The sequence below is a fragment of the Syzygium oleosum genome, unplaced genomic scaffold (assembly GCF_021117445.2).
Source record: "Syzygium oleosum isolate NSW1041296 unplaced genomic scaffold, Sole_v2.1 Sole_v2.07, whole genome shotgun sequence".
NCBI lineage: Eukaryota > Viridiplantae > Streptophyta > Magnoliopsida > Myrtales > Myrtaceae > Syzygium > Syzygium oleosum.
In genome coordinates, this window is record NW_026607491.1 from 3,216,335 (window position 1) to 3,345,553 (window position 129,219).

The 129,219-nt window shown below is 40.0% G+C and overlaps 6 protein-coding genes and 1 pseudogene across 14 annotated transcripts; 2 read left to right on the plus strand and 5 right to left on the minus strand.

Moving 5' to 3' along the window:
- The first annotated feature begins 10,632 nt into the window (after positions 1 to 10,632).
- On the plus strand, positions 10,633 to 41,934 carry LOC115663052 (chorismate synthase, chloroplastic-like; annotated as a pseudogene).
- Positions 41,935 to 43,003: 1,069 nt separating this feature from the next.
- LOC115690684 (patatin-like protein 6) lies at positions 43,004 to 50,006 on the minus strand. The gene is made up of 3 exons (XM_056312954.1): positions 48,452 to 50,006; positions 47,063 to 47,374; positions 43,004 to 43,375 (listed from the first exon to the last, which is right to left on the minus strand). Exons 1-2 carry the CDS (start codon positions 49,604 to 49,606, stop codon positions 47,105 to 47,107), a joined length of 1,425 nt encoding a protein of 474 aa, XP_056168929.1. The 5' UTR covers positions 49,607 to 50,006; the 3' UTR covers positions 43,004 to 43,375; positions 47,063 to 47,104.
- A 14,517-nt stretch (positions 50,007 to 64,523) lies between these two features.
- On the minus strand, positions 64,524 to 68,276 carry LOC115690727 (V-type proton ATPase subunit G 1-like). Of its 2 annotated transcripts, XM_056312960.1 has the most exons (5): positions 68,210 to 68,276; positions 68,149 to 68,178; positions 66,692 to 66,787; positions 65,690 to 65,790; positions 64,524 to 64,932 (listed from the first exon to the last, which is right to left on the minus strand). In XM_056312960.1, the coding sequence occupies exons 3-5, from the start codon at positions 66,780 to 66,782 to the stop codon at positions 64,789 to 64,791; spliced, it is 336 nt and encodes a 111-aa protein (XP_056168935.1). In that variant the 5' UTR covers positions 66,783 to 66,787; positions 68,149 to 68,178; positions 68,210 to 68,276; the 3' UTR covers positions 64,524 to 64,788. The 2 variants fall into 2 exon arrangements, with proteins under 2 accessions (XP_056168935.1, XP_056168936.1); XM_056312961.1 differs by lacking the exons at positions 68,149 to 68,178; positions 68,210 to 68,276 and adding an exon at positions 67,954 to 68,094.
- Positions 68,277 to 76,847: 8,571 nt separating this feature from the next.
- LOC115690699 (aquaporin PIP2-1-like) lies at positions 76,848 to 80,027 on the minus strand. Its single transcript, XM_030617144.2, has 4 exons — positions 79,630 to 80,027; positions 79,239 to 79,534; positions 77,461 to 77,601; positions 76,848 to 77,336 (listed from the first exon to the last, which is right to left on the minus strand). Exons 1-4 carry the CDS (start codon positions 79,919 to 79,921, stop codon positions 77,223 to 77,225), a joined length of 843 nt encoding a protein of 280 aa, XP_030473004.1. The 5' UTR covers positions 79,922 to 80,027; the 3' UTR covers positions 76,848 to 77,222.
- A 10,224-nt stretch (positions 80,028 to 90,251) lies between these two features.
- Positions 90,252 to 96,879, minus strand: LOC115690698 (mRNA-decapping enzyme subunit 2). Of its 2 annotated transcripts, none has more exons than XM_030617142.2 (8): positions 96,620 to 96,879; positions 95,820 to 95,971; positions 94,780 to 94,907; positions 94,008 to 94,103; positions 92,477 to 92,629; positions 91,923 to 92,026; positions 91,750 to 91,814; positions 90,252 to 90,727 (listed from the first exon to the last, which is right to left on the minus strand). In XM_030617142.2, exons 1-8 carry the CDS (start codon positions 96,697 to 96,699, stop codon positions 90,543 to 90,545), a joined length of 963 nt encoding a protein of 320 aa, XP_030473002.1. In that variant the 5' UTR covers positions 96,700 to 96,879; the 3' UTR covers positions 90,252 to 90,542. The 2 variants fall into 2 exon arrangements, with proteins under 2 accessions (XP_030473002.1, XP_056169392.1); XM_056313417.1 differs by having other exon boundaries at positions 96,521 to 96,644.
- Positions 96,880 to 97,971: 1,092 nt separating this feature from the next.
- Positions 97,972 to 105,861, plus strand: LOC115690696 (uncharacterized). 7 transcript variants are annotated; one of them, XR_008816992.1, is made up of 19 exons: positions 97,980 to 98,124; positions 99,289 to 99,513; positions 99,776 to 99,845; positions 100,019 to 100,202; positions 100,783 to 100,835; positions 102,009 to 102,097; positions 102,362 to 102,598; positions 102,856 to 102,920; positions 103,238 to 103,298; positions 103,409 to 103,526; positions 103,596 to 103,677; positions 103,775 to 103,847; positions 103,924 to 103,985; positions 104,307 to 104,402; positions 104,556 to 104,710; positions 104,787 to 104,883; positions 105,334 to 105,411; positions 105,492 to 105,689; positions 105,758 to 105,861. XR_008816992.1 is itself a non-coding variant. In XM_030617136.2 (18 exons), the coding sequence occupies exons 1-18, from the start codon at positions 98,118 to 98,120 to the stop codon at positions 105,600 to 105,602; spliced, it is 1,860 nt and encodes a 619-aa protein (XP_030472996.1). In that variant the 5' UTR covers positions 97,972 to 98,117; the 3' UTR covers positions 105,603 to 105,861. The 7 variants fall into 7 exon arrangements, 6 of the variants coding, with proteins under 6 accessions (XP_030472996.1, XP_030472995.1, XP_030472998.1 ...); XM_030617136.2 differs by having other exon boundaries at positions 97,972 to 98,124; positions 99,292 to 99,513; positions 105,492 to 105,861; XM_030617135.2 differs by having other exon boundaries at positions 105,492 to 105,861.
- Positions 105,862 to 109,224: 3,363 nt separating this feature from the next.
- LOC115690697 (GATA transcription factor 8) lies at positions 109,225 to 113,247 on the minus strand. Its single transcript, XM_056313338.1, has 4 exons — positions 113,057 to 113,247; positions 111,771 to 111,850; positions 111,324 to 111,546; positions 109,225 to 110,467 (listed from the first exon to the last, which is right to left on the minus strand). The coding sequence occupies exons 3-4, from the start codon at positions 111,540 to 111,542 to the stop codon at positions 109,679 to 109,681; spliced, it is 1,008 nt and encodes a 335-aa protein (XP_056169313.1). The 5' UTR covers positions 111,543 to 111,546; positions 111,771 to 111,850; positions 113,057 to 113,247; the 3' UTR covers positions 109,225 to 109,678.
- Positions 113,248 to 129,219: the final 15,972 nt, after the last annotated feature.

A 129,219-nucleotide genomic window follows, 5' to 3' on the forward strand; every position in this document is an offset into this window, starting at 1 on the left:
GTTTGGACACTAGTGCCTGTAATGTTTAGGATTTGGGGCAGAGATAATTTTTGCTTATGGATTGTGTTGATTTCCTGATTCAACTGTAAGTGCTTTATGTCCTTTATAGTGGCAACATTTTGTTTATCTATTGATATATCTAAACTGTCAAGCAATGTTAGCTTATGAAAGCTTCTGTGTTTTCTATTCCTCGGTGAAGTTCTCTAGTTTAAACTAGTTTTGTAAACAAATTAGCTTTGCTGCTGTAATGATTAATAACTCCTAGCGACATGATATTGCCTACTTTTTATGGAATAGAGATGGAAAATTGTTGGGGTTTCCTTTCTTTACTGAAAATTCTGAAATTATCAGCTGAACTTTTTAACTCCAGTACTAAGGAGAGTTTAGATTGAGTTACAGTGTTGGTATTTACAGCAGCTTCATGCAATGCCACTTATAATAACTGAATGAATATTATGCATATTACGACGATCTAAATTGTTTTGTTTGACTTTTATGGATTATTTGCATTGAATTGACAGGTCCATCCTTCTCATGAGAAATATCTAAATAAGATTATTGATATGTATGGTGAGATGTCTTTGGTGGTTGGGAGAGATATGGCCACCGGAAGCTTTGCTAAGTAGCTCGGAGATGTTGATGTGACGGAAGTTGAATCCTCACCCATTTGATTTAGGCGATGACTTCGATGTGTTGATGAAGGGATAAAAAACATCTTCATCTACTGTGCCTTCGGAAAAGAGGTCCCACCAAAGACGAAGATGTTTCGACAATGATGATAAATATGCTCCATTTTCAAAATAACTTGGAGAGATGGCATCAGCGATTAAATCATTGGGTCAAAGCGGCATCGATTACTCTCAACTGTACAATGAGGCAATGAAGGTGGATGGATATGATGAAGTTTCCCTTGAATCGGTTTTTGACTACCTAGTTGAGAATGGAAAAATTGGAAAAGCATTCGTGGTGACGAGTGTGAATCTTAAGAAAGTGCGGATTGATAAATTTTTAGCCAAAGGAGAACAGTAACATATTTTATAGAGCTTTATTGGCAAAATACTCACGTGTTCTTTCTTTTTATATTGTTAGTGTTAGTATTTCAAGAGATGAAGTTTGATGTAAGGTTGGTCTGTATTGGTCTTTCTATGTGACATCCTCGATTTGAACCCCGAATCGACCAAGGGAAATGGCTAAGGAAATCGGTATGTGGATCGGCCCAAGGGTTGGTCATGGATCAATTGGTTTGGTCAGAACGAGTATCTAAATGATTGGTTTTGGTTTGATTGAAGGATCGGCGATGAAATGACTTCCCAATCACACAAGTTGATTAGAGTGATTCAACCATGGATCGACTGCTTGACCATAAAAGCTGGCAGTGAGACGATCCCGAACGGATACCACGCGGGCATGTGTCGGTTGCGGGTGATTTCGCTCGGCCATGCATTGGTCACGGGCATCCATGGATTAATTCCGTTGTATTCGGTTCCACGTGGCTACATGACAATCGAGAGTCGACCATGAATCGTTGATGCTCGAACATGGACCAATCATGAATCGGCCATGGATTATTACGTTGAATTGGGTAGGCCATGGACAGGCCATGTACCAGGCCAAGAGCCTTGTTGCTTGGACGCGGACCAGGCTTTGTGCTGGCTGTGCAAGCCAGGCCTTGTGCCAGGTCATTGACCGGCCTTCGTACCCGTTAGTTAGGCCACGAGCTAGCCTCGTGCCCGGCCGTGTGCCAGTCACCGTGCTTGACACTTGTGCCAGGTCTTGTGTCTGTCAATTTCGGCCAATACCAAGTCCAGTGTCGATCAGGCTTGGCCACGGGCCAGGCATTGCGCTCGACCGTGTGCCAATGCATGTGTTCGGCCTTTATACCGGCCCCTCGCTCATGCATCTTGTCCGTGTGCTCGGCACCGTGCCCGCGTAGCCCGACCGTGTGCTTGGCTCAATGCCCGTCTAGCCCGGCTATGTGCCTAGTCAGACTTGACCAAACAGGCCTTGTACCTAGTCATTCCAGATTTTGGTCTAGTCATTTTTTAGCGCTATTTAGCCCCGATCCTCATATCCAAATACGAAGGTCGATCGTGTATGACACATAAAACTACAAATTGCCTTAGTTTCTTATTAAGCTAAGTTTTAATGAAGTTTAGTATCCAAAGGAAGATGTGTCATTGGAATTAGTGAGAGCCACCAATTATTGAGTGTTCTTGAGGAAGGAACCCAAGATTCACGCCCAAAGAACTTCATGGGCAAGAAGACAAATTGACTTGGCAAGTCAATGACATTATTGGCTACTTCCTTTTCAAGTTGGCCAATAATGAAGCTTGTCTTACAAGATCCAATAATAGAGCCGTGGACCAATAATAGAACTTAATTCTCAAGACACTAATAATGGAGTGTCTTGAAGAAGCCACCAATAACAGGGTGTCTTGAAGGCCAAGACAAGGAGATTCATGCTCGAAGTGAAGAAGAAGAGGAGACCAAGTCAACGAAATTATTGGAGGGTCATTATTAGAAGCTTAGGTGTCTTCTTGGTCATTAATGAGATGGATGATTCATATGCCCTAAACCTAGGGCGTGATTGATGACCCTAGATTAACAACTTGAAAGCCAAGTTGGGAACTGGCCCAAATTGAAAGCTTGAGAAAGAAGCTTAAATGATGGCAATGACTTTCAAGGCTCTTTATCATTAGCTTAGACTTTGGCCTCTTCTTCATAATGACCTTTGTAGGCCATACTATAAATGGGCCTCTTCTTCCCACGCCTACCCCACCATTCGGTCAATCCCTCTCTCTCGCCACACACTCTCTCTCCCTCACGCCAATTGCCTTTTTAGCCATTTGTTCCCCACACTTCTTTTGGGACCACTTCTTGGTCTATATAGTAGTAGGTAGATTCCCTAATCTTGGGATAGGATGTTGAGATGCGTTGTTGGCTAGTGTTTGTACCTGATCTGTGTTTGGGACTTGTTGTTGTTTGCTTGGTTGTGTCCCTTGTATAATATAAGCATGAGTCAAAGCACGACTCGGTCGCAAAAGAGGAAACGTATGTCTTATACGCACGTTATGGCGTTTGAACCAAGACTTGTTTGGCAAAGGTTCGATGTTGAAGCGTATTGAATTCGAGTTAAGTATAGTTTAGTTTAACGTTTGGCGCGTTAGATCAAGTCACGGACCCTGGACCTTGGCTAACATCTTAGTTGATTACTGTTTATTGTCCATAATTTTCACTTGCACACACACCTTCGGGCTTTTGTTTGCATGGACTATTAAAGAAAGATAAGAAACCAGTTTGTTTGACGATTGTGGTGCATGGACACACAAGAGACTAAAGCCGTCTACGATGGATTTCGGAAGAACCGATGGATTTCGGTTAAGAATAAATGAATCCCGTGTGTGTTGTTCTTGCATGCATTGTTTAAGTATCATGCTTGATGTTCTCTTGGTCGATGCGTGTGCCATGAATAACACATAGGCAAGATGAGATGTATCTTTGCTATTGATCTGTCATCGACACCCGGAGCGGTAAGGTTGGATGCGTGTCCGACCACGATTGCTTCCTCCTAGCTTGAAATTAGTGAATTTACTTATTGAGTCAATAACTCACATCCCGTTATTTTTCCAGACTTGTAGGATGGCGGCCCCTCCCATCTACTTCAGCACCCCGGTAGAAATAGAGGTCGAGGTGATCGATGTAATCGACGGTCATGAGAACTGTGCCTATCGCCGTATCACCACACACGTGATGGTGGATGAGGGATTAGATAATCCTGAACCGCATACCTTTGTGACCTGATGTATGCGGGCTGATGGCGACCTCATGGGACCCCTCCATGGGTTTGACGGACCATATGGTGGACCAGACGGTTACGTTCCCGGGGGTGCCATGAGCGACGTGTGGGCGGACTGGAGTAATAGGGGAAAGAGGCGACTTTTTGGAGAACTAGTTTTGGGGAGCGTTTTGTGGAGACCACGGTAGTGGAGTAGGGTGACCCCAATTGTGCATGTTACAGCGGATAGATGTACAAGTATAGGCTCGTAGGAAAAATGGCATGTAAAAATGGTTAGCATGTAAAATATAAGCTATTATGTAAATATAAAGTTTGCTCATTGTGTGTTTTTCTTAATCCCATTGTTTGATTGATATTGTTATGATTGTCCCAAGTATATGCTTCCGCTTGCTCGTAAAAAAAGATAATAATGAACGAGACGTCGTAAAATAACCTCCGCGGATCATGATTTTGAGTCGGGGCATGACATTCTATGAATAGTGATCTCAGTGTGGACTCTGCATTTCAACTTAAAGAATGCTTACCCTTTGTTCTGAAGTGATTCTATGTTGCTTATTGGATTTGAAGTTGTGAACTTTCTCCCTTCCTGATGTCTAGCTAATCAAATTTGGCTTCTGCAGAATGTCCAACACCTCATTTTGGTAAGATTGGTAGTGTTCTGATATCTTTCCTATTTATGCATAATTGTCAAAATCTTATACTATCAAGATCATTTGTTCAAGATTGTAACTTTGCATGAGAAGTTCAAAATCCATAGAGGAAGGGATGGGTGTTTGCCGATGGTGAGGGAACAGAGATGCCAAGTAAGTTTGCCTTGTGGCCTTAAAGGCAAGTGCATGCCCAGGTGGCGAAGTTTGGAAAATATTTTCCTTGCCGAATGGCGGAAAATATTTTCCTGGTCTTTTTCACATTTTAGCCGAATACCGGAAAATATTGTCATTTTCCTAGAAAATGACTTCCCGAAAAACATTTTTCAGAAATGTTACATTTTTCGCGAAACGAACGGAGTCTTACACTCTTGCGGGCTTAATCCAATTAGTCTAATTAAGTCTAGAACCCCCTGCCTAAGTTCGAATGCAATTTATATGAGCTTAACACTATTGAACGAAAAATGTTCCTAATATGCAAATTAATGATATTTTTTTTTCGGAGTCAAGGTTGACCCCTAATTTTCTTATACAATAAATAACTAAATGGATTGTCAAAATTTAGGTGTCAGCAGTGGTGATGCATTGTTAGTTGAGATGTTATAATTTCATCTCACATATATTAATGGTGACAATGCCTCGTTAGTTGATATGTTATGATTTCGTTCCCCATGTATTAGAGGTAACGATACCTCATTAGTGGAGATGTTATGATTCCATCCCCTATGTATTGGTGGTGGTGATACCTCATTAGTCGAGATAAGTTTTAGCTAGTGATGAGTAGGGAATAGATACACACCTATGTATATTGGTTAGCTTCTACGTGGTATTTGCGCATCATGAAATCCGCATGTTCATCTATATGCATTTAAGTGTTAGACTAAATATCAGCTCATGGCATTTATTGTTATTCATTGCATACATTATTATAGTCATTCATAATACATGTCCTACATCTTAAAGAAATTTGAGTAATATGTTTCAAAAGTGTAGGTGCATATTCATTATATAGAGTAGACTGATCTCCTTATTACTGTAGTGCGTAACTATTGGGGAAATTTAACGTGATTGATTAGTGCTTAGAAGGGCTTTTATAGATATGTTGGCGGAATATGTGGAACCTTGACATATTTGTGAATCTATGTTATCATACTCTCTCACAAAAGATGAAATGGTTAATACGTTAGATTGGGATTGGGTTACAAGCTCTTGAATCATGTAGAATACATGTATTCGTCAATTGATCAAATTATTCTACTATGAGCATGTAAATAATTAAGGAATAAGTTTAGTATAGATTGTACTCTTACTAAATGAGTGTTAATTTTTTTTTAATTATAGTGATTCGAAATGATATGTGATATTGTGAGATTTTGTGAGACTACTATCAACTGTTCTAAAAACTTAAGCTATTAGATGAAAGCGTGATTAAATATTTAATTACTCAACACTCCCCCTCACGCTTAGTCTGGTGTTTTTGCCTAGTATTAAGCATTGACATATTTAATTGGGGAGGCAAGTGGGCCTGGTAATTTTGATCTTAGGACCTCCTACTCTAATTTCATGTGATATTTTGGTGAGAACACTGCCAATCATTCTAAAAGCTTAAGCTGTTAGATGAAGACGTGATTAAATATTTAATTACTCAACATATGAGATTTTGTGGGACCACTGCCAATTGTTCTAAAAGCTTAATTTGTTAGATGAAGGCATGGTTAATATTTAATTATTCTAACACTCTCCCTCACGCTTAGTCTGGTCTTTTTGCCTAGCACTAAGCGTGGACATTTTAATTGGGGAGGCAAATAGGGCTTGGAAATCCTGAGTTCAAATCTTTCCATGCCCTATTTGCCTCCCCAATTAAAATGTCACGCTTAGTGCTAGGAAAAAAACAAAAAAGACCAGATTAAGCGTGAGGGGAAGTGTTAGAATATTTAAATAATAAACCACTCCTTCATTTTACATCTTAAGCTTTTAGAACAGTTGACAGTGATCCCACAAAATCTCACAGATATTATTCATCGTTTATTATTATGTCATTGTACTTTGAAGTCGAGTGGTGAGTAGATCTCCTACTTTAGACCAAGAGCTTTTATTTACTAAGCTTAGGTTCATCCCAAATACCTTACAGATTGGTCTAGTTTGCAGTTCAAGGACTTTTATATTAGCACTTCCGAAGATCTCTTTTAAGGGCTAGATCAAAGTGCTTAGCAAAGAGTACAGGTGTCTATTTTGTTTTGAGAGTTTTGCTTTGTATAGCAAAAAACAAAATTGGTGCACACAATTTGAGGTTAAATCACTTATTTATTCGAGGTTATGATTGTATGGAAATTTTAGGTCATGACATTCATACTAGGTCTGGAATGTTTTTAGGGACATCCAAAAAATAAGATTTAGTGGCACAATCTAAAGCAAAAGCCGAATATATCACAGCCGCTACGATCACTAGTCAAGCACTATGGCTCCGGAGAATACTAGAAGACATCGGAGAAGCATAGACGGAATCAACTTCAATACTGTGATAACAAGTCCACAATCGCTATCTCGAGAAATCTCATCTTTCATGGAAGAGCCGAACATATCTCCATCGAATATCAAATCATACGAGGAGTGCAAACTAGTGGAAGAGATCGAGCTTAAGTATTGCTAAATGGAAGATCAAGACTGGGGCATATTTATGAAAGCACTGCCACAAGCGAAACTTTAATTGAGACACAACGGAGAATGCTCAGAGTATCACGAAAATTGATTGCGGAGAGTCTTGAAGTGATCGTTCTAGACACATGTCTAGGACTCCAGTGGTTAGTTAAAATCTGTGGTGAATCCAAGTCTGTAAGTGTTGATTGAATTGCGAGGCTAAAATGATACATGAGTGGTTGTTAGAGTCGGTGATAAAAAGTCATCGTGAGCTCCTTGGAAAGGTATTCTTGGACTATATAGGTAAACAAAGGCCTATAGATAGCCTTGCCCTCTTCACTTGTGCTCCGGCCAAAAAGTGTGAACAATGGTCCATCGTGTGTAGACATAGGGATCTCTTAATAAAATATTGTGCGAGTGGTGTGGGAGCTTGTTTTTAAAATAATAGTAGTGTTTATTGTAATTGAATCGACTTGATTGTCAACAACAATCACTAAGTTCCACCTCTAAGATAATAAAAGATCTAAGATCCGTATATAGTATTTAGAATAACTTGATCTGAATGGAAACCACTTCGGAAATTCCAACAATTGATATGATCGATTCAAATTGTGACCCGAATTTTGCCGATATTTCAAGTCCAACATACGATGCTTTAGTATTACTTCTTAATAAATTAGTCATTGCAATTTGTGAGGGTCGTTTTAGTTGCACACGAAATCTTCGATTAGTAATAAGATAAATAGATATTTTTTGTACTCCATGGATTTTTGGAATCTGTTACTACCCTTGAATCGTGGGGTAAGTACAGCGCAAGTGTCATAACTTTTGTACGGAGGACACTTAAGTGCCATAACTTTTTTTTGGCTCACTTGAGTGCCATAACTTTCAAAAAAATGATCACATAAGTGCCACTTACAAGCTGATCGTGAGGACCCGAAACCGCGGCTTTTCTGGTCGAACGGTGACCTTCCCAGCAAGGTGAGCACCACCAGCTTGAAGAGGGGGTGTCGGTGAATCATTCCATGGCCTCCGTTCATCTCGAAATTTCCGTTTTAGCCTCCGTTGACGAAGATAAAAATGCTTCGTAGTCACACAAATCGGCTCGATAAATTGTGTGATTACGAAGCATTTTTATCTTCGTCAACGGAGGCTAAAACGGAAATTTCGAGATGAACGGAGGCCATGGAATGATTCACCGACACCCCCTCTTCAAGCTGGTGGTGCTCGCCTTGCCGGGAAGGTCACCGTTCGATCGGAAAAGCCGCGGTTTCGGGCCCTCACGATCAGCTCGTAAGTGGCACTTAGGTGATCATTTTTTTGAAAGTTATGGCACTCAAGTGAGCCAAAAAAAAGTTATGGCACTTAAGTGTCATCCGTACAAAAGTTATGGCACTTGTGCTGTACTTATCTCCTTGAATCGCATAAAAGAGATCATAATTGCTGGAGATATTATGTGGTTAGTTTGTATCCAAAATAGCATATTTGATTTGGTCACGCTAAGTAGAGTTGTTAACATTGAATGATCAATACATACAAAAAAGTACGAATCTGACCTTGTCTTCTCTCCTTCTTCTCTCTTAGAGACGGTCTCGTTGTATAAACAGTGATGCGTTTAGAGAACGAGGAGTGAAGAGGGGAATCATGGAGAGGGGAATCATAGCCCATTTATAGAAGGTAGCCTAATAGACTCATCCATCACAAGTCACCAATCGTCTAGTCGCATATTATTACCCAATCGAGATGTCTTAGCCCAATATAACTTGATCAAGTAATCGTATATGAACTATCAAGCATCAATTTGATGAATTTTGTGTATATTTCGATGTATTTCTAATGAAGAGTACACAAGCTTATTTATAGGTTTTATTAAATGAATATCTAAGGCAATCAAATCAAGATATATGCACAATCAAAAGGAAATATACGTGCAATCTTGAAAGATACTAATAATTAATTGAAATATCCTAATTATCTCTAATAGAAGGAAAATATCCTAGAGAAAATCCTAAATATCTCTAACATCCCCTCAAACTTTTTGAGTTTGAATAAAAGAATTCGAAAAACTGGCTCGTCTGAAGGTGGCGAGTCTAGTGGTAGTGTCAGTTCTCCAATATGAGCAACATAATGTCATGAAAAACAGCAAGAGGGACTTTGCTGACTAAAACAATAACTGGACGAACGCAGCAGATGTGGCTGGCGTCGTAATAGCAAGCTGCTAATGCGACTAGCTTTGCTTTCAAAGCAGTTATTAAACGACGTGACTTGTGGCTGGCATAGTAATGACCAAGCTGAGAATGGCAGCGGCTAGCTTTACTAAAAAATAGTAACTCGATGGTGCTTCCTCAAATGACAGGGCTCTCTGTAGACTATGCAACAACAAAACAGGCTAATGTTGGCTATTGGACAAGACAAACAATGTTGAAATCAACGTTGACTGACTTATTGGAAATGAAAAATGATGAGAAGTGAGATTAGATCTGGATGAGCACTCAGTTTGCACCAATTCACTTTGGGATCGTCTAATTCTAATACTAAGATAAAAATAATGCGGAAAATAGATCTGGGTAATTTTTTTTGTATATTTGATATATTCTTGATGAAGAGTACACAAGCCTATAAGCTTTACTAAATGAATATCTAAGGCAATCAAAAGATATGCACAATCAAAATGAGATATACATGCAATCTTGAAAGATACGAATAATCAATAGAAAATCCTAATTATCTCTAATATAAGGAAAATATCCTAGGTAAAATCCAAATATCTCTAACAATATCATTTATTCTATCTACTTTATAAAAAGGGTTTATACCACCAAAAACCTCAAACTGGCACACATGTGATAAATTTATTCTCCGTTAGTTTCCGTTAAATTTTATTATCAAATTGCTGAATTAGATGACACGCGATAGTTGACGGGTGTACCAATTTGGGGTTTACACTCCATTTGTCATAGGTGTACCAGTTTGTGATTTTTCGTGATATTAATCCGATTTAATAGAAACTAACGGAGGGTAAATTTGTCACAAATGTACTAATTTGGAGTTTTTTTAGTGAAAAAATTAGTTGGTGTATATTATACTAATTTGGGGTTCTTGGTGGTTAAAAAATTAGTTTGAATAAATTTTTCATGGATGCACTAATTTAGAGTTTTTCGTGGTATTAACCCTTCTAAAAAACTATTTTTCACAAACTAAATATTATGCAAATAGCAATGACACGTTTCCTTATGAATTTCTAACATCATCAAGCATCGACACATATGGCAGATGACCAAAAGATGAATGTAATGAATCATATTTAAGGTGGGAAAATTCAAGTTCAGACTTTCAAACACAGCTGTAGATCCTAGGTCGGCTTCGTTGGCTCAGAGCTAAAATTTCCACATCAGAAAAGAGAAAAGAGAGAACAAAAAAATGAAATGTAGGTAGAATTATCATTGTCCTGATTAATTAAAGGAATATTAAAATTGCATGATATCAATGAGACGCTGACACAACAAAACCTTGAAACAAGACGGGACCAAAGAAAACGAGCAGACAGTAAGAGCAGCAGCAACACCAGCACAACCCGTCTTTTCTCAATTTCTCATCACCTTCGTTATAATCTCTTGTGTGCTTTCTCGCAGAAGCCAAGGAGTTCAACTACAATGGCATCTTCTCTGCCATGTGTCGCAGCTCTGTTGTCCTCCTCCTCCTCCTCCTCCTGCTTTGGTTCTCTGCCCCGGGAGCTTCGCAGCTCTTCGCCATCGCTGTTCTCGATCGGTCCAAGGACGTCCAGGAATCTGCGTGAGAACTCTAAACTTGTGTTGAGTGTGCATGTGTGTGTGTTCTTACTCATGATGTTGCCTTTTTTAAATGCTTTCGTAGGAACAGTTTTGAGTTTGGACAAGATAAATAGATCTGAACACTTTGCTTGTCGTGAAAACGAGAAGGAATGGATTGAGAACACTTCGCAGTCCTCTCTCTGGTCTCTCGGCTAGGAGCACGACACAAGCAACATAAAAAAGATAAAACAAAACGAGACGATAAGTCCATTTGCTAGGATAAAACCTTATCTTTGGTGCTTTGTCACACTGCCATGCTGCAGACAGCTGCTGGGCTCCACTCTGCTGTTGCATTGATTGATAAATACGAATTCGCATTCATGTTTTTCCGTTATGGTACTTTCTTTTTACTGGAAATGAACACTTTTTGTCTGCTTCACATATTAAAGAACTATTATAGATGAAAGAAATCTTTATGTTTTATCCAATGAAGTTAAAATATGGCAAAATGACACAAACAGTCCCTAAACTTTGACTTAATATGTAATTTAATCCTTGAACTTTAACCCAATGCGCAATGTAGTCCCTAAACTTTTAATTTGTTCAATATCATCCCTGAACTCTTGGTACATGTTCAATTTAGTCCCTGAACTATATGAAAATGTTCAGTACAGTCCTTTCTATTAATTCAAACTCAGGGACTATATTGAATATTTTCATATAGTTCAGGGACTGAATTGAACATGTACCAAAAGTTTAGGGATGACATTAAACAAAATAAAACTTCAGAGACCACATTGAATATTGGGTTAATGTTCAGGGACTATATTGAACAAATTACAAATTTAGGGACCAAATTGCATATTGAATCAAAGTTCAGGGACTGTTTGTGTCATTATCCCTTAAAATATCTGTAAAAGTGCCCTCGCCAGCAACATTTAACTGTGTCGGTTTTCACCCATTGAACTTTTGAAAATTTTCTATGTAGTTGTAACAGGAAAAACTTACCAAAAAAGTCTTAAATCTATTGCATTTGTGCCGATTCAGTCCTCAATCTTTCAATTTAGCCAATTTAGTGCTAAACATTTTGACTTTTTGCCAATTTAGTCCGTTCAGTCAATTTTGATAAAAAAAAAATTGCCGACGTGGACACCGACCGTTCTATATGACATGGCCGGCGCTAACGAGGATAATTTTTTCAAATTTTTTATTTTTGAAATTAATTATTTATTTATCTTTGTTTTTTTTCCTTTTCTTATATTTTCCTTCTTTTCTTTTGTTTTTTTCTTCATTGTGGTCGGCGAGGCTGGGTAAGGGTTGTGCAACTCTCGCCGACTGCTAGCGAGGGTCGCAGCCCTCACTTAGATTTAGGCAAGGCCGCCTTGTCCAAATCTAGGCGAGACTAGGTGAGGGTTACAACCCTTGCCAACGCTGGCAAGGGCTTCACGGCCCTCGTTTGCCACAGTGAAAGTAAAAAAAAGAAGAAGAAAATTAAAAAAAAAAAAAAATTTCAATGTCAGTATTTTCCTGCCAAAATTGGTTAGATGGACTACTTGACAAATTGTCAAAAGGTTTACCACTACATTGGCCAAATTGAAAAGTTTAAGATCAAATTGGCACAAATACAATAGATTTAAAACATTTTTATTAATTATCCCGTTGTAACAACGGGATGGGTTTGGGACAAGTGGTCCAATTTTCAAATTCAATGTCGATTGCCCCAAATATAAGTAGGAGCGATCCTAAAACTCGAGATGGGTTTATATATGGAGCTCCATGTACATCCAACTAAGTATGCAGGAACTCAAACCCTACCTGAATCCTCCTTATTACCGTACTCTTTTTTACACTTTAATAATACAAATTTTATAAGAATAAATATAACGATTACCTAAAAAACCTAGCGTATTCTAAGAGGACCATGTTATTTAAGCATACGAGTAGTCGCCTAAATCAGCTGCCGTGAAAGCTTAAGTAGAGATGTTGTAACTTCTTTGAAAATAGATGCGGCTAGTACAACACAACAACTAAAAGTATTAGGTGAGCTAGCCTCGGTAAATAGCTTAATATAGAAGTTTTGATTTTCTCACCTAAAATAGTTACCTCTTTGGCGTGAAAAATTGTATTTAAGAAAAAAAAAGCACGATAAAGTTGCTAAAGTCACAAAACTATCGTATGACGTACAATTGATTATGAAAGCTTTTACGAACTATCACTTTGATTCCATAGCTGTTCAAAATTGTTCGTTTAAGAGAGTCCAATGAATTAATTTTGTTGAATAATTCTACGTCACATGATTTTCACAATAAATAATCCATTGTGACTCAGGGAAATTTGTCCAAAAAGTCCTAAATCTATTGCATTTTTGCTAATTTAGTCCTACATCTTTCAATTTTGCCAATTAAGTGATAAATCTTTTTACGTTTTGCCAATTGAGTCCATATAGCTAATTTTAATTGGAAATCGTTGACGTGGATGCTAACCTACATGGCATGGCCGAAAGATAACCAGCGTTGATGTAGACAATTTTTAATAATATTTAAATATTTTTTCTAATTTTCGAATTTATTATTATTATTTCTTTTTTCCTTTTCTTTTTTTATTTTCTTTTCTTTCCTTCCTTTTTTTTTCCAAACCTTGGCCGGTGAGGTCACCAACCAACCACCGCCGACCACTGGCAAGGGCATCGGGCCCTCGCCCAGATCCAGGCGCCCTCACCTGTGGCCGGCAATGGTTGGCTAGCAGCCTCACCATCTTGGGTTTGGAAGAAAAGAAAAGGAAGGAAAGGAAAGGAAAGGAAAGAAAAGAAAAGAAAGAAAACATAAAAAAAAATTAATAAAAAATCGAAAAATTATTAAAATATTATTAAAAATTGTCCACATCAGCGCCGCCCGTTCACGTAAATGATTTCCAGCCAAAATTAGCCAGAAGAACTCAATTGACAAAACATGAAAATGTTTAGGACTCAATTAACAAAATTGAAATATTTAGGACTGAATTGGCAAAAGTACAATAGATTTAGGATTTTTTGGACTATTTATCCTTGCGACCTGCAAATTCCAAAGCCATTTAAATCAACAATCTATAATGTTTGAAATCAAAGTGATCGTTCGTAACTTTTCGGCACTGAACTTTTTAAATTTGTGGGCCTCGCAATTCATGTACTAAACCACACGTCATTAAGGCACGCTACAAATTGAGAAATTAGGGTTAAACATTCTGTTCTTGAACGAACCCTAGCGTTGATCTTCGCCGGTGATCGAACCAAAGCCTTAAGATTAAGATGACTCGCGTGCACGGATGCTCGATTGGCGATGAGAGCACAGGCAGTTTGACTAGAGCCACGTATCAGTACTGCGCATGCGAGGCGTGGCAGCATAGGGAGAGCTAATTATGTCATTTTGTCAATTTTGCGTATTTTAAAAAGTTTAGTGCCAAAACTTTATGAACTATTATTTTGCTAAATCTATTGGCATTGTTCATTTAAGTGATTCAGCCAGCCAAATCGGATATTTTAATTACGATACATCGGATTCTTTGGTGAGCTAAGTTGTCGGAGTTACGTAGAGAACGACTTTAAAAAGTTTTGGAATCAAATTAATCATTTGTAAAACTTTGATACTAAACTCGGCGTCAAACAAAAGTTTTGTAGTCCTTATCTCGGTAAAAAGATAAAGTCACATGCACAATGCTTCGAGACACTATTATGTCACGAGTGGCGAACACACACCAAATGCGATAAACACGATTTTTGGTCCTCCCAAATTTACCCTTAGATAATACTAAGGACTCTATTATGTAGTTAAGGAACATCAAGCTATATATGAAGGTGGTGACTCTTTGACTTTTCGTTTGCCTGAGTAACAGTTATTAGCAGCTTTGCTGATACAGCGTAGTAGCTTGATCTTCTCTGTAGAGTTCGTATAGGTTGCTAGGTGGGGGCTTCATTTGTTCTGTCTTTTTATCGTTTTGGGACTAATTACTACCCACGCTTTCCTTTACAGGCAATGCTCAAGAATGAACTATAAATGCCGTCACCAAATTCAGCTGTTTAGGTTTTCCTCTCTGTGCCCTTACTGAAGTACAACTTACCTGGTTGATTTGGGTGCATCGAATGACCATCTTGGTTACTGTTCGGTCGTTGTTTGATCCATGTCAGCTCATTTGACGTGGTTGTGGAATGGTGAGCCGGTGTTCTTCGGCATAATTTTGCATAGAAGTTCGAAATCGATTAGAAGTGCTCGAGTAATGAACTAATGTATACAGGCTTGAGTCAAGAAGCGAGACATTTGACGCCGGCATATGTATATTCGAGAAGCTCATTTTCAATGCTCAATTCGTGCTTGAATTAAATAGACTGCATTCGGTGTACTTGATCTATAGAGAATTTTGCATGGAGCACCCGAATAGATGCGCGTGTACTCACTCTATAATTGATTTTCAATCGAACGAGTCCATCAATGTGGAGATACTTGCCATTTAGGGATTGGCCTGATGAATGCTTTGTCGCAGAGGTACGAGCAACTGGGAATACCTTTGAGACTTTGTTCCGCGTCACCACATTCGGCGAGTCTCAGGGGGGTGGTGTTGGTTGTATCATTGATGGCTGTCCCCCTAGAATGCCGCTTTCGGAAGCTGACATCCAAGCAGATCTGGACAGAAGGTTCTTTCACCTATGATAGCTGGCTGTGTCCTGATCATTTATGTAAATCAAATTATCTACATAACATAATCTTTTGACATTGTTCCACAAGTAGCGAGAATGCATGGTTCAGTTACTTCCATCAGTTCTTAAAAGAATCCCTAACGTTTGATTGTTCACTTATCTGTATACAGGAGACCAGGTCAGAGCCGAATAACTAGCACAAGAAAGGAGACTGATACATGTAAAATATATTCAGGAATCTCTGAAGGTTTGGTTCTCATCCCAATCATGGTTAGTGATCCTCTTAATGCTGTATTCATTTTCCTGCTTGAAATTCGCCGCTTGTGTCCTTTTCAAATTAAGGTAATCATTCTATTTTAGCACAGGGGTGACTACTGGAACACCGATCATGATATCTGTCCCTAATACTGATCAGAGAGGACATGTAAGTATCTCCTATGGGAACTGTTGAACAGAATCGATAACAGATGGCGATCTGGGAAACTACAATTTATGCATCTATTTGATCAGTCTAGTAAATTAGATAGGATAAGTTTTATGCCATCAAATTGTGAAGCTAGGATATGTTTGACGGATGTAATAAGTGTCCAAGGGAGGTTGAAACTGCGTAGTCAGGTCAGCTACTGTCACACCCCAAAACCTATCATGATGAGGGGTGACACGGCCGTACATAAAGCAATACCAAAAACTCATAATTTAAAATCCACAATATCATATACATATCATATCAAATATGAGTTATTTTCCTTTCACAAAACTTGATACAAACCAAAAAAAAATACTCATTTGATACACCATCACAATTCAATCATCAATGGTCAAGTCCATTGATTAATCTCGTCAAATCACACGTCAATGGTCTATTCCATTGACTAATCTTATTATAGAAGGCCTCGTTCGGGGTAGAGGCGCAGCCGCACCTGCCATCCCTCAACCCGACCCGATATTATCCTTTTGAGTCGCAACCGCACCGCCATCGCTCTTAAGGATTTGCCGCACGCAGAGAAAACACATCGACGGTCTATCCATCGACCAATCTATTGCTCAATATCAAACCATGATCACGCATCTCGCCCCGTGATAAGGCGACCAAGATCCCCCTTGGCAAGGTCTCCACCTACTATAAGCCGGTGGCTCGGCCCATGAGGATATCCTAGACTAGTATGCGCATACCCAAAGCCCCACATTGGGCTCACAGTGATATTGAGCACCAACCCAAACTCACAACAATACTCTTCACAATTCACAAAGCCAATCCAGAATAAATATCACATTTTGGTTTTACAAACCACATCATTTAATCTTCACAATACATTTCACATGGCATTTCTCAAGCTCTTTCAAAACTCTTCATAAACCGGTTCAGTAAAACGGTTCATATATATAACTTTCTCAATACCTTTCATAATTCGTTTCTCAAATCATTCTCAAATGCAAAATGGTAGTAATTGCTCGATCTTGATTTTTATGCACAAAACATGCTTATTAACTCATACAATACTCAAATCTTTATCACTTCCAAGACATGAGTTTATAAATTCATAAAAGAGATAGCACCACTCACCCGGAATTTCCAAAATCAAGCAATGACGCTCATTCGAATCGACGATCTCGTAATCCTAATAATTAAACAAGAATCGACGTTAAAACCAACTAAAATGCTACGATAACTACGAAACGGCTAAACGACGCTTAAACGTTAATAGGACAACTCAAAGGCGCCCACAAATTGCTCATCCAAAGCGATTATCCAAACCGTCCGCAATGCGGAGCTTGAGCGAAACTTGGTTGCGCCATAACTTTCTCCACTAAACTCCGTTCCAAGCGAGCTTATAGTCAAAAGAAAGCTCATTTAGAGCACTACAAGAACCCCGACTTTGCCGTCCCAAAATCGGGCCTAAAATCGACGAAAATCGGCCTAAAAGCCGCTGTTCGCGCACTGTTCACCTTGTGCGGCCAACTTCGAAAATTCATATCCGGCAAACCAAAAGTGAAAATCGAGTTCGTAAAATCTCATGTCCTCACGGCACCCTAAATTACCAATTCTATATATATTCACAGCTCAATGACTCAAAATCGGATTTCGCCGCTCGAATAACACAACTCCGAAATTCGTCCCGGACGAACCATACTACAAAATAGCTACTCGACAAACCCCACCACTCTACAACACCATACCATCATTCCACACAAAATCACAGCTTAATAACTCCTCGATCGAGCCTCGCAATTCAAAATCGATATTCCTTTAAATTTGTGCCCTAATTTCCAAATCAATTCGATTAGACGAACAATTGGCTCGAATACTTACCAGCGTTGCGATTCATAGTTGATTCGGCTAGTTGGAGTGTCCGGGACGGCTATGCGTGTCAATTTCGCTCTCCTCTCTTCTTTCCTCTTTCCTTCTTCACGGTCGTGCGTCTTCTCCTGCTCTCTTCGTTTACTCTGCTGGCTTCTGCGCTTCATTTGTTGAAGCAGAAATAAATTGGCTGGGCTTGGGCTTTTAAGAGACATGGCTGGGTTTTTATGGGCCCAAATATTACAGCTACACTAATTACGTCGATAGTCTTTTCATTTTCTGTAGAAGGTCCAGTGCATAGAAATCAGATCAAGGTGTAAACCATGCTTTTTATTCCATCAATTTGAGTTTGCACTATGGAGCTTCTGAGAACTTACTTCCATGGAGTTGGTTTTATTTTCCTTGTTGTCCACAATGGTTTCATACAACTGCTTTTGGATTGGAATTTGCAGGACTACAACGAAATGTCAATAGCTTATAGACATTCTCATGCTGATGCAACTTATGATATGACATACGGCGTCTGAGCAATAGGGGTAATTTTCTCCCGCTGCCATAGCAGATGCTAAAAAATGCTTGGATTATATGAGCACAGAGATTTTGACCAAGTTTCCGTTGAACTTATTATCAACTTTAGGGTGGTGGTAGATCTTCAGCAAGAGAAACCATTGGTCGAGTTGCATCTGGAGCTATCGCTAAGAAACTTCTGTAAGAATTTTCCAGGACTGAGGTACCGTGATCTTTTAAGCTGGATTTGTGCTTCTCGTGTCGAGTCTTGCATCTGTTTACCACTTGTTTCCCTTTTATTTATGTTCCGGCTTGACATATTTGTTTTTATTTATGATCTGTTGTCTATCTGAGAAAAAGAACCTTCATCTGTGGAAGATGCTGCTTGCTTAAACTATGTCTAGCTTGGGAAACAGCACAAAACCATTGAAGAGATGAAGGGCAAGTCATTGCTCTTCAAGCAGTAACTGTTTAACAAAGAATCCATGCTTGATTAAGAAAGGGAGATTGCCAAGTCGAGCACTACAAGGCTCAAACTAAAATGAGCATGAGAAAAGATCAAAACTGAATATGAGTGAGCAGGAGATGGCTCGAGTTATCAACACACAACATTTCTAATGGTTGTCTGTGTTTCTATTTTTTGTTTGGGGTATCCAGCTTAATGGATTCGACTCCCTCACCACATCGCTATGCTATAATTATCTTACTTCACTGGAGAGAGCTTGCCTTGTGGTTGTGGGTCTCGATCGTTCGAGCATAGAAGTTTGTAACTTCTAATGTAGATCTCTCATGGTTGGAGGGCAAATTATGTACCCTTAAGTCAATGTTCCCACTGCATACGCCCATTTATGCGTGTTCGCACATGTTTTAGAGTGCATCCTCATGTTAATTTATCTGTTGCTTGTAGGTTCTTGCTTATGTCTCTCAAGCCCATGATTAGTACTTCGAGAACATTTAGTAGATCAAGAATCTGTGACGCTTGAGCATGTTCATGAGTTATCTCACGATTCTTTTTCTAGGATTTTTTGTTCCAAAAACAGAGAACACAAGGCACATCTGTCATGTGATGTAGCTAGCAAGGATCACCTAGAGGGGGGTGAATAGGTGATCTTAAACAATTTTGATCAATTTATAGCGGAAATGATTAATCACAGTTGAGTCTGAATAAAATTCAGATTCAAAACAGTTTATATAGACAATGCTCTTGATGTGCAGTATGTAAAGTAAAAGATAAGGGATAGAAAAACTACATACAAGTTTATAGTGGTTCGGCTTATAGCAAGCCTATGTCCACTCTCCCACGCTGACAGCCTACTGGCTGGATTTCACTATGAAATCAAGAGGAATTACAAATTCTAAGTGACAGCACTCTTGTGTATGATAGGACTCTCTATCTCACACAATCATTCTTACAAAGTATCCCTCAAGATCTTAATGTTTTGCTCAAGAAAGACAAGAGAAAGGATCGGAGTATGCTCATACTTTGGACTTGTTGATTCTCGATTTCGTTCATTTCCTTCTGCTCCTCGTAGATCTCCTTTTATACTCCTCCACTTCCAAACTAGACTTTGGACAGTCTTCAAAGTATCATCTTCAAATCTTCATCTTGGACAGATTTGCATAAAATGGATTGAGTAGCCGTTAGTTGACAAAATCTGAATCCCGCTGATTCTGGTCGCTCATACAATCAGAATCTTGGTTTCTATAAATAGAGCTTTATCCGTTGTAATGCATACTTGTCATAATGTTTGATTGTCAATCAATTATAGCTTTAGATTGAGACAATCAAAACTTTCCTTTTGTGAAATTCATGCCAGATCACTAGCTGTTGTGTTTCATTCTGAATGAGTTTTGCTTTTGCGTCTGAAAAACTTCTGCATTTGCGTCTGCATAATTTCTGCGTCTGAAGAATTTCTAATTCTTGCTTTACATTCAGAACCTGAGTCAGCGTAGGTCTTCAGTAAAATCTGAGTCCTTCAAAATTAGAGTCTAAATGACTTTTATGGTAAAGTTTGAACTTCTCATTTCTGAGTTTGAACTTTTAGTTCTGAGAACTTGTAAAGTCTGATATTTCCTTCTGAACTTCCACAATATATTAACCTGGAATGGAATGCATGTCAAATTCACAAGATAAACATAGACAGTTTTGTCAGCTTCAAAATTTATTAGGAGTTTTCCTCAACAATCTCCCTCTTTTTGATGGTGACAAAACTTCCATACATATTCAATCAATGTCAAATAAATTTGAAAAAAATAATCACATTAAGCGCATGAAACACGGATAAGAAATAAATGTGCAAACTTTTAAGATCTGTGTATTTCTCTTCTTTTGAGTATAACCTGCATATTGGAATGTTAGTACGGCAATATCTGCATAATCTCTCCCTCTTTTTGTTATTAGCAAAAAGAATAAATCAATAATAAGCATAATAATGTACTGATATAAACCATCCAAACAGTCGAACAAAGGCAAATGTTAAAAAATTACAGAACCAGTTTGGAAATAAGAATGGTTTACAAAGAGGGTATGAAAAGCAAGCTATTTCTTTGATGGGCTTCGAACAAGCTGAAAGTTCTCCAGGATAGAAACAGCTTCCTCAATCTTTGTAGAACAATGACCTATAGCTTTCTCCATATTTGTTGAATATAGAGCAATAGCTTCCCCAATCTCTGCTTTGTCTTTTTTTTCCTGAAGATGTTGAGTCTGATTGTTTTCCTCAACAATTTTATGAAGATTCTTCACGTCCTCTTCAAGTGCAGCTTGTTTCTCTTTTATTTCTAGCAGAAGGGTCAGAATGGTCATATTGTCTGAGGTCTGTCCCTGAACATTATCCGGTGCATTCTGTTCAAACTCATCCCCTGTCTCTGTTGGAATCTACCCCTGAAAATCTGCCTGTCCTGCAGTAGTATTTTCATTCAAAGTCTCTTCAGGATTAAGTGGAGATTGACTTACATCTGTCCTCTGTGGAATATCATCCTGTTAATGCAGATGTGAGTCCCCAGATACTGGTTCTGAAACCTTCTCAGCAGGTGCTGAAACATGATCTGGACCAACACTTTGTCCTATTTCAAGGTATTCTGATTCATCATCTTCATCTCTAAGAACAATTTTTCTCTTCTTGTTGTACACCCTTAATGGACTTGAAGACACAGTCTGCTTTCTTGCTTTTTAGTTTCCTGTTCTTTTTCCTTCTTCTTTGTCTTGGTCGTTTTTCCTACCAACAGATTTTGCTTCTGACTGCTGAGCACCCTTTCCTTTGTCTGTACTTGCTCTTTCCTTTCTATCATCGAATTGCTTAAGATTCATCTTGGTAAGCATCTTTTCTCCAACAAACATCAAAGGAATAAAGGTTTTGCACAAGTCATCAGGAATAGTTATGTTTAAAAAGATAAAGATTCTAGAGATGAGTGCACCATAAGGAAGTTGTCCCTTGTCCTTTTGGAGAGTTCTGTACATGTGAAAAATGATTATGTGAGGAAGAGAGAAAGACTTTCCAATCAGAATAGCCCAGATAAGCTTGATTTCAGACTTAGACAAGTCAGTCTTGGAAGTAGCTTTAGGCCTTAAGCAATTGATAATGATCTTATGCAAGATCACTATCCTTCTGGTCAGATCAGAATATGAGATATGGCATTTAGAGCTTCTAGCAAAATTTTGATTTTCTGAAGCTGCTTTGGAAGCATCTTCTAAGCTAACTTCAAATGGAATAAACTTGTAATTTTTCGCTCCAATAATCAGAGCCAGATCTTCTACTTTCAGATCATACTTTTCATCACCAACAGTGAATTGAAGCCAATTTGGGGACAGAATGGAAAGAATTGAGTAAAAATAAGCTGTCAGTTCTGCATATACATGTGCAGATTGCAGACAGAACTCATAAATGCCCAATCTTTCAAAAAGATGTTTCACAAAAATGCTAGCCTTATCCAAATAGTCGAAATCCACACTACGATGATTCATAATCCCTCTAGCAAGTAGCAACTGATAGTATACATTGTGCTCTGTATTTATGAATAAACCGCCATTATCTTGAACACCAGACGCAATTCCAACCTTCATCTCAAAGTTATGAAATAGTCTAGCATCATCATCAGAAATCGTAAATTTAGACGCACTTGTAGATTTAGGGCTTATGCGAACAGATTTCTTTTCAGAGTGAGTGGATGGTTCCCCTACTTTCTCTTTTCCTTTCCTGGAAATAGTATCCTTTTGAGTAGTACTAGCCTGATCATGACCAGTTCTAGAGGAAAATTGAGAATAACTTCGCACAAGACTTTCTTGATGTGAAAGTCATCGTCTTTCGTACACCGACGAAGAACCGATGTGAAGCATTCTTGCGTTTCAACCTTTCGTATGCTTTCCACACAAGTTTGATATTACTGAAACGAAAATCAGTTTTACCCGTAGTTTTTGGTGGAGACAATGGTTGTGGTTCTTGTGGTGTCGCTTCTGAAGGATTTTGGTGGTGGCTCGATTTCGTGTCTGATGAATCAGAAATCTCCATGAACTCCGATTTCTCTGACAACTTTGTATCTCTGTTAAGGATCCTTGTCGATCGTATCTTGTAAGGCATTGTGATTCACAGAGGCAAAAAGATTTGTTCTTGGAGAAGGAGGAGAAGTAGACTCTGAAGGTTGAGATGATCGGGAGTGAATGGGTTGGAACTGTTAGGGTTTTATAAAAAGAAGAAGACGATTTTTTAGAAAGAAAAATCGCTTTTAGAAGTTATAAAAAGTGATCCTATTATTTAGGAATAGAGAAAAAAAATATTTTAAGCACACTCAATCAATAAGATAAATTAGAATACATACCTGATTTGCTTCCAAAAGTAACATGTACCAAAATATCCTGTTAGAAATGCAAAAAATATACCCGCCAAAATTTGAATTAAGAGCGTCCCTTTCATTTGAGTCTGAAATGGACATTCAGACGGAGATTATTTGAGTCTGAAAAATTCCTATCTAACAAATACTTCAAGAAAATGAGTAAGTAATGCATAGTTTATTTCTAATATATTCAAATGAAGACTTATCAATAGGTTTTGTGAATATATCAGCTAATTGATTCTTAGAATCAATAAATTGAATATTCACATCACCATTATGAACATGGTCTCTAATAAAGTTATGCTTGATTTCAATGTGCTTAGCTCGTGAATGAAGAATTGGGTTTTTGGTCAAATTGATAGCACTTGTGTTGTCACATTTGATTGCAACACTTGAATCTTTAATAGCAAAGTCTCGTAACTATTGTTTCATCCATAGAATTTGTGCACAACAACTTCCCAAGGCCACATATTCTGCTTCTGCCGTAGAAAGTGCAACTGTGCTTTGTTTCTTTGAGTACCAAGACACCAACATATTTCCAAGTAATTGATATGTTCCTGTAGTACTTTTCCTGTCCACTTTACAGCCAGCTAAATCAGCATCAGAATAACCAGTAAAAGTAAAATTTGATTCTTTGGAATACCAAAGACCTAACATTGGATAAGTTCCAATGTATTTGATTATTCTTTTAACTGCAGAGAGATGTGACTCCTTTGGGTCATATTGAAATCTTGCATACATACAGACACTAAACAATATGTCAGGTTGAGATGCAGTAAGATATAACAATGATCCTATCATGTTTCTATATACCTTCTGATCAACCTTTTTACCATTTTCATCTTTGTCCAGTTTGGATGAATGAGACATAGGAATGTCTGTTTTCTTGCAGTTCTGCAATCCAAACTTCTTAACAATCTCCTTTGCATACTTTTCTTGGCAAATGAATGTACCATCTTTGGTTTGTTTCACTTGTAGGCCGAGAAAGAATGTCAATTCACCCATCATACTCATCTTGAACTCATTCTGCATATTCTTAGAAAATTCTTTGCAAAGCAGTTCGTTAGATGATCATATCATCAACATAAATTTGAACAAGTAAAAAATCCTTACATTTTCTCTTAATGAACAAGGTTGTATCAATCTTACTTTTTGTGAAGTCATTTTGTAGAAGGAAGTTACTTAACCTCTCATACCAAGCACGAGGTGCTTGTTTTAGACCATAAATGACCTTTTTGAGTTTGTAAACATGATCAGTCTTCCTTGGTTCTTCAGAACCAGGTAGTTGTTCCACATATACTTCTTCTTTGATATAGCCATTCAGGAAAGCACTTTTCACGTCCATCTGAAACAATTTAAAGTCATGGAAACAAGCATAAGCTAAAAGTAGTCTAATGGCTTCTAACCTGGCAACCGGTGTATAGGTTTCATCATAATCTATGCCTTCTTCTTGTGAGTAGCCTTTTGCTACAAGCCTTGCTTTGTTTCTTGTGACTTTCCCTTTATCATCCAGTTGTTTCTGAATACCCATTTTGTTCCAATTACAGGATGATTTTTGGGTCTTGGCACAAGTTCCCATACTTTATTGATTATGAACTACTGAAGTTCCTCCTACATAGCTTCGATCCAGCTTTCATCTGATAATGCTTCATCAATTCTTTTTGGTTCTATCTCTGATATCATCGCCAAGTTGCTGATGTTTTCCTTGTGTTTAGATCTAGTCTTGATGACATCTTCTATTTCTCCAATGATGAGGTTCTTCGAATGACTGGATTTATGTTTCCAGTTTCTGTTGAATCTCTCCTTCTGAATATCATCAGATTCTGAAGGTTCTGATTAAGTCTGGATTGAACCTTCTTTTCCTTCTTCAACGATCTTTGGAGATTCTTGTTGAGCTTCAGATAACTCTTGAATATTGGGAGATGGTTCAGATTCATCTTTGTGAGTCTGAACATTTTCATCAAACCTCACATTCATAGTTTCTTCCACAGTCTGAGAATTCTTGTTGAAGACTCTGTATGCTTTACTTGTAGTAGAATATCCAAAGAAAAATCCTTCATCTGCTTTCTCATCAAACTTACCGGAGCGGTCATTTGGATTTTTGAGTATAAAACATTTACAACCAAATACACAAAAATATGAAATACTGGGTTTTCTACCTTTGTAAACCTCATAGGGGGTTTTGTCAAGAATGGGTCTAAGAAAAACTCTGTTAATGATATAACAAGCTGTAAAAACTGTTTCTGCCCAAAAATGACAATGAATCTTACTTTCAATCAAAAGAGTTCTTGCCATTTCTTGCAAATAATGATTTTTCTTTTCCATAACACTATTTTGTTATGGTGTATAAGGAATAGAAAATTTGTGTTGAAAGCCATTTTCGTCACAGAAATTTACAAGAATTTGATTTTCAAATTCTCCCCCATGATCAGTTTTAATGCTGAAAATGGTATAACCCTTTTCATTCTGAACTCCTTTTGCAAATCTTGAAAAATATGAAAATGCTTCATTTTTATGAGCAAGGAAGAACATCCATGTAAATCTTGTGAAGTCATCAACAATAACTAAACAATATTTCTTACCGCCAATACTTTATGTTCTGGTTGGTCCAAATAGGTCCATATGTAGAAGCTGCAAAGCACGATTAGTGGAAACATGATGTATAGACTTAAAAGAGCTTCTTACTTGTTTTCCTAAAGTGCAGGCATTGCATAACTCTATTTTCTTGTACTTCAAATCTGGCAGACCTCGAACCAATTTCTTGTTAGAGATTTTTTAGATTTGTTTCATACTAATATGCCCCAATCTTCTGTGCCATAGATCTTCATCCTCTTTGATTGAGATCAAGCAATGAGTGGAGTTTGGATTGACATCTAGAAGATAAATATTGCCATGTCTTCTTCCTGTGAATGTTTGAGAAGAATCTTTACTTGTTCCTAAGCATGTATTTTCTTGAAAGTTGATTCTGAAGCCTGTGTCACATAGTTGGCTTATGCTTATCAAGTTGTAGTTGAGTCATTTTACCAATGACACATCATTGATTGTGAGTTCTCCAATTTCAACTATTCATTTGCAACTATCTTTCCTTTGTTATTTCCTCCAAAGGAAACTTTTCCACCATTCAGGCTTTGTAGTTTAACGAATCTGCTTGGATCTCCTGTCATGTGTCTAGAACATCCACTATCTAGGTACCACTTTCTTTTTCTCTTTATGGTAACCTGCAAAAATCACAACCACTCAAGTTTTTTTTGGTACCCAAATTTGTTTGGGTCCTTGAGAATTAGTATAGGCTGTCTTAACAAAGTCTCTTCGAATTGGTCTCCAGACCTTAGGACATTCATTCTCAAAGTGCTGTGGATCTCCACATTTTGAGCACTTGAGTGCACTTCGGCTAACAGGTTTGACAAAGTTCCTTTTGAAATAATTTTTATAAACTTGTCGAGGAGGTTTTTGCTTTAATCTCTCCTTGACTTTTGGAAAATCAATTAAATTGTCACTTTCTTTCACAAATCCGAGACCAGATTTGTTGTAGTAAGGAATTTGTATAGAAAGAATATGCTTTAAGGTTTCTGAACCTTTTGAAAATTTGGAAGTAATTTTTGAAAATTCCTTTTTCAAAATAGCATTTTCTTTGGAAAGAAAATCTCGATTTTCCTTAACCTGATGGAATTCTTTTTTAAGGAAATTGATTTTGTCTTTTTGTGAAACATCCTGCTGCCTCAATAATGAATTTTCCTTTTTCAATTGAGAGATTCTTTTAAGAGCAGCCTTAAATTCAAAGCATAATTCATCAATGTAATTTGACACTTCAATTGGAATGCCAGGATACTTTACCTCAATTTCGACTCCAGCATCAGAATCTGAGTCCGAGTCTGACTTAGCCATCAGACAGAAGTTTGAGATATCTTCATCACTGTCTTCACACTCTGCATCACTCCAGGTTTATGCTTTTAAGGCTTTCTTTACTTTCTCAAATTTGGTCTTTTTCTTTTTCAGAAGTGGACAATTTGACTTGATATGTCGATGTTTCCTACAATGAAAGCAGATTACTTTCTTTGATTTTTCTGTTTCATCGAGAGTCTTCTTCTTCTCAAAAGGCTTCTTCCCTTTGAGGTTTCTTCCTTTAATTTTCATCTTCTTGTACTTCTTTATGAAGAGAGCTAGTTCTTCATCGTCAACATCTTCATCTTCAGAATCTGCATCATCAGAATCAATATTAGTTTTCAATGCAATAGACTTTTTACCTCTGGATTCATTCTCCTCATTCGGTTGTTCAGTCTCATATGATTGAAGAGTTCTAATTAGCTCATTCACTGATAGAGGCATGATCCTTTGAGTCTCTCGAAGAGATGTTTTAATATTATCCCACTGCTTTGACAGTCCTCTCAAAAGTTTGTTGACTTTCATCGCATCTGAGACTGGTTGTCCTTGATATGCAAGACCGTTTACTATGTCAGCAAATCTATCATACATATCAGCAACTGATTCTCCAGACTTCATTCTGAAGGATTCATATTAACCAAGCAATAGATTGATTTGAGTTTCCTTGGCTCGATCTGTTCCTTCATATGTAGTGTAGAAATTATCCCAGATATCCTTAGCTGATTCACAAGAAGCAATTTTCTTATATTAAATAGGTGTTAAAGCACAATAGAAAGAATAAATTGCTTTTGAATCTAAAGCTTCTCTTTTTGATATCTCAGTTTGAGATAATGGAGGATCTGCTGGTGTGCTTCTTTCTATCTTTTATTTTGAATCAGAAGGTTTTGGTTTGACTCCTCTGATGATAACATCCTATTGCATGTGATCAATTGACTTGATGAATGCCTTCATCTTATTCTTCCGGACCCTATATTCCTTGCCATCGAAATATGGTAGTCTGTTGTTGCTTTGTCCTTCAATGAGACCTGGAGCACTCAAGCTAGCCATATAGATCGTTAGCTCAGAAGTAATACACTTCAATAAACGAGTAACCTGCTCTAATACCAATTGATGTAGCTAGCAAGGATCACCTAGAGGGGGGTGAATAGGTGATCTTAAACAATTTTGATCAATTTATAGAGGAAATGATTGATCATAGTTGAGTCTGAATAAAATTCAGATTCAAAACAGTTTATATAGACAGTGCTCTTGATGTACAGTATGTAAAGTAAAAGATAAGGGATAGAAAAACTGCACACAAGTTTATAGTGGTTCGGCTTATAGCAAGCCTATGTCCACTCTCCAATGCTGACAGCCTACTGGCTGGATTTCACTATGAAATCAAGAGAAATTACAGATTCTGAGTGACAGCACTCTTGTATATGATAGGACTCTCTATCTCACATAATCACTCTTATAAAGTATCCATCAAGATCTTAATGTTTAGCTCAAGAAAGACAAGAGAAAGGATCGGAGTATGCTCATACTTTGGACTTGTTGATTCTCGATTTCATTCATTTCCTTCTGCTCCTCGTAGATCTCCTTTTATACTCCTCCACTTCCAAACTAGCCGTTGGACAGTTTTCAGAGGATCAGCTTTCAATCTTCATCTTGGACAAATTTGTATAAAATAGATTGAGTAGTCGTTGGTTGACAAAATCTGAATCCCACTGATTCTGGTCGCCCATATAATCATAATCTTGGTTTCCATAAGTAGAGCTGTATCCGTTGTAATGCATACTTGTCATAATGTTTGATTGTCAATCAATTATAACTTTAGATTGAGACAATCAAAACTTTCCTTTTGTGAAATCCATGCCAGATCACTAGCTATTGTGTTTCATTCTGAATGAGTTTTGCTTCTGCATTTGAAAAACTTCTGCGCCTACGTCTGCATAATTTCTAATTCTTGCTTTACATTCAGAACCTGAGTTAGCGTAGGTCTTCAGTAAAATCTGAGTCCTTCAAAATTAGAGTCTGAATGACTTTTTATGATAAAGTCTGAACTTCTCATTTCTGAGTCTGAACTTTTAGTTCTGAGAACTTGTAAAGCCTGATATTTCCTTCTGAACTTCCAGAATATATTAACCTGGAAAGGAATGCATGTCAGATTTACAAGATAAACATAGAAAGTTTTGTCAGCTTCAAAATTCATTAGGAGTTTTCCTCAACATCATGGAATTCTGCATGTTCTTAGTCAAATTTGTTTCGATGGCCTGTGTATCTTGTGTTTCCAATGTGAAGTGTCTAAATTATCATGTCTTTTATTAGGAGAGAGAGTATAGTTACAGAGCTAAAACTGTGTTATATGCTGAAATACAATTCCCCCTAGAACAGGGTGCGGAGTTTTCACAGGTCAGAGGATTCATCTGAATGCAGCTTATTCATAGATCCTAGAAAGCCAACGGTGCTTAGGACAAAGCATGAGCCATGATACTTGTCCTCTTTGAATATGGCTCTCATTCTCTGAATTGATTCTAAGAACATGTTGCCATTGAAAAAGCTGGGGAGGTCTCCCGTAGCTCTTCGTAATATTGCTATACAGAAGAGCTGTTACTGCAGGTGAAACACGTCGTCAAAGTTGATAACAGTGCGTCTGTTGAAATTTAGCTAGTTTGAGGGCATTCACGAGTTGGAACTACAAGAAGTTATCCTCTCCCATCCATTCAAAATTACTATAACAAGAACAGAAGAGATGGCTTGATTGTTGATAGATTTAATACAAATTAACCTAATCCTAAACCATGATCCTAAATATATCTCTAACAAATTAACTATCGCATGTGCTTTTCCTAACTTCATGATGAGTTAGAGACTTGCAATATCCTCGCGTAATCTGCAATACTTCTTTGCGCTTGACCTTATTTCTGACGTTTCATGTATGGACAGATAGAGACTAACATCGTTAGGTGTCCAGATGCTGTCTATGCAGACAAGATGATTGCTGCGATTGACGCCGCAAGGGTCACTGGGGACTCTGTTGGCGGTGTCGTCTCATGCATAGTGAGGAATGCTCCACGCGTGAGAACTCTTTCCTTGACCTCTTCGAGAACTCTAATGTAGTCTAGTTTATCTATTGCTTTGGTAAAGAAAATGTAGGATTATACCTTTGGATAACACTATTTTTTATCGTCTTCAATATCCCGTCTTGTCACATTTATGAGGTAATTATTGATGCATGTGATCTAAGACTCAGTAAGATGGATTTTCTTGTTCAAGGGCTTGGTTCACCAGTTTTTGACAAACTCGAAGCCTTGTTGGCAGGAGCTCTCTTATCTTTACCCGCAACCGTGGGATTCGAGTTTGGTAGCAGTTTCTCTGGTACAGAAACTCATGTAGCAGACTCCGACATTAATTTCTTGAACTAGTGCAAAGAAAGAATGAATTACTTGTATGCTGCCACGACTCTTGGTAAGGATTTACCTGTCTTCATTCTGATATGTGAACAACCCTTTCAGGTACACGTTTGACAGGGAGTCAACACAACGACGAGTTCTACTTGGACAGACACAGAAGAATCAGGACGAGAACAAACCGCTCGGGTGGCATTCAGGTATGATCTCGAAAGAGTGATCAGTGTCCATGATGTTTAATTGGCACGAGAAGTGTTTTCCTTGCTTAGATTAAAACTAGAAACTGATTGATGCACCTAGGGGACCAGCGGACCTGTTATGCGACTAGACGAACCGACAGGCTCGAAGTCAACGATCTCGGATTAAGCTCAAATTTGGTCGGCTGAAGCGAAACGGCGTGCTGATCAATACTCACTGCCGTTGGCTGTGATTAATGATGGATTTTCGCGATTCGGGGTCGTTTAGATGGATTTTTCTATTATTGGAGTATTTTTTATGGGTTAATTTAGTAGGGATAAGCACAGCGCAAGTGCCATAACTTTTGTACAGAGGACACTTAAGTGCCATAACTTTTTTTTGGCTCACTTGAGTGCCATAACTTTCAAAAAAATGATCACCTAAGTGCCACTTACGAGCTGGTCGTGAGGGTCCGAAACCGCGGCTTTTCCGGTCGAACGGTGGCCTTCCTGGCGAGGCGAGCACCACCAGCTTGAAGAGGGGGCGTCGGTGAATCATTCCATGGCCTCCGTTTGTCTCGAAATTTCCATTTTAGCCTCCGTTGACGAAGGTAAAAATGCTTCGTAGTCACACAATTTATCGAGCCGATTTGTGTGACTACGAAGTATTTTTACCTTCGTCAACGGAGGCTAAAACGGAAATTTCGAGATGAACGGAGGCCATGGAATGATTCACCGACACCCTCTTCAGCTGGTGGTGCTCGCTCGCCAGAAGGCCACCATTCAACCGGAAAAGCCGCGGTTCGCCCTCACGACCAACTTGTCGAAGGGTTGGTCGTGAGTGCCGAAACCGCGACTTTTCAAGCCAAACGGTGACCTTCCCGGTGAGGCGAGCACCACCAATTGAAGAGGGTGTCGGTGAATCATTTATGGCTCGTTCGTCTCGAATTTCGTTTAGCCTCGTTGACGAAGGTAAAAATGCTTCGTAGTCACACAAATCGGCTCGATAAATGTGTGACTACGAAGCATTTTTACCTTCCAACGGAGGCTAAAACGGAAATTTCGAGACGAACGGAGGCCATGGAATGATTCACCGACACCCCCTCTTCAAGCTGGTGGTGCTCGCCTCACCGGGAAGATCACCGTTCGGCCGGAAAAGCCGCGGTTTCGGGCCCTCACGATCAGCTCGTAAGTGGCACTCAGGTGATCTTTTTTTGAAAGTTATGGCACTCAAGTAAGCCAAAAAAAAGTTATGGCACTTAAGTATCCTCCGTACAAAAGTTATGGCACTTGCGTTGTACTTATCCCTAATTTAGTAAAGGGTAGTTTTGTAATTTTGCGTTTTGATGTTTATTAATCCTAGTAACGGGGACGGCGGAGGCGGCGGGGGTTAGATCTGGGGAGACGGGGGGCGGGCGGAGGAGAAAAGGGGAGGAGGCGCAGGGTAGCGAGGGGGAAGGAGGAGGCGGCGTTAGCGTCGGCGTCGGCGGCTGCGGCCATGGGTGGGGGCAACGGCGGCGACGGCGGCGGGGGTTAGATCTGGGAAAACAAGGAGCCGCGGCGGAGGAGAAGAAGAAGAAGGAGAAGGAGAAGGAGAAGAAGAAGATGCGAAGCAGCAGAGCACGTGAGAGAGAGAGAAGAGGGGACTAAAAAGTCTAAAATGATTTTCTCACCACACACGGCAGCAATTTTTTTTTTTTTTTGGGAACCGGCCGGAACCGCCGATTCGCCGGGCCGGTTCCACAATTATTGGAACCGGAACCGGCCCGTAGGTCACGGGCCGGCCGAGTTTGACCGGCTCGGGCCGGTTTGCCAAACCGGCCCGTGGCCATGACTACCTAGTAGGGTTAGGTTTGGGGATATATAAGCTTGTTTTAGGGTTTCGTTTAAGCAGACTTTGGATAATTTGATTGTTAATCAATTGAGAGAACAGTTTGTTCCTCGTTATCGTTTCGATTCTACTATTTAGCCTAATTTCTTTCGCGCTTCAGCATCAATTGGTATCAGAGCCTAGGTTATCTGAATCAATGGCTGAACAGAATCGAGGTGGTTGAAGACAGCGTGCTCGTGGAGGCCGGGGGCGTGGAGTCGTTCCTGATGCAGATGAACAGCCGCGTCTGAGAGACCTGTGAGATATAGAAATTCAGGAATAGAGAAGGCGAATCCAAGATTTGGAGCGACGTCTTGCGGAGGCAGGGCTTGACGCTCAATTCGAAGAAGAAGCAGAATCTGAGGATCCATCCGATGATGAAGAGGAGGACGTAAACCCTTTCGGGGTTCTGAACTAGGGGCAGAATTGAGGAGTACGACCTGGAAATCAGCGCTCTTCTTAAAATTTCGGGATGAAGATCGAGATTCCCGAATTTAATGGTAAGGCTCATCCTGATGAGTTTATTGATTGGTTACATACGGTAGAACGGATTTTTGATCTTAAAGACCTAACGAAGGGGCAAAAAGTGAAGTTAGTGGCTATTAGGCTGCGAAAACATGCTTCGATTTGGTGGGAACAAGTGAAAAAGCAATGCGCTAGAGAGGAGAAGTCGAAGGTGGATCGCTGGGAGAAGATGAAAAAGTTGTTGCAAAAATTTTTTTTGCCTACCCATTATAGGCAAGAGGCGTTTATCGAGTATCATAACGTCAAGCAAGGTGATAAAACAGTTGAGGAATTTACAGAGGAATTTGATCATTTGCGGATGCGTTGTGATGTGGCGGAGGAAGACGAGCAAACGATTGCTCGATATCTGGTAGGGCTGCGATATGAGATCTCTAATGTTGTCTAATTACAGCAGTATTGGACATATGAGGATGTGTGCAGACTAGCCCTAAAGGTGGAGGGGCAGTTTAAAAGAAAGAGCAGTAAGTCCAAGTGGTCCAGCAGCGGTTCTAAGTGGTCAGGTAGCAGTTCCAAGTGATCAGATAAAGAGTCCCGAGGGAAAAGAGAGAGTTCTTCAGCCCCGGCGGCAGTTAAGAGCGCTGGTTCAAAATCCGCAACAAAAGGAGAGCAGGGTAGTGCTGGATCTAGCAGGGGAGGAGCTGCAGGCAAGCGATGTTTCAAGTGTCAAGGACTCGAGCATTTTACTGCTGATTCTCCGAACCGACAGTTTATGACACTTGTAGATAATCCAACTTTTGATGAAGGCTCGACTTATGATGAATCTGATGGAGAGCAAGAAGATGTGGATCCAGATCAGGAGGACATTGTCTATGCCGATTCTGGTGAGTCTTTAGTTGTGCGTCGAGTTTTAAATATTGCTGAGGTAGATGATGAATCGTGGCTCAGGCATAATATCTTGCATACTAAGTGCACTAGTGGGGGAAAGGTGTGTAATATGATAATTGACGGGGGAAGTTGCGAGAATGTGATATCTACCACTATGGTAGATATGTTGGGGTTGAAAACTGTCGAACATCCTCAACCATATAAGTTGTCATGGCTTAGGAAGGGGAATGAGGTAAAAGTGAGCAAGAGGTGTTTAGTGCAGTTCTCGATTGTGTAGAAATATACTGATGAAGTGTGGGGTGACGTAGTTCCAATGGATGCTTGTCATATTCTGTTAGGAAGACCTTGGCAGTTTGACAGGAAAACACAGCATGAAGGATTCAAAAATACGTACACCTTCAAGAAGGATGGTCGGACTATTACTTTGGGTCCTTCAGATTTGAGAAAAGAAGGGAAAAGTAATATGCTTTCCAAATCAGAGTTCCAGGAGAAGGCGGTGAGTGCCCCAGAGCTTTTTGCTGTTGTAGTCATGGAGCATAATCTCGATAGTCCAGAAATTGTAACTCAAGTTCTGCCTATACTTGAGGAGTTTGCTGATGTCGTACCAGAGGAATTGCCACCTGGATTGCCACCTATGAGGGACATTCAGCATTGTATAGATCTCGTTCCAGGAGCTGCTATTCTTAATAAGGCAACTTACAGAATGAATCCTAAGGAGCATGAGAAGATGCAGAGGCAAGTGTAGGAACTATTAGAAAAGGGTGCAATTCGAGAGAGCATGAGCCCTTATGCAGTGCCAGCTTTGTTGGTTCCTAAGAAAGATGGGTCATGGAGAATGTGCGTGGATAGCAGAGTTGTCAACAAGATCACGATCAAGTATCGCTTTCCTATCCCGAGATTTGATGATTTAATTGATCAGCTGTATGGAGCGACTATCTTTTCGAAGATAGACTTGAGAAGTGGATATCATCAGATTAGGGTGCGTCCTGGAGATGAGTGGAAGACCGCTTTTAAAACTCAAGATAGTCTGTATGAGTGGATGGTGATGCCTTTCGGGTTATCTAACACGCCGAGCACCTTTATGAGACTGATGAATCAGGTGTTTCATCCTTTTATTGGCCAGTTTGTCGTCGTATATTTTGATGATATTTTGGTTTACAGTGCATCGACTGATCAACACTTGCAGCATTTGAGAAGGGTGTTCGAGACATTGAGGGAGCAGAAATTATATGCTAATACCAAGAAGTATCACTTCCTGACTGATCGTGTGACCTTTTTGGGATATATAGTAACCAAGGAGGGCATTCAGATGGACCTAGCTAAGGTTGAGGCTATTACAAATTGGGAGATTCCAAAAAATATTCATAAGGTACGTAGCTTTCATGGGCTTGCGTCTTTTTATCGGAGATTTGTTCGGGATTTCAGTACTATTATTGCACCTGTAACGGATTGTCTGAAAGGAAGTAAATTTGTGTGGACTAAGGAGGCAGAAGCTACCTTTCAATTATTAAAGAAGAAGGTGACTGAAGCACCTGTTCTCATGCTTCCTGACTTTAATGAGATTTTTTAGGTGCATTGTGATGCTTCAGGTGTTGGTATTAAGGGTGTCCTGAGTCAAAAATGTAAACCTGTAGCATTCTTTAGTGAGAAGTTGAATGAGGCGAAAAGGAAGTATTCAACTTATGATAAAGAATTTTATGATATTGTGAGGAGTTTGGAGCATTAGAGGTACTATCTTATTTCGAAAGAGTTTATCTTATTTTCTGATCATGAAGCCTTGAAATACATCAATGGGCAGCACAAATTGAACGCAAGGCATGCGAAGTGGGTGGAGTTCCTTCAAGTTTTCAGTTTTTCCATCAAGCATAAAGTGGGAGTACTAAATAGTGTAGCAGATGCATTGAGCAGAAAACACTCTTTGCTGTCTACAATGCAGATAAAAGTTCTAGGCTTTAATACTTTTAAAGATTTATATGTTGATGATCCTCATTTTGGGGAGATCTGGAGGAAGAGCAAAACGGAACATTTTCAGCAATTTCATATCGTGAAGGGTTATCTATTTAAAGGTAACAGATTGTGCATTCCTCAATGTTCTTTGAGGGACATGCAGGCGGTTTAGCTGGGCACTTTGGCGTGGATAAGACGAAGGCCTTGTTGAGTGAACATTTTTATTGGCCTCGGATGGAGCGTGACGTAATGCGTTTTATAGAGAGGTGCAGGGTATGTCATGTGGCAAAGACCAAGAGTACTAATGCTGGATTGTATATGTCTCTACCTGTTCCAGTTGCACCGTGGGAGGATGTCAGTCTTGACTTTGTCTTGTGTTTGCCAAGAACACAGCGGAGTAAGGATTCAATAATGGTGGTTGTCGATAGGTTCTCGAAGATGGCCCACTTTGTCCCGTGTAACAAGTCCTATGATGCTTCACAGGTTGCTCGATTGTTTCTGCAGGAGATTGTTAAGCTGCATGGAATTCCTAAGTCCATAACCTCAGATCGTGATGTGAAGTTTGTGAGTCACTTCTGGCGCACTCTTTGGAGGTACATGGGCACAAGTTTGAAGTTTAGTTCCTTTCATCATCCTCGGACTGATGGTCAGACAAAAGTTGTCAATCGAAGCTTAGGGAATTTGCTGCGAAGTTTGATTGGAGATAATCCGCAACAGTGGGACTTGGCATTGCCTCAGGCAGAATTTGCATATAACCGATCTGAGAACCGAACTACAGGCAAGACTCCTTTTGAGGTGGTTATGGGCGTAATATAATTACTCCATTGGATCTCACACCGATACCAGTTCCCAAATAATTTAGTTCGGAAGCTGAAGAACATGCAAAGCATATCAAAGAGCTGCATTCCCAGGTCCACAATCAGATCAACAGGCAAAACATGAAGTATAAGCAGCGCGTGGATATACGCAGGAAAAGAGTCGTCTTCAAGGAAGGTGATCTAGTTTGGATTCACCTTAGGAAAGAACGATTTCCAGCGGGTAGGTTTGGCAAGCTTCAATCTAGAGCTGATAGACCCTTCAGAGTTTTGGAGCGAATTAGTGACAATGCTTACAAGATCGATTTGCCGGGTAAGTATAATATATCCGGAACTTTTAATGTAGCAGATTTGTCACCTTACTACGATGAAGAGGAAGAAGATGCTGAAGAGATTGGCGACAATGAAGACGAAGCAGATTGGAGGACGAATCTTTCTCTAGCAGGGGAGGATGATGCACCTAGAGGACCAGCGGACCCGTTATGCGATTAGACGAACCGACGGGCTCGAAGTCAACGATTTCGGATTAAGCTCAAATTTGGTCGGCTGAAGCGAAACGGCGTGCTGATCAATACTCACTGCCGTTGGCTGTGACTAATGATAGATTTTCGCGATTCGGGATCGTTTAGATGGATTTTTCTATTATTTTAGTATTTTTTATGGGTTAATTTAGTATAGGGCAGTTTCATAATTTTGCATTTTGATGTTTATTAATCCGAGTAAGGTTAGGTTTGGGGATATATATAAGCTTGTTTTAGAGTTTCGTTTAAGCAGACTTTGGATATTTTGATTGTTAATCAATTGAGAGAACAGTTTGTTCCTCGTTATCGTTTCGATTCTACTGTTTAGCTTAATTTCTTTCGAGCTTCGGCATCACTGATAAGTCTTCTTTGTTCTAAGCACATCTTCATCTGATGTTGTTTTTGTGGTTTATCAGGGTGGAATATCCAATGGGGAGATCATAAACATGAGAGTAGCTTTCAAGCCAACACCGACTATCCGGGTAAAGTCGCCCTCTGACGCACAAAACGCACATTTTGAGTTTGTAGCTCAAGTTCTAGCCGAATCCGACTTGGATCGAAGCCTTGAGACCAAGATAAGTCGTAGACATGTTAGAAGGCATCGTGGGGAGCTATAGGAGAGGACCGGATGCCCAGGCTGCCAGTTAAATGACTCAGTAGCTAATTTGCTACTGGTGGTCAGGCTGCCGGCCCTACATGGTCGGTTTCTCGGACAGGCCCTCCCGATGCTCGCTTACCTGCCCGGATTATACAATCACCACTGTACATGTCCCGGGTGCCTGGTCCTACTTGGGCAGGCACCCATATGGCACGCTGACTCTCGAAAATACGCGTTTTATATTAATTTTTAGACATATTTGGAGTAAAACACGAAAGCTTTGTGAGACTTTCTTTTAGGTTTTTCTAGCAAAACTCGGTGACAGAAATACAAGAGTTTGTGAGAATTTATGTGCTAACAACTTGGGAGATACATGAGAGATTGAGTGATTGATTAATAACTTTGTAAATCTCTTATTTATAGTGGATTCTTGGCTACTAGGTACAATACTCGGAAAGAACTAGGTGTCTTGTATCGTTCCTCGTTGATTTTTCTAGTAATTTCTTTACCTCGTGTTGACACTTAAATTTTGACTAACTATTTAGTGATTAGTTGCATAGAAAATTAGGGATTAAATTTTAGTCCCTAACAAAAATATTAAAGTTAAATTACATAGCATTTTGTTTGAAGAACATTTATTAAGTAGTTGCATTTGCATCGGATCGGTGGCGGATGGGCTTAACAAAATTTAATTGAACTCTGAGTTAATGGACTCAAGTACAGAGGTTCTGAACCCAATGGAATTAATTGGATCAAGCCCGTGTGAATTAAAGATTTGGCCCAACTCGTTATGCCCTCAAGTGGTCAAGATTGACATGTGCGCTGTGCGTACACATTGAATTAGGAAATATTGAGAAAATATCATGAAAATCTTTGGGCGCAAGATAACAATATTCACGTGAAAAAGTGGACAAAGCTGGAATTTGGACAGGATGGGGTGGAAATATTCGGTAAGGGATAAGGTTGCACGTGGTGATATATACTTGATCTTAATATATCTTCAATGAGGGCACGTGGATTTGCAAGGAAGAGGGAGGAGGATCAGTAGATTTGGTTTCCTTCGTGCAAAGGGGAAACAATATAAAGAAAATAACAAAAGAGGAAAAAAAAAAAAAAGCAAAGGGAATTTGGTTAGCATGGGGCATATATTCTGAGCAATATATTAGACACTATCAAGAGGCCCTTACGTCTTCGGTGGCGTGAACAGAAAGAAAAAGGTCACAACGAAGGGAAAGAATTGAAATGTAATATATTCTAAATAATCATAAGGGGAAAGCAGATTTATTCTCTTTCCTCGAAAACCTAGGACCTCCCTACCTATAAAAGGGTCACACATAGACAAGAGAAGGGGGAGCTCGAGAATTCTCGAGAATAATTTTCGGAAAGACGCGAGTGATACACGTGAGTGAGAGTGAGAGAAGGTCGGTCGTGCCACTCCTTGCCGCACCAACCGGCGCCACCGCATCGCCACCCGAGCCCGCTCATCGCTCAAGAACGCCGAGCGCAGTAAGCCCATTGATCGCCAAGCTGCCGCCGCTACCCCGTGAAGCTCGAAGGCCGCTCGTCGCCGCTGCCCGACGTTTCACCAATCGCTCACAGCCATACTCGTGGTCGTGAGTCATTGCGGACCGCCACGCGCTGTCCGCGACGCCGCCACCCCACCGCCGCTCTTCTCCGACGTCGGTTCTTGTTGTTACTACCCCGCACCGGTGCTCGCTGCCCCGACCGACGACGACGTGCTGGTCACTACCGCTATTCCCGCTCGTGTAGTCGCGCCTCCGCTGTTCTGCTGACCAACACTTCCGCGACCTTCATCAACTCTCGCTTCCCGACGAGTTCGTGGCCAAAAATCTTGACGCCATTCAGCCGCATTGACGAAGCACCAAACCTTGCCGCCTCAACTCAAACAAATTCGTGCCGCGAGTCTTGAAGTCTGGTCTCCGAGCACCAGTGAAGTTCGTCGGCGACAATTGAGGCCTTGAAGTTCCTTTGGTGTGTCGTCCAAAGAACTAGCCCATGCAAGATTATTTTTTGCGGGTTATCCACGTTCCACCACCTTCTTGCTTTGTTGACCAAGAAAGTCGCGAACCAAATTCCGAGTCACACCGTGAGCCACCGTCCGCCGATCCCGAGACGTTCAAACTTGGAAAGCAAATATTCGAATTAGATAAAAAGCTCATATAATTTGACTTTCGAGTATATTGTTTCCTTATTTGAAACATTGCAATCTTTGAATGATATCACCGTATCCATTACGTCCCCGAGTAAACTTTAAATTAGGAATTATTTCCTAATTTCACAACGTGCATATGATTGACAGTCCGATTTCATGCCCGAAATATGACTCGCGATCGCACGAAAAATCGTCAATCCGATCTCCCGCCCGAGATATGATTCGCGTTTGTGTGAAAAATTGGTCAATCCGATCCTCATGCCCGGGATACGATTCGTCAATCTATTGTTTCTAAATTTAAACGGATATCGGTAATATTTCTTGTGCGAGATGGTGTCGTGTTGATTCGATTTCTATCTTTGTTTGATTTGAATTGATCTTGTTTTTCTCAAAAAAAAAAATCCCAAAAAGAATGAGTTGCTTTAGGATAGATTGCATTCTTAATTTGAGTAATTTTTAATTTCGAATTTTAATACCAAAAAGAAGACACTTTAGGATAGATTAAATTATTATTTTTTTAGAATAGGTTGCATGTTAATTTAGGCATTTTTTAATTCCGAATTTCATTGAAAAATACCAAAAAATAAATTATTTGTCCGTCATTAGAATTAGGTCATGTCGTCGCATGACATATAGTTTGCATGCTAGGTTGCATTAATCGCATGTCATTTTTGCACGTCATTGCATATAGGTTAGTTTGCATTTTAATAAAGCGCAAACCCTAATGAACATCTTGAGTGCCTTGCTTTGTTAATTAGAAATCATATTAGGATTGTCTCGTGTGATTTTCTACTAACAATGCAGATGCTTGCGTGGCTTTAAGGTATGTTATCCTGCTATTTATTTATTGCTTTCTTGGGTGTTAAATTGGTGGTTTACGCACTCGCATGAACATCTCACATGTTAGTGATTAGGTAATAAAATGGATACAGACTGCCCGCATAAATATTTTTGAAAAGAAAAGGTACCGAAAGGGCGTTAGACTAGATCTAGCGTAACCAAGTCCCCGAGCTTAGAATCTCTGGTTCGTAGGAATAAAACATATCTCCCTATGTTTTATTTAGGTTTCTAATCGACCTACCATAAATAGATTAGTGGCGACTCCAAGCACGAAAACTTTTGCATGTTAAAAACTTAAACCTTAAGTTGCGAATTGGTAGGGCTTGGGAGGGTTCGAGTTAGGCTTAGTCTTAATAATCCATTAACCTGAGAAAATTTTAGGTCGCGACACCTCGCATTAGATTTAATTGCAAAATCCGATAAATGCCATGTTATTTCAAAACAACGCATCACCATATTTATGCAGACTTGTACTTGAACCTGTGATTAATCACAGTAATGCTCATAAAAGTAGTTCTGATACACTTCTGCAGAGGAAGCAGAACACAGTGACTAGAGATAAGAAGGAAACCGAGCTAATCACCCACATTCGGTTCGATCCGTGTGTCGCTCCTCGAGGTAAGTGTGCATAAGCTAGACGATGATTCATTTTCCATTTCCTTTTCCACATATAAGCGTCATCTCTTCAATGTTCGTGAAACAATTTACAGCAAGATGGTAGAAGTTAGAAATGACTGCTTTTCTGCGCAATATAACACGAAAAGAATTGTGGTCGAAACATAACGTGTGCACGCTTGGCTGGTTCGTGCAGCGGTTCCGATCGTAGAGGCCATGGTGGCTCTGGTGCTGGTGGATCAACTGATGTCGCAGTATGCACAATGTCATCTCTTTCCTATCAATCCCAATCTACAGGACCTGATTGTGCCGCCACGAACTTGAAATGACGAGAAAGTGACGCAACACTATTAACACCTTCGTGGCTATAGGTAAAAAACTAGGGGATGTTCCATAAAGCCTGGTAATACGAAAGATCGAACCAGCCCGAAATTTCCAGTTTGGGCTTAGACCAGTTCGACTTTCGCGAATATGCTGGCTATGTTTTCGAGCTTCGTGATGAAAAGGCCCACGGATACTCTGTCTTTGGTCATGGGTTCAGAACCATGTCTTCATCTTTCATGGATGAGAATTGTATTTTAGGGAATAACAAATTAGCGAAGAATGTTTCTGCTCCTCAGGCAATAATACTTTCTCTCCCGGCAGTCGTTGCTTTTGCAACGTAGCAGTCGTCGTTCCTTTTACAAATAAATTCGTGGTTCGACATTCCCGGCAACGATGGCGGATACAGAAACCTAGCTTAGGGAAGGGCCGAGACATATGATTTTTACCTAAAATTCGTTAGATCCTAATGCGCAATTTACGAAAATTGCATGCCAATGATTGAAGCTTTCACTACAAGTAGACATGGATGTTCTAACTATGAAGGATTAGTCCCATTCAAGGTGTCTTGTTGTAGCTTGGTGGCACTTGAGTTCGCTTGCTTGATGTCTGCTCACCTTTTCATTCCCATTATAATCCAAAGTTCTCTGTCTTACTTCGTTGTATCTATACACTTGATGGGCCCTTCCAAACTTATAAGAACCACGCACTTAATCATACTAAGGAAAAATAAATAAAGAGGTGATAGAAGCCAAAGAATATGTAAAGAGAAAGGTCATCATCGTTATCATTATGGTCGGTCGAGTAGGGCATAATTAGCCGTCATGCTTTAGACTCTCCAGACGTCGTGATCCTCTAAAACCATTGGATAAGGTGAGAACACGAAAACTAGGGTTTGAATCGTAGACCGCAAAATGGTGTCCATAAAGATCAAGATTTTCTTTTCAAAAGTTGGAAAAACGGGTTCCCTAGTAAAGCTAAGACACTAAAGAGGAGGGGCATTTCAATAAAACACTGGACAACATGACTAAACCAAGACGAGAGTTTCATGGTCGACCCACCACCTCCTTGTATATGCAACTTGCCCTTTTGCCTTTGTTATTTCGACTGTCTTAGACTTTGTTGTTGGTGGTTAATCAGGATGTACCACACGACTAAGGTCGTTAGGTATTGTCCTGATTATTAAAAGTATCATACGAAAGGATATTTATTATGTTCATTTTCGGTGTAAAGAATTTAAACAAATTCACCTTTGGATAGGTGACGTGTATAATCGAAGATAGTCGCGTAAACTAAATTTATTCACATGTCACCATCCAACTGTCAATGCGCGAAAAGGATTTTACACTGATCATGGATGAAGTATTTAGTCTTTATCTGAACTCTTGATCAAGCAAGGTTCATTTGCCCAGATGTTTATCTATAACAAAAGCACAATTAACACTGTGAAAGGCATATCAGTCTGCTAGACAGCTGCCTCGAATACCTTCTTCCCCCTCTTTTTTGTGACTGATGGGGTTTGTATTTTGTAATAGTAATTTTCATCGAGAATTAACAATTTTCGAGATGTTTGTAGCCAATTCTCTCAAAAATCAGAGAAGTGAAAATTATCAAGAAAAATTAGTATTTGCAGAATGCCCCCACAATGGCAAAAGTAGCAACCACCAGACAAGAGTTTCTTTTTTCTTTTTCTTTTTCTTCTTTCGATGCATCCAATTGGCTTTACCTGCATTTATGAAGAAAAATTTAAAGAAAAATGTATGAGCTTTTAGAATATTTCTTATTCTTGAAGAGATAAAAAAGCTACATGGAAGCGAGAAATTGAAACAGACATTCGCCTTTCGATAGTCACAACATTAGTGCGATGAAAATCCTGGGTCACAGAGCCAAGAAACATTTGTTTTTCTCACTTAATATGAGACAAATTGAAAACTATAACATGACCCATATAGCATTACAAGGGGCAAACTTTCTGAGAGATTGATTCAGGCATAAGAGAACGATTAAAACATTTTGAATGCTGAGGCCATGCTTCCACTTTCTCTACTCTGAGAGAGAGAGAGAGAGAGAGAGAGAGAGAGAGAGAGAGAGAGAGAGAGAGAGAGAGAGAGAGAGAGAGAGAGAGAGAGAGAGAGAGAGAGAGAGAGAGAGAGAGAGAGAGGTGCTTACTGTGCGAAATTTTCTCCCAATTTATTGGATCTGTCAAACTGGTGGGTCGGGTCGAGTCGGGTTTGGATCGGTCATACATGATCCAATCCAAATTGATCTATTAACCCGTTTATAATCCATTTATTCATAATGCAAATTTCTCAACTCATACTTGACCCGACTCATATTACTAAAACACTTTCATATTTACCCAATCTAGGAAAACTTGTTTCTTATGATTTTTTTTTAAAAAACTTACATTGCTAAGACACTTCCGTGTAATACAAATTTAGCAAACAACTTTTATGAATTTTTTTTTTTAAATTAAATTTTTTTATATTTTTTCTTTCTTTCTTTTCCTTCTTTTCTTTCTACATCCGGCGTCCCTTCGTAGAAAAACAACAAGGAAAAGACAAGAAAAAAAATAAATCAAAAAATTATAAAAAATTAAAAATGATATGTTTATAATTCACCTAAGCTTGTTAGCTAACCCATTTAAGACCCATTAAGTTACTAGGTAATCCATTTATTACTCACACCATTAAATATGAGTTGAAATATGGTATCTAGACTCATTTTGCCACCTCTACCAATTATGCTCTTCAAAGAGTCCACCCTATTTAGCCCTTTAGAATCCGGCAAAGCTTCCACCCAAAATACCTTGCGCACATGTACACGGGTTAGGGCGTCCAAGCCTTTGCCTTAAGTTAGTATATGGATGAGAGACTGTGATTCAAGTTTTGAAGAGGAAGAAGAGAGACTAAGAAGCCCTGCCTAAGTATGGAGTTTACTATTTATAAGCGAAATTATACCTAACCCAACAGTTGATTGTAGACGATTGGTGACATGATATGAACAAGTGGCAATCGAGTCATGACAAGTGGTAGCTTGTGATGACAAGTGGTGACCAAAGGATTCAAAGACCAATAAAAACTCAGTCTTCATATAATGGGAACATCGCTACCTCCTCCAATGGGACAAAGTTTAAGTGGAGCTCTTATTATTAGAATATTTAAATATTAAATCATGACTTCATTCAATAACTTAAGCTTTTATGACAGTTGGCAACGGTCCTATTAAATCTCACATGATATTAAAGCAGGAGGTATTGAGTTCAAATTTTTCGAGGAATCTCCCAATGAAATATTTTTATGTTTAGTACTAGTATAAAAGACCAGCCATCGGCAAGGGGATTGATAGACTGAAATCTTTCTAGGAGTCTCCCAATGAAGTATATTTACATTTAGTACTTGTATAAAAGACCAGCCATCGGCAAGGGGATTGACGGATTGACAGGGATGTCTAGTCGATCTCGAAGGAATTACTTGGAAAGCAACATTGGGTTCACGATAAAGGCAGATCCACCTATCAAGTGATTAGGAGTAGCTTGTCGGGCTTCTATTGATAACCTCGAATATGCTGGTCACTAGCTCACAACATGATTGTCGAACCAAAGGAAAATAGCTGTTGACAAGGCTGGAAGTTTGCAGCAAGAGGACTGGAGATGAGTCAAAAATGTTTATGTTTGTTTTGGTCAAGTAGTGAGTAGTTGATGGATAGTGGAGGCAAACTCCATTTTGGGAAACCTTGAATTTGCCGGTAAAAACAAACCGCATGGGCAGCCTAACCTCGGTGATTGCACCTATCAACACCCAACGACTACTTGATTCGTTTGAAGGCTCTCCCATGGTCAGATTGGAGGAGGAATGGCCATAAAAGAGGATCGAAGCAAGCTGAAGGGGTTGGCAGAAAATGGAGAAAGCTTGCATTGTTATTATCATCTTCCCTCTCTATTGAGCAAACTATGCTAATATCTATTTGTAACTATCTCTGTAGTAGAGTCTTTGTTGCTATTATAATCTGCGATAAGAGGAGTGTATAGTGTGAAAGCAGTACGTACATTCTAATAGTGTGATCTATCATGTGATAGAAGCAGTACTTGCGATATTGTAATTCTCTTGAGAATACTAGTAGATTCCAACCAGTTTTGTGTCGGTTAGTGGTGGAGGGTGGATGTAGACTTGATTATAAAATTGAACCACTATATATTTGTGTGCAAAATATTCTATCTGCCCATTATTCCCTATATATGTTTGATAGAAGCATATGATATTATCAATATGTTAAAGTTAAACTTGAATTGTTCCATGAAAAGTGTTTAAAGTTTTGTCTTTAAAACAACCTGTTCCCTGCCGGTACGGCGAAGGACCTTGGACTTGTGCTTGATAGTGTTTTGCACTAAACTAGAAATGTGAAAATTCGACTTGTTATCGCGTATCCGTTATGCTTCAGAGTACACGACAAGCCTCGGAGGGTTATGTCCAAAGGGTATATGCCATACCACATGATGGTCCATATCAGAATGTTAAAATTAGGGCAATCTGAATCAAGATCAACCATAAAAAAAATAAAAGTAAAATTGAAAATGTGAACTATAAAATCAGCGAGGAGGAGCATGACAGAAACAGTTAAAATATATCTTGAGTTTAAGCTCACGATAGAAAGAAAATTCAAGTATGTTTCTCAATTTGAGTAGATTTCCTAGTTTGAACTGGATTCCTAATTTGACTAGATTTTCTATTTGGATCCAATTTTTGTCTATATATAAGAAGTGGGTCTTCTTCGTATAGAGCATCCGAGAGGAAGCTTCTCCGTGAAGTACACTTTGAAACAATCCAAGAGGAGCTTATGATGTTCAAGCCAATAAAATTTGTGGTAAGATTTGCGAATTCCTTTGTAAGATTAACATATTGTTTCGCTAGTAATTGTGAAGTTGAACACTATTTGAGTTATTTTGTGTAATTGGAGGCTGAAAAACACCGAGGGTGTTTGAGTAAATCGCATGTGGTTGTAATCTCAGTTGTATCACTTTATCTATAGTAGAATTGAATGTTATTCTCTCGTGGACATAGGCCACACCAATCGAACCATATAAATCTAGTGTCCGATTTTTCTTTGTTCAATTTATTTTATTGTTCAATCTCTTGTCTGCAAAAGAAGCACTTATGCGACTTAAGCAACAACACAAGAAGAGCCGAAACCGAAGGTTTCGAGTTTCCCATATCCTAATTCATTCTATATCGCTTCAAACATGCACAAATTAACAACTTCTAAAACTTGTTTCGCGTTACTGAAAGAGAGATTCACAATATTACTATTGTTCTCGTTACGGTTAGTATTGAAACGAAGTTCTGTTAAGAAATCTGCAATCTATTTTGATCAGTACCTAGATCTATAGAGAGTGATTATAATGGGAAAAAATTACCTTTCTTCTGGAATAATTCTCACAAATTCTTGGGACCCCATTCTAGGTGGGACTAGGAGCAGCTTGCCTGGGAGCGACAGTGGGAGCGACTCCGCGGCTCCTCCTCTGGTGCTCCTGCACGAGCTCGTCCGCGAACCAGTCCAGTTTCTCGTAATTGCTCTGCTCCGATACCCTCTTGCCCCCGAAGAGCACCGACTCGACGTTCTTCTGTTTCAGCATATCGTCAGCCATTGCCATCGCCATCTTCACATTGTTAGGGCTCGGGTCTGTATCCACGTCACGCCCGCACTGGCCAAGGCTGGAGCCGTTCGCCTGCATCACCCAATTCGTCAGGACTAATGGTCTTTCCATGAGCAAACTCGGTTGAAACTCTTGCAGGTTTCATTTGCATCAAATGTTCCACAACAGGATATGTGAAGTCATAATCTGAGGACCAAGATGACAGATTTCGGACTGCCCTACGGTAACAATTCACGGGAGAAATTTCAATCCCAGACCAGAGGACGAACCACGACTTGTGCTACGTGACAGAGTGCGAGGTAGATTACTCAAACCATGTTCAGAAAGTATGACTGGATACTACCTAATACAACAATAACAAGCTAATAGTGAATCATATTTCTGATTAAAATGAGGATTGTCATTCCCTAAAGTCAATGCACTGATCTCCACCTTTCTTGACCAACAAAAGAAGTGGAGAGGGACCAATGCATTGATGGTCTCCCTGAGAGCAAAGTGCTGTCAAATTTGCCTAGCAAACAGATGTGCTATAAACACAGAAGGAAAGAGACACCTCCTTTATGGAAGGTTTAGCTCCCCAACATGGAAATGGCCCAAGAATAGGAATTTCAGGAAAAGATAGCCACTTAATCATTTCTCTTTCAGAAACCACGTCCTAATACAAATGAAAGCGTATGCGCCACCACAAGCCAACCTAACTATGGCAATTGGGAGAGCTCTTCCTCTCTCCTGAAGAATATGTAAAAATAAAACCAGACCATTTAGCAAAAGAGGGAAAATTGACCAAGATTCATATGTTTATCCCAGAGCGGTTGCTCCACCTACTATGTATCCACCACGTCCAACTGCTTTGCTAGTCTATAATTCAACTTGTCTAACGTTAAGTTAGAACCTTGACAGACACACCAGTAAAAATTCAAAAAGACCAATGCCGAACCGCAAGCTGCTCAAAATGTTTTCTTAATACCACTGATGTAACCAATGTCAACAAGAGACTAACGATCTGATGATTACACAGCAATGTGCAGATATCGATTGATATCCAGACAAAAGCTGTATGAGCGAATGCAAGTGTTATTTTTACCTACATATCTATTGATTCTTGCATGTTTCATTGTCATATAAAGATTTAAAAAACCATTTGATTACCTGAATCCTTAGATAATTACTGCTCCTACACGGACCAAACGCCAAGGCCACGGCCTGGTCAACCGCATCCGCAGACGCGTCCCCGGTGATCCGCGCCACGGGCCGAGCCCACTCCTTGGCCCTCCACTTCCTCACCTTCTCGTACTCCAACCTCGGCTCTGCCGCCGGCCCCGTCCCTATTGACAGCACCAGCAAGTCCTCCACCCCCAGCACATGACCGAAATCCCGCTTGTTGTGCAGCACGTGGGTGATCGCTGCCGCCGTCGGGTTGCTCATCGCCAACCCCCCGTCCACAGCCACGCACCGCGTCCTACCATCCACGGACCGTATCTCCACTGGCCCAAACGACCCCGGCTCTGCCAATGTGGCCAGGCACACCTCCCAGAGCCTGAAGTTGTAGCTGTCAGCCCCGAGCGCATCGGCCCGCGAGAACAGGAATGGGGACGCCGTTGACAGGTCGTAGCAGGGGATCAGGACCGGCTTCACCGTGTCCTTCAATGTCAGAAACCTCCTGTCCTTCCCGTCCCTGATGCTGAACACCTCTTTCATCGCCTTCTCCATGGTGGCCGTCGACGCCGCCTGACTACCAGAGCCGCCACAGAGCACCCGCCGGAAAAATTCGCCACCACCGTTGGAGGGAAGCGCCAAACACCGACTCCCTTTATCCGCGAGGAACCGCCACGTGTCCTCGGCCTCAGAGATGGGACGTCGTGCCGGGCCTCGGTCCCTGGTCGCAAAGAGCATGGCAGCCAAGATGCCACCTACGCCAGAGCCGGCGGCGATGTCAAAATAGTCGGCAATTCGGGCGTCGGGATTGCCGGACTTGGCCTTGAGCACGCCTTCCAGATAGGCCAAGGCCTTGCCAAAGACGAGGCCTCGCATGCTGCCTCCGCCACCATCGATGGTGAGTATGCAGATTTTTCCTGGACGCTCTGTGATCGCAGCGTCAACCTCGTGATGATTTTGTGGGAGATTTACATGAGGCTTCGGTTCTTCTGGTTGTGTATCGGGTATGTGTTTGGGGACGAGGAGCTTCTTCTGGTCATGGTCGCCGTAGCCAAAGAGGAAGTTGGTCTCGAGGATTGAGAAGATCTCGTAGCTGAGCTTGTCCGTCTCGATGCTCGGCTCCTGCATTTGGATCGAACTGCATGCCATCTCTTGAATTCAATCGAGCGACGAATCAATCCAAATTTCATCATATACCACCCATCTTCCAACACCCTTTTGGTCGTCGATCAAAGCTTCACTCGATTCCCACCGATTCGACAATAGTTTCCGACCTCCGATCGTCTCTGCACGTGACGGACAAGAACAAGAAACAGAGAACAGAGAACCGTCCTCGAACTCTGTCTCTCCCTGTCTCCTCCCTTTCTATATCCCTCGCTCAGTGAAAATCGCCTTTCTCCGAGCAGAGCACGCGGAGGACATCGTTTCTATACTACGCGTACATCAACGCAGAGATTGAAAGATACGAAGTTCCGATGTTTAACAAGAAAACAAGGAGGGCGAAGAACAAAGCAGTTGCAGAGCATGTCCGTGTATGGGCTTTCCTTAGAAATGGAGGATGAAAACAACAAGACGGCGACGTCTCTCTCTCGCTCTGCATTTTCTTTGTGACGTCACTGGTTCGGTCACTTTCGACGGTTGAGTGCCGATCCGTTGAGTCGGGTCCGTTCTCCTGATCCGACGGTTGGGATCGTTTCGTTGCCGGGTGTCCGTGATGAACGGTCAAATTGGTGATTTTTTTTTCCCCTTTTTACATTGTTTCACTCCGGCGCTCGGGGCGCGGGCGGCTGCGTGCGGCCCGAAAGCAATCTGATTTCAGCTGCCGAGGAATGGAGGCCCACTTATTTTTGCTGATCAGGGGGTCTTCATTCTCTTTGAACTCGTTTAGACTAAAGTCGGGATATGATTAAGTTTATCATATCTTATATTCGGTTATTGTCGAACGGGATAAGATTGAATATAGGATGGATATAATTCGGATAAGATAATTCCATGTAGTTGGCTGAATAGAGGTGAATACTATATATCTTATACACATCTCTCTTCTTTGTACCCTCTATCTAGTTATGGCTGCCAGCCGTAGCCTTCGCCACCCATTAAGAGTGCTCGTTGGTAAGTCCCCTTCTCTCTCTCCCAGCTTCAGTTAGGGTTGCATCATGGCTACGCCGGCCTCGGATCCTCCCTCAGTCCATGGTGACCTCGGATCGAAGTCACGGGCAACATTGTAGCTAGGACAATCTCGATCGAGGATGTCCATGGTGGCTGGCGACCTCTAATTGAGGTCGCGAGCCACTAATTGCGACGGATTAACCTCGTCAATGGAGGTTAGAGAGAGACACACACAATTAACAAAGAGGGGAGAGGGTCGACGATGACGGCACTAAGGACGGTCGATCATGGCGACAGCCTCAACGGTAAAGGTTTCCAGGGTTGCTGGATATCAGGGACCACTTGCCTAGTGGCGCTACTTCCCCAAGTAATAAATCTCGGTTGGGTTGCTCGACCCAAGCCAGATTTCCATCGCTTAGGGCTACTTAACCCAGCATCATTGTCAACTATGCAAATGATTAGTTGCCATGGTGTCGCTAAGACTTCATGCCAAATATTTTAGCGTGTCTTTATATTCATGCTCATACCTGGTCAAATTGGACAATAAATACACAAAAGGTATGTGATCATGGAGCTAAAGTTCATCAGACCTCTCTAAGCCCACCTCGGCCTCCCAAAGCTAGCCTAAGTGAGCGGGTCTAGACAAGGTATTTGCAGGGGACAATCCAATTTTTCTAGGCATGACCTCAACACACATATTTTTTTTTTTTGGTAAGGAAACCTCAACACACATATTCATCTTCAAATTAACCAATAATGAATACGTGGTGGACCTTGCAATGAGGGGCGATCTGTTCTAGTATGGGAGGTTTCCGGTTCGGTCCGGTTCCTAGATGGGTCCATGGAACTAGCTTACAGCTGGTGGCGATGCTACTCAACGTGGAATTAGGGACGGCATAGGGAGAGCTATTCTCAAGCGACTGGTTGCAACCGGCGGCGATGCTACTCAATGTGGAATTGGCGATGAAAGCTTTGAATTGGTACCGAGTGGTGATATTGATGTAGCCTTGCGAAATCCAGGAGGTCTCGAAAACCGCGGGAGTGGCAGATGTCAAAGTTGGGGACGAACGAGGCAATGAGGGTCTGGTTCGTGACCCAGCACGACTCGAACCAGTTGAATGTGGTAAGGAAGAAGCCGGTGAGCTAGAGCTAGCAGGACTATATGAGGCAAAGACCCTAGAGGATGTAGTGGCACTCGGTAGAGACGTCGAAGGAGGGGTGGGAGAAGGGGGTGATAACGTCGCTGACGACAGTGAAGTTAAGAGGGCAAGTGGCGTTGTTAGTAGCATTCTAGGACTTCGACGGAGGGAGGCAGAGGATGAGAAAGGCGACGACAGCGGAGGCATGGCGGAGGAGTGACATCGGTTTAGCTTTAGGGGTTGAGGTTGTTGGGGTGTGGTTCATACTTTCCATCGTCTCTATTTAAGCTCGAAAAAGGAAAATTTCCTAATTCAAATAGGTATCCTATATTGATTAGCTTTCTTAGAAAGAGATTTCATATTTTGAATCAAATTGTTGTTTATATATATTATTTTTCTCTTGTAATTGAGAAATGTAACAGCGATGTGTGAGCTGCTAATTATTGTAGAATCATCTACTGGACGTAGTCTTAGTATAAGGGTGAACCAGGATAAAATATTGTGTTTCGATTTTTTCTTTATCGTTTTTACTCTCAATTTCTTTGTAATTGTGAGCCGATTTCTAACATCTAGTATCAGAGCTAGGTTTGAGGTTAGAATTTCTGGGTGAAAAGAGATCTAAAAAAATCGAATCTTGGGAAGATGCAGCTGGTCAGTCACAGATTAAAGTAGAGAAGTTCGAAAGAAAGGGTTTCGAGTTATAGAAATTGAAGATGGAGGCTCTACTCGTGAATAGAGAGATCTGTGGCACGTGATCGAAGATGATAAACCTGAGGAGAATACCAAGGGGAAGGCAAATGAGGACAAGTCGAAGGACTCTACGTCCACCGAATTGAAGGAGTGGAACAGTAGCAATCGGAGGGCATGAAGCCTGATCTGGCTATGTCTTGCTGATAACGTCCTGGTGAACATGATCCCTGAAAAGACGGCGGAGGATCACTGGATGAAGCTAGAAAGCCTTTATCAGAGCAAATCGATCGTGAACATGCTATTTCTACTGAAGCGATTGTACGACCATGGATGTTAATCTTTTTCTACACACTTAAACCAGTTTAATACTATTTGTAGGCAACTTGCATCGATGTTAATCTGGATGAGGAAGATAAAGTATGTACTTTGTTGTGTTCGCTACCAAATTCATAAGAACATATATTTGTTTCGATTGGCACTGGTGTTAGCGCGCTATCCTTTGAGGGAGTTATAGCTACTTTATTGTCTAAGGAGATGAGGAAAGCAGGTTCTGATAATGCAACGAATGAGGCTCTTTTCGTAAGAGAAAGTACAATGAGCAATCCAAATCCAGATTTGGTGGCAGGAATAAGTCTAGAGGAAGATCTAAAAATAAAGATCGATCGAAAATAACGTGTTGGAAGTGCAAAAAACCTGGACACTTGAAGAAGGATTGCTGAAGCAAAAGTGCAGGTCCAGAAAAGCAAGATGATGCATCATCCTCTTATACAAAGAAGGATGAAGATAGCAGCACCGAAGACATGTATGTCATATGCAATTCATCACTGGATGATTGCAGTACATAGATAATTGATACTAGAGTGTCTTCAAACATGACGCCTCATAGAGATTGATTTTGTTGTTATCAGCCACATCAGAGAGGTACAGTGCGGATAGGAGATGACGTGACGCTTGATATTGTTGGTCATGGAAGCTGAAGATGAAAGATGGGACAATAAAAAATCTTCCATATGTGATGCATATTCCTCGTCTTATTAGAAATCTTATTTCTATGGGAACAATGGATGCTAGCATTACTTGCACTGGCGATAGATATTCATGCAAGTTAATCCTTAGATCTATGGTGATCGCCAAAGGCGAACAATATGGAAAACTGTGGGAGTTATTGGGAAGCAAAATGATCAGTGATGAGAATTACATAACAAACCAGATGGAAGATGATATTTCAATGCTATAGCATTGGAGATTGGGTCATATCAGAAAGAAAGAGCGGATGACCCTCACCTTAAAAATGATGGTGGATGAAATCCCAAGCAATTCTATGGGTCTTGGATTTTGTGAAAATTCTACATAGGAAACAAAATAGGATATCTTTTGAATCAATAGGATGGAGAGCAAAAGGGATTCTAGATCTAATCCATAGTGACGTCTTTGGTCTTATACCTATTGCACCATTTGGACAATCAAGGTATTATATTTCTTTTTCAGATGATTTTTCTAGATATGTGTGGATATAGATGATGTCTTTGAAAAGTTTCACGAATTCACAGCTTTGGTGGAAAATCAGTTTGATAGGAAAGTCAAAGTTTTGCGGACTGACAACAGAGGAGAATTATGTTTAGCGAAATTTGATAAATTCTATGCAACCAGTGGCATTGCAAGACAGAAGACAACGTCCTATTCACATCAGCAGAATGGAGTGGCAGAGAGGTTTAATTGATCTCTCATGGAGAAGGCAAGGAGCATGTTTAGTGGTACAGGCTTAGCAGCTATTTTTGGGCGAAAGCAATTTCTACCGTACGCTACCTGAAGAATAGGTCTCCCATATTAGTTTTGAAGGATCAAACACCATTTAAGGCACTATCCAAGAAGAAGCCAAACATATCACATGTTAGAGTGTTTGGATGTGAAGCGTATGTACACGTGCCAAATGAAAAGAGGAACAAGTTTGAGAGCAAGTCAGAGAAGTGCATCTTCATTGGGTATAAGGATGGTGTCAAAGGGTATAAGCTGTAGAATTCCGAGACTAAACATATCATGTACAGTAGGAATATGATGTTCAGAGAATCTACGACAAATCAGATTGTTCCACAAGTTCCTGAAAAATCACAGATGGTTGAACTAGATGTTGGTTTAAAGGAAGAGACAGAGGGTACTTAAGCTGGAATAGAAAATTTAGATTTTGAAACTGATGAGCCTAACGAGGCTAATGATGTAGTAAATTCTAAAATTGAGCTTGAAGTTGAAGCACCACTTGAACCGGTCTTAAGAAGGTCCACACAACTTAGAAGACTACCTGAGATGTATACTTTGTTTACTTGTAATGAAAATTGTGCTCTGATTGTTGTAGGTGATGATCTAAGTACAATCAAGAAAGCAAGAAATGCGGAGGATGCCAAACAATGGGAGAAAGCCATGAAAGATGAAATTGACTCACTAGATAAAAACAAAACGTGGAGTTTGGTAAAACTTCCCGCAAATCGAAAGGCAATTGGTTGCAAGTGGGTGTTCAAGAAGAAGATATTAGCAGATAGAGAGATGGAACAGTACAAAACTCGTTTGATTGTGAAGGGATACTCACATATAGATGGAGTCGATTATGGTGAGATTTTTTCTCCAGTTGTTAAATTGAATTCCAAAAGACTTATGTTATCTATAACAGTTGCATACAATTTAGAGATAGAGTAGCTTGATGTGAAGACAGCATTCCTCCATGGTGACTTGGAGGAGGATATTTACATGAAGCAACTAGAAGGGTTTGTGGTCAAAGGAAAAGAAAATCTTGTTTGCAAACTGAACAAGTCTTTGTATGGCCTAAGTAATCTCCAAGAATTTGGTACCAGAAATTCGATATATGTCTTGAAGCTTGCCATTATTCGTCGTGATGCTGATCATTGTATTTACTTGAAGAGGTTAAAAAGATAATTTTGTTATCTTAACCTTATATGTTGATGATATGCTACTAGTTGGGAATAGTTTGAGAATGATTAGCACTATAAAAGGATTGTTGGCAAGACAGTTTGAGATGAAATACCTAGGCCCAGCAAACTTCATCTTGGGCATGTAGATAAAAAGGGAGCGTGAGAATGGGAAGTTGTGGCAAAGTCAAAAGAAATATGTTGAAAGTGTATCGAAAAAATTCAACAAGATTGATTGTAAACCCGTGAAGACCCTCATGTCCATAAATTCCAAGTTATTAACGCTCGAGTGTCCCAAGACTGAAGAGGCAGCTAAAGATGACAATAGTCCCTTATGCAAGCGCAGTTGGGAGCTTGATGTATGTTATGGTGTACTCATCCATATATTGCTCAAACAATGGGAGTATTGAGTAGATATGTGTCCAATTCAGGGAAAGAGCATTGAATGGTAGAAAAGCGGGTGCTTCGTTATCTTCGCGGTACATCTAACTTTGAGCTATATTATAAAAGCATGAAAGCTCAAAGGGACATCAAGCGTTAGAATTGAAGTGTTTTGTGGATGCCAATTAGAGAGGTGACATTAATAGCAAGAGGTCAATCAGCAATTATGTTGTTTCCTTATTCAGTGGAGCTGTGAGTTGGATGAGTAAGAGACAAAGTACAATTGCTTTATCTACTACTGAAGCAGAGTACATGACCCTTACTCTCGCTGCTAAGTAAGTGATCTAAATGCGCAAATTATATAAAAAGCTTGGTTTTACATAAGGAGTAGTGATGATGGGATGTGATAACCAAAGTGCTATATTATTGGCTAAGAATCTTGGATTTCATGCAAGAACAAAGCATTTCAACATACAATATCACTTTATTCGAGAGAAATTGTAACAAAAGATTGTAGTGTTGGAGAAAATTGACCTACAGGTGAATAGTGAAGATTTTTTTACCAAGACAGTGAGTGCAGTATAGTTTCAATGGTGCATAAGTGCGTTGGGGCTAAAAAAGCATGTGAAGTATTCACCAAGTGTGAGAATGTTGGGGTGTAGTTTATACTCTCTATCGTCCGTGTTTGAGCCCAAAAAAGGAAAGTTTCCTAATTCAAGTAGGTTTCCTAATTAAAAGGTTTCATATAAAGAGATTTCCTATTTTGGATCAAATTGTTGCTTATATATAATTTCTTTCTCTTATAATTGAAGGATATAATAGAGAAGTGCGATGTACTAATTATAGTGGAACTCTCTATTGGATATAGTCCTAGTTAAAGGGTGAATCAGGATAAAAACCTCATGTCTCAATTTTTTCTTCTCGCTTTTACTCTCTATTTCTTTGTGATTGTGTGCCAATTCCTAGCAGAGGTGGTCCGATTCCATTTTTGTTATGGTTTTGTCGAAGGACAAGTGGAGTAGACGAGTGCAGGGAGACATTTTGGAGTTAAAGAGCTTATATGTATAGGTGGGATACGGGTGGTCTGGGTGGACGATTCAACACCTAGAATCGGAAACTAGACTGGTACTTACCAATTCCAATAAAAAATTCATGAAAATCGCCTCGATTCTTTTGTACACCCCTATCTCTTTTTTTTGCACCCCTACTTAGAGTCTGTTTGGTAACCATTCTGTTCTCGAAAATAATTTCTGTTCAGAAATGATTTTTTTTATTCTGTTTCAGGAAATAATTTCTAAGCATTTGAAGACATTTGGTAAATGCCCAAAATTTTCATTCATGGAATAGAAAAAGAACATAAATTCGTTTGGTAACTGCACAAAATTTCTTTTTATTAATAATATTTTAATATTTCTTTCTTTCTTTTTTCTTTTCTTTTTTTCTTCTTCTCTTTCTTGGCTATGGCCGGGCCGGCGACTGGCCACAAGCGAAGGTCCCCCTTGCCGGCAAGGGCTAGACCCTTGCGACCTAGGCAAGGGTCACCCTCGCCGGCGAGGGCCACCGTCGAGGCTCGCGGCCTGGGCGAGGGTGGCAGCGGCGAGGGTCCAGCCCTAGCCGGATCCGGTAAGGGCGGGCCTCGCCCAAGCCTCGAGCCTCAACGGCGGGCCTCGCCAGCTCAAGCGAGGGTCGCCCTCGCCGCTCGCAGCCTAGGCAACCTCGCCAACCCTTGCCCAAGCTGCGAGGGTCCAACCCTTGCCTGTGATTGGTTGCCGGTCACCGATCGCCGGCCACCAGCCAGGAAAGAAGAAGAAAAAGAAAAAAAAAAATCTCTTCTATTTCTGATTCTTATTCCCGGAATCAAGAAGCAGCTTTTTTTTACTACTTAATTCTGTTCCAAATCTATTCCCGGACTACTTTTTTATTCTGGGGAACAAAAAAATTGACTGACGTTACCAAACAGATTTCTATTTTTTTTTTGTTCTAGAGAACAAAAGAACAGAGAATCTGGAGCGTTGCCAAGTAGACCTTAATATCACCTCTAAAGGCACAAAGAATTCTGCACCATGAATGTAGTTGATGAAAAATGGGTGCTTGGTAGGGTGAGCATGGTCCGGATTGGGCCGGTCCAGCACCTAACCCTAGGACCAACCCACACAGTATTGGTCCCCAATTTTTGGGACTGAGGACCGACCCAATTGAGCTTGGGACCGAGAATTGGATCGACCATCTGGGTCCGGTCCAGTTTTAGGGTCAACCCGGGACCAACCGATTTTTTTTATGTTTCATTTTTTTTATTCATTAAAAGGATAAACGGTACACTTTGAAAATATATATCCATTGACAATGCAATATTGAGTAACCAAACTATAGACCCCGGTACAAATCAAATAATAATCTAAGATAACGCAACAACAAAAATCTCCACTTAGCAGTATACGAACACGTGAAATAAAATTAAAAAATAAAATGGTCAAAATACATAACATAAACCATAAATTATAAAATTTCATATCTTGGTCATTCTCAAAAGATTGCTTCAATTTCTGAACACTTGAAAACAAAACAAACAACTCCATATCTTGTTCGTGAGACACCGAGGAGGGCCAAGTGAGGCGACATGCGTTCGCCGTTTGTGAGGCGCCGAGGCAACCCAAGAGAGGTAAGCTAGTTCGTGAGGCGAACAAGGAGAGGCAGATATAGCGAACAGCCACATAAAAGCGAGGGAAGAAGAGAGGCGACGCTCAATAGTCAATAGAGTTTCTATTTTCAATGCCAGAAGAAGAGGAGGGAGGGGCCTTAGATTCTTTGGAAAACAAATAAATATATTTTTATTTATATATTTATATATAGAGTTGGTCCAACCCAGATCAACCCTAAACTCCCAGGATCAAGGACCAACCCGCACAGTGCAGGGTCCAGAGATCTCAGGATCAAGGACCGACCCAGTCCTCCTGGGAACCGCATCAGGACTGGTCAGGTTGGGCCGGTTCAGGGTCGGTCTGCTCACCCATAGTGTTTGGTGTGAGTTTCTCAGTTAACTTTTGACATTCCTTTCCCAACTTTTTGAGTTTGGAATCAATCCTCTTTCAACGTGGAGCGCTCCGATATTTGAAAACATCCAAATAACGTCAGCTCAAGTCACTTCCTACCTTTTCTTTTCCATAGTTTCAGGCCTTTTGATTTCGCTCTCCACGAAATTAAACAATTTGGCAAGAGAAGCTCCCACGCATCACCAAACGTGCAAATCATTATCTACGAAACGCGCAGAATAAATCGGTGATGTCATTGACATGGGAATGAAATAAAGTATTCTGGGTTGTGGGGTGGTCTTCCCCATTTCCAAAGCTTCTAGTTTTCCCCGTCAAGATCCACGGCAACATCAAGTTGCTTTCCAGATTATATGTCTTTGGACTTTTCCCAATATAGTTTCTCGGAAAATATTCCAACTCCTTTGTTGATTGTTCAGCTTCATGAAATATTAAATGCCCTAATCATCGATTTTCAGACTAGTCACCTTTCCCATGGCCCATTAAAAGAAGAATAAAAAACATGTTCTATGTATTGATTTCTAGGTTTAATCTCAATGTGAGGAGAAAGCAATCTAAACAAAAGTTTAGCTACATTCCAGAAATATCATTGATCATGTGAATCATAATGTGGAGTCGACATAATTGATAGCTATGATGATATTGGTCTACAATAAAAATGCACACCCACGTTCTTTTTAGAAAATCACAAGATTATGGTGGAGGTTGTGTTACTATATGTGATGACAGCACTCCTATATAAGTGAGTGCATGTTCTTGGAGGCACCTCCATGAGCATGTGGATGTTCGGTAATTATCCAGCACGTGTGGGATGTGAGGACTATCATACTTGGTGAGGAGAGATTAATCGAGTGTTTATAGAGTCTTGAAGACTCATTGATATGATTAAAAGACACCGCACTGCTCCATAGTGTTTTTCTAATAAACCTAATCTAGCTTCCAAGAAAAGACAGCTTTTAAAAGGCATTTGGCGAGCTTGAACACAAAAGCATGCCAAAGGCATAGCAATTAATCCTCAAGGAATTGGCTGAATAATTAAGCGTTTAATTTGAATCCAGCAGAATCAGTGTTCAAATCACAATGTCATCTACTCATATTACTATCCCAAGGGTCACACCAATCACCCTTTGGATTGAACATTATCCGATGCATATGGGCCGGACAATTATCGGGTTTTGTAAGGAATAATTGAACTACAAACTTCGGATACTGCATATTCTTAAAAAAAGAAAAGAGCGATAAAATGTATAGCAGTTCAAAAGTTGGTTTCCATCGTGTACTCCACCATTGCTGTTGCAGCTTATAGTTCTCTTTCCAAAACGGAGTTGAGCTCGAGTGCCTATTAGAAATTATTGTCATGGTGCATCGCCGCTTTTGGCAAAGTTTTAACGCTGCAAAAGCTCCAAACGTACCCTCGAGCAGGTATGCAATTAATAGATTTTCATTCGTGTTAGTCACCTTTGCTCTAGGGTGTACCATGAGATCTCGAAAGCCACGAAAATGACAGTGGCCAACCGACAAAAAAGGAGGAGAAACTAATGCGCAGTTTCCCCATGCAGCATCCGGGAAATTGCGCCCTTCAAATTGCAGAACCTGTCTTCACGAGATCATGAGGTACATGTAGATGCACCTGAACGTATAACAACAAACCCCATCAATGAAACAAGACTGTACAGCCGAGTGTGCAAAAGACCGGAATTCCTTTTTCTTTTGATCATCGAGGGATTGATTGAGTGGTTAAGCATTTATTTTAGATGCGACAAATCCGGCACTTATTGTCCCTATTCAAAGTAATTTGGAGGTCATTCCTGTCACTTTATGCATAGAGTCTTATCTAATGCATGTTAATTGATAGAGCAATTTGCATGTGTTCATGAGATTAATCCAGCCGAAAATTCAATTTTTTTTTGTATAATTCGAAAATGATAAAAAGTAGAAAGCAAATGCTTTTGCCTTTTGGGTCTTTAGAGGCTCAAGCCCAAACACGCTCGTCCACTCAACTGAACTTCAGTGGTGATTGAATGGAAGTGTCAAGAGAGAACTTTGATTATGAATTGATTGAAAGATCTGCGGCACTCATCCCCTCATTTGGCCTCATCTCTTTGATGGAAAGATCCTTTAAGATTGACCATTATCCTCTCTTTTCTGATTGCAATTGGCTCATTAGTCAATTCACTAGTGATGTGGCCTTCTACACTATAGTCTTTTCTCATCATGAGCTTGCTCTATAAAAAGTGAGTGACTGGCACCACTATGTGATGCTAATGACTTGGTGATTTTCCAGCTTTCTCTCGATCAATGTAATGACTAGAACCATGATTAAAGTTAGCCAATCGAAAGAGATTAAACTAACTGGTTAGTTAAAGGGAAAAGGCACTCTTGCAGTTTTAAATATCCTCCATTATAGTAATATCTTCTAATTAATGAACCGCCATAATACGACTTTGAAATATTTTGAGGGAAGAAAAGTTCATCGAAAGCCTTAAACTTTACCGGCAATGTATAATAGAGTCCTGAAATTTTTTTCATATAATGTTATAAAACCCTAAGTTACTTTTAAAGGTACTGATTGTACTAATTGGAAGGTACTAATTGCATTTTCTGACTAAGCTCACCTAATGTTCCTTGCTATTTGATTCTCATGCATAATCATATTTGTGAAGATTTCGTTATCCTTCCACTCACGGGGCATTAAGCTAGTCCACCGAAAGGGAAGGGACATGCTATATCAAAGTGAAAAAAAAAAAACTATAATTGCAGCTGCTACTTCTATGGTTATCATCTTTCAGCAAGCTGATGTTTTTGTAATATCCTTTTCATTGAACTTTCGTACATAACTTTGATGGGTAGTGGGATGTCTTATATCATTATAAATCACGACAAGTTGTTATCTATTCTTGTTGCATCATCAGTCCAAACCAAAATGTTGAAATAAAAATCAATTAGAACCAAAATATTTAGGTCGAGCTTAGTCGTCGGGACAAAGATTAGGATTGGATAGAATAAAATAGGACAAAGATTAGGATTGTAGAAAAGTATTTCAAAAAGCTTGCTTCTCTTATTTTTCCTTTTCTGGCATTATTTAAGAAACTCTCTCTTATTCACTTTTATTAATGGGTTTTTTACGAACTTGGTAACAACAAGAAAAAGATGTTGGGCTCGTGTTTATAAGCTTGGCTCGATCCTAGTGTAAAGTTGGATTTCACCTCCATGTGAGGCCTGGTCAAAAGTTTCTTTCCACCAAATTTTTATTTTTGTCTCCTGACCTTATCCGGAAAAGTCTATTTTACAATAAAACAAACATGCTTACCTTTAAACCTCTAATTTTTCTCACTTTAAACTCAATCAAACTAGCTGTTTAGTATTTGCATTTCTCGTTGTTTTCACTTTGCCCGAATAGTGAAATACACACTAATTAAGAGGTTTGTTGAATCCTGAAGTAGCCACGTCTTACTTTCCGCACTACCCGAACGGCAGAATTCATCCTTGAAGATAGTGCTTGGACGGCTTGTGCATTCGTGATCTTTTCCTTGGTTCTCGGAAATTTTCACAAAAGGTTTTGGGTTTGGTTGCAAATTTCTTTTTTAACTAGAACTCCTCACATTTTCTCCTCTTTTCATTTTTATCCCCACCTTTCTCGGTTAATCCATTTGACCCCTAACTACTCACCAAGTTGCATCAAACCTTGTAACAAAATCAGAACATCAAGATTATATGCCCACCATCATGTAGAAATTGGCCGAGATAAGATTGTCATAATTTTTGTCAATGACCTATACTTCCTCAAACACGAACAATCAGTGAAATGGAAATTCGAAGCACCCAAGATTATGATTCGGTTGACTTAGGGATTTGATGATATTAAGGATAGGACTGCATGATTTAGCAAATACTAAGGTCACTAATCTTTACTGATGCAGTCTCCCAGATCCATCATTTGGATTTTAAGGTTAGTGCATCGTCCCCTTCAATACTGGCGATTGATGGATCAGTCCACATATACACAGATTTCCTTTTTCTAAGTGGTAATTATGACAAACAGGTAATGTGGCAATATGATAGGAGATTAGGGTCTAATTACCATACAGATTATCGCGGAAAAGAAGGTGCTTAGAATTTCTAATGTGATCTGCAACATCCCTAAGACCTTTTCAAGAGGAAAACAATTAACAATTATCCTAAAAACTCCTAAAGAGATTATAATATAAAAAAAAATGTTGTGTGTAACATAATGATAATCATCATCTATACGTCATGGAGGCTAGATGGCTTCGTGTACACGTTAAAGAAACGAAAGTTTCAAGTCTTGATTGGAAAAAAAGTACCAAAAAAGTTTTAAATATATTGTATTTGTGCCAATTGAATTCAAACATTTTGACAATTTGCCAATTTAATCCTTCCAGCCAATTTGGCTGGCAATTGTTGATGTAGACAATTTTTACAATTATTTTTAAACAATTCGAATTTTTTCATAATTTTTTATTTTCTTTTTTTCTTTCTTTTTTTTCTTTTTCCTTCTCCTTCCGCCTATCGCCGGGCCCCAGTGACTGGCTAGAGGAGAGGGCCAACCTTGCCGGCCTAGCCAACCTCGCCCAAGCCTGTCGAGGCTCGAGCTTGCCAGGATCTGGCGAGCACAAGCCTTGCCAAAGGCTCGCGAGGTCAGCCCTATCATGTGGTCGGTTGCCTATTGCCATCGAGGCCCGACAACCGGCAAAGGAAGAAAGAAAAGAAAAGGAAAGAACAAATAAATTAAAAAATTCGAATCTTTTTTTAAAATTGTAAAATTGTCTATGTTCGTGTCGGTCGTGCCACGTAGGATAATCGGCGTCCACGTCAGCAATTTCCGGCTAGAATTGGTCGGAAGAACTAAATTGGAAAATTTTTAAAAGGTTTAGGACTCATTTGGTACAATTGAAAAGTTTATCACTATATTGGCATAAGCGCAATAGGTTTAAATCTTTCTTAATACTTTTCCCGTCCAAATTGCCTAGCTCAACTAATAACAATCTAAAACAGATATCGTTGTTTTAAATACTCAACGAAGCAATCTTATTAATAATATAATTAGCAATTCCCTGCTCACATGGATTGGAGTTTTTAAAATTTTAGATGAACAATAGTTAAAATAGATAGCACAATGATACTTCCGTATGATCATGGAAATTCTGAATTATAATTACTTTGCGATTACGTAGTATCAAACTTCGTCGGCAGCCTATATAATATCGATTTGAAAAGACTAATCTCGTGATGCTTCTTGATAAGCTTCGTAGAACTCTTCCTCATGCAAGTCCCATAGATATCCAGCCTTACCATTTGGTTCATTGACAGCACAACTGTTTCCTCACACAAGCACTGAACTTATGTTCATATTCGCCCGGATTTCGACTAGGCTCGACTAGACTCACCCAAACTTGAATTTGCTTAGGAAAAAAAATGTCCCAAGTCCCTCGTGCAATGACAGGCTTGGGCAAGGTTTCCTTGCCTCATGTCGGGCTGGATCCAGCCCAGCCTTACTGTCTAGCCTAATAACTCTAACCCAGCTTGGCCCGTTCATTGATTTGGTCTCGTATAGTCTATGCAGACAAAAATGGCTCCAGTGAAGACCTTGATGATTGTTGATTCATATGCTCTGGTTTTGTTCATATGCGAGTATAACCAGTGATCATTTGTAGTATCGGATGGAGATCGGCCCCAAAAGCATGTTTCATTGCTTTCAGTGAAGTTGCACCAAAACTGAACCGAGCTTATGCAGATCAGAGAAAGGACATACAAACGAAGCTTCAAAAACTGACATCTCCATTTAAGCATATGAAACTTTTCTTTGGACAGACAACAAACAAAGAGTAATGACTTCTTATATAGGACATGATTCACTATTTGAATCACCATAAAAAGCTAGATTCACGGCAGCACATAGGACTAGTTACACCCATCAGGAAAAAAACAAATGAAATCGTAAAACCCAGCAAGAAAGCACCGATAAATATATGCAAACACAAAAAAGGCGCCCTCGAGCAATTTCGCGCCTCACTTACACGACACCCCTAGTTCTTCACAGTGGTCACATGCTTCAACAGCATCTGCACGACGTCTTGAGAAATTCTCGTGGCCTCCGTCCTCAGGTGTTCTATCTTCGCTTCTGTTTCTCGCTCGAGCCGCTTGACGTTAGCGCCAGAATCTCCACTACTCTGCTTGATTGGCACACATGGAAATGGGGACAGACTTATCAATCAGTACGGACCAGCCTACCGCAAGCAATTATAAAGAGAATACAATACAAGCTCCTAAATGTAAGGAGGATAAAATTCTGAAATTTAATTCATGCTGTATTACAATGGTTGTAATGTGCTTCGGCAAAAGCTGCAGAGCTTGTCAAACTAAGACTTTATGATGAATATATGTTAATCTGAACAAGTGCAGGGCATGAGATTTGCGCAAGCATAAGTACACAAGCAGTTCACTGCTATTATTTGGTTCCAACAGACATTTCTTTATCCTAAATTTTTATGACCCAAGAAAGCAACTTGAAGTTCCCTTTAAGACAACACCAAGTGCTTAACAAGTTTTAGTGAACAGATTCCTTAAAATCAACCTAACTATTGCTCTGGTCAGTAAATAATCATGCAATCCCATTTTTTATTGATGCATATTTACATAAGTACTGTACATCCAGAGTCCTTGTGGCCACAGAATAGTCATCAGATAGAACCACACGAAGAAGATCATAAATTTATCAAGTACAAAGACTCGCTGAATTTAAAGAAAGCAACCAATCCCAATTGAACTTCACTTTTCAAGTATTAGAGAGCTGCAAAGCTTTGTCATTTTGAACTTCTAATTACATGTGTTTCTCCTTCACAAACGGGAATACCAAATAAGGATACTAGATGGAGTCAAAACAACTATTTTTTTATAAATCTAGTTTGACTTCTTTCCTATTCTTACCTCTGCCACCTTGCTCTGAAACCCAGCCTCCATTTGAGCACGAAACGCAACAATCTCCTTCTCTGCTTCTTCTTTGGCTTGCCTTAGCCGAGCCATTTTCGCTGTAAAGAACCAGTTGAGATTCTATTTATACCAATCTAACAACAAGCACTTACTAAGAGCAAGTAACAGCTTATGAAGTGATGTTACATGTTTATTATGTTAATCCAAAATCCAGTGCATGATAGTAACATTCAAAATATACTAATGCTAGTTTACTGCTCCACAGACAATCATTGTGGGGCGCAGGGGTACTGTCTGGGTAACTGTACCCAGTAACCGTCACCTCGCTCGGATGTAAGGACACGTGCCCTTCATCCTTTTTCATTCGTTAGTTTTTTTTTTTTTTTTCCTTTCTCAGGCCAAAGCCAAATCAATCATACAAGGACTGTTCGACCAAAAAATATAAAAGGAACATACAAGGACTGGATATGCTTAATCCCACAGCGTTGACTACGTGCTTAACAACTAGTTGGTAAGTGTGAATTAGGAGCACAATATAGATTCAGATTCTCACACCACGATATCACAAAACTCCATATTTGGGCTACCACTTGAAATTTGCTCATGTTTTCCCTTGTCCAAGAGGTTAGTGGGGCATTTTATGGCCCCATGGTTTACCTACCTAAAATAGGATTCCTCTTCGTTAGAAAAAGGGATTAGATGTGTGTATAACTAGTCTTGCATCTGGTTAACTATAATATACATTATCTTATCATCTCATATTAGATCCACTCCAAAGATCTTAATGGCCATACACAAGCTTAGAGTACTAATTCTCCAGAGCAAACAACTAGCACTGAGATCATGCCAGTCAAGACAAAAGTAAATGCACTGGAATAAGATTGTGTTAGATGGCATATCTAACGGGTAGTAATAGTATGTAGACAAACTTCATTCCAGTAAACAAATGGAAATGCTATCAAACTAATAAACCAATAAGAAGATTTAGAGACATGTTACCCTCTCTGGCAGCATTGACAATGCGCTGTGCCTCTTGTTCTGCAGCAAGAAGCAATTGAATTCCATTCTGTTGTCCCCTGTTGGCTGCCATGGGTGCTGAAGTTTTCACAAAAAGTAAGTCATAAAGAACAGTTACAAATTACTATGAATTAGCACTCACTGTTGTTAAAAGTATTTTGCTTCTTACTGCAACAAACTCAGGACTTCAGTAAGCCATTCAAAAAATGAAGTTCAAAGTGTATATATAAAGATTCCAGCAAGCACATAGTTTTGGGGTAAACTTAATGAGACAATAGAGAGTGAAAATAACATTGTATCATTTATCAGGAGAATTTGAAATGAGTAAACTCTGCATCATACTAGCGGCTGCAAACAATGAATTGAAATTGCCAACTCAGAAACGAAAACTTTGAAACTGTTGAGATAAAACTACTAGCCACTGTGACTAAAGAAGCAAATACAAATAGCAATATTACAATTTAGGAAACCAAAACGAAAGAATTACAAGAGAGGCAAAGAAATATAATAAAAGGTCGAGAACAATCGAACACACATGACGATTGACACAATAACTTGACAAATTGTCTCTCCATTCATGAATCTCTTTGATATTGTCTCGCTCAAAACCCAAATCTTTTTTATCATTAAAAACAGTAGAAAGGGGCGACCAAAACCGGCGACTCCCTGGGCATTACTATAGGAGCTCCCCACCCATCACAGAATGAGGCTACTGCTTGTTTTGAGCAAGTTTGTCACCGTCGCACCAGCACGGTGCTAGTGGGAGTAGACCCGGGATTATCCTACACCATGGCACTGACCAACCTAAGTCACAGACGAACCAAGGGTTCTTGATCGAACCAATGACCAGGGGCCCAAACAAGAAAAGAACTTATCAGTTTGCTATTTCCAGCACAAAATCATCATTTAATTCCTGTAAATATCCTCAAGCCACCATATACCCGGATTGCTGATTGATACCGCTCAGGCCAATAAAAAAGACAGAAAACGTCTACACGATTATGGCACGGATCAACGAGAAAAGGCCGGAAATTTATTCCGATACGTAATTGAACAACTTCTCAAGCATTGAGCACCCCCTACGTGACTGATCACAAGCAAAGATCCAACCCCAAAGCCTTCAATAAGCCAATCGCGAAAGCACCCAGTTCAGTTACCAACATCTTATGACTAATATAATGCCAAAAGAGTTACAAGAATCACTTCTCCAACTTGAAAAGAGCAAACCCAACAGATAAACTAACTTAGAACAGAGATGCTTCGACGTGAATCGTGTGTTCGAGCACGCCGTGACCCCTGATCCAGAGTTCACCGAAGATCTAAGGCTGGACGGTTGATGAACAAAACGGTGAACCGGGGAACGGTGACGGAATTAGATATGCCGTCACCAATACACGCGACTGAGCAACGCACGATGCAGAGAGAAAGAGAGAGAGTACCTGAAGAATCGGGTTCGGTCTTAGATTCGATTCAAAGACTGATCGCTACGCTTTGAGAAACTTCAAAGAGCAGTTGTCAACTCTCTGATACTGATACGCCAATAAAAGCAAGTAGTAACACACACACACACACACATACACACACACACACACACACACACATATATATATAATAATTTCGACCAAAAAAAATCCTTTATGATGACTTCTACCTTTTTGTTTTTCAATTTTTTTTGAAACATTACTATCCGTGAAATGATTTTTGTTTAGCGCGAGCTTCAAGATGTCTTTTAAAGTATAGCAACAAAGATGCACACTTATTGCGCTTATCCGAAAAAGAGACATCCTAAAATTATGTAAGATCACCCTATTGAGAAATATTTGAATCATAGAAATTGGTTAACACGCATAATGTAGAGCTGAAATTGTGCACATATATATAGAAAGAGAGAATCGTTTTGAGATTCGAAATTGTTTCAGAAGGTTTTTACAATAAAGGAATTATAGAATTTGGAATTTATTTATCTGAGTGATAACATAATATCATAAATTTACGCATTTTTCCATGAATGTAATATTTATAAAATAAGTGAAATTTGGATATTTGAGAAAGAAAAAAACGATGGATATCCCATAAAAATAGGGAGTACTTTTTGCTTTATATAATAATATAGATTATATAGATAACTTATAATTCGATACAGAATAAATAAGGAAGTTAACCTAAAAAAGTGAATTCAAACCCCCTTACATTATTACATGAGAAAGATCAATAATTCGTTACTCAACTATTATTTGATAAGGACATTCATCACCAAAGAATTTTTATAAATTTATTTCTAGATCACTCTCTATATGCCCAACGATATAATTACACTTCACTTATAAGATTTGGTTTGGATTCATTTTTTTTATCTAAAAATCATAAAATTGTTTTTACTTATTTTCAATTTATCAAATGCTTCTCAACGAAAAACAATGTTTGGTAATGCCAAATAGTAAGGATTGTTTAACATCATTTTCATTAATACATAACGGTTGTCGTGTCTAAGTACTAATTATATTTTTTTGTAGTATATTGCTTAATGATTCAGTCGTAAGTTATATAACCAAAACAAATATCGCCTAGTTACAACTAATCAAAATAGCACAATTTGAAACTATACCATTAATGTATATAGTAGACAAAAGCAAATTATAATTATTAAAAGGTGAACAAAAATGTCAAATGCACCAAATTCTCTCGTACCCTTAGGAACTGAAAAGTGGAGCTTTAAGCCATCAGGGTGAATAGTGAATAGTGCAGAAGAGATAATACAATTAGTTGATAGGAGTGGCATTCGGGCATTTGTGTTAAGAATTTTAGGATAAAACATATATAACTTTAAGGAGCTCCAAAAGCATAAATGACCTCCCGTGCACAAACTAGTAGAGAACTAATATCGCTCTTTTGATGAAGCCATGGTAGGTCGAAACCAATTATTGTGTTGAAGTGCTCAATATATCTTGCCTGAGAGACTAGATACCTGAGCTAAATTAGGCATGGTATGATCCGATGAAAGGATGTGATTTGCCATACTGTTCTTAAAAACAATCTTTAGAAGGAATGCTGGCCTATAGTTCTCGGCTCATCAAGCACCGCACGGGCTATTCAAAGGCCAAGAATCTATTGACCTGTGACAAATGGTATCAGAGTAGGATTCCTCCAATAAGTGGGTGATTCAAGGAAAGTCTGTGGCCTACCCAATCTTATGAGGGCGGGGAGTGATCGTCGGAGCTAAAAGGCTTGGATAATGTACGGCTCTCATCAAGCTTATTGGATGGCAATGGAGGGGACAAGAATGAATCGAATTGCTTATTAAATAAGGAAAACATTCCAAGATCAATGGGTGAATCTCAAGAGAAGGTTTGTTATCACTTTATATATGAGAGGGATTGCTACAGCTGGTAATGATATGCAACTATGATTTGAATTTGTTATTTTATCCCGCACGGAAAAATTTGAGTGCTGATAGTTCTTGTTTTTTTTGTGGCGAAAAATAAGAAAATATAGGTTCTGAAATAGAATACTGTCCGGGCGTAGATAAACTTCTCTTCATTTTAAACTAAACATGCTAAGAATTACTTTCGTGATTATGAGAAGCAAAAATTGCTACTTTTAAAACACTGGCTTTATTTTTGAAATAATCGCTTTTATACATAATCAACAAAACGGTTTTTTGATGGAAAATTATCTTTCTGCTTTGAAAAACAAAAGGAAATTGTTTACGTAAACATAACCAAGCCAACTCAAATGTGCATTGGACCGGAGATTATTTTTCTTTCTCTATTTTTCTTGTTTAACAATCAAGTAGTGTTCAAGTCGGCTTTTGTGCACCTTGATTAATCCACCTCCGTGTAGGATCTTAAGGGTTCATCCTCTCATCAGCGCGGTGCATGCATGATGGCAAAGCAATGCAAACCTTTCCTTTTTTTTTTCCACGTTTTTAAAGATAAATGTGTCATTTCTAGGTATGTCCAACATTATTTCTAAGAAAAGTATGAGATAAAGAAAAACTGGATTATTTTTATAAGCACTAATTGTTACGATAACAAGGTAAATTGAATTGAACTAAGCACAACAATATCAACCCGACCAGGCGACCAAGATCCACGTGAAGTAATAAAAATGCATGACAAATAAAATGTTAACATAGTTGATGATTCGTGATTAGGAGCATAAGGTACTTGAAAATACATTACCAAAAAAACCATATAAATAACTGAAAAAAGGAAAATGTTAAAGAGTGCCCCTAAAACGCTTGTCAAGACCCATTCATTGTGCTTTGAAAATACGAACAATTCTAATCGTTGCTCGGCCGAGGACAAAAATAAAAAAGCCCATAGGAACTCGAAAACTATATAATCTCATATGTCATAACAAAATTACTTATGTAATTAAGACAAATTTTATGGTAATACCATACTTTCATCCCATCCACATCTTTCTCGGCTGACCAAGAGGGCCGAACCTCCTCCTCCTTGAGCTCGCCGGTCTAACTTTCTCACACACCATCCATCCTCCATAAACTAAAAGGCCCGACCCACCCAAGACCATCAGCACCGCCCCGGCCTTTTGCTTCCCGTCGAGTCCACTTAAGAAGCCATACGTCTCTTGTTCATCGAACTCTGGACCTCTCACTCTTTCCGCATATCCAGCAAAAGATACCCCCGGCGACGGAGCCGGCGGGGTTTGCGTGGTTGGTCCTGGCGGTTCTGCCGCGGATAACGGGGCTGGCGGGATCTGTGCGGTCGGTCCGAATGGTCCCGCCGTGGATAACGGGGCCGGTGGCGATTGCGAAGAAGAAGGATCGGGCGCCGTGCCCAGAAGGATGATTGAGGAGAAGAGTATTGAGTGGAGAACTTTGGCCATGATCATTTTGGTGTGAAACACAAAGGTAAACTGAGAAGCTTTGGAGACTTTTATGACGTGAATTTTGAAGGGCGTGTGTAATTTAAAAATGTTCTGAGGCGAGAAAGACGATGAGATGGGACGAAGAACTTCGATTGTTAAGAGGGACGCAGAGCAAAAGCCAAAAACTAAAAGATGATTTTGGGGGAAAGTTCGATGATGAAGTAAGAGTTAGTCTGCAGGTCTTCGAGGAAAATTACCACAAAAAATCCGAACATATTGTACCTGTGCTAATTTGGGAAACTTGTCCAAAAAGTCCTAAATCTATTGCATTTTTATCAATTCAGTCATAAACCTTTTAAATTTACTAATTCAGTCTTAAACCTTTTCATTTCTTATCAATTGAGTCTATTCGCATGGCAATTTTTTAATTTTTTTTTCGCACCGATACATGGCACTTTTTAATATTTTTTTTTTTTTTTTTCTTCCTTCTTCCCTCCTCGCCGCCAAGGTCGACCCGCGGCCACTGGCAAGGGTGAGCCTCACTGGCCGCCGCCGGCTGGCCGACCTCGCCAAGCGACGGTGAGGCCGGCCTCGCCTTGTCTGGGTGAGGCTCGACCTCGCCGGCCCGCACCTTTGGCCGGTCGTCGGTCGCCGGACTAGCTAAAGGGAAGAAGGACAAAAAAAAAAGAAAAAAAATTAAAAAAAATCGAAAAAAATATTTAAAAATTGTCACGTCAATGTTGCCCGGATGAATTCAATTGGTAAGATCTGGCCTGCGCCTATAGCCGGTCGTTGGTCGCCGGACCGGCTAAAGGGAAGAAGGGCAGAAAAAAAAAAAGAAAAGAAAAATTAAAAAAATCGAAAAAAAATATTTAAAAATTGCCACGTCAGCGTTGACCGGATTGACTCAATTGGTAAGAAGTGAAAGGGCTTAGGACTGAATTGGCAAGAAGTGAAAAGGTTTAGGACTGAATTGGCAAACTTAAAAGGTTTATGACTGAATTGGCAAAAGTACAATAGGTTTAGGACTTTTTAGATAATTTTCCCGTGCCAATTCAGTCCCACATCTTTTAATTTGGCCAATCTAGTTTTAAACCCTATGACAATTTGTCAATTCGGTTCTTCCAACCAATTTTGACCGAAAATCGCTGACGTAGAAGCCAGTCATCCTATAACCGGTGCTGACTTGGATAATTTTTATAATTTTTAAAATAAATTTAAATTCTACAAACTTTAATTTGCTACAGCACCTACTTATAAACTAACGAACTGACAAACACATAAGATAATATGTAACTAAAGATAGCCACCTAATTAAGCACCGATGCTACGTCAATTACCTTGGACCTGAGGATTGGGCTTGACCAAGATTTCATTCATGGTTTGTGCAATTACCTTTGGACCTGACGATTGGACTTTTATACCCATTATATCCAAATTTGTCAATTATATATCCACAATCTCACTGTATGACGTGAAGATAAAATAATGAAACTAACATTATGAAACATAACGTAAAGTTTTGGGGCCAATTTCAATTTGTTACCCGTGATTTCAGTGAATAATGACAGTGTTCCTCCTATATTTTTCTACGAAAAAAATTAAGGATTTTCGGGCAACTTCAGGCGCAAAATTGGTCGGAAAATGCTCGATCAGGTTTTGTGTTTTTTGGTCAAACTCAATCAGTTTAAGAACTTAATCAAACATGTCTGACTTAGCTGCTGATTGAGGTGCAATTAACGTTTGCTTTGTACCAAAGAGGGTTGAAAAGAGATTATTTTTACTGTTTTATCAATAAGGATGAGCCGTTTGCGCAAGCGATTTGCCAATAGTGTAGGCTAGAATTATTTTGGACTGAAGGCCTAGTTCTTCATTGGCCCATGGCACAATCACAATTGCTTCTTTTTTCGTGTGGAAGCTATAATGGTAGTGCTCATTAGTGGAAAAGATTACTCGGTGTAGATTTGTTTCGTGGAAAATAAATTATTTAGAAAATATTTTTTTAAAATGGATTGTTTATATATATTTCATCAACCACGAAAATATTTCGAGATAAAAATTGTTTTCGATTAATTTTCATGGACTAATTATTTCAAGCGATTATTTTTAGGAAAAAAAATTCTATATTATTCATTTTTCGAGAAACAAATGGAGTCTTAGGTTTAATTCTAAAAGGAAAATTTCCGATTTAGCTTCATTTTTTTTCCTTTACGGTGAAGAAATGCTTTATTTTCTCCGCGAAAGAGCGTTTAATTCATGCCGTTTAATTCAATGAATAGATAAACCGTCACCCGGTAAAGAAACCCACTATAAAAAATATCAGTTATTTTAAATGATCTTGTATTATCTAGAAGCAAATTCTTTTTTGATTTTGATGCTGCTCTTTTAGTGGCGACACAAACAGTCACAAAAACACAGTGTTTGGGGCCTTATGTTTCCTAATTTAAATTATTCATCATCTAGAGGCAAATGGATTATTTATTTTTTTGGGTCGGATAATGGATTATATTTTAGAGGCATGCATGTAATAGTTTTCCTCACTTTCAAAGGGAAATTATTGACTTTGGGAAAGCGATCACGCGTCTCAAAGCCAACAATTTGTTTAAACCAACTACTTATCTTATCTTAAATGCATTCACAGCCCGAGTGTCATTGCATTTAAAATAAACAATTTTGCTACGATACTCCACGCTTACGCCGGCGTTGTATTCTTAGTTACTCATTTTATGCTTTTGACAATAAACATTCGGAATAGTTCGTTTTCGATCCATCCAAACTTTCCTCAGGTGCAATGCAAAATATCCATTTTTTCAAGTGAAAAAGAGGTCACAACTTTGTCGCCAAATTGTGGAGTAAATGCCTGCCACATTTGACTTGGCAAAGATTGTTCATAATAAGGATGATCATACATCTCTCTCTCTCTCCATTAAGGAAGGAACCAATCGCATCCCGCCGTCCAAACTTTGTTTAGACCCTAAGATTGCTGCATCATCCAACAGCTGAGCACTACCTAACCTCCCATTATTCTACTCGTGAAGACTTTCACAAAATTTCTATTCAAGGCAAAAATTTAGGTGATACATGCCTTCATGAAGATCGTCAACATTATAAACATTACGTCCAAAAAGGGGTCAAATTCATTCATTAATTCCGCTCCCTAGAGAAGACTATAGGATAATTTTCATAATGAAAACATACTCAGTCATGTGAAAGAATAACCTAACTTTTCATATTCAAATACCAAAAAGTGATGTCCATATGTTGTCCATAGATGGTGAGTGAATTGTACCCATGCCTTTGGCAACAAAAACAAATGATATCGCATGCAACTTGTTACAAGTAAACTTTCTTTGCTTGGAAAGTTCTCCCCGGCCTTCGTCCTTGAAAGGGAGGAGAGGCAAGAAAGAAGCTAAACAAAGAGAAATGAGCATATAACAGTCCCCTTATTTTACAAAAATAGCCGGTCTATTGTCAGCCGCAAATTTTAAAGTTGGAAACCTGGAGATTTGCATGTCCGTATTCATATTTTTTTTATTTTTTTAATCGGAATACTTTTTCGTGACTGGCTTGATGAAATTTCCACTATTTTTAAAAGAGAAATGAGCACATAACAGTCCTAATATTATAAAAAATGGACAGTCCATTGTCAGTCATAGGTTTTAAAGTTGGAAACCTGAGGACTGGCTTATTCGGTTTCGTATTTTTCCTAAACCTTTTTGTCTGTCAGAAAACTTTTTATAACTGGCTTGATGGGATTTCCACTAATTCAAAACAGTCCGTAAACACATTAAAACACTCTCTCTCACTCTCCTTTTCTGACAGCTAACAAACCTCGTAAATTTATGCCAATTCATACAGCTAATATACAAATAATCGAGATTCAAGAAACCATAAAAAGAAAAAAGAAAAACCTCCATCTTCGTTCTAAATCTAACCCCAAAGTTCTCTCTTTCACACAACCAACGGTAGTTATCATAGTTGTTTTTTTTTTTTTTTCAAATAGTTATCATAGTTGTTCAAAGGTAAAGGCAACGAACAAACTCAACATGCACACTCACTCTCACTTTATATTGTGACTTTGCTTGAATCTCACCATTGAAAGCCTACAAGCATCTCGGGGAAGAATAGGATACTGCATAGCACGAAAAAATTGTCCTAAAAAATGTTAAACCTATTGTACAGTGGCCAATTCAGTGTTAAACTTTTTTATTTGGCTAATTTAGTTATAAATCTTTTGACGATTTAATAATGTAGTTATTCCAGCCAATTTTGGTCAGAAATCGCAATTGTAGATGTCGGTTGTTCCACATAATACAGCCGATAGCGCTTAAGTGGACGATTTTTGCAATTCTTTTAAATTTTTTTCTTTTTTCCTTTCCTTTTCTTTTCTTTTTATATTTTTCCCCTTAATCTTTTCCTTTTCACCTGTGGCTAGTCGTCAGCCATCGCCAAAACCAGCCACAGGGAGGGTCGCGACACCTCGCCTAGTGGGTGAGCGTGGCCCTCGCTAAAGAAAAGAAAAAGGAAAAAGAGACGAGAAAAGAAAAAAAATTGAAAAAAATTATCATAATCATCTACGTCAGCGTCGTTCATGCTATGTAGAACATCCAGAGCTGACTAGATCATCACATCAGCAATTTTTGTCAAAATTGACCGAAACGACTACATTAAAAAATCTTTAAAAAATTTATGACTAAACTTAAGACTGAATTGATTGTCATATAATAATTTAGAACTTTTTAAACGATTTTCCTCACAAAACACATCCATGTCCTTCACCTTCAGCCCCTTGACAAGCAGCTCGAGGCACCACCAATTCTAGTGTTGACAGCCCCGTTGTTTTTGGCGTTTCGAGGTTGAGGACTTCCTCAGCGAAGAAGCGGCTCGGGCCGCTAAGGCGAGCCATCGCCGATCGCCTCTCTTCCAGCTCGGCTCACCATGGGGTCCTATCCTCCACCGTTGCTTTCGAAGCTTCCGGAACTCTTCGGGTGCACTTGAACTTCGGTTCCTTTCTTATTTGTTTGCTAGATTCTTGATTTTTAAGTGGTTCTTGATTTTGTTGGGTCGTTGCCAGATGTTGGAAAGTTTTGACTTTTGGTCCTGGAGGTTGGTGCTTGGAATCCCAAAGAAACGATGCAAAGTGAAAAAAATTTGGAACCGATCGAATCAGTCTCCCATTTTCCTCCGTTAAAAATTGTGGCTGGCATCGGACCGTCAGAAATTTGTTAGTTCGGACAAACCTAAAAGAGAAAATCCTTCTAAGGGTTTTGAACTACTCTTTGACATTTGAACAGAACAAAGAAGATTTGCAACCCAAAAGTAGATTTAACGAGAAGGTGGAGAATAAGGGAGAGAGCACCAACAGAAGATAAACAACGACACAGGAGAGAGAATTCACATATGAATGTAGTGCACAGCATACAAAGAAGAAAGAAACAGATACATGTTCCCCCCCGCTCAATCATAACACTAAGGATTTTCCATCTCTCTACAGTTTTTTTTTTCCACATTCCATGGACTTTTGAACACAAGTATGATAAAAGCAAGTCCCCCACCACCATGTGACTTCATCACGATCTCCTTCCAAATCTCTATCTCTCTCCCTCTCTCTTTTTGTCCTTTTGTTTTCCTTCATCAGAGAACAATTAGGAGGAGGGCATTGATAAATTATGAAAATAGACTAAGAGTTGCTCCTGAATGATCCAAGGGCTTTAACTGCTCCTGCCCTCAATATGAACTGGTGGTAGAAAGCTGCAATGGCTGCCCCAATGAATGGTCCTACCCAGAAGATCCACTGAAACTCAACGAAACAAAAACGACATTATCAATAAACTGTAGTGAATTGGGGAAAAAATGGTAAATTTTTTCTTAATTCTGAAAAATAAAAGAGAGGTTATAGAGCAATGAATTGATTTAACCTGATCATCCCAGGCCTTATCCTTGTTGTAGATAACAGCAGCGCCGAGACTTCTCGCCGGGTTGATACCGGTTCCGGTGATGGGGATGGTGGCCAAGTGAACCATGAACACCGCGAATCCGATTGGCAGAGGAGCCAAAACCTTTTCCAAAGATTCATCCCAAAGGAAAGACACCCATCGTAAGAAACAATTGTTCATGTTCAGGACAATCCTAGGCATATTATGTATGCTGTCCGTTCCACGGAACAAAGTCAATCAATTGGGAAAAAGAAGAAGAAACTGTAAGAAGATGCCAAATTCGACATATGGGAGATGCGACGAATCGAAAAGTTCCCTCTAACTTTGCCAATATGGAAAACGACATCATTTGCCTACAAAGTTACTGCATGAAAGAAATTGCAAGAGATCAAAGAAGCCACTGTTTCTAGTCAAGAAAGATGCCAAAAGGGCACGTCAATTGGCAGCGAAAGGCAAAGGAATAGTCTACTTTTCAAAGACGAGGACGAAAGTTAGGTGACTCTTGCACTAGGAAGCTCTATAATATCAACCACACACAGAAACAGGCAGGATTTATTTCACTGCAGAGCCAGCGAATGCTGTGGATATCAACCACTAGGAAGCTCTATAATATCAACCACACACAGAAACAGGCAGGATTTATTTCACTGCAGAGCCAGCGAATGCTGTGGATATCAACCACTAGGAAGCTCTATAATATCAACCACACACAGAAACAGGCAGGATTTATTTCACTGCAGAGCCAGTGAATGCTGCGGATATCGTCCCCCCACCCAGTGGACCTCACATGTTCATGAGATTGGAGCTGAGCAATGATATGCATCGGTTCATGCGTGACTCGCGTAATAATAATTACAGCAAAAGTGACTAGAAAGAAAAAGAAAAAAAAGAGGGAAAAAGAAAGTTCTTTCTGTCGGTATCACAAAAAATTTGGACTTCCTTCATTTACCATACCAGCAAGAAAATAATTAGAGAGAAAAAAAGTGCCAATTTCTGCTATATGATTTTCAACTTCAAACTTATCTCTACAATTCCTTTGAAATGAGCAAATCCTCTGTAAAAATGTATTATTAAAGTAGGCAAGATGGACAAATTAGTAACTTAGGTCATCGGAATAATTGTCAACATGTATCACGTTTTATTTTTGAAAATTGACTTAAAATCACTTTTACCTTATAATCGTTTAAGTTTCTAGGAATAAGAAATAAAATCTACTTGCTTTCTCTCGTACATGAATGCTTTCCTTTGCTCATTCAGCTCTTTGCGAGAAAAGATACTCCTAATCAATCATTTCTCTCCTGAGGAAGAACAAATGTATTTAATTGCTACAAATATGAATTATTGAGCAAATAAAGTGCTATCCCGGGCTTCGGTGACAGCTATGGATAGAAAAAAAACTTAGCACATTAACATTCATCAAGTACTAACTAATGCCGATAGAATAATTTATTTTGTAGTTCTTCTCAAGAGTGAATTAGGTAGAGATACCTTTCTCAACTCTTCACCTAAAGAACCCTGATGAGAGAGTATTGTATGTATCCATTATAGTGATTATAGGTCACAGCAATTTACAAATTCTTTTCCAAATTTGAAATTGTGTGTCAACTCTCGTTAGTGATGCGCAAGATAGCAATCGCCTGAAAACATACTCATGTAAAGGAAGGGACATAGATACTCCCAGCATTAGTTACGATGTCAACCCTAATAATATAAGAAACACAGAGGAGATTAAGGAAACGTGTGTGTGTATCGTCCATTACCGGAACATGGGAATCTCTGGCGCTCCTCTTGGGATCGGTGGCCGAGAAGACCGTGTAGACCAGCACGAACGTGCCGATGATCTCGGCGCCCAGCCCGACGCTGGTCTTGTACCCGGCGCTGAGCTCGTTGGCTCCACCGCCGAACCGGTCGTAGTACGACTTCTGGAAGAGCTTGACCAGGCCGACTCCGCATATGGCACCCAGGCACTGAACCACCATGTACATTATGGCTCGCACCAGCGACACCTTCCGCGCCAGGAACAGCCCGAACGTCACCGCCGGGTTGATGTGACCACCTAAGTCATTCATCAACCGAATCGAAGTAGAAATCAGTCGACTTGAAAAGGTTGAAATATGTCGCGTGGTTAAGAATTATAGAGCGATGGATCACCTGAGATTCCGGCGGTGCAGTAGACGAGGACGAAGATCATGCCGCCAAAGGCCCAGGCGATGCCGAGAATGCCGACTCCGCCGCAGGCGTCGCCGCCGCTGATCTGGCTCTTGTACCCGATCACGGTCAGCACCGTGATGTAGAGGAAGAGGAGGGTGGCGATGAACTCGGCGATGAGCGCCCTGTAGAACGACCACTTGCCCAGCTCCACCGGGTCTATCAGCGGCGCCGGCGGGGGGTCGTGGTAGTCCTTGGCCGAGAACGAGCCATGCTCCGCCACTTCCTTCGTCATGCTGCTGGCGTTCTTGGCGACTCACACAGAGAGAGAGAGAGAGAGAGAGAGAGCGAGAGAGAGACAGAGAGACAGAGAGATTTCTCTATTGCCTGTGGGAAGTGAAGGTGTCCGTGGGACGAAGGGGGGTATATATACATCGTCGAGAGAAGTTGATGACGTTTAGAGTTTTTCTTTCTTTCTTTTTTTTCTTTTTATTCTTTTTGAGTAGTGCTAATTTTATTCAAATTCATATGTCATTAAAATAACAAATCATGTTGAAAATTTTAAAGCTTATTCATAATATAAACGCATGTCGCTCAATAAATCGATCTTTTATGCAATTCTCTATAGACCTAACCTTACCCTCATTTTCTTTTAAGTTTAATCATGATATTAAACTTTGTATTTTTTTTCTTTTATCGTGGTACAGTGATGTGGCAAGTCCATGTGAAAATCCTACCACGAAAAACCTTAAATTGATCCGCTAACGGAGAGTAAATTTGTAACAGGATTACTAGTTTGGGTTTTTGCTGGTCAAAAATTTGTTTTGAGTAAATTTGTCACGGGTGTATCATTTTGGGGCCTTTTTTTGGTATTAATCCTGTTACATTTAGAACAATTTGTAGAATCATATGACTGTGCATTCCACAAAAATATAATAACAACAAGAACAACAATCAAATCATCTAACTTTGTATTTTTTTTTTCTTTTGGGGTTTGTGACCACGTTTTTGCCGGCAAAAACAGATTGCGCTTTTTCCGATTGATGATCCCGTGAAGTGTATTTTACTGCAAATTGCACCCCCGAAAACGCCAATTAACAAATCTTTCGTTGCGCTTCGCTTTCCATCACACCCACCCTACTGACCGCACCACGCGACCTCCCACTCATCATCACCAGCATCATCTCTCGCCTTCGCCAATCTCTTTCGCTTTTTGCCATTTCATTCTCGACCTCACAGTCGCAGTCCCGTACGAATCGCACTCGTATCTCTCTTTGATTTTTTCACCTTCTGTTTCTCTGTCTTTCTTGCTTACTTTTTGCTGTTTGCAGTAATCTGTTTTGTGTTTATTGAGACTCCTGTGATCTTGATCCATTAAGTCATTAGACTGCATCATTATGCTTGATTCCTAATCGCCTGCACGTAGACGGTAAAGACCGATAACAGGATCGAGTTTCGTAACCTTTTTCGTATAGTTTCCTTATAGAATTTGGGAAGGACCGTGGAAAGAAATGAAAAACCTAGTTAATTTGGCACGAGATCACTTTATCTTGCTAGTGATTTTCACTTGCTTCATTGAACTTCAACTCACCGTCGCCCGATCCATCTATTAGATTCGCTTATTACACGGGTTCTTTGGGAGAAGCCGAACATTCTTCTTCTGATAATAATAGGGTTTCATGCAAGTAGTGAAAATCGAAATTTTTACACGTAAGCACCACATGCTAATTGCTAGCTCAGTTAATTAAGAGACTTGTCACGTTTGACAAACACATCAGCTTTGGCTATGGAAAAGGTTTTGAGGATCAACCGCAAATGCTTACAATTAAAAACGAAAATATAGCCAATTCATCGAAAATTGACAGCAAAGAACAGTGACTACCTGTGAATTTAACCCCATAAAAACATGTATCTGGCGCTTCTTTAGCCAATATCTATATAAGAAGAGCTGAACCATAAATGGGTTTCTCATTTATGTGTAATTACTATTTGTGAGACCAGACTTTTTCATATAAAATAAGCTTCACAAATGTCCAAAGCACTCGTCAACGGGATCAATAATACTGAGGCATTAGTTCATATGTGAAAATGATTTCCCAAATAACCAATGCAATTTATTACTTTTGGGCGAACAAAATGGAGTGTTTTCAAATAGTGAAAAAGCTACGTATACTGAATTATATGGGTACAAATTTTATAGTTCTGAAAACAACATTTAGGTAATATCTGCATGTAATCAATCAATAATCGTAAGTGTTATGAATTTTCTCATTTCTTTTCCCTTAAAAAGTAGTAATGCTTTGCATAAGATGATTAATTTAGGCGAGCGAAAAGCTCATGCTCAGAAGATACTTAGGGTGCGCATGAATACCATTATGTGCCCGGGCGCTATTTCTGAACAGAAATAATTTTTTTTGATTCTGTGCCCGGAAACAATTTCTGAGTATTTGAAGGCGTTTGATAAATGTCCAAAATTTCTATTCCTAGAGTAGAAAAGAACAGAAATGCGTTTGGTAACTACACAAAATTTCTGTTCCCAAATAATATTTTAATAATATTTTGAATTGTTTAAAAAAAAATTTTCTTTTTACTTTCTTCTTTGGCCATGGCCGGTCGCTGCCGGCGACCGGCCACGATCAGGCCGAGGCCGGCGAGGGCGTCACGGACCTCGCCGGCCGGCGGAGGCGGGTCGCCCTCGCCGGCGAGGGCGGCTCGGCCCGGGCGAGGCGCCTCGCAGGCGGGCGAGGCCGGCGGCCTCGCCCGGCGAGGTCGGCTTCGCGTGGGCGAGGCTCGGCCTCGCCCGGGCGAGGCCGCCGCCGGCGGCGAGGGTCCGGCCCTCGCCCTCGCCTCCGCCGGCGGCCGACGAGGGCCGTGACGCCCTCGCCGGCCCTGGGCTGTGGCCGGTCGCCGGTCGCCGGCCGCCGGCTCAGCCAAGAACAACACCACAAAATAAGAAAACAAAAAAAAAGAAAAAGAAGAAAAAAAACTGATTCTCAAAATTGTGCCGAGAAATAAGAAGCAACTTTTTTTTACTTATTGTTTCTCTTCCAAAACTGTTTCTCGGCACAAATTTTTGCAAAAATGTGCCGAGGAACAAAAAGTTTACCAAACGCATTTCTGTTCCCAAACTATTTCTGGGAATAAAAAAACAGAAATTTTCACTATTTGGCACGTTACCAAACGGGCCCTTAAAAGCCTCTATAACGTGTGCTTCTCGTCTAAAATACACCACATTTATATGGAGCTAGTATCCAAGAAAGAGCCAGGAAGACCGGGTGAATTAAACTCTGGTTCATCGAGAGAGAGTTACCGAAGGAGAAAGCAAGTTGCATGCCCTCAGATGCTGACAGAAAGCACTATTTACATGTATCTAGGAACAGTAAAGCGGTTCACGGTAAATCGCTCAGACGGAGCAAGATTCACTGATGAATCACAGGTTGGAGAAAGGCATGGGAAACCGTGTGGAGTCAGTCGCTGCTTCGTATTGATGACGATGATCAACCCAGCTCAATCCCTCAATCTGCAGCACTCTCTGCACAACACTGCACTGATCATCATCATCAGTAGCAACTTGAAAAAGCAGTGGCCAAATGGCCAGTCCAGAGACTGAGCCTAGAACGACCTTTCACGTGGTTTGGCTCGCGTCCATGTCATAGACTCTTTGCTGTCCCGTTGAATGATGAACACCATTTTCTTTATATTCTCGGTTTTGCTGGTTGTGAATCGCATTCCACAGTTCGATGAGGATCTTCACGTGGACCACGCTTTTACCCAAGAACTGCGGAACTCGCTCTTATTTTTTTCTTCTCCAAAAGGAGTTCCCCAAGTAGTTTCTCCAATTTGGAGAATCGTGTACCAGGTTGCAATGGTTCCGAAATAGTGTAAAAATAAAAAGAAGGGTTTTGAATTATATAGATGAATATTGAAGAAATTATAACTGTAGTGAAGAGGCAAGAGGTGGTGCTACGCCTTTCCAAAGGGTTTTGCTCACCCAATAATTCTCGTTTGTCGGTGTTCTTAGGACAATTGTTAGGTGTCTAAACATTGCAAGAAAACCTCCTACAAAACTTTTTTTAGATATTTATTTTCCTATACAATCTAGGGCAAAATAAATTTTTGTTTGGGACGCTCGCTTGGATTTTGGCCAGTTTATGCGGTTATTAGAATTTTTCATGGACACCGGACTTATTTATCTAAGATGAGCTTCCTTGTTGTAGGGAAAAAATTCAACATTTTCTAAGCATACTTTCCAAATTACCGTATCATAAGATTAGAAATATGAAATTACGTGAGAATGGCATAAGTTTGATGCAAGACTCCGATGAGGCAACGTTGGGAGCGAGTAACCCCATGATGAGCTCGCTTGGGGGTTGTAGCGACCCAAGTGAGATCTCACTTGGGTTGCACATCCCCCATGAGGCTTGCTCAGGGTCGAGCGAGCCCGGCAAAATCTATTTCACTTGAGTCCAATGCCTCCGACGAGTGGCTCGCCTAGGCTCACTCGATCCCGACAAGGCAACACCGAGGTCGGGTGATCCAAGGGACGGACCACTTGCCTGAGCGTGATGGTGGCGAGGCCACTATCATCGCGCCTCTATCTCTCTTTCAACCATGAACAACTCCAAATTGAAGGAGAAGATGAGGGTATTTTGAAATTACAAATGTATTTTTCATAATATGGTATAGTTTTTAGTAATCGAGGAAAATTGCCTTCCTTAATTTATAATGGTCCAAAAAAGTTTTGTCAAACACCACAATTTTTCACTCAAGCGATTTCAGAAGAGTTTAAATGGCTTGGTAAAACATTGTCAAAGTCACCTTTTACCATAGTCCCCGAAGCATTTAGTAACAAAATCTTGTGATTGTTTCTTAGCGATTGTAATTAGCATTGCCGGAACACTTATTAAGACGACTCATAGGAAAAAAAAAAATTTCTTGGGCACGCTCTTCCAAAAAGAGTTGGCTTTTGAAATTTCTAGACTTCTTCGTTGGAAAAAGGAAAGAGACAACACCGTGGCGGAGTGGGTGGCTGAAGATGGCTTGGCGGAACTGAACGTTGGGGAGGGTAGGGGACCGGCCAAAGCCACGCACACCAGAAGAAAGAGAAAAATGAATGGGGACAGCGGGCGGTGAAAGTGGAAAATAGTGTAAATGACATCATTGCGATGTATACCTTTATCATCTCCATTCATTGCTAAATCTGTTCGAATTCAATGGCTTCAAAGATCTATAGAGAGAGAGAGAGAGAGATGCATTGATTACGGTGGAAGATTTCTACAGAGAGTGGGGAAGCAGGAGTGTTGTGTAAGCAAAGCTTGACAACTCGGCAACTTGACCATGTGATTTGCATTTTGCAGGGTGAGTTTCCAGATGTTACAACGAGAGGAACTACAATGAATGTTTAGTCTGACTTTTCAGCAAAAATGACCCGTATAATTCATGAATTTAGCTTAACACGTAACGTGATTACTGAAATTTAGCTTAAAATATAATATGATCTCTGAACTTTTAATTTATTCAACTTATTAAATATTACACATTGAGTCAAAATTCAGGAATTATTTGTGTCATTATCCGGACTTTTTACTCCATTTTAGGGGCCTATAACGTACGTAAATTGTGCAATTGAATCTTGTGATCATTAATTTGTGCAATCAAATACTTTGTACCTTTAGTCTGTTGTCTAATATAATCTTTCAGTGACTGGAGATTCAGAAATTTCAATCAAATTGATGATTAGACCTATGTGTGCATTTTTTATTTTAATATGAGGCGGCTGCTAATTTGTTAATCCCAAAATTTCAAATAACCATTTGATTTTGGTGGAGCAAATAAGTTGATACGGTAACAAACCGTGAAAAAACTAAGGTAGAACGAGACATCATCAATTTGATTGGAATTCCCGATCTTTGCTAACCGGAGGACTGCATTGAACACCAGTCGTATAAGACTTTATTGCATATATTAAGAGTTACAGGACATAAGGATCCAAAATGAAATTACCCTTTTAACTTTCATCCTTTTTTTTATCATATGAATTTCTCAAAAGGATTAAAAAGGTATAAGTATATATTAGTATCTATTGTCATCACAATTATTTTTATGACTCTTGCGAATAGAATAATATTATTTAAATTGATTGTCTTAAAAGTTAAAGTAAATAAACTTTAGCTGCTCGCGACCAAATAAAAAGACTTTGGGAGTCGGTATTCTTGCACTCCATCTCCATTTCTTCTAATTTCTGCCTTCATAATTTTATTTTCTTTCACTTTCCTCACTTCTTGAACAAAGCTTTAAGCAAACCCTTTTTTCTTCTGGAGATCTCTCAGGGTTCTTGTTCTTTCAAGACTAAGCACTCCCATTCTAGCAAACAAAAAGACTAAGCACTCCCATAAAATATTAGGTAACCTAATAAAACCTATACATATATGTCAGAGAAGCAGGATTCATACTTCTTTGAAAATCATAAACCCTTCGCTCTAATCATCTATGGTAGAGCATATATGATGGCATTGCAACTTGGCTACTCCTAATAATATAGCCTTTCTTTTTCCCCTTTTCTTGCAAACCCTAATGCCACAGCCTTCGGTGCATTATTTGTGTAGCCAATATAGATTAGCCAATAATGAGTGGGAAGTACGTTATGAATTCGATAAGGAATTTAGATTTATATTAAAGAACCGCCACTTTCCTTCGCATGCATGAATTGGCCATGATCTCTTACTCCATCCCAAAATGCCAAAAGACCTGCCAAAGTCATAAAAGTTCATGCTTTTTCCATAAGCAAAAGACACTTGTGAACTGTGGTGATGCCATTAGGTAGTAAAATCATATGAGTCTGTAGACAAATGGGGATGAGGATGGTTGTTGGACTGCCCCCATTGCCACATATGGTCAAGACCAACGGGCATATTTTAGTTCAAATGCTAACAGTGACCATCTGTATTAATTAGGGTTCGAATAAGGCCAAACCCTTCTCTCTCTCTCTCTCTCTCTCTCTCTCTGGCCAAGGAACAATAGTAGGTCCCATGAAAAGAAAATGGCAATCAACGATGAGTCAATTTGGTCGGCCAGCCAGCAAGGAGAAACCTCAGCCACATCCTCAATCACATGAGAGCACAGCCAGATACAAACCTGCGCTTGACCTCATGTTGTTCGTCTTAGTATCTTCTTGAATATCTTAAGAAAAAGAATATCAGTATCTGCCCAACTAAATAACAAAAAGAAGATAAGAATGCGAACATCTCTATCTTATAATCTATGACAACACTCATGAAAACCATGAGAGAAGGTCTCGACCTTGTGAGCAAGAATACTCATTCACTCCCCAAAAATCTACCCTCTACATGGTTGTAGCTATCTGTTGTGTTTGTTGAATCTGATATTACCTTTACTATGGTTTTAACGATCATAAGGATGGTGTCTTAACTAAACTGTAGCTAGTCCATGTGACAAGGATCCGAAAGGACATCTCGAATCTCATGCTCAACACTTGGTTGGATTAGTGTGGGTCATCCATCGTGCTTTTTCTCAATACCAACCACTAGCAAGTTTTCCCAATGCCTTGTGTATATTCTGTGGATTCAACCCCCAATGATTGTCCTCCCTATACCCGGAGAATCATATCCTTGTATGAGCACGACTAATGCTTTCCATTTTGATTTGTAAATTATGTTCGCAAGACCAAACTGCGAAGGTAGCGACGTACTAAGAGAGTGGACTTTGTATTGCTCAATCGGGTTTTAGTTGTAGAGGGATGATAGAGAAACCAAATGAGGAGGCCGACGCAGACCAATGAGCTGGCCATCCCAAGACTTCACTCATGATTTTGTACATGGTGATTATCAATATAGCGGTAAATAAATGGAATCGCTGGTCGTGTGATATGAGATATTTATATAACCCATCAGATGCACGACAAATATTTAGTCTTGCCTATGTTACTAAAACACATTGACGACTTTTATTTTAAGATTCAGTAAGTCTATAATATAGTGTCGGAAGCTAGCATAGAACTCAATTGTGAAATGACCATCTTGATAAGCAGTTTATCATTATTATCTTTTGCCCATCTCTAAAGAGAGTAACCTAGGAAGCCCACAGAATTCACAGGACACGATGGAGAAACTCGTTTCTTTTTCAATCATCACGCGAGCCGACAGTGCTCAGTACTGCCCAATTCAACTTTTGTGGTGGATGTCACGTTGGACCGCCGAACCGACCACCACCACCATCCGCCGCCCAAAATAACCCAACTTCTCCAGACCGACAGAATAATCCCTGCAATGCAAAATCGCCGTCTCTTCTCTCTTCAATCTTCACGTGATTAAATTTGGCTCCACCAGCTCTTTTTTTCAATTCAGATCCGTCGTGACTTGCTGCCACCGACTTGGCAGCAGCTCACAGCAGCCGCATTTCTTGTTCTTTTTCGGGTGCGTCCGCGAGTGGCTGTCTTTGCAACCTTCCAAACCCAAGAAGGAGGTGGATCGAATGACGGAGAATGATTCTCATTTCTCCGAACGTAGTAGGTAAGGGGGGGGGGGGGTGGCAAGGCAACGGTCAACAAGAGTGCGTAATGCAAATGCTAGAGCCAGAAGACAGGACCTTTGGAAGTGATATTAAATAAAAAGCTTGGGTACAAAAACCCACCCTAATCAGAGCTCGTGATAACGTTCGAAAAGAGATCTCTTCAAGTCTGCTTGTTCAAAGGGATCTGTAGATGTCGTGTGGTGGTGGTGGTAGGCCACCGTATCTTTGAATTTTGTGCCTCTCTCTTGCATGCAAGACTCGCTCACTAATTGAACGAGCAACGCCACCGATTTCGTGTTTTGGACCAGAGTGTGTAAATGTAATGCAACGGTCGCGTGGAATAAAATTAAAAGGTTCTTCGAAGATGGTCCCGAAGGACAGTGACTTGCCCCAACGGCATGGTCGTGAAGAGAAAATTGAATTTCGAATCCGAATCCAATATGAGGGCAAAAGGAAAATTATCTATTGTGATTATGGGTGATTGGTTCCATGGTGGGTAGGTTCCAAGTCTGGAACCTACCCTACCCACCATGGAACCTACCATGTCATGACCGATTCCCAATTTTTGAAATTTGAAACCTACCATGTTTGTCCTAGAACCTATTTTAGAGCCTACCTTATTTTTCTGATCCGATTTCAGGATCTACCCGAGAACCTATTTTTCTTTTATTCATTTTTCTGGTTTCATTTTTTCTAGCAAAATAATATGAGTAACAATAAAACGATTTAAAGTAAAATATGTATACAAAAATCACTATATGCCAAAAGCAACATTTCCTAAGATGAGCAATAAAAATTCCTATTCACCAAAAGTAACAATCCAAAATGTAGTAATGATATGATCTACACTAAAAACCGATTTCAAAACCAGTCATGGTAGGTCTTCACTTGGAACCGAGAACCGGACCAGTTCCAATCGGTTCCCAAAAAATGGAACCGATTTCTGGACCTATTTTTCAGGTGGTCCGGTCCAGTTCCCGGGTAAACCCGGTCCGGTTGCACAGCCCTAATAGTCTTATGAGTCCAGTAGAAAGGGATTCCCATGAAATTAGCACGCGGCTCTTACTGGGGTACATCATCAAGCTAAGCACCCCCACAGTAAATTGATAAGTCTTTTATGATACAAGTGCACTCGAGTTCAGAGTTATCACGATCATATAAAATAGATCCGACTCCTCCTTGTGAAATGGTTCATCTTTGAGTAGTGACTGTGCGAAATCTCTCTCTCTCAATCTCGGATGTTTTTCCGAGTTTCCAAAAAGTTATAAACTTATTATACGACGATTAATTCAGTCCTAAATATTTCAATTCCTAAACCTTTTAGCGATTTTTCAATGTAATTCTTCTGGTCAATTTTGGCGAAAAATCACTGATATAGCAATCCAATCAACACTATTTGTCTTACGTGGCACAATCGATGCTGACCTGGACATTTTTACAATTCTTTTTAAAATTTTCCTAAGTTTTTCTCTTTTTTTTTTTCTTTTCTATTCTTTTCTTCTTTTTTTCTTATTTCCCTCCAGTAGTCGCTAGCCACGGGCGAAGCCGGGAGCCCCACGCGAGCGACCTCTATGGTTATGGTGACTAATGGAGGGAAATACAGCATAAAGTAGTCGCAAGGCCCCAGAGGGAAATACAAAATAAAAAAAAAAGAGGGAAGGAAAAGGGGAAAAAAGAAAAAAAAATTCAAATAAATTTAAAAAATTTGAAAAAATCATTTACGTTTCAACCGTGTCACATAAAACGACCGATGTTGACTAAACCGCCACATCAGCAATGTCCAGTCAAAATTGACCAAAAAGACTTCATTCAAAAATCGTTAAAAGATTTAGAACTAAAATGATCAAAAGGAAAAATTCAGGACTGAATTGACCGTCACACAATAAATTTAGGATTTTTTTGGACAAATATCCCACGTTTATTGAGCATATGTCGTCCCCTTTTTCTTCTTGTGAAGAAAACTCAATTATCCAAGAAAAAACCGAACTTTAGAACACTCCCGTCTCCCAATAGAATGATCAGGCACGTTAAGATTAGGCACAAAAGCGTGACAATCTGACCATAGTGCACCCACGCAAGCACATACTGTTCTCATCTCATAGTACCCCATTGAGATCACTCCATGGTGATGACCATTCTGAAAGCAGTACATAAGGCAAGAAGAACAAAGTTTGTGCAATGGTTTCTACCAACTGCATCATGCCTCTATACAAATGCTAGCTGTACAAGACATACATCACTAACACTCTGACAAACATCACGCCACGACAACACCAATGTACACTAAACATATCATGAAAGGGTTAAAAGAAGCCAGAACGAGCCCTAAGGTGACACGAAACTAAAAGTAGGGGACGCTGTCGAAAAGAGGCCTTTTTTTTTTATTTTCAAGAAGAGAAGCCAGCTTCCATTGCTCTTAAAATTGCCGCAGTATCAAATTTAAAGTAACGGAAACTTTTCCCAGGGCCTGAGTTAGAAGAGTGAACATTAGACGCAGATCTACTTGGCTGAGGCTCTGATATGGTGGAGCTACTTCCCGTAGAACTATTCTTTGCCTTCCAAATACAAATTCCTGGAAAAGACATGTCGACCTCATTAAAAGCGCAGCCCAGAGAAATTAGCATACACAGAAGTTATCTAGTAAAATCCACAGCAAATGAATTACTCATCATACAAAAGTCAAATCCAGATAAGAAGGGTGATGGCAAGAACCAAAGCATAACTATGAGAACAAATAGCTTGAGGTTCATTTCACGCTAGTACATAATGCAATTTATTATGAAAAATAAGAAAGAAGTAAAATGTTTGACCAAAGTTCTTCTGTGTGACTGCCGAGACAGTGGATAACAAGAACAATTTGCTCAGACACATCTGTTGTCAAGGAAAGGCGGCGACATATAAAATGTAACATTGTAACAAAGAAAGTTGTAGGTCAGATGGAATCCTGGAGCCTGATGAAAACTAACAATTCAAAAAGAATTCCCCTATTACAAGAGATTAGGAAGCCATGACCCTGTAAAGCCAACAACATACAAAGCACAGACTCATCTTACAGTTTCCTTCGTGCCATCCTCGTGGGTTAAATCAAAGGAATGATTGTCCACATCCAAGTTCCCTCTTCTAATATACAAGAATTAAAAACATGGAAAATAATGTATGGAGTAGATGTTTTACTTTGGGCAGAAAAAAATGAAGTAGCCGGAACACCGAGAATGAGGATTTCTGCATGAATTAAATATGGGTCCAAGGTTTATCATGCCTCATAACATTAAACCCCTTAATTGTATCCTAGAACATCAATTCCCATTTGTTATGTATTCAAAATAATCTGATACTTGAAAAGAAGACCCTTCACGAGTTAATTGACGGTCAAATCAAAGAGTTTCCCATCTACTCTGAGAGAAATGAAGGTCAAGTCACTCTACTGGCATATATTGATGCTTTGCATAGATGAAAAGAAACGCAAGACATTTTTTAATACATTATTTTTATTAACTTGTCTCAACTAAACATCTCTGTCCCAACAACATCGATGTGGAAACACCATACGTCTTATTATGTGGAAGACTATCAGGAGTTCAAAAGGAGAGTAACCTTTAAGAGGTATATGAGATCTTGCAGGAGGAGGCTGATGTGCCAAAATCCAGGACTTCAAAGATCTGCAAATACAAATAATTATATAGACGGTTCAGAAATGCAATTTCCAAAGTTTTTTTTTTTTGGTTGAAACACAAAAATCTTGTCAAATTAGATGTGGAAGCACGCACGCCAAGAAAGGAGCCACCATATATAGCTTGAGCCCAATTATACTACGAGATATCACGGCGTCATTTGCAGGCTGAAGCTCATCGAGGCGGTGCCATGCAATTTCCTGCAAATAAATGAAAGAAATGATTTTCGAGAGACGAGTGTTAATTTCATCCCTTACTTAGCTTCAACCCCCTCCCTCTTCTCAGGTCTAACCCAATATTATAGCAGGAGCAAGACATTATATACAAAAGTTGATATAGCTACAACTCAGCATAATGCTTTAAACACAGTGTGGCAAATTTTAGACTATGAATAAATCCTTAAGCTGCAAATACAGTAATCCCAGGACCACAAGCTCACAAAATCCGAGACTGCAATTGAAACATTTATTCAGGAGGACAACTGGACAAAAAGCCACGTCTTCCATGTTTAGCTTCAGCAACAAAGCAGTGTTCATTTGTTCCTTAAGAAGGACGAAACTGTTTGGTCTCCATTCTACATGACGTAAAATGCTAACAAATGCAGCTTGCAAATTAAAGCGGGTGACATATTGCCCAAACAGAAGACATACACTAATCTCTTTTTTAGTAAGTGGAGCAAAGGCAGTATCATCCTTCACGCCTGCAATTACATACAACCGCACTCTCTGCTGTCCAAATATCATCTCAATATACTCATCCTTATTGAGAAGGTTTGATACATCAAAACCTGTTTCCTCTAGGACCTGCATTGGCCATGAGAAAGAACGAGTCAGCAGCATATTAATGTCTTGTGGCTTAGATGTGAGAAAAGCGATGAAGTAGCATTTCCATACAGTTCCCCAAACTCAGCTGATTGAACTTTGATGAAGTTATAGATGGGAACAAAATCATGTGTGAATTGTTATGACACACAATAGCACTAAGTACCATACCAAACAGAAAATTTTTCAGCCAAAACACAAACCAACTTCAGTCACTATTTGCCAACCCAAGTTTCAGAGAAGATGTTTCCTCCTACTCATTTTCCTGAAAGGAAAACAAATAACCAAAATCCTTTTCATTTCGCTCTATGTTTTAGTCTTTCTCGATTCAAACAAAGAGAAACTAGAGTACTCTATATTCTTAATGAGTAGGGGTTCAAACCCTTTCTCACACCTAGGCTATCCCTAATTGCATACTCAACTCTAGGGGTGAGCACCGGTCCAGTCCAACCCGAGAGCATGACCAAACTGGCCAATTCTAGGCGGTTCCTGGTTCCCAAAATTTAGAACTGGTGTGCCTAGACTTTCTTTCCTTTCTTTTTCGTAATTTTTTTCTCTTCTAAACTAAAGCTGCATTGGCCCTTTGGGCAGAGGCAAAACCCTAGCCTCTCCATCACAGCTCTCAACTCTCTCGCCTCCCTCTCTCGCTCTCGCTCTCGCCTTGCCTCTCAGCTTTTGGACTTCCGTGGGATTCATCACCAGACACCCTACAATAGTGAAAATAAGTACCTAGTCTAGCAAAGGTTCCGTACTGGAGGGTACATAATAGAGTAGACATATCAGTACAGGTAGCCCATTCAGGATAATTGAAGAAGTTCTGGTTAGTGTTGTTGATGCAGATGTTGCTATTATAGTGTGGTTATATCTTGAGATATTTATGAGTGTGTAGTGTGCAAGTTTCTCGAACCAGATAACTATAAGAATAATTAGTTGTGGCCAAGGTTTTTAGTCAAATTGAAAGGAGGTGTTTGGATGTACAATTATGTCCAAGCAAACATCAGGAAAAACATATATATGTATTGTCTTCTTGAATTTTCCTCTGGAGATGGAGGCCTATTCATTTTCAATTGAAAGGACCAGCTTTTTTTCTCTGTGTTTGATGCCATGTAGTTGTTTTGAAGTGTGCTTTAAGACACCGCAGTTCCTGAGACAAGCTGAGAACCAGACTAGGACCGGCCGATCCAGTCCAGTTTGATTCCCAGGGTGATCAGGGTCGGTTCCTAACCAGTCCAGTTTCCAGTTCTAAGATGGGAACCGATTGACCCTGGAACTGATCATGACTTGAGTCAAGTCCGCAGTTTTCGAGAACATCTCTATTAACAAGAAACCAACTTCAAGATGTAGAGGGAAAGAAGCTCACTTCTCTAATGGCACATGCATGATCTTCCTCGTCTTTGTTCTTTTTCCCACGAGGAAAGCTCCAGCTTGTTCCTTTCCATCCCTTCACTAGTAGGCACTGCCAAGGGATTATTTTTAACAGTTTTACAATGTTAGGGCTTTACTTTTCATAAAATCATAAAACAAACAGAAAGGGCGCAAAGGAAAAAAAAAAATCTCTAAGCATCCACCAAGCAGTATAATGATGACTCTTCTTTTGTAATTGTAAAGAAAAGTAAGTAAAATGCTAGGTTGTATCATGCAAGTAGTTCGGAATATGACTAACAAGGTCTTTTGTTTTCCTGCTCCTCTAAATGACAGATTCCTCAATTTAGAAGCCCATGGTATTGAACTACATCATGACTTCATAGGTTACATAAAAATCATTGACATTCTTCTTTTCCTTCCTTTCTCTCACAGACAAAGATCATATCAGAACAGATACTAGTAACTAAACATCATGAATTACACGGTCTATAAAGAGACGAGAAATCTTTCCAATGACCATGGATCATTTACTAATTGAGCTTTCTGGAAAGAGGGCAGGCAAAAGCAGGGAACTCATGAACTGACAAAATGGACAACCAGATATGCTTGCCTACCAACATAATCACCTTGTAAAATAGTAATTCACAACGGTCAAGCTTGTTACCAATATCATGACAACTTAAAGCAACTTGGCAGGAAGCTCCAAAGAATGCTTGTACAAGAAGGTGAATCATCTAGAGACTAAAATACTTCAAAGGGGAAATTACCCGTTCGTATGTTTCATCCAAGATAATTGCACCAGTCACAGGAACTCGAACCTTGTAGGAAGTAAAGTCTTTGAAAATGTCATCAATATGAGCTACGTAAGGTCTCAAAACTTCGCAGCTGTTAAAAACTTAGCCTAATAAGGAGAACAACGTGTTGGAATACCGGAGTTTGCAAATGCAAATATGCGTCAGTAACACATACAGACATGCATGCACTAGAGAGAGAGAGAGAGAGAGAGAGAGCTCTTATAGATGTTATGCAATATTACTATCACTCCCAGCATCTAAAACAATCGACTGAAGATAATCATTAATCACAGAACACACACTCCTATCTTCATCAGTTATTATATTTTGGCAGATGATGCAAATCCGACTCAGGCATTTTGCCTACTGTGTCACTAACTGATAGGAACTCATCAAGAAGGCAGTATCAATCTTCTTCCCGATAGAGATGATTGAACGACCGTTAAAATAAGGATGGCTAGACTGGTCAAACAAAGATATTTTTATCACGATTTACCTCATTGAGGGGTCCGTAATTTTAATCAATCTTTGATATCAGAGTCCAAATCATGAGCAGAACGAAATAAATTCTTAATGTCGGGCAAGTTCAAAAGCTCATGCTCCATTCTCATTCTATCATATATAAGGGTCCAAAAATCACCAAAGTCTACGGTATTCCTACGACATCAGATGGAAAGGCGAAAATGCCAATAGAGAACAAATAGCAGTCCATTTGCAAGTTATATCAGGCAAGAGTGGAGAAAAACCAAAATAAGATGAACAAGTGCCAATCACAGAAAGTTCCTGCTTGATATCTGCTTGCTTCTTGCTTACTTGAACCGAAATCACGAATATGAATTCTTAATTGTCACACACAATTAATCCCCATCCTGTCGCATTAGATAACAAGTGGCAGCAGGAGTACAAACAAATGACATGCAAGCAGTTTCAACCATTCCATGCAAAGGAAGAATGGACTCAGCCATGATTTGACAGGTGAAATATGCATGAACAATGCATGTTCTGTAGGATACGTAAACCGGTGAACTCTTTCAGACTCAATGACTTCAGAGACGGATTCTTCTCTACTGAATTATCCTCGTAGAACCAATGGGCATATTCCACAAGAAATAAAATCCTCTCAAATGACTGTAAGTCTTCTTTGGGCACATTCAGAACAAATCGACTGCAAAGAAGTAATATACAAAGAATCAGAGCCAGCAAAACAGGAAAAAGACTTCACTGATAAGCAATTCACCACTGTGCCACCAAGTAGATAACTCATAAGCCGTCCAATGCAGCAAGACATTCAGATACCGCAGATGAAATAACCATAATCCAAACTGTTTGTGCACCTTTAAATTCATAGATAGACTCAATAATCTATTCGTTTTCGCTAGATGGAACGAATATCCGAGAAGAATCATATCCATGGCAAAAATGTTCATTTGAGACCCGATTTACAACCCAGCAGTTCATTTCTATCAAAACAATTGCAGCTACTGGCTGTACATGGCGAATTAAACTAAAGCGATCAGCCGCCCACGAAATGCCAACATGTTCGCAGTCAACCAACCCAGCCAAACTCGAATTTCGTCTCCTAAGCATGAACTCATCATCACCACCGAAATCCGAAACGAGCGCTAGCCTCGCTCGTGTCGTGACTGCAGTCGAACAAGCTCAACCAAAACGAGACCTTACAGTGCTCGTGCCAGATAAGCAGTGAAAAACCTACTTCTGCATACCGAGGTCAACTCCTAGAAGGCTCGCAACGCCCTAAGGCACGCGCGCGCGAGGATACGCAAACGGAGCGAATGATCGATGGAGGCAGCACCTGCAGAGATCGTCGAGGAGCTCCTGCGAAGGGAGGCCGTTCTTGGACGGAGCGCTCGAGGATCGGTGGAGAGACGACATCGGCGGATCGCTCAGCTGATCGGAAAGCTTTTTGCTTTTCCGGCGAGAGGAGGCATGAGGGGACTGGGTCTACGCGCTATCTTCCGCCGCCGCCGCCGCCGCTGCTTCTACTTCTTCTTCGTCCTTGCGTCGTCGATCGTCGCTCTGTTCGATTTTCTGCGCCGTCTGCGACTGTCACTGTGTCGCTTGCTTCGGCGGAACCGGAGCTTCAGGGGGGGAGTCGGACGGGTTTTACCCGACCCGAAGCTTGGTACCCGAACTTGGGCCCTTGGCCCGGAGGCTTATAAATATATATTATACTATATATATATAAATCCCAAAAAGATAAATATCTATAAAGTAATTCCTCCTCATTAATTATGCTTCTGCTAGCTTTTTGAATAGGTTGCAGCGACGGATTCACCAACCTCGAAAATTTGGATCATAGTGATGCAAAGTGGTAAAGTAATGTGACTCAATTCGAATATTCATAAGGGTTTGAGACATAAAATCGTTAGCACTGATTATCTCGTTTCACCGTTTTATTGATAAAAAAAAAAGGATAAGGGCACACGAAATGAAGTAGAGTAAGGGAAACATGATTTAAACTTCATCGGCCAAAACAGAGATATTTGATGTTGTTTTAGCAAGATTTAGATTAGCTCTGTCGAGAGCAACATCGGGAATTAAATGTGTTAAGGGTAGGGGGTGAGCATTAAATCGACTTTGGAATCGTCCAGTTTGGTTCGATTTTGAAGAATCCATTTGCCGGACTAAATTGGTTTGGGTCTCAGTTCTCAAGGTTGTAAGCGTCGAACGATTCCTAAGTTGAAACAGTTCTAAAATGATTTTGCACCAATTAATTATAAATAAATAAATAAATAAAAAAGCGTTGTATTAACCAAGATTTGAACCACGGTCTCCACTTTAAAGAAACATTTCAATAAGCAGTGATCAAAAACTATCTCCTTTTCTTTTAAAGAAAAGAGATGCAATTCTAATATTCATGATAATTTTATTTATTTTTTTGCTTAAAATAGAGAGAAAAGTCACCAGCTTTGGGTACAATTAATAGTGTATCGGCTTAGCTCCGTTTGTTTTGCGAAAAAAAAAATAACTCGAAAAATATTTTTTTCTAAAAATGACGACTCAAGCCGTTTGAAATAATCAACCGGCGAAAAAGAGTTGGAAATTTTTATTATTTTTCGGGAACGTAAAAAACAAAAAAAAGAGCCGCTTATTAATCAAAACGGAAGAAACAAGGGCCGTTGACGAGTGGGCGCACCAAAAATCTGTAGGTTGGCTTCACCTTCACCATCCTCCTCCCTCGTCTTCTTCACCCGCTCGTCTTCTTCTTCTACAACATTCCGTCACCTCTCTCTCTCTCTCTCTCTCTCTCTCTCTACTGAATCGCATTCCCAGCTCCTCGCGGCGCGAAGATGGCAGGTGAAGTTCCTCCGATTGCTCTCGCTCCTTCTCTCCCTCTCTGAATCCGGCTCGTTTCGGCCTCGATTTGCGTTCGTGCACCCGATCTTTCGTTCGCGCCCGCCTGTTTGATCGAGTGAGCGCCTGCGCTGGTGCCGCGCCGCGTCCTGTCATTTGCGATTATCCTTAATCTTAGCTGTCTGCCGCCATCTTGTGTTGTTCTAAGATTCGTGGCCCCGTCTAGAAGAAGCCGGTTGCTTCTTGCCAGTTGCCACGCGGGTTGTATGTAGAGATTAACTGTCGCTTATTGTTGCGAAGGCCTTGGGAACGTGGAAGGCGGCGCTTCGTAACCTCGCGAGTTGTTTGGCAATCTTTCTGCTGTAGAAAGTGACGATGAACGAGAATCTATTCTAAAAAGTTGACCTTTCCCTGCACATGCTTGTAATAATCGATGTGGAGCACTTAGTACTTGCCATATTGCGTGGTTTTGTTTTTGGAGCCGGTTAAATTGTGTTCTCGCCCCAAGCTCTGTATCTCATGCTTGTTAAAGTACAGAGGACTAGTCTTGTAAAGGTTAATGGGTTATGGGCGACGTAGTCTCGTTTATACTACTTTAGCTTTATGGCACGTTTAGTTTGACATGCATTACTGTTGTCTGGGGCTAGTACACAAGATCACTATGAATGGGCTCCCGGAATGGAAAAAGAATTGAGAAAGGAAGCGAATTTGTGATATGACAAAGTGTTCATAGTAGTTACGGGACATATGTATAGAAATGAATTGGGGGTGTTCTAGTCTTTAGAGAGCCAAATAAAAGATAAGGGAACTTGTTTAGAAGTATATGAGCAAGCCGGGTATAGGTTCCAGAACCTATCAAATTTTGTTGAGAAATGTAGTGTTAGAAAGTGCGTAGTATGCTCCCGGGGTGGTATTCTTTGTCGTGAACGATCTAGCCAATGCTCATGACTCATGAATGAGCCTTCCTGCTGTCCGTCAAATGCATTGTCGAGTGACACCGATAAGCAGTTCTAGTGACTAGTCCTCCTTCATTTATACAGGTTAGCTAAATTAAAAATATAAAAGTATATTACCTCTAGTTATTCCAAATGTGTTGACCTTAATTACTAAATCTTGCCACCAGGATATTAGAGTAATGATCTGATATAATTGCAAATTCTTATGCAGCAGCATCAGGGAAGATTATGCAAAATATATTTATAGCAAAGCAATACCAAAAGAATAGCCAGTTTGTCAATCGATACCGAATGGGCTGTTCTTCACCTTATATGAGCAGCATGCTTCCCTTTCAAGGAGGGAAGTTTGCATGGGATGGCACCACTTCCATGCAATTGGTCAACGTATCAAAATACCAGAGAACTTCTGTAAACCGAGGACTTGTACTCTGCAACGGTCTGTTCTAGACTCTCAATATCCAGGTTGTAAGTGCCATAGCATCTAGGATAATCTTAAAAAGAATTCTTGATCTTCATTGCTGCGTCTTATATTTCCTTTTATCTTTGTGTCCTAGCAGGACTCGATTTCTATGCTGATTAGATTATAATTTACAAATTAATGCAAGAAGATGGATATCATACATTCTGGATTGCCAATGTTCACATGAATGCACTAGGAACTAACCAGCCAAATTATCATTTCTGAACTTATTTTGCAGCTGCTCCATCTGCTGCTGCTGCAGTACCAGCTTTAGAGAGAGCTGATTTTTTGAAGCTTCAAAATGGCAGGTATGTTTTGGCGGGACTATATTTAATATCCTTCGAGTAAGTTAAATGCAGTGGCTATGCTGACTTAGAGTGCTACTGTAGTCTTCCTTTCTACTTTCCTCCCTATTTAAACCGTTGCAATTTATTTTATCTGGAATCATGTTATCAGGGTTATTTTCTTCTTCTTTTTTCAGTGATATCCGAGGTGTGGCTGTTGCTGGTGTGGAAGGAGAGCCTGTCACTCTGACTGAACCAGTCACCGAGGCAATTGCAGCTGCTTTTGCTGCATGGTTGAAGGATAAGAAGAAAGAGGTGACACCAAGACGGTTGAGTATTTCCATTGGCCATGACTCACGAATCTCTGCACAGACATTGCTGGTAAGTTGCTCATTCTATTCGTGCTTCTTAATTTAGACTTTACATCTGGCTGCTAAATGGAAAATGTTTAACCGGTAAGTATGATACTCTATTGAGACATGCTGTTGCCAGGTCCTTTTTAAGTTCTTCATGGATTTTTCGCTTATTCGTTCTGAGTGAAGAAAGAGCATGACAAAAATTTTGTTGGCCCAGTGTTACGACTATTGATATTAGGATGGTATTGTCACCTTGGTTTTCAAAAAAACTTAAGAGAAAATAGTTGACCTGATGCCAGTGGTTGATCTTATTATTGGTTGCATGGTTTGGATTTGATGGGTTTTTTTTTTTTTAATTTTGATATGAGATATCGAATTTCTGAATAATTGGAGCTTAGTTGTCAGACTTGCTTAATTTGCAAGTTAGTCTGCAGAAGATACACATTCTTATATAATTTAACGATGATAATGTTGCTGGTGTTTTGTATAAAGACATTATAGGAATTTTTAACACAATTTTCTGTAATAGAAGATGCAATAAACCAATAGTTGTTTTAATGTGAAAATCAGTATGGTAATGGAAGATTTTACTGATCACATTTCAGGATGCAGTTTCTCGAGGAATGTCCAGTATGGGAGTGGATGTCATTCAATATGGGTGGGTGATAATTCGCTTTAGATTTCAGCCATTTCATGCTTCCGATTTGTTTCTGAGTTTCTTGCTGGTGAACAATTTGCATTGCATGATCTCTGGTTTAGTGCTATTAGGATCTGGTAAGTTCAGTATGGTTGGTTTGGTAGGGGGCATGAAAATAACTCTAGTCTAGGCATTGCTTCTGGTGTTTCATAATCTAGTTATGCAATTTTTGTTTAAAGCAGACCTTAGATGTTCAAACCTGGAAACCAATTAGACTGATTTCAACGCTTTAGTGGATTGTCTTTTGCCCCTTTCTCTGCACCATTCTTTTGTGGGATTCATCTTTTACTGAAGTCTGATCGGCACATTGTGTGATGCAGTTGTGTGATGATGTGTATATGCTTTTATTCACGTGTCCTTAAAATTGTTGCTTGAAGAGCAAGTTTTATTTTAATTCTTTATCTTAAAACTGCATAAGTTGCACAGGTCACATAATTGTCTTGTTGCTACATGAACAATTTTGCAGAAGCTTTTGCTGTTAAATACATTGAGGAACCAAAAGATTTGGGTGCATATTGGTTCACAGAACATTTTCCTTTTTTCATTAGAATATTCACAAATCGTTTTCTTTTCCAATTTGTAAAATTTTCAAAACATGTTTGGTACCTTGTTTTCATTTTGCATGAATTGTGCTCTTTCATTTTTTTAATATATATGTTTGGGTAAACTTTATACAAATAGTCCAGATAATTAGTGACTAATTAATCAATACGTGGAATAGATAGACTTGAGTATAATATTTTCTTTTTGTTCTTCTAATATATCGTGTGTCGTTAGTTGAGGTCTAAAACAGGAGCTTCCTATATGTTAAATTAATTTAAAGTATTATGAATTATAGAGGGGGCGATGACCTTTTATTGCATATTAAGGGTAAGGGTATAGGGAAATAGGAAATTTTTTATTGAGAAAGAGGGTGGGGGGGGGCGGTGGCGGCGGGGCAGGTTGGTCTATTGTAGCCTACATTGGAAACAAATAAAGTTCACAGGAGTATGTATCTTGATATGTTGGTTAGATATACTGGACTATGGGTAGATGGCTTGATATTTATGATACCTGTCTACCTCGGAAGACTCCTCCATTTTTTGGTCATTGTCTGGGTGAACATCTAAGTGGTTTATTTTTGGCTTCATGTAGCCTAGCATCTACACCAGCAATGTTTAACAGCACACTCACAGAAGATGATGCAATTCTATGTCCAGTTGATGGATCCATCATGATTACAGGTAACTTGTGATTTTTTTAGTCTCTTTTTCGGGGTACTTCTCTTTTAAATATCTCTGAAGTGGTGATATCAACTAATGACTTCTTGACAATACCTGAGTTTTTACTACTCTTAAATGCTTTGGATGCCAACTCCTAACGTATTTGTGAATGATCAATTTGAAGTTGAGACTTGTTGCTGGCTTCATGCTTGGTGTGTAGATAGTCAATCTCAGAATTTTTCTACTTAATTGAACTTTAGTTTCTCTCTTTTTTCCTGCAAACAGCTAGTCATCTTCCTTACAATCGCAACGGGTTCAAATTCTTTACAAGTGCTGGAGGGCTTGGGAAAGCTGACATTAAAGACATCTTGGAGCGTGCTGCAGATATATTTAAGAACAGTAGTGTTGAAGCTTTAATGGATGCAAGAAATAAAGCTTCTGCATCAGTCAAAAGAGTTGATTACATGACTGTTTATACATCTGACCTTGTTAAGGCAGTGCGCAGAGCTGCCGGAAATATAGGTATTTAATCTAGTACAGTTCCCAGTTAACTTCTGAAACATGAGAATATTTTTCAACATGCATAATGCAAAAAGGGCTTACACCAAAAAAAAAAAAAAATAGTGCGAAAAGGACCAATGTGAGTTATGTCATATCCTTCCTTCGATTGCTTCATGTGGTTACCAGTTGTACTTGTTAGCTAGTAAAGTCCTCTGCACATGTAATTTGGACAAAATATTATTCTTTTCTCTGATTGTTTATCAACTTTTTTACTCTAGAGAAGCCATTGGAGGGGTTTCATATTGTGGTTGATGCTGGAAATGGAGCAGGAGGTTTCTTTGCTGTAAGTTATTTTTAATTGCTGCCTTTAATTTTGTCCATTTAGCATGAGAACCAAGAAGAGATGCATTCTCTACCACACAATGCTGCATGGATTTTCTACTTCATTATATATCATGAATGCTACGGAGCAATAAAGTTAGAGTTTCATGATAATGGTCATGTCTCTCTTCTAGATAATTCATCAAGTTCTGGTTAGAGTAATTATATCTTATCTCAAGCATGTTCTATGTTCTTATCAAGGCATCCACCTTTTCACGCCTTTCGCAATGTGTAGTTTCCTTATATTCACGTGGATTTTCTATTTCTATATTTTATCAGGCAAAGGTGCTCGAACCTCTTGGGGCAATTACTTCCGGTAGTCAATTCTTGGAGCCAGATGGTAATCGCTTGCATGTTTTGTTTCTTCAAGTTTGAATTTGCAATCTCATCTTGATTTTTCCTTTGAATCTCAATAATCTCTTCTTGATAAAAGTTATATTCTGAGAGCAGGTTTGTTTCCGAACCATATTCCAAATCCGGAGGATAAGGTAGCCATGAAAGCTATTACTCAGGCTGTCCTGGATAACAAGGCTGATTTGGGGATTATTTTTGACACAGATGTAGACAGGTAATCGTTTATGTGATCCTTTCACCCTTGGATTACATGACACAGGTGTATTAAAAGAAAGTATGTCAGATCTGCTGCTGTGGATTCGACTGGTCGGGAGTTCAACCGGAATCGTCTGATTGCATTACTGTCTGCCATTGTTCTTGAAGAAGTAAGCTTTACCTTCAAAGATACTAAAAGGCTCTCATTCTTACATATGCTTTCATCTGGAAAAAGAATAATAATTTCTGGTTGTTCTTTCCCCTTAGCATCCGAGAACTACTATAGTGACAGACAGTGTGACTTCTGATGGGTTGACAACTTTCATCGAGAACAAACTTGGTATGGCAGAATTGAATGTGTTTTGTTCGTTCATGGAACTATTTCTGAATTAATACCTGCATCTGGTCTGACATAGGGGGAAAGCACCACAGGTTCAAAAGAGGCTACAAAAATGTCATTGATGAAGCTATACGCCTGGTAAGATTATTATTTTTAACTTCCTTTATTGTAGAAAATACATCTGCGTTGGGGTACATCGCGTGAACGTTCAACAGAAAAGAAAGAGGCAGATGTACGAATATAGGTGGGCTAGAGCCCAAAAAGAGAAATATGAAAAAAGAACATAGGTGCATCACTCCAATTACATTCGCATCTCTCACTGAATCTTTTGCGTGCTGAACATCACACTTCAGTGAGTCATAAAAGTTCCTCTGGACAAATAGCGGCTCTAGCTTAATGTCTCTTCCAGTTTGCTTTTTATGTTACATTACTATTTATATGAAATGAAAATCCTTACAGAACTCTACTGGTGAGGAGTCTCATCTGGCTATCGAGACCAGTGGTCATGGAGCTCTTAAGGAGAATCATTGGCTCGATGATGGGGCATACCTCATGGTATGTTCTCCTATTCAAAGTGGTGCTGTAGATATTAAGCATTTTATATTTTGATTAACCATGAACTCTTTATTGCAACTGCACTGAAAGCTTTGAGTCACAAAATGTTGGTTTTTAATATTTTACAGTCCCAAAACTTATAACTTGTTATAGGTCAAAGTTCTCAACAAACTTGCTTCAGCTCGAGCTTCAGGAGCAGGTAGCGGCAGCAGAGTCTTGACAGATCTGGTAGAGGGTCTAGAAGAAGCAGCTGTTGCTGTAGAATTGAGATTGAAGATCAACCAGAGTCATCCAGACTTAAAGGGAGAGTACGTGGTTTCTTGGTTTCTCACAATGTCCTTTTCCTTTTCCTTCTCTAAGATCCTGATAGCATAGAGGTTACAGATCTTTCCGAGACTATGGAGAGGCAGTGTTGAAGCATTTGGACAACTCTATTGATTTAGAGCCAAATCTTCAGAAAGCTCCAGTAAATTATGAAGGGGTAAGTTTTGAATCGATGCAGTTATACTTGCTAGATTAGACCTCATCACTTCAGCAGCTATCCATGACTGTGTATTATTGTATTCATATGCTGAGGAGGCAAGTTAATCCTCTAATCGTCAATTAAAGTACATACTTTCTGAATGCTCCTGGGGATGGGAGCAAGAAGGAGAGTTAATCATTGCAATAGAATCCACATTGGTTCTGGATTTGTATCTACAAGAGGAGTCAAAATTATCGGTGCACAATGAGTTGAGCAATATGCTGTGTGTTCTTACCGAAATAATATCTGAACTAGTGACTTCAGAGGAGTATTTTACTTTGAAGCAAATGTAGGTCCATCATGCTATCTAGTTAGTTCCTCTCTTTCTCCCTGAATAGCGCAAGACGCTGGGTGAGCTTTGCATTTTGCATGTGATGCTGATCTCTTATCTGATTGCTGCTTAAACAGGTCCGGGTGTCCGGGTTCGGAGGATGGTTCCTTCTGAGGCTCTCGCTCCATGATCCTGTTCTTCCTCTTAACATTGAGGTAGAAGAATCTCTTGCACAAGCTACCATAAAAATGATTTTATTGGACTAAGAATTCAGCTCAAAATTTACCTACTTTAGGCACCAACTCATGATGACGCCGTAAAACTTGGACTCATGGTGCTTGCGGCTGTGAAGGAGTTTGCGGCTTTGGATACATCCGCATTAGACAAGTTTGTTCAAGTATCATGAGCAGATGATCCAGAGCGCTTTGGTACAAGTATCTTTTGGCACATTATACTGGCAGTTAAAGTCGGCTTTGGCATCTACTTCTGTAAGGTACGTCAAATCAGTGCGTCGTCTCTGATTCTGAGGATGGTTCATTTTTCTGACGGTTTTAGTCACAGGTACTCGAAATACTGGTCGATGGCCATGTTACTTTAGTTTTTACTTATGTTCCATGTGTAATGCTACTAAGCTGTTCTGATAAATAAGAAAAGTTCTTCGACGACAGATGTCACAGGTATGTTATTTTACTGGGAGTAGCGATGCAACTTTGATAGAGCTTTTTAAGATTTTCTTGTTTTATAATGTTGGATCAATTTTGATTGCGTGTATCTGCTGATCACCGTTCTTTACATTTAATGTGCATTTTCCGTGCTTAATTGTTGTAATGTCTCCCAAAGAAATATACCATGCATCTAATGTTTGTAATGATGAAGACTTTGGACGTACTGTTGATCTGATCTAAATCTCTCACGGAGCCGAGATTTTCTTGGGCAAATATCCCGTGGTTCGGCGCCCGCTTTCCCTCAATTGCTCATCATTTCCAATCGCGCGTTCTGTTTCACCGTATTGCTTGAACATAGGATGATACAAACGAGGATATGCACAGGCTCTGTGGCAAGTTACAGTGCCTGGTTACTCCGTCGATCTACCATGTGGAATCAGTCTTTCATTTACCATGTTATAAGAATTCCTTTCAACCTATAGTAGAAGTTTCTTGTTCGACCATTTGGTATTTCGCTAGGCGTATTTCATATTTGTTTCGCATAGATTAGAAGGTTCTCTTTCATTGATCCCACTAAGAAAATCTTCGGATACTCGTCCCTGGATGGGATATGATGCCAGTATAAACATAGAATAGTATTTAATAAAAGGGAAAATTTCAAATAAGAATCTGGACCGTGGCCATTTTTTCAAAAGAGGCCGCACCGCATAGTGTACCTAATTTCAAATAAAGTTTGAAATGATCGACTTAGTATCACATCAAGACGTGAGCTCATCGATCGGGGTAGTTCAGTTCGAAATTTTTTGCTTTCACCTAATTTGAAGAAGCCCCAAATTAGCAATTGAAAAGAGGAATACTGTCCACCATCTGCAGAATAATGCTTACGGTGATGTATGGACAATTGCAGTCCAATAAATAAAACGAAGGTAACAAAGTACCTGATCAAAACATTACATGCTTTTTTCTAATATATGCAGTGGTACATGCAAGAGAAAGCAAGTTTAAGCCAAGGTGTGGTACTCAATGCATGATTATTGACAAAATTCAAGGATATCACTTACTTCAGGGATAACCCAAAGAGACAACTTCGCATAAATAAGATCTATTGAAGCACTGTTTGTTAAGGGTGTGTTTGTTTGATTGAAGGAATTTTCCGCGAATTAATTTTCTGAATTTTTACGCGTTTGAATTTGCTGAAAATGATCGGTCAACAAAAAAACATTTATGATAAAAAAGAAGAAGAAGAAATATGCATGCTTAAAATTAGGAAAATGAATTCTCTAACCTGAAAAGGGAAAATTTTTTCCTAAAAAATGATTTCTCAAAAAATATTTTTCTTTATCACGAAATTTTCTCCGAAACAAATCCACTCTAAACTTGAATTTCATCACAGGAACATGAGCATCGGGTACTGGGTGCAGTTCTGAAGCTTTGCTTGTTTCAAACAGCGTTCTCTATAGCTCACCAAAGAAATCTTCCGCAGTTAAGAGGAACGGTCCTTAGTTCATCGAACAATGGAGGAAAGGGGGAAAGTGGCAATTTGGGGCTTCTTCAAATTGGGTCAAATCAAAATGTTTGGACAAAATTGCTCTAGCCCTAGCCGACACAATAAGCACGTGTAATCTGGCCGACGAATGTCTGGCAGGTCGATGAGCTCGGATACTTATTTGAGATAAATCTCACTCTAAACCGTCTTTCAAAAAAATAGTTTCATTTCAGACCATTTTTCGAAAACATAGAGAGCACTTCGCTTGACGTGGAAACTTTGCCATCCCTGTTTGTCCGTAATCCCATCGTAATCAGGAGAGAGTGACTGCGAAACATTCCCTATTTTGCCACACATTGCGGGTGGCATGTCGTCATGATAAAAAATCAGCAATTAGTTATCAAATCAGCAGTCTCCAGCTTTCTCAAACCATCAAAATCTCCATCAAATGCATCGCAATCAAACGTAACTTGAAACTATGTCCTGGGGAGAATTTCAAGGGGTGATGGGATGTCTTGATCATCTTAAGAGCACCATAATGACCGGTTGATGATGAGTCCCCTAGACAGAGAGCACCATCACTTTAGTTGGTACGTTGCTGAATTGAGCTCTTGTTGCATCTGGTCAGACCTGGACTTCCTGCCTAATTATTCAATTTACAACTGAGGAATGGACTTGGATCCCTCAACCACAGATCTTTCCTCCCCACCAATCTGTTTCAGTGCCCTTCAATTACAGCAAGGATTGTGCCACCAATTTGTGGCAATAAAGAAGGAATTTCAACCCACAGAAAATCTGGTTATTCTAGTCCTTAACAACATGGTTGAGATCTTTGTGATTGGTTGTCCAGGACTAGAGTCATATGACTCTACATTACCTGTTGCCTAATTTATTGGGTCAACCTCCAAACAAAGGACATTATTCAATTCCAAAGGTAGTTCAAAGAGTAAAAGAGACATGCTTTGGAGGAATATATAATTCAAGATCAACTTTGTCACCCCACCATTCTTCCATCTGAAGCTCTCAGATGCAGTGACCAGGAAGCATGGTTGAACTTTTATTTTCTTTAACCTTCCTGTTGCATGATGCACAAAGGGTACCAGGTGTAATTCAATGGCCACACTCTTTGGATAGCTGAGATGCCTCTCTTCTTCCCAACAGTCAAATGATTGCTTTTACCCTTATTTCTTTGGCAATGATGGCTTTAGGATTACTGGAATTCTTTGTTTTAACTCCTAATCATGCCATCTTTATGCTTTCCTAAGATTCACCCCCATGTATCATTAGCAATATATTTATCTAATTAAGTCGGTGAACACCTTTTGAAAACTGTAAAAAGAGATGGGACATGGGACTCTTTGGCTTTTTTTACCACATAACCTATTAACAGACGTTGGGATCAAAACATCTAACTCGAGTATCGACTAATCTCAAGACGGCGTTTGGTTATAGAGACGGGACGCGAGATTAAACTCGGCAAAATTGGAAGGCTCTAATGTTTGAATGTTGTTGTCTTGACAGCCTATCGCACGGTGACAACACACCCTTGAATTGTTTAATCCTTCACGGAACACATTTGGACCTTTATTTCTCTCACTGCGAAGTCTTCAAAATCTCCATGGATCAAGCACATGATCACTCCCAAATTTTTTATTCCAAACAGGCATATAACACCACTAGCCCCACATGCATTACTTCAACGACTTTTGTTTCAATATGCTATCAAATCTGGGCACGTCCGTTCCAATCTTGGAGTGTTTGAATTTCGAAAGAAAATCTGCAACAATCTCTTTCTAAACATTTCTTGCGTCTTCTAGTCCATGTTATTATATCAGAAGAGACTAAGGGAGCACAGATAGAAGAGACAGGAGAGAGCATGACCCAAAATTTCTCTTCTGGTCTAACAACTTTTCCACTACAAAATGAACTGCAAAAGAGTTTCCCATGATCAGGAAAATCAAGGACGGAATAACCCAGAAAAGGGAAAACATCAAAACAACACAGGATTCTTCCAATAGCAATTACTCTAATTATCCTTAAGACCTACCAATAGTAATGACTAGATTAAAGGTCTACTCTTAAACTTGATTTGCTCCCAAGTTCTCAGTAACCTTTCTCCCAAATCTCTCATTATAGTTCTCTAATGACTAATGATATTGATCATCTATCGCTCTATTATGCCCTGGTCCGTCCCCTGTACAAAAAAAAAACCAACGAAGCAAAGAATTCCGATCAACGATCGACCAAGTAAGCACGGCTCAACATCGAAAATGGAGATGTTCTGAGTTCTCGTCCAGGAGCAAAGTCTCTCCTTATCCTCCTCCCCTATCCTCACATGTAATCCAACCGGGGCGAAATGTTTGGGATCAACTCCAGTGAGTCGGTCTCTGCCGAGGCAGTCCCGGTGGAGTCGGCTATCTCGGTGGTCATGTGCCTCATCTCGAGCACCTTCTTGTGAGAGTTCGAGTGCAGCGACGGGATGAAAGTCGGGCTCGCCGCAGGCCGGTACTCCGGGAACAGCCTGCCCGACTTATATCGGACGCCGCACGCATTGCAGAGTGTCTTTGGGCCCAGTGGACCGGCCCTCCACTGCGGGGTCTTGGTTATCTCGCAGTGCAGGCACTTGCGGACTGCCTGCTGCATCGGCAGGCCCTGATCCGCCTCGGCGGGCAGTGCCGAAGGCATGGTGAACTTGATCTTCTTTTTCTTCTTGGGCTCAGCACCGTCGGCTTGCTTCTTCGGGACCTTGACAACCAGCGGGCAATCAGACTCTTCGTAGTTCTCGGAGCTGGGCTCGTTCTCCGCGACTTCCGAGGACTGCTGGGAGACGAGTTGCATCGCCGGGCGGGGATTGAACGTCGCCGGCCGGGGCCGCTTGCTCCGAGCCCTGCCGCACCTGGCCGGGTTGATGGCCTCGGGGCTGCGCGGCCCGGGCTTGTTGTCGGCCGAGCAGGAGCTGCTGCTCTCGAGGACCGAGACCGGGCTCGGGGTCTGGAATTGTTGGGACGAGTCCTTGTTGTTGCCATTGGAGACCTGGTCTTTGCTCATCGTGAGGCTCCCTCCCGAGAAGGATTCCTCCACAAAGGTCGACAGCCATTCCAGTTGCACAATATCTTCGTACTGCGCCAAACAAAACCCAAGAATGAAACAAACCCTTCTCTACAGAACCATGAAAACCAAAGCGTTACCAAAACACATATCACTGCTTCATTCTGTCCTATGTTCTCTCTTTCCCGTTAGCAAGTCATCGTTTCACTGCCATATCTAGCATCAAACACTGAACTCAACACGAAGTGGACACACATCTCTAGCATTAAAACCCTATGTTCTTCTTGTCTAAAGATTCATTCGTTTAGGTCCTTCAGCTTGAAAGACAAGTTAGGGAAAAAACCAGTGACATGAACACATAAGAAAATGGGCTGACAAAGAAGGTACAGTCTGACTTATGAACGTGATGCTACGACTTTGGTGAGACCATGGGAGTGAGCGAAAGTGCATCTGAAGCTAACCTCACCGTCACGTAAAGTGATGTTGTGCATTAAAGACCAGACCTTTACGGGTTTTCCAAGCAACAGCGGAAAACTCCAGAAAAGAAAAAGGACAAAGGGAAAATTGTAGCTGGGAAAGCAGAGGAGTCACATGCAAGTCACGTGCCGGCAATCAATGCGGCAATCATTCGGGCCGGGTCGGGCCAGACCCGACCCGCGCGTGACGTCGCCGATACGTCCAAAACGAGGGAGGCCCCACCTCACGTTGAAAACAAAAAAAAAAAGAAAAGCTGGAGGACGATGCACAAAATTCAAAAGAGCCTAAAAGAAGCCAAGCGCGTTTTTGATAATGTAACCGCCTAGTGAACCGGAGTTTCGCGAAACCGACACCCCCCCGGGAGAGGAAAACGAGTTTAGCAAAGTCGGGCGAAAGCTGGTTCGGACATCACACGACGGGAGGAAAGCCTCCGAGGTTAAGTGATGCTTACCGGGACGGAGAGCTCGGCGGAGAGGCTGGAGCTGCTGTTGCCGGAGAAGACCGAGTCGGAGCCGGGCAGCGACTCGGGCTGGGCCGACCAGATGCTCGGGAGCGAGTCGGGCTTCCCGACGGGCAGCCCGGCATCGACGATGTCCTCGTTGGGGAAATCGAGGAGGTCGTCGAAGAAGCTGCCGCAGTCTATCTCGTCGATGAAGTTGGGTCCGGTCATTTTCCTGAGGAAATTCGGAGCGACACGATGTGAGACAATGGGAGGGAAAATTCTTGTAATTTCCTTATCATTCAGCATAAGGACCTTTAAAGTGGCTTTTGTAGTTACTGTATGAAGGTCTGAATTTGAAAAATATGTTGTGAACCCAATAAAGTAAATTACTTGGGGGAAACAAGAATTGAGGGAAAGAATCCGAGAATACTAGCTGGAGAAAGCTAAACTGTTTACCTTAATGGGAAGCTTCCTAGTTAAGAAGAAAAAGGCCAAAAATCTTCAGACACCTGAGATGTCGTCCTCTTCAGGCTCTCCTGCAAAAAAAGCAAGATGAATCCAATTATACTTTCAATCAGTCAAAGAAAAACAGCAAATGAGGTTGCGCAGTTAAAGTCCGTTTTGAGCTTTCCAAACAGAGTCTCAATCTGTTATCCTGTTGAGTGATGGCAATCACGAATTTCTTATGAAACATTACAAGAATCAATGGAGAGAGCCTTGGTCTCTGCCGACACTGAATTGGCCCCCCCATAACGAAGCCCGAATTTTGGAAAAGAAAGGTTAAGGAAGAAGCAATCGCGTTCCCATGCAGAAAAGCCTGGGAATTCTCGATGATTCCCTCTCGCGAATCCCAATGAAACCCCCACTTCCAAAATCCAGACTTTGGTTTTTTTCTAAGATTCAACCAAAACCCAGAATGAAAAGTCAGCTAAAAGAAACAGGGCATTACGGAGAGCCCTGTTCTCTCCATTAAGCTCTGTAGTCAAGTAGAAAGTGCAGAGTAGTAGTACCTTGTAGTGGGGGAGGAGGGGGAGCCCAACCAAGAATTAGAGAGAGAGAGAGAGAGAGGATTGAAAGGGGAGAGAAGAGAGACAGAGGCTAAAAATGGAGGGAGGGAGAGAGAGAGAGAGAGAGGGTGGTGGTAATGTGGGGGGTTAACGTTAGGTGAGCAATCTTGCTTCATTGCTAGCTGTCTTTTTACTCTCTATCTCTCTCTCTCTCATTACCCAAAGACCCCACATCATCCCACCGTTCTAAAAATAAAAAAACTGTTCAAAATAAATATGTTTCAGAGGACAATGCCAGCAGCTCCACCATATCGTCTGCGGTGCTTTTGGACCTCAATTCTGGGGAAGAGTAACGAGGACTTCCCGCAAATCTTAAAGCCATATTGGCGTCAACAGCGACGTTCTAATGGTGAATTCTACCCAGAAAGAACAATAACGTATAAGAAAAGGCGAGAGCTTGAGATATAAATGTCCTGTGCACCGGCGAAGGAGCTCTTTTAACGGTTCTCCTCTTCTGCACCCACCACCGCTCTCCTCGGTTTAATTCTCGTCACGCATTTCAATTTCGCAGCCGATAGTTTCTCTCCCCCTTTCTTGCCACCCACACCCACCAGAAATGGAAAAACAGAGAGAGAGAGAGAGAGAGAGAGAGAGAGAGAGAGAGGATATGTTGATGGGTTTGGAACAGAAAACAGTGGGGGGAAAATGAAAAACAGAGTGCGGGAATTGGCTTACTTTTTCCTCGCCAATTCAGTTCTTGAAAATGGGGATCAGTAAAACTTCAATGGCTTCCAACCCTTCCAGTTCTTTTTGGGTCCCTTCGGAGAGAGACTGTAGAAACAACAACAACAACAACAAGAAAACAGAACAGCGAGAGATCATGCCATGGGTGAGAGCTTGTGGCTTATATACACGCACATGCAGAGACAGATAGAGAGAGAAACAGGACATAGAAAGAGAGAGAGAGAGAGAGCGAGACTCTTTCCAAATTTCACATTCTCGGGGCATGTCAGGATTAACCGCCGTTGTTTCCGACAGTTTATCTCTCTCGCAAACAAAGGGAAGAAAAGAAAAGAGAGAAAAAAAAAAAAAGATGGAATTTTTATGGGGGGGAATCGAAGATAATTTGCTTCTGGAAATCAAAAAGTCAGTGCCAGTTGCTTCGCCACCATGTAAAGCGCGTATCCATCTCGGTCAAATATACAGCCAATTCTTAGCAGTCTTTTCGCAAGCACGACTGAAAACTCCCCAAAAATGAAAAATCTGCGCCTAATTTATATATGGCAAAAGAAGGGGAAAGAACAATCGCAAAAATGGCAAAGGAAATCACTCGAGCCACACACTTTGTTCGAATAAATTGAAGCGAATCTCGCGACATATATGATGTTCAATTTATCGCCAAATTAGTAGCATTGACTGTCAACAAGAGGAGTTGTAGTTCGACGACCGGTGAATCTCACCGACGGGCTACCAGAATTGGAAAAATGGTGAGAATACATAAAAGTTGCAACTATATATGAGCGACCCAATCTTCGCTTTTGTAATTGTGATTTGGATGTTGTTCTTGAATCACGAACAATTAGATAGAGACTACGACAAATGATTAGGAGAGTCATGATATACCACAAAGAAGCATGCAAAAGCGTCTGGTCGTTTGAGTCTTGACCTCTCAAGGTAGCAAACGACTAGGCAGCTCGAGTTGCGTTGTTCTCCCCAAGCAGGACGGAACGAGCGGCGGTCTCTCGTGTAGGGAATAGGGTTTTGAGAGTTATAAGAACAGGCCATGGTTCGTCCAAAGATGGCCATTTTATAATGAACTTTACATCTTAGGATAGATTATTTTCCATGATTGGTGCAAAACCAAATGATAGGTAGAATTAAGAACTTCGAAGCAACTATAGTAACTTCATAAAGCGAATTCAAATGGAAATGCGCGGCGTTATTAGGATGCCATCATGGAACAGATTTGTTTCTATAACTTTATCAAATATGAAAATGAAAACCCATTTTGGCCTTTGCCAGGAGGAAATAGGGTGAAGTCTTAATTTGAAAGTATGGGAGACATGTTTCCATAGGAAGGAAAGAGGATAGGGTATGAACCTAAGAAAGGCAAAGTTTTTAATTGGAGGATTTACGTGGTGTCCTAGGAATGTGCCTCGTCCCTTCCAGTTTTCTTGCATCCACAACATTGGAGATCTTTCTTAACCCTAAAGCAATAGATACACAAATTGGGCAAGGGAGTTCTTTAAACAGCAAAGATAATACATGTATCCATCTCAATGGGGGGGCGTTAAGATCATTGCACGCCGTATAGTCCGAAGTGTTTTCACATGGGTTTGGCGAATTCTTACTTCTCTGAGATTTGGGGATTTAGGGTTTTACCAAAATCTGCAAAAGGAACCTTCCTAACTTAAAGGGGTAATTAGATTTTTCTCATAGAAGAGAGAGAGCGCGAATTGTTTAAACTCTCTCCGTCTCTTCTTCAGGTGACGTGAAATTCATCCTAGATGAGTAAAATCGCGGGCAAATTTGAATAACACGTATATTATTCATATGAATGGATGAAAAACCGAGTGAAAATTGAAGTGGGTCATCCAGAATGGTGAATTGTGCACTCTCTACTATATAGTGCTGCGATTTCTTAAGTTTATTTGTTTAAAAGGTTATCGTACATAAAGGACGCATCACGGGTTCGGGATAGTGCCGTGGTACGACCGTGTTCGAGTTTAGATGACCAATAGAAGTTTAATAGCCCAATTCATGAGAAACCAATCCATACATTTTCCTTGTACACACTCACTTATAGAAAGGCATCAAATCAAACATTTTTTTTCTTGGGGTCACATCGATCTCGGACTTCGTTAATGACTCGAACCAATAGCGGTGGACGAAAACGAAATGCTTGGAGGGGCACAGCATGGTGTCGGTCGCTAGGAACACCCCCATCATGTGAAGAGCACCCAAAAAAAATGTGACTGTTCATGAGGAAGGTGCTCCTCCCTGTCCTTTTGCGGTGGAAATCGATTGGCATTCAGCAGGAAACGAGAGAAAAACCCTTCATTATCGTCCAAAAAACAAACAAAACCCAGTTCAGATAAAACCTAAACTCCACGTATTAACAGCAAGAGAATATCAGAATCGCAGCCGGGCATGTGATGGGAAGGAGGTGGAGCATTTCCATCGATTCGCTGCATTGCATGATCCACGATGCGAAACAGGAGAAAGAGAACCCATGTTGTTTTCTGTGGGGGTGGTGGTGCATGAACAGTAACTGGGATTGGCTGGGACTGAAGAGAGCACATGCTCAGAGGCACGGATGCTGCTGATTTCTGCAGTAAACTATAGTGATAAAATACCTGGCCAGGTACATGAATACCCTGCTGTGGGCAGTCCATAAAGTTTCAGAAAAAATGATATTCAAAGCGAAATATAAAGAAAGAAGCAATCGACATTGATAACGAACACATTGATCTGCACCAGCCTGGTCTCCTGGTTTTTTTTTTTTGCATTTCCTGGGATTCACGAACTTGTACTGTCACCCAGTCCGGACTCTAGAAGCTAAGAAAATCCCGGGCTCGAGGTTGGAGGACACACGAAAAAAACTGAATTTGGATGATTTTCGATTTCGTTTTTCTCTGGTGAAATAGTTTTTTTTTTCTTTTTTTGTTAAGCCTCCAGCAAAATAGTTGATGGAATGAATTGCATCGAAATGCTTGTGTGCTTTTATCAGATGATACAGTAATTCGTGTTTAAAGAAAAGAAAAATAGTACTGGGGCTTCATAGAATATGTTCAACTGCATAAAGTTTGCATATATATATATATATATATATATATATATATATATATATATTTGTTTTGTTTATGTAAGATCTCGAGGCAAAGAATGAAGTTAAATGTAAGAGGTTCCCTAGAGATTACGTCGAGTATCAGGCAAATTTCTTTTATTAAAGTTGACCCCAAAACCCTTTTTTTCCCCTTAATTTTTTAGTCTTTACGTACATCTTAACACTCCTCTTTGTTGTAGAGTTAATAGAGACGACGGAAGCTTAAAAGTCGAAACATACACAAGAATTGATGTACCCGCGAGTAAAGGAATCGCAAAACTCATGACATAAATGGACCGAACCTTATGGAAAAAGAGCTCTCTGTCTTTCCCAATTTTCCTTTTTCCGAGTTTCAAACATGGTTAGAGCGCTGCTTTCTACATATTTCTAATATATTTTACAAATATTTATGAGTTAAAATGCATTATATATACTTTTATAAAAAAATCCCCTTCTTCGCTTAGATAATTTAAAATTTTATATATATTAACATAATCAAGAGAAAATGGTAGATCTCTAATGCAGGGAAGTCTATATGTATCTCTCTACTGATTTCTTTCTTCCTTTCTTATTCGTTGGTGATCATGTTGTGGTTATCTTAGAGAATTACATCACTTCACATTGAAAATAACTATCGATCGTGATAAGAAAAAGCAGACTTATATATATATTATTCGGGTTAGGGAGATTTCACAATTATGAATTAAGTCACATTTATCAATAAAAAAAAAAGATCGTCAGTTTTATCACGCCTAAGTAATCCTTACGAAGTCATGTCTTAGGTGTGATAGACTGAGTAAGTACAATTAGAGAAAGACTCAATATTATATATATATATATATATATATATATATATATATATTAACATTCTTAACGTTCAATCCTGCATATAAATTGGGTATTTATGCTTTATATGAACTATATATGCCGACCAAAAGGAGATTCCCAGACTTATGAGATGTTTGGAACCAGAGCATATGTGAGCCATTCGCCAAAAACGATTTAATGATATTGGTCCCATTATACATAAGTGGTCCTTGTAGGGCATTTATGTACATGTTGATGTAAACAGGAAATTTCGCACCTGACAACCGATTTGTCAGTTCTCGAACTATTTCTAAATAATGCAGCAAATATTGCGAAAATGGCAAAGTTAAGAAGAAAAAAAATTATTAAAAAAACTAAAATGTATCACCCTTAATTAGAGAGCCCTGACCTCGACCCCATATGACATCTACTCAATGCTTGAGAATTAGTGAGCAGTGCTTAGACTTGGTTGAACTGTCGAAAGATATTTTTCCCGGTGCACCACCAAAAGCAGCATAGCTTTGAAATGAAGTGACCATACAGCTGCAGCAGATCATAGATTGGCTGCTTCAACCATATGGACATGATGGAGCAAGCACACCACCAATCTTCCCTTTTTATTTCCTCACTCCGTTTGTGACCTCTAACCTAGCTTCAGACTTACTCTTTGTATCACTGTATCTTCCAAAGTACTCTCTCTCTCTCAAAGGGCCAAAAGCTTCAACAATCCTTTCTTTTCTAGCTGACTTGAGGTGCACTCTTTGCATTTCTTCATTCCAAGAGGCTTTCCCATTCAAAAGGAATACTGGGCAAAGGAAAAAATTTTGAAATATTATTTGTTTTTTTTTCCTTTCCAGAGAGTTTAAGATATTGCTTGGTTGCACGAGATGTAAGGTTCGTGGGTAGCATGTATGAAGTGGTGTCTGATTTGCTATCATGACTAAGTTCAAAACCTTTCATCTTCCATCCACTATCAAAGTGCGGGTCAAAGTATATAAATTTGTACATAGATTTTTGAAATTTATACACTAAATAAGCTGGTGAATTGTATCTCAGCACCATGAATACGACCCACCTTACTTTATATATTAATTTTGCAAGATAGGGTCATCTAATTTTTCTCTTTCTCACCCTTTTTTTTTGGCTTAGACTTTGGTTTCCGTGGCACACCGTCAACTCGTCCCACGATTTCCAAAGTAGAGACATAAACAATAAGCCACCTACTTGATTGACATGTAGGGATACACGAACAGTGTATTGGAGCTATGATTGACTTTCATTTTCTTCCCTTCAACGATACGGGACCAATAAAGAAACAAAACAAATGAATAAATAAATCTTTTTGGTGCTTCGGCAATGTGTACTTCGGAGGTGAACGCACAACGCATCCCGATCGAAATAGATGCTCGAAAGTTCATCATCTGATAACAATCATCATGCCATTGGCCTCTCCACCTGTGTGATGAATTTTTCTCTTTTCCTTTTATGAACAAGGCGCTCGAATTCTTCGACTTCCTGTTTTTGAGAATGCACGCAAGTCGCCCTGCCCTCGTTTATCGAATGAATCCGTCGACGTTACTGCCGTGCATGGAAATCATCGGGTTTCAAGCAAATATGATGGTGCAACGCCAAACTTCGGGACAGAAGCACCACCCCCGTACGTGTTCAAATAACGAACACGATAGTGTTTGAATTTCCAAGTTGACTTGAGAGGAGGGGGATTTATCATAGGGACAAAAGGAAGCCTAGCAATGACCCAAATATAAAATAATCGGGTGATTGCGAAGTCAATGGACTAGACGTCCTCAAAGTCAAAGCATCAGCCGACGCTCCTCGAAGAGGTGAACTCACTTTTCGGGAAGATGGAACTCCAATGACAGTCTTAACATGAGCTAACACCCAAAATTATCTAACTTTTGGTAATTATCCACAAATATCGAATTTAGTCGATGAGAACAGAGGTTGGTCAACAATGAACAAGAACAATCGACAACTCGCCAAAAGAAACCATCGACAACATCATGAAAGTTATCGACGAGAGCTTTTATCTAGACTTAGGAAGTTGATCAACAAAGTTATCTATAGCGGATAATCGATACAAAAACGTAACTACTAGATGGTTATGTTTATTGTCGCTATTTTAGGATTTTTGTAATTTCTTGTGATAAGTGCGGTTGATTAACTTCTTTATTGATTAATGTTGCACAGAGTAACTTTTCGTAACCGCGAACAAAACTAGGAAGTTATTTGTTTATTTGAATTCAAAAAATGTTGTTTGTAACCATTGATAATGGGCTAAAATTACCTACATTGTACTCTTTGTAAAAGATCCCCAATCAATCAAGGAATTCAACCTTCTCACAAATTTATTATTTATCCCTAATTTCTTGTATTTTATATTACTTGGCAACAATTATTCCCGGTGTCGTACTTTTCCATTGCTTGTCATTTATTTTCCTGTCCAAAATCAATAAATGACCATTCACAACCTTTGTAAATTCATTCATCAATCCATCCATTTCTAAAAGGTATTCCGCCCTTTTTTGGTGAAACATCTTTTTGGCACACTTGTGGGACACATTTTGTTGATTTGAGGAGACTACCATGGCGAGAACCAGAAATCAACAAAAGTCTGAAAATGCCATTGGCAACAACAACCCATTAGCACAGACTATTAATGAGATGGCTGCGCAATTTGATACTTTGCCGACATGTCTCTCATCATGATTCGTATGATAAAGTGTCATCGTTGTTCATGTTGGACACGTTCAACTAGAGTTAACTCTTGCAATAATCATGCCCGCAGATAGTCATTTCTATTTTTTTCCACAGTCAAGCTACACCTTGTTTCACCGAAAAGTGTTGATGAAATACTTTTCGATATATCCATAAAGATGCTACATCGGAATTAAATCAACCATGAAATAACTTTCAAATATGAGATGTTTCGTCGAAATTGAATCAGCGACAAAACATCTTGCAATATATCCAAAAAACTGTTCCATCGGAATTGAATTGATGAAGAAATACCTGTCAAATATACGTGTGTGAATCAAAAAAAGATATAAAAGAGTCATTTCTTGATTTTGGATAGGAAAGTAAATGACAATAAATTTAAAGGGAGTCAATGCAGGAAAAATAATTTATAGGAAGTAAAAATAAATATGAAGAACGTTGAGTTCTGTGATTGATATGGGGTTCTACAAAGAGTACAATATAGCTATTTAAAGCCTGCAATCAATGCTTACAAATGGTTATTGAATTTAAAAGGATCCTATCTTTAAAACAAATAACTTCTAATTTTATTTGCGGTTACAAGAAGTTATATCATCCACAATTTCTTATTATATAACAACAATTATATAAAAGGCTTACAAATCCGAAACCATCGCTACTCGGCAATTATATCGATGACTTCACTCTAGATAACTGATGTTTGATGCTGTTGTTCACCAAACTCTACTACTATCAACTAAGTATGTCACTTATTCATTATAACCAAAAGCTGGTTATTTTTGGGTGTCAACACCCCTATTTACTATTGACTAAGTTTGTTACTTGTCCATTATAATCACAAGTTTGGGTGTCAATACACCTATTTTCTTCCATAATCTGTTAGATTGTACTGAATGTGGACTTCGACTGTACCATAAACACTGACGGAATTAGTAAATCACAACTAATGGTGGAAAAAATTGGAAAACACAAAGCTCTGCTCTTTCACCAATTTAGCATGTTGACATTGTCTTCGCCCACTCTCTGAATGTACTTGGAGTGTTTGTCCTCAAGTATTTCTCCAACTCATTGGTAGATAAAGATGAAGAGTTAGCGAAAGGCTTTGGGTATTTGTCTTCTTATGAAGCCGAGCGCTGCTCGATGAGGATGTCATCTTCGACCGTGGGGTGCATTTCATCGTATAGAATCGATTGGCTATGCAGCATATGTGTTTTGGAGCCAATTCCACAACGCAAGAAGCACAAATTTAAAGAGAGTTCGGTCGTCTCAATAATCCCGATGTATTATGCGAGAACAAAGAAGCACAAGATAAAGAATTGAACTAATCTGATCTCGGTAACTAGTCCCTTCACTTACTATCGATCCCATGATGATAATATCTTAGAGCAAAGGAGTTCGTGAATATGGTCATGGCCAAATTCCAATGACAAGCAAAGATATGTGCATTGGGATTGGAACCTGAACGAGTCCAACATGTCAACCTCGAGGTGAAAAATATTATGGGAGCATGGACTTGCGCAATTTCTGGTCCTTCTCAAATAGCAAGTCTTTTTGTTTTTCCAGAAGGGGCGCGTTTTTTTTTTATTGGGAAGCATCAATAATTAGTTCATGATCCCGTCTATAGCAGACCACTATAAGAGATCGAGTTCAAGTCCGAACTAATTAGTCAATACAGATGAGTTGCCCCCAATCCTTATAGCGATCTCCCGCTCGCCTTGTTTTGCTAGCCCAATTGCAGTGATCGGGTGTCCCTTTTTTTCCGGGAAAGGGGTACCCAAAATCAATATGGCTTAAAGGGTCGCTCCCCTAGTTGAATACGAATTCGTGGCCACTTTTACCGATCATTTAAAGATTCACAATTATGGCTTTTTTTTTTCCAATTTTGACCTCGCTACCACCATGTTAGCTGCGATGGGGCATCACTATGTCACTGATAGATGAGTTGCACCTAGCTTTTTTCGCAAAAACTTCAGTCATCGAATCATAAGACAGCTTGATACAATATGATTCGTACATAGGACTATGTTTGATGAGAACGCTCACGCATGCATTTGTACAAACTTTTGCAGTTTTTAAAGTTATATGCTGTTTGTGCTGGGGGAGTATGTGAGCAACAAGCACTTGTACAAGATGCCGTCAAGCACATGGGCCTGCTCGCTAATGAATTGATTTTGCACTAATTCAGTTTTTAATTCCGTTCAATAATGCAAACTTGTAAGTCATTGCTCGTCCTATTAATTGCAAATCCCTTTAGACGCGGATTTAGCTTGACCCTTCAATTATACATATAGAAATCACCTCTCAGTTGACTAAATACCTCATGATCTTAAGCAATCGGGATTAATATATCATCTCAACAATTAGGGGTGAGCATGGTCCGGATTGGGCCAGTCCAACACCTAACCCTGGGACCAACCTGCACAGTGTTGGTCCCCAATTTTTGGGACCGAGGACCGACCCTATTGAGCTTAGGACCGAGGACTGGACCGACTGGACCGACCCTCTGGGTCCGGTCCAGTTCCAAGGTCAACCCGGGACCAACCGATTTTTTTTATGTTTCATTTTTTTATTCGTTGAAAGGACAAACGGTACACTTTGAAAATACATATCTATTGACAATGCAATATTGAGTAACCAAATTATGGACCCCGGTACAAATCAAATAAAAATCTAAGATAACTCAACAACAAAAATCTCCACTTAGTAGTATACGAACATGTGAAATAAAATTAAAAAAATAAAATGGTCAAAATACATATCATAAACCATAAATTACACAATTTCATATCTTGTTCATTCTCAAACACGTGAAATAAAATTAAAAACATAAAATGGTCAAAATACATATCATAAACCATAAATTATACAATTTCATATCTTGTTCAGTCTCAAAAGATTGCTTCAATTTCTGAACACTTGAAAACAAAACAAAAAACTTCATATCTTGTTCATGAGACGCCGAGGAGGGCCAAGTAAGGCGACCTGTGTTCACCGTTCGTGAGGCGCCGAGGCGGGCCAAGAGAGGCAAGCTAGTTCGTGAGGCGAGCGAGGAGAGGCAGATCTAGCGAACAGCCACAGAGAAGCGAGGGAAGAAGAAAGGCAACGCTCAATAGTCAATAGGGTTTCTATTTTCAATGCCAGAAGAAGAGGAGGGAGGGGCCTTAGGCTCTTTGGAAAATAAATAAATATATTTTTATTTATATATATAGGGTTGGTCCGGGTTGGACCAACCCTAAACTCCCAGGACCGAGGACCAACCCGCACAGTGCAGTGTCCAGTGGTCGGTCCAGGGTCAACCCTAGACCGTTGCTCACCCCTATCAGCAACCAAGCTGCGAAAGCTACATTAAAATGTGGTTTTGGAAAGTAGTAATTCAAAAGAGGGTATAGCAATGACTAAATTGAAAATTCCATTGAAAATCCTAAAGTTCATGAACAAAAAAGTGATCTAGGGCCTAAACTTTTTTTAATTAAGTAATGAAGTCCTAAAACTTTTTATTTTGTGCAATCAAGTAAAGATTGCCCACATGGTATCGGGAAAATTATCCAAAAAGTCTTAAACCCATTACATGTTTGCCAATTCAACTCTAAACCTTTCAATTTTGCCAATTGAGTTCTAAACCTTTTTCACTTCTTGTCAATTGAGTATATATGGCCAATTTTCGCCAAAAATTGTTGACGTGGACGCTAGCTAGCTTGCATGGCGTTAACGTAAATAATTTTTAATAAAATTTTAATGTTTTTCGAATTTTTTTTTTATTTTCTATTCTTTTTCTTTTTCTTTTTTTCTTTTTTTTTCCTCCCCTTCTTCCTCCTCCAGCCGGTCGCCAATCCTTAGCAACCGGCCAGAAGGAAGGACCTCACCGGCCACTAGCAAGGGCGCGCTTTGCCAAATTCGACAAGGTCGAGCCTCACCCTCGCCCAGCAACGGCGAGGCTCTCCCTTGCCCAACGACAATGAGGGTTCGCCTTGCCATGGTTGGGTGAGGCTCGACCTCGCCCAGCTGCCAAGGCCCGGCGACCAGCTGGAGGAGGAAGAAGGGGAGGAAAAAAAAGAAAAAGGAAAAAAAGGAAAATGAAAAAGGAAAAAGAATAGAAAAGAAAACTAAAAATAAAAATATTCGAAAATATTAAAATATTATTTAAAATTGTCCATGTTAGCGCCACATAGGCCAACCGATGTCTACGTCAGCAATTTCCAGTCAAAATTAGTCGGATGGACTTAATTGGCAATAAGTGAAAAAGTTTAGAACTCAATTGGCAAGAAGTGAAAAGGTTAATGACTTAATTGGCAAAAGTGCAATAAGTTTAGAACTTTTTGGATAGTTTTCCCACATGGTATCCATAAATAGTACTTTCCAATATTAAGTTCGAGATTTGATTGTACTGTTTCGCAAATATTAAGGAACTGGTCGTGCATATGGAAAAATTGAGAACTTGATGGCATTTTTTTATAAGGGTTTAGGAATTGATTGCACAAATATTTGGGATTTGATTACAATTTTTTGTGCAATGTTTCCAATAATTAAGCTCATATGTCTATATATAATGTTCAGATTTATTTTGTGTACCTCTGGTGAGGGCCAGCACCACCTGAATTCAAACGTCGAAAGAAGGCAATCTAATCTTGACAAGGAGGTCGTCCATAAAATAACATTTATGCTGTGTTTAGGTGTCGGGACAGAAAAATCAAGTAGTATAAGATAAAATCATTCGATTTCTCGTCTCTTGGTATGTGTCCCGATGTAAGACTTGGTATTGTACAAAAGTATAGATAAAAAAAAACAAAGAAATTTCTGCCAAATCAAATTAGGAACCACCGTGTTATAAAGGTGTTCCATTGACCTTTATGTAGGGGTGGGATTTGCAGGGTCACCTGTTACTTTAGCAACCCGATTCTAACTTGTTCATGGCACTTACAGGGGTGTCCATTTAGGGGAGATCGGTTCCAGGTGGGCCAATTCCCATTCTAAATTTGGGAACCGGCTTACTTGGTCCTAGATCTACCCGGGAACCGAACCGATCGATCAGGTTCGGTTTTTGAGTGGATCCAAGAACCAGCCATATCTCCTTTTCTTTTCTTTTTCCTATTCTTTGCTAAATGTTGTTGCATAGTCTAAATTACTATACGAGTGATGTTAATAGAACAAGCTCGTGATAAGCTAAACATGATGATCATCAAAACCAAGTCTGAGACACGTCACGCCGCGAGGGAGGCGTGAGCGCTGTGCAACTAGGATTGAGAGAAGTGAGAGTGAGAGGTGTGAGTGACGAGCCTGCATGACTGAGTACGGGCAAGAAAAGAATGGGAATTAGAGTTTTGGAAATTTGGAGTAATAAGAATTAAAAAAAAAATTCGGTCTAGTCCGGATGATCCAAGCGGGTGGGTCCACATCTAGAACTGGATCGATATTCACAGGTTCCAAATTTTAGGAACCAGAATTCGCCCAATACTAGCCAGTTCGGTCTGATTCCCGATTCAATCCAGTTCTTTTGCTCATCCCTAGTTCCATTAACCTCTATGTAGCTAGGCTTCTATGCTCGTGCTCCTCAAGTATCTAAAACTAAATAAATAAAGATGATAGGGCCATGCCAGAGCTATATATTTCCCCCTGCTATCGTATCACATGTGATCGATGGGTTACAAATTACGAACATCGTGCTCCCCTTAGAAAAGCGTTGTTACAACTTTGGATCATCGTGGCCATAGCTGACGTGGAACCGAATGTGCGGTGAGGACGTGCACGTGTCACGTGACGTCCCCCCGCCCGGCGTGGGGCCCGTTGACCAAGCTGGAAAATCGTCGGTCGCAACACCACCGCGACGTGACGTGGCGGAGGCAGTTTTTTTAACTCGTGGGGCCCACACACGGGGAGGGAGGGAATCGGAATAACCTCTCCTCTCCTGTTTGTTTAGCTGGATTCTACCGCGTGATGATTGGATGCGCAAAAGCACTTCGATGGAAGAATATCACCGTCGCCAACTGGCTAGAATATTAATCATAACAAAGAGTTTCGCACCGCCATGTCGGAATGTTCGATTTGAGCCGCAAATTCCTATTCGTTCTGAACGAACTCGTCATTGCTGCACCGTCGGATGCCGAGTTGTGCTGCACCTTGGGCGCAGGATCCAAACCTACGCCATGGACGGATCGTGATTTTTTCCGAAATTGAGTGCGACCGAAGAGCTTGAAATTTGTGATCGAGTGCTCCGCGACTTGTCCCCATCCTGTGGGGCGGATTCCACAGATATGTCCCTTATTTTAACGTATCTGTGCCTGCATGCCTCGCACTCCTAATTCCCCGAAGAGAGAGGGAATATCCTTTGGAAATTTAACATCTCGGACGAAAACCGAGACGAAACATTTAAAAGACGTGCTTTGGTCCAACTACCTCTTATAGTTCTTGTTGGAATTTGGAGTTTACAACTCCCACTAAGGTGCTGGTCTAGTGTAACAAGATTACTTTTAGTTCATGAGTTCATAAGTTCGATTTACATTGTTGCAAACTAAATTATTCGTGTTTCTTTACTTAATTTCGACATATCTCATGTGGAGAAACTTCATGGATGCTAACATTTTGGTCGTGCTGCGTTAATGACCTCACCAACATCCAACCGTCGGGTCATGAATAGTGCCTAGTTATAACTCAAAGCGAACATTTTGTAGAGGGCACTGGACCGTTACGGTAACGCGAAGAGAGTCGTTAGCGCTGATCACCCTTTCCACCCTTTTGCCAATAAAAAAAAAAAGTAATCGACGACAAAAAAATCTATAGGCTGGACGAGATTTACTATGTTTGATAACCACATCAAATATTGAGAACTAAACTTTTCAGCACTTTAATTTCTAGTCATACGCAACTTAAGTGAATAGTTCGAATAAAAAAACCACTCAATGTGGTAAGCAAATAAACAAGGGCAAACTAAAATTGGTTAAGTACTAAAATAGCTAATGGAAATCGCCCTTTCATAAGTATGTCGTCAAAACCTTCCGATAATGTTCAATATCCAGAAGCCCCAAATCACTATATCGAAAAGCTTAATTAGCCACGTGGACACACTCGACCCACTATTCTCATCCTGTCGCTGCTTATAAGCCTCTGATGTGGATCCTTCGTTCGTCACCCGTCCACGTCCCTGAATATCTAGTGTTTCCCTTTGACACGATGCATTTGTCGAAGCATAGAGGTCGACCGACAAGGGTACTTGACACTTAAGCGGTCGAGGCCGTCTAAGGTCGATTCCGAAATATTATATAACTTAAATCGAACATCTCGTTATCGGGATGTAAGATCTTTACGAGAATGCTCGAACGATTAGTCGCTCTGGTCGGCAGCCCTAGTCCTTCCCTCGCCTTTCACCTATAAAAGAATATCGTAGACATGCAAGTCTAAAGCAAGAAAAAGGAGGACAGTCAAAAGAAGAAGAAGAAGCGTAAGGGCCAAGAGGTCAAGACCTTGCTAGGTGCAGCAGCAGCGGCATAGCCAGAGAGGCATAGCATATGTCCCTTTCCGGTGGTTGCGCGTAACGTGCATGTGATGCTGAGACCAAATAAGTACCTCTCGGCCACGGAAACTGAAAGCGAACCCTCGCGTCCTGCAGCCGACGCCACGGCACCGTTTCGCCTTACTCCTTCCGCGGCGCCAGAGGTGGCAAAATGAATCTAGAATTCCCCCATGTTTCAACCCGTGATGAATATTGAATGGCGTGGATCACAAATGGATTGCCTTAAGTTTTAAAAAGAAGTTTAAGTGGCAATGAGTTACCTAACAACTTAATTGGTCTTTAATGGGTTTTAAATGGATCATACATGGATTACCCATGAATCATTAACAGATTATTTTTAATTTTTAATTTTGTATAGTTTTTTTTTTCCAATAAATCTGACGAGGTTCGCCTCCCGTCCCTCGCCGGTCACAAGCGAGGACTAGTGGACCCTCGCCAATCACAAGCGAGGCCCAGCCGACCCTCGCCGATCACAGGCGGCGACCCTCGCCTGTGATCGGTGGCGAGGGTCGGCTGACGGCCCTCGCCTATGACCAACGAGGGTCGTCAGCCAACCCGACCCTCACAGATCATAGGCGGCGACCCTTGCATTGAAGTGTTTTAACTATATAATTTTTTAAAAAAAATCATAAGAAATAAGTTTTTCCAAGATTAGGTTAAATATGAAAGTGTCTCAATAATACAAGTTGAGAAATTTACATAACGAATAAATGGGTCATAAACGGGTTAATGAGTCAATTTGGGTCAGACTATTTATGACCCGACCAACCTGTTTGACAGGTCTACGCCACACACATTAATCACTCCCGAAATTGGATTAGTACAGCGATTAGATGCTTAAACCCTCCGTCTCAAAAAGCAAGAAAGCCCAAATCGAGCGTCACCTTCATTGACGTTTCGGATTCGCCCCCAAGGGTCGCCATCTCACTTGATCTTGCGATCATTACGCCTTATAAAATAGCAACTGGTCGGACATTTTCGAATCGTATCAGAACGAGAAAACCTCACCTCTCGACGCTGGAGTCTAGTCCTCCATAATGTCAGCCAAAATACGCGGAAGCGGCAACGGTTTCACATATAGGAGAATGAATGTCCATTTCTAATGCAAAAAACCGCTAATGTAAGTACCGAGACCGGCAATTATCGTTCTCTTCCTTTTTAATCCATCCCATCAGAGAAAATATTGATAATGACCGGAACAAAATAGTAATTTCCACCTCAGAAAAACGGTAATCGCTTCGAAATATTCACAGAGTTTTTTACCCTCTTATTTGCTAAATTTCGAATTACATTAACTTGTCTGTGCATGCGAGTGAATACTGAGATTAAATCCTTCACATTGGAATCGAATCTGGAGCAATTGGACACCTTAAACATTATGTATACTTATAAACGGAGTCTAAGAAATGATTTTTAAAAATTTCTGAAAACAATATAGCCTTTTTAAGCCAAAGTTCCACAAAAAAAAAACAAAAAAAATCGATGGCAACAAGTTTTGGTTTTTCTCTTTATTCGTGGCCATGGGGAAAAATTAGGCCCAGAAGATCAACCGGGAAAAGATCTGGCGTGTCGGTGCCGACGCTCGAGCCCTACCGACTGGGTGACCGGGAGCAACAGGTGGCGCCCCCACTTGTTCACCGGCTACGGGTAGTTTGACCGGATGGAGCTCGGCAAACGGGGGACCCGTGGAGGAACCGCGTGGGGTTCATCACCGCCCTCGTCTTTTGACTCTCTCCGCGGACGTTCACATTTTACGTCGGGACGCCGTGGCTTTCATGCGACGTCGTTTTCTGCGATTCATCGACCGTTGGTTGTATTACTACTCGTGGGGCCCGTTTCTCCCTGCTCTTTTAACTTTTCCGCGGGACCCGGGATGATCTTTCTATTTTGACTTTGCTCATTGACGATTGTTTCGGATAAAATCTGGGTGTCGGGGATGATTGACAGGGAGGAGTATAGATGAGAACGGAATGTTTCGCCTAATCGATGTGATTTTTATTAACGAAAGTTCTATAAGATGATAAT

Coding starts and splice junctions, on each gene's coding strand:
- LOC115690684 (XM_056312954.1), bottom strand. CDS start 49,606: ATGGCATGCAGTTCGATCCAAATGCAGGAGCCGAGCATCGAGACGGAC. Junction 47,375..48,451: donor GTAATTATCTAAGGATTCAG/GTAATCAAATGG, acceptor TGGGTGATGCAG/GCGAACGGCTCCAGCCTTGG.
- LOC115690727 (XM_056312960.1), bottom strand. CDS start 66,782: ATGGCAGCCAACAGGGGACAACAGAATGGAATTCAATTGCTTCTTGCT. Junction 65,791..66,691: donor TGTCAATGCTGCCAGAGAGG/GTAACATGTCTC, acceptor GGTTCTTTACAG/CGAAAATGGCTCGGCTAAGG. Junction 64,933..65,689: donor TTCAGAGCAAGGTGGCAGAG/GTAAGAATAGGA, acceptor CCAATCAAGCAG/AGTAGTGGAGATTCTGGCGC.
- LOC115690699 (XM_030617144.2), bottom strand. CDS start 79,921: ATGACGAAGGAAGTGGCGGAGCATGGCTCGTTCTCGGCCAAGGACTAC. Junction 77,602..79,238: donor CCAGAGATTCCCATGTTCCG/GTAATGGACGAT, acceptor TCTTTGGAAAAG/GTTTTGGCTCCTCTGCCAAT. Junction 77,337..77,460: donor ATAAGGCCTGGGATGATCAG/GTTAAATCAATT, acceptor GTTGAGTTTCAG/TGGATCTTCTGGGTAGGACC.
- LOC115690698 (XM_030617142.2), bottom strand. CDS start 96,699: ATGTCGTCTCTCCACCGATCCTCGAGCGCTCCGTCCAAGAACGGCCTC. Junction 95,972..96,619: donor CTCCTCGACGATCTCTGCAG/GTGCTGCCTCCA, acceptor ACTTCTTTGCAG/TCGATTTGTTCTGAATGTGC. Junction 90,728..91,749: donor ATCTCATATACCTCTTAAAG/GTTACTCTCCTT, acceptor TGTCTTTTCCAG/GAATTTGTATTTGGAAGGCA.
- LOC115690696 (XM_030617135.2), top strand. Junction 103,986..104,306: donor TTGATGAAGCTATACGCCTG/GTAAGATTATTA, acceptor AAATCCTTACAG/AACTCTACTGGTGAGGAGTC. Junction 104,884..105,333: donor CTCCAGTAAATTATGAAGGG/GTAAGTTTTGAA, acceptor CTGCTTAAACAG/GTCCGGGTGTCCGGGTTCGG.
- LOC115690697 (XM_056313338.1), bottom strand. CDS start 111,542: ATGACCGGACCCAACTTCATCGACGAGATAGACTGCGGCAGCTTCTTC. Junction 110,468..111,323: donor CCGCCGAGCTCTCCGTCCCG/GTAAGCATCACT, acceptor TGTTTGGCGCAG/TACGAAGATATTGTGCAACT.